General features: G+C 42.3%; 2 protein-coding genes across 9 annotated transcripts in view; one reads left to right on the top strand and one right to left on the bottom strand.

Moving 5' to 3' along the window:
* Positions 1-4,323, top strand: part of hic2 (hypermethylated in cancer 2) — a 12,079-nt gene extending 7,756 nt beyond the window's left edge. For both annotated transcript variants that reach the window (XM_060909457.1, XM_060909455.1), the window contains exon 2: positions 2,010-4,323. In XM_060909457.1, the coding sequence (XP_060765440.1) occupies positions 2,037-3,740 (1,704 nt within the window). In that variant the 5' untranslated portion in view covers positions 2,010-2,036 and the 3' untranslated portion in view covers positions 3,741-4,323. The remainder of the gene's footprint in view (positions 1-2,009) is intronic.
* Positions 4,324-17,695: 13,372 nt separating this feature from the next.
* On the bottom strand, positions 17,696-115,464 carry pi4kaa (phosphatidylinositol 4-kinase, catalytic, alpha a). Of its 7 annotated transcripts, none has more exons than XM_060908776.1 (56): positions 115,303-115,464; positions 111,293-111,409; positions 107,641-107,734; positions 107,466-107,554; positions 97,062-97,134; positions 96,004-96,266; positions 95,837-95,903; positions 86,630-86,781; positions 86,302-86,367; positions 86,121-86,226; positions 85,631-85,687; positions 85,250-85,441; positions 83,946-84,046; positions 83,601-83,730; positions 83,341-83,470; positions 83,029-83,124; positions 82,730-82,913; positions 80,676-80,776; positions 78,734-78,902; positions 75,094-75,144; positions 74,828-74,936; positions 74,569-74,705; positions 74,220-74,353; positions 73,666-73,748; positions 71,775-71,845; positions 71,570-71,694; positions 69,118-69,199; positions 68,941-69,024; positions 67,064-67,153; positions 62,666-62,785; positions 57,484-57,576; positions 57,222-57,378; positions 56,095-56,222; positions 55,817-55,975; positions 54,411-54,562; positions 54,173-54,280; positions 53,880-54,007; positions 53,056-53,214; positions 51,505-51,584; positions 50,256-50,455; positions 47,430-47,520; positions 47,057-47,224; positions 38,534-38,587; positions 38,322-38,442; positions 37,796-37,925; positions 37,629-37,699; positions 37,420-37,492; positions 34,621-34,691; positions 33,207-33,316; positions 33,024-33,128; positions 32,672-32,797; positions 28,317-28,437; positions 23,374-23,533; positions 23,083-23,172; positions 19,198-19,281; positions 17,696-19,009 (listed from the first exon to the last, which is right to left on the bottom strand). In XM_060908776.1, exons 1-56 carry the CDS (start codon positions 115,396-115,398, stop codon positions 18,958-18,960), a joined length of 6,360 nt encoding a protein of 2,119 aa, XP_060764759.1. In that variant the 5' UTR covers positions 115,399-115,464; the 3' UTR covers positions 17,696-18,957. The 7 variants fall into 7 exon arrangements, with proteins under 7 accessions (XP_060764759.1, XP_060764760.1, XP_060764756.1 ...); XM_060908777.1 differs by having other exon boundaries at positions 86,130-86,226; XM_060908773.1 differs by having other exon boundaries at positions 53,787-54,007; positions 86,630-86,778.
* Between the last annotated feature and the right edge of the window lie 588 nt (positions 115,465-116,052).

Below are 116,052 nucleotides of genomic sequence, written 5' to 3'. Positions count from 1 at the left end.
CCAAACAAAAACCTTGCGTTGTGATTGGCGGGCACGATTTGATGCCCGGGGTGTGTTGTTGATATGGTCCGAGGCTAGACCCACTCGTAGGCAAAAATATTTTTGGCCGCTAGGCGGGTGGGTCTAGTTTACTAGGCTATTGAAAGCTGTGAATATTAATCAAAATAATCATTTATATTCTTTAATATAAACACTAGTAGGTCCTACTTTTGAGAAATACAGAGGACTGCAGAGCCCAAAGGGGAATTAGAAATGATCTTTTTATTGAGTTTACAGATTTAACGTTTTACTTAATTAGCATAATTAATACTAATAATTTTTTTTTTTTAAACTAATTTTCCAGACTTTGTATTCAGTGTCCAACCATCTATGTGCCTGCCAATTTCCATGTAAATATCTTGGGGGGGAAAAATAAAAAGGCTATTAAGAAAAAACATTTGATCACATTTGTTAATGAGGCCCATTTTGGACCATGTAATCCTCATACACAATATTACGGCAGTTTTCTAAAAATTAAGCCTTTGATTTGTAATAGCTCAAGAACGGATAAACGCATTTTAATTCTGTAAAAAGTATGTTCTGCATTCAATTCTGAATTCACTGAGACCAGTTTCAAGCAATTTGGATTGAATTTGAATTTGCACCCGATATGCCGACTTGTAGCTTCTTTCCCTCCTGAATATACGTCTGCCAAGCTGACTATCCAGTGACTGCTGCTTCTGGGTGCACAATAATCATACAATCTGAAACAAAAGTCTGGACCCACCTCACTGAATATATGGTTTTTCGTGTTCTCAAGACGGATACAGTGAGGTGAAAGTGGTAAATCTTACGCTTGACGTTCATCAAAAGGGCCATAGATCATGAAGCTTGTGTATGATCTTATTTACAAACCTTTTAAATTAAAAGCCTCCCAGGGTACAAGCTATTTTCATTTAGAACTTAAAAGTAGTCAAAAAGCACTCCGTATATGTGGAAACTGTGAGATTGTTGGAAAAGTGTAGATAATGAAGCTGGTTTGGGAAATGAAGAGTTTTCAGAGTTGCAGATGCTATTTTAATAATATTTTGCTACTGCAAATTTAATGATTCTATCATAGCTTAATGGCTTTGGGATTATTTTAAAATGTGCAGAAATGGCACAAAACAAGTCTGTGTATAGATGTCCATGCATTTGGCTGGTACTTAAGTGGCTTATGAATTTACTCACTTGACAGTTATACATATCGTTTTAACAGAAGACGAAGGGACACGTAGTAGATACAGTTAGGCCTAGTAATACCCTTGTTGCGTTCTAATTGGTCAGTTCTTCTTATCAAGTCTTGTAATATTTTGTACATTCCACAACCAGTACCAGCACTCTTTTTTTTTTGCTGAATGACTTAACCATTATCTTGGAAATTGCAAAAATTCTGTTACAAGTCAGGGCCTGCTTATCCAGTGGAGGGACTACTGGCTTACCTGTTCTCACCACACCCTTGGTGTTCCCTCTGGCTCGAGTTTCATGTTGTCCTTCATGCAAGACAGCCAGAAACATCCACTGGTCTCCTTTCCCCAACCCCCATCTTTCAACAAAGAGACTGACCCTGGAGGCTGGCATTAATGAGTGGTGGCAGGAACGTTGAAAAGACTACGACGAGAAAAATGTTGACTGTTACTATTGCTTGCATGACCTTATCTGCTTTGTACTGGGACTGGTGTGCTTGTATTTGTTTTTGTATCTGGAAAAGGGAGGGATTGATTTTTCTATGCATATAAAGACTGGAAGCAGATTGCTATTTGCTGCGAAGGTTTTTCAAGTCTGTTGTGGAATTTCTGGTCAGTCTAGGTTTTTCCTTAGTTCAGCTAAAATGGTGAGCTAATTAACACTGAATTTAGTTTAGTGGTTCCCCCCCCCCCAAAAAAAAAAAAAAAAACCTATTATCTGATCTCTCAAAAAGATTGAATGGCATAGTGAGTCTTCTCTTTCAGTTTCATTCTTGTTCTTGATCTTCGTTTGTATCTTCACAGGTTTCTAGGTGCAGAAAAAAGCTGGAAATGGAACTGCCAAATCATGCCAAACAATTGCTGCTGCAGCTGAACCAACAAAGAGCCAAAGGTTATCTGTGTGATGTGATTATAGTTGTAGAAAATGCCCTCTTCCGGGCACACAAGAACATTCTGGCAGCCAGTAGTATCTACTTCAAATCCCTCATCCTTCACGACAACTTAATTAACCTCGACACGGATATGGTCAACCCGTCAATTTTTCGGCAGGTACTGGACTTTATTTACACTGGCAAGCTTTTGTCCTCGGATCAGGTCAGTGACCACAATTTTAATGCCCTCCTAACAGCAGCAAGCTACCTCCAACTCCATGACCTAGCTGCTCTCTGCAGAAAAAAGCTGAAACGCAATGGCCGATCCCTCCACAACAAACCCACAACTCCTACCAATGGAAGAACTTCTAGGAACCAAAGGTTATCCTCTACACCTGTCACCCCAAACCAAATTTCAGGGTTTAAAGACAGTGAACAAACAAAGAGACATGAGGAGCTACTCAAAGACGAGTTGTCAGAGGATGAGGTTTTTGTCAGGAATGCTCAGTGTGCAAACTTGGCCAATTCTCTCAGTCCCTCTACTAGTAAGAATGGGAGCAATGGCATGATTACCAGCAGTGGTGGCCTCTTGGAGCTTGGTCTGGACCTCTCTAAGAAAAGCCCTTCAGGAAGCACAGTCACCGAAGAAGTCAGTCCAAGTAGTATCCCACAAGAATCACCTCAGTCTGCCTCAGAATCCACAGCCAACAGTGCCTCGTTCGATGATCTCCCCACCAACCCACAGAGCCTCACCACTGGAGAGCCTATGGAAATGGGTGAAGGAGACGAATGTGATGAGAACCAGCATTTTCCAGACCACGACCAACAAAAAAGCACCCGCCAGATATCACGGTCCAGGCGACAAGCCAAGGTTGAGGGCCATAAAGGTGAAGATATGGAAAGGTCCACTTTGCCCAACGGAGTTGCCAAGAGACTAAATGTGGCTGGAGAAAGGCTCCCAGGTGGAGGAAATGTCAAGTCAGATCTGTCCTACCAGTGTAAGGATGAGGAAGAAGGACTGGAGAATGGCCAGGAGCAGAGTGAAGAGAGCGGTCAGAGTGAGAATGAAGGTGGCCGCAACAGTGCCAACTATGTGTATCGACAGGAAGGCTTTGAGCCTGCCCTTGGTGACAACCTTTATGTCTGTATTCCCTGTGGTAAAGGTTTCCCTAGCTCGGAAGAGCTAAACGCCCATGTGGAGACCCATACAGAGGAAGAGCTTTACATCAAAGAGGAGGAGGATGATGTCTATCCAAAGGAAGATGAGGCTGAAGCTGAGGACCTGTCATCTCAGACGGTCCAAGTGCACGGTGTAGAGTCGCGACGCTTTTGCTGCACGGTGTGCAATAAAAGCTACAAAGATCCGGCCACCCTGCGGCAGCATGAGAAGACGCACTGGCTTACGCGGCCTTTTCCCTGCAACATCTGCGGCAAGATGTTTACGCAGCGTGGCACTATGACGCGGCACATGCGCAGCCACCTTGGTCTGAAGCCCTTTGCCTGTGAGGAGTGTGGCATGCGTTTCACACGCCAATACCGTCTCACGGAGCACATGCGGGTACACTCTGGGGAAAAGCCCTATGAATGTCAGCTTTGTGGGGGCAAGTTCACCCAACAGCGTAACCTCATCAGCCACCTTCGAATGCATACCTCCCCATCATAAGCCAAAGACACTTTGAATGGAATACCTTGAGCGCAAAAAGCTTTCAGTACGGTGCACACCTGTATTCTGTGAAGATGATGGCTATGAGTGGGCGATCCGATGGAGGATTCACTCTCAGCTTCAGTGTCAGGAGTAGCAGTTCAAAATATTAAAGCCCCAACAGTTGAAAGACTAACCATTTTTTCAAAAATTGCTATGATTCTGTGGCATCCCCCACCCCCAAATCAATGCTGCGAATGTATGCCTCGGGTACTGATGCTGTTTCAGTGTTTTTTTTTTTTTTGGCTCTCCAGATCACTTCAGACTAGCCTATGCATTGGTTTCGTTATTTGTTTCACTAGCTGTTGTACAAAGATTGATCTTCGTACAATTTCACTTCCTTTGGTCCTTAAAAACAAGGGTGGAAATTAAGAAAATGGACCACAGAATGTGTAAAACGTAGTTAAGTATCGAACAATTATTGGTTAAACTTTTTTTTTTTAGTTCAAAGGAAGAATGAAATATATGATTGAGAGCCTTTAGAAGTGTTTATGGTGTTCTATAAAAGCTTTGTGCGTTTGACCAAACACATTCACAAGCTTTAGTCTGTCCCCCCCCCCCCCCCCCCCCCCCCCCCCCCCCAAATTGCCTATTTCTAGCCCTTGAAGGGGAACAGGGTCCAAAAAAAAAAAAAGCATTTGTACCACGGCACACAACTTCTCAATTTAATTCAACGTAGATTGTAATTGGTACATGAAATGGATATGCTGGAGCCTTTTTGCTAGCCCTCGTGGTGTTCCATTAGTTGGTTAACCATTTCAGTTGTGGCAAAAAGTGACCTGAAAAATGGGCATAGTTGGATGTACACTGTTGGGCTCCTTCTGGGCATGGGCAAATGAGGGTAGAAAATAATGGTTCGGAGTGTTCTTTTAAGCTCTAATGTTTACTCATGAATATATAGGGGTTTACTCTCAACAAAAAGCCAAAAGTAATGGTACTTGTTTTAGATAACTTATTGTTATGCTTCAGTGAATGTTTAAACTGGAAGTTCTTTTGATATTTCTTTGGGGTGGAGTGACTTTGGGTGATGGGTAGGGTTTGTTTTCTCGAATTTTGAATGTTAAGTCTGTCGGTACTGTTATTCGGTTTTGTTTGTTAAGCTTTTTCCTTCACTAAAAACATTTTATAGTCTTGTTACATTGCTACCTCTTAATTCTTAAGAACAGTATATTCATTGATGGAAAAAGGGTGGTGTAGATGTAGCTTGCCCCCACAAGGTTGTATAGTTTGCTGAGGTTTTCCGAACGGTCCTAACCTGCCCATTTCTCAACAAAGATTTGATGTTTGTTTAAAAAAAAAAAAAAAAACATATTTAACATAGTAGGACTAGAATTTAGCTTGTTGGGTGCATGTATTTAAGTTTTATGTTAAAGAAATCCAAAGAGAAAACTAGTACTGAGGAAAATAATGGCTTACGAACAAACCTTTTCTGTAGAATGTCACTACCAAAGTTTTTAGATTAAATACAGAAAATAACATTTCAGGAGAAATTTTTTTTTTTTTTTTTTAAACCAATTAGTTCTCAGTGAAGAGGAATGATGTGGGAATGTTGGTTTATACTGGACATTGTACTAAAAACCAATGAACAACTTTTGTAAGACTTCTGCTGATCAGTGGGCTGGCAGTTTTTCAATTTTGAAGTTTACATTAGTTTCTCAAGTTGGTTTGTCATTACTTTTGTCTTCAGATGAACGTTTATTGAAGGACTTCAGAAGGACTAATTTATTTTAGTTCAGACAAAAAAAAAAAGAGACAAAATGAGTAGTCATGATGTTTGTGTTACATGGCCACCATTTTGGAGAAGGTCATTCAATGAGGAATCAATACACTGGATTGCCTCTACAGTCAACAGAGATGTTCTTGGGCTTTTTTTTTTTTGAGGGGGGGGTGGTTCACACAGGAACTGATGTCATTTAGTCTGTTGCGAAGTATTGTATAAATCCTTTTGCATTATTCAGAGAATAAGGAGTTATTCCAAAAAAAAAAAAAAACTTGGTTATTGTCTTGCATTACTGACCTGGGTGTGGCGGGGGTCACTGTTACATTATCAGTTCAGACACTGGTGGGAGTATTCATAATTTACTGGTGAACTTTTTAATGCCCTTTTTTTTTTAATTTACAGCCAGTTTCAGTACATCACATTCCACATGTAACTTTTACCATTCTCACTGCAAATTCTAATGGCATTCCTTTTTTTTTTTAAATTTAAAATGTGTGTTCTGGTTCTTAATCCAAAGTCCAGTGCAAGTGCTTACTAATGTTCATGAGGAGCAGCTATTGTCATATCCTCTAGAATAATGTACGCTGACATCCTTTTCCTGGAATTTTGTCTGAATCCATCTTTCTCGAGATTTAATCCAAACGTTATCGTGTGTGGGCTTTTTTTTGGGGGTGGCTAAGCAGTTTGGGTGTTGAATTCTCAGGCCATTTGTTAGACTATAGTCCTGACCCATTTGCTCATATGTTGCATCAAGGAAACTAATCTTGGTCTAAGTTCTTTTAATGGCTTATTATCAAGGTTAAAGTTGGTTCCGTTAAGGAAAATTTGGTCGCGTTGATTGGGCAGCTCATGTTTGGCGTATACTCTGCTGTTGAAGTACTCGCATCAGCTCAGGGAGACTTTATCGTGTCCTCCTTGTCATTTCCATATACCCCACAGGATTCCAGGAAAACAGCTGCCATTTGGTCTCGTGTACATATCAGCACTTAATCAGTACATCAGTGTCATAGAGATGTTACATGGCTGAAGTATTCAGTGCTATAGCTAAAAGAGCATGAAAAAGGTTGTTAAAATTTCAAACTGTGACAAATATTGTTTCTACTTCAGACTTCAGGGACAGTTCTACATATTTTGAAGTGTAGAACATTCAACTACATTTGTAAGACTGTGTCAATACTGTGTCAATTTCTGTATTTTAATGATGAAAAACACTAGTTTCCTACAAAATAGATTTTAAGTGTTCCCATTTCAAATGACGCTTTCGGGGGGAAAAAAATGGAAAGGGGGGGAAAAAAAGCCAGAGATGTACATGAAAGTTTTACTTTTATGTTTCAGAGTGTTTTAGAACTTAAAAAAAAAAATTAAGCATAAAGCGTATAAACAAATAAGATGAAGCTCATACCCAAAATTTCAGACTCGTTTCTAAACCAAAGCACATACCGAGTGATTGACAGCTTGTCTGATGTAATGATTTCTTGTGTATATCTCACTGTTTACATAAACACTTAGTCTCCGACCTCAGGAGAGGAGAGGCCAGTCTGAGCATGCTTCTTTGGAGAGGTTTCTAAAACTGAAAGGGGGAAAAAAAAGTCATGAAAATGTCACAACTACCCCAGTCCCCCCCCAAAAAAAAAATCCTATATGGCCTGGATATATAGGTTATTCCATGAAATCAAGTTGTGCATGAGCTGATAGCTGACAAAGAGGCACGTAGCACCGGGTCGGCTATAAGCGATGTACAATGAGCGAGTAGAATAACGGTTTTATTCTATCCACATTCACTGGATTTTGAGAAATGGAGCTTTTTTTTTTTGCAGCTTCAATAAACTTTTTATACAAAACATCCAACAAATTTCTGCTATGTAAACAAACCGGTGAAAAATGCTATAATTATTCTTGGGGGGATGCGTTCTTACCATCAAATGCTTCTTTATTCCTTTTTTTTGTATTTTTGGGGTTCTGTTTTTGAGTAGCTTTTATTTCATCCTCGGTTGGTTCAGCACGCTCTGCCATTTTGTTTTTCGTCTACTCACAGTATATGAGCTGATATCCTAGTAGTAGAGTAGCCAATCAGTGCACAATTGCTCATATCCAGTGAATGTGGACAGATTAAAAATGTATTATATCTGGTTATTTTTGTTATTCTCTTGCTTTCAAATGTCTACGGGAGTATGAATAGAAGGTACGGAATCATACCTTGCCTCAGACCATGTGGTGGGCTTTTTTTTTTTTGGGAGGGGGGGTCCTTGCTATCTCGTTTAATCTGTTGGTAAGTACCTGGTGATTACCGTTGTGGGTTCCCCCACTCTGAGCCATTTGCTGAAAGACCTAAAAGAAGCAGCTTCCATCTGACTGGTCTCTCTTCTGAACCACATTGGTGCAAACACTTATTGATGGTGTTCAACTTTTTTTTTTTTTAAATCAAAGGTCTATTGTCAGTGATGAATGTATTTATTTTCGATCCTGTTTTCACTTTTGTCGTTTTCACTTTGTGTGAGACAAGGTGTTTTGAGGGTCTTAATTTTATTGCTTAAAATGATGACAAAACAAATCCCACATGGATGTAGGTGTGAGGAATGTATGTGGTCCCATGAAGTGTTCCTGTTCTAGGCTGGATTGGCTCCATCCTGATCCTTCTGTCACTCAAAGCATGCATGTTCTCTGGATCATCGGTTTCGTTCTCCCCATACTAAAGACTTGAAGGCTGTTTTTTTTGTTTAACACACTTCTTATCTGTTTGCTCCTGTCTGGTACAATATGAGACTTTTATTAATTGTGTACCAAGCACTCTTGTTGTGTTTGTGTTCTTTATTGAAAGCAGTGGTGTTGTCACGCTATCATGGTTCAAGGCTCCTAGTGGATTCCATTGACTTGACTTAATTCCTTTGGGGGTTTTCAGGAGAGTGTCCTATTTACGTCTCTGACCAACAAAGCCAAAGGTTTTTGTACGAACGAACTCTCTTCTACTCACCTTCACCTCCCAAGTCCGTCAAGAAGCAAGTGGCATTCAGATGTCGTGTTTTGGTTGGAGATGGAACATAAGCTTTATAAAAATGCACTTTGCGATTTGACAGTAAGGTCCCTTAAGAATGACCTTTTGTAAAGAATTGCTCAGTTATCTTAATGATCAATATTTTGCTACCGAAGAAAATTGATCTTTTGATTTGCTGCTATGATTTGTAGCCTGTTTTTTCAGCAGTGCTACGGTACGTATTTCCTGTGTAGTATTGTCAAGTCTCACACTGCTAAATGTTAACCAACCACTTGGACCTCAATTTACCAAACCAACCCCGAAGTAAACCAAAGCCAGCTTTACAAGCCTCTGCATTTTCCGCATACTTCTTGCTTGAGGCCATGTTGCACCTAATACTGTGTTCCTGCTGCCTAGATCTCCATTCAGTCAGCCTCTTTTCAATGTCTTCTCGCCAATCTCTGCCTATTCCAGTGTCTTTACGACTCTTTGACGTTCTAGACTATACATGTGTGGTTTTTTTTTTTTTTTAAGGATTTGATTACCTCAGAGAGACAAATTCCAGTTGCAAATATTTGTTCAATTACTGTCTTTTATTACAGTCTCTTTAGCCTTGAACGTGGTTTGCAGACAACACCGTGGTTTCACGTTTCAGTTCCTCAGAGAGCTTGTATTCAGGGCCGAGCTACATGAAGCTTGCAGCTCGAATTGTGTTATGTGAACACAATACGATGTACAGAGGTGATCTCATCTCCTTACGGTCTTAATGTACAGCTATGAGAAGTCATTTTAGAATCATTAAAATCTTGATCAAAATCTCCATATTGTGCCCAGTTTTCTTTTTCATGTTTGCATGTGGTGTGGTGTTTTGTTTTTTTTTAAACAACTCTTCTTTCCCCATCCAGGTCTTATAATGGAAGTCTTGTCCCAATGGCTGAGTCTGTTATACTATAGCACGGAGCTTGAACTGGCAGTTTGGGGGGGGTTAAACAGTGATGGATGATGAACGGGTGAGAGAGAAGCCACCCCAACCCAGTCATGGCACAAACCTCCGTCTGCCATCTGGGAGCCCCTCTCCAACCTTCACCAATGAAGGGGGCCAACACTTCACTGCTCTCCATAGCTTCATTCTTAACGTGCGCCATTTTCTTCCATCCTCTGTGGCCCATTTAGGCCAGCCCTCTCCCTTTGTCTCCGCTCTCGAGCTTGCCAGTGTGTGTCAAGAGGCCAGCGAGCACCTCCCTACCCCAGGGGAATAGAGGGTTGGCATTTTTATGGCCCTTGTGTGCCTGATTCCATGGGGCCATTTAGCTCCGCCTCGAGTGGTGTCACATGCCAAATGACCCTGAATGGGGTCAGTTTCAGGCACAATGACTAGTATGTTGATGCTGTGTCCCCCTCCTGGCTCTCCTCCCATCTGCTAAGTATAGATTAACTATAGTCACATCTGCGAGGGGGGCCAAATCACATGCAGATCTTGCAAGAAGCTGCTGAATGCATGAAAGGCAATTCAGTTGTCAGATGCCCTTGATGACGACGATTTTTATTCCCAAACGTGGCATCTGCTGCCTCATGCAAATTTGCCCAACACATCTGAAAACAACTAAGCTTGCCAGGTGGTACCATAGCTGATGACTTAACTTTTTTTTTTTTAGTTTTCCTGTTTGGAACTTTTGGCATAAATCATGTGACTTTTTTTTTTCTTTTCCCCAACCTTTCTAAGCATCTATAAGAAAAACAAGCCAGGTGTCTGTTACATCAGTACAGCAGCTGCCTCTCAAACACTGGATTAATTCACAAAAAAGGGAGGGGGGGCTAACATGCGAGTCTGTCCAGCAGCATTGAAGCTATTCTATTCTTTTCTTTCATCCCTTCTGCGCTGTGCTGAATGTAACGGTCCAGTCTGCCCATGCTGACTGCCCCAGCCTAAAAGAAATGGCACTACAGGTGGCTGGCACAAGGAGGGTGCATATTCAGCATATTGAGCCTTTCACATGGAACAGTACAGCAGCTCTGTCACAGAAAAAATGAGAGAGGCCTGCACTCCTCCCTCCTCCATTTGCCCTGTGCCATGGCACTATAGAAAAGCAAGCTTTGGGACTAGGCATAATGGGCTTCTTTTCTTGAGGTGAAGGGACGAGGCCACAAAAGACCAGGGTCCCCCTCCAAAAAAAAAATTCAAAGTAAAATCTGACATCTGTTTTTTTTTTGTTCCCCTTCTTCCCTGACTTTTTTTTTTTCTTTCTGCCAAACATTTCTAGATGGCATTGCTAGACGTGGCAATGAAAAGAGAATTTTTCAGTGGTTAAAAAACCGAGTAGTACATTTAGTGAATCCTTTCACTTCAGTTACAGTATAAAGCTTGGCTCTATCTAAATAAACTAAAGGTGTTGGGTATGAATGAATTGGTTTTTTTTAGTTTTTTTTTTTAGATGGATGGTTTTTCTCTGCATATTTTAAAATGGTATAAAATGTTTTTTTTTTTTTTTAAAGGATGTCAACTGTATTTAATTAACCATAATGGGTCAGTGAAAGATGGATGCTGGGTTTATGCAGATTTAGAGTGGGATCAAGAGCAAAAATGACCTCGACACCCACATGCATAAATACACCAGTACGGCATCCAAATTCAGTGTCCCCTTTAAGCCCATTCATCACTGTCAGCTTGTATTATCCCCGTGTGTGTGAGAGAGAGAGCAGGGCATGCTATAAAACCTGTGCCACCTCAAAGCCTTGGTTTTTCTTTTCTGAGACCGCCATAGCTGCTGCTTTAACAATACTGGAAAGACTACTGAAAATCCCATACCCAACTTTAACCTTAAATCAGAACACGCATAGTCTCATTAGTCCTGAGAAAATTAGCAGGAACATCAAATGCATCCATTTGCATAATTATTAGGCTGCTTTTCCAATGACTTTACAATCAAACCTGCTGCTGAAACTCAACTCAAACGTTTTATGTGAAAACGACTTCCGGTTAAAATAAACTAGAGGCTTCCATGCACTGTGTTTGAATATCGAGCTAGTAAACGTCTCGTGTGAGTAATATCCCAGGATTATCATTACTCAGGTCCGACTGAGCTTTCGCATTCTGTTTTGACCCTTATAATGGGTGTATGATCTATAAAACTGACTTACAAATCTGTACAGATAAGATGGTGATTATCAAAATGGAGTTCACGGGCCCCTGTGGTCTGATTTCACAATATCAAGGTTATTATATTATAATTCATTGACTTAAACCAAGGCAGCATAGTGGTGGAGTGATTGATTAGCACTGTCGCCTTACACCAAGAAGGTTCTGGGTTTGAGCCCTCCGGTTTCCCCCACAGTCCAAAGACATGCAGGTTAGGCTAATTGGTGGCTCTAAATTGACCGTAGGCGTGAATGTGAATGGTTGCCTCGATGTGTCAGCCCTACGATGACCTGACGAATTGTCCAGGGTGTACCCCGCCTCTCACCTATATAGTCAGCTGGGATAGGCTCCAGCTTGCCTGCGACCCTGCACAGGATAAGTGGGGATGGATGGATGGACGGACTTACCTTACGTAACTTACACTACGTTCAGACTGCAACCTGAAACGACCCATATCCGATTTGTTGTGAAATCCGATTTTTTTGTTAGGCCGTTCACATTGCCAATTATATGAGACTTGTATGCGATCTCCAATATGAACGGAAAACGACCCAAAAGTGTCCCGCATACGCAAATTGACACGTAATAAGCACATCTACGTAATACGTAAACAAAAAAAGAAAGCGCACTCTTCATGTTTAATGATTTCTTTTGTTTGTTTGTTTGTTTAATTATCTGGTTAGTGTTAAAGTGTGAGGTCTCGTGTGTTTTTGTTTCTGAACTGAAATGAAAACGTGTAGCCTGGTAACGAGGGTTGACTCCTAAATGTCTCTCTAATTTCTATATAAGTGCACTACGTGTTACTAGGAAGTAATGGATTTTTAAACTCTATATAGTGCACTCGAGCTTCAGTAGGCAGTCATTTGGGATACGGCCGCTGTTTTACCAAACTCTTAATTCAGGCTTAATAATTTGCACATATTTATTTCGTCATATTAATAAACTTTTTGTACATTTTTATAAATATTTATTTAGATTGTTTATAGCCCGCTGAATTCTGCAACTTCTCTCAGCGCTGGCTCAAGGTGCAGAAACACCAGTGCAGTTTGCTATGGAGATGAGGCGAGACCTGGCGATGTGGTTTTTGTGGCGGCGGCGGAACTCACACAATAATCTGATTAATGTGGGCAGCAGACTAACGAGACCGAAGGTGTCAAATTACTGGAAATTTCCAGAACAATCTTATAATCTTGTAATACAGGATGGTTTAAGTTATAAATCAGTTATAGAAACTGTTTTATTTAATCAGGCTAACAGATCAACATCCAAGTCCCTACCAAATCCACCATTAGCTTGATCAATTCTATAAAAGTCTATTTAAATTCTGAAAACTGTACAAATGTTGTTGTTTTCCACCAAAGAGGCGGGATTAGTCAACGCAGAATAGTGACGTTTGTCTCTTGTTGATGACGTGTAGGTCGCATGAATGCGACCTGTCCGGTCAGACTGCAGTCGCATGTGAAAATAACGGATATGCATCGGAATTAGGACCACATATCCAAGCGGCCTGGGTCGCATGTGAAAAAATCGGATCTGTGTCGTTCAGATTGTCAATAACAAATCGGATACAGGTCGCATATGGGCAAAAAAAATCGGATATGGGTCGTTTCAGGGTGCAGTCTGAACGTAGTCTTAAAAACAAGTAAAATAATGTCAAATAATTTCCATGTCTTGTGGAAATGGAAAGTTTAAAAAAAAATTTCTATGTCTACAATAAATTTCCCAAAATATATATTCTATACAGTGAAAGGGCCCGTGCAAATTATTTTCTAGTTAAAGAACCCGTTATGGGAACACAGAGTTGCAAGAACAGCACTAACACAATTGGATCAATAACTACGTGAGTAGTGCTGTTATTTTTTCGAAAGCATTTAGATCAGTTTCTACTGCAAGCTACCAGGCACCTCAGAAAGCAGTGTTAATAAGTAAGGAATTTATATCTACAGTGCCCAGTTTTAGGAGGTTAAATTTGGAGTGTTAGGGGCCTTATTTTCCAGAGGGCCTGTCAGCAGGCTGCAGGTTTGAACACGTCTTTGAGCCTCAATTCAGCCTTAAAGGTCTCAGATTTCATATTAGCTAACTAACTAGAATTAAAAGCAGAGGTGGACAGTAACGAAGTACACTTTGAATATCTGTACTTGAGTTTTTTTTTTTTTTTGGAAACTTGTGACTTTAACTTCACTACATTTGAAAGACAAATATCGTACTTTTCACTCCACTACATTTCTGTCAAGGTCCTCGTTACTATGAAGCAGCTTTGAAAGTGGATGTTTTTTTCTTTTCTTTTCTAAAACGTGATCGGTTTTTCGCAGGTGACACTGAGAGCTGATCAGTAAATCACTAGGGTCATGTCCCATCCATAGACTGGATAAAATCAAGCTCAATGATTTCTCAGCAGCGTTATTTAACACGATCAGTTGATGGCAGAACGGAAGGAGGCGGTTCTTCTGGAGAATGCACGCAGCCATGGCTATACCAAGAACCCATGTTTCAGTTTTCTGAAAGGATTAAAGATTCATTTCATTTTAAACGTTTGCTGAAACCGAACCACATCACAACCTACAAAAACTCACCATCCAACCTGCGGAAGCATACTGAGATACATAAACGTTTTATTCCAAGAGAAAGCTTGCAACGAAGCTGTCTGTGCTTTTAGAGCTAGCGATAACGTTGCAATAGCTATGCAGTCTGGTTAGTCAAATGACTTTCTATGGATTTGCCCGCCAAGTTGCCAACGCCTTGTCCACGGCTAACGTTTACACATAGCTAGTTAGCATGTAAAAATGGAGTTACGCCAACATGAAATGACGTTAACTTATCTGAAGTCCTTTCAGAAATATGTTTTAGCAAAATCTTGCCAAATGTTTATTTTCTAGTAGCGTTAGCTACCCAATATGATTTCGAGCTTGAAAAGAGTCTGCTAGTATCTCAGGTAGTGTGTCGCTGACTAATTAGTTAAATGTTAAACCACCTTGATGACACAGCATGTGTTCATTTTGTGAATTCACATTTCTGTCTTTGGTAACGGCGTTAGGTTTTGTAAGCGTTGTGGCAATAATACAACGATGCGTTGACAGAAATTGTACTTTTAAAAGCAAGTACTTCTCATCTCATTATCTCTAGCCGCTTTATCCTGTTCTACAGGGTCGCAGGCAAGCTGGAGCCTATCCCAGCTGACTACGGGCGAAAGGCGGGGTACACCCTGGACAAGTCACCAGGTCATCACAGGGCTGACACATAGACACAGACAACCATTCACATTCACACCTACAGTCAATTTAGAGTCACCAGTTAACCTAACCTGCATGTCTTTGGACTGTGGGGGAAACTGGAGCACCCGGAGGAAACCCACGCGGACAACATGCAAACTCCACACAGAAAGGCCCTCGCCGGCCACGGGGCTTGAACCCAGGACCTTCTTGCTGTGAGGCGACAGTGCTAACCACTACACCACCATGCCGCCCAAGCAAGTACTTGAGTAATTTAAGTAAAAATTTGACTGGACAACTTTCACTTGTATCAGAGTAACATTTAACCAGTGGGATCTGTACTTTGACTTAAGTAATGAAGTTGGGTACTTTGTCCACTTCTGATTAAGCTGGAATAAGTGTAAATTGTAAATACAGAAGTATTATTAGAGCTAGATGGTATTGCTGTGCGAGGAAAAAAAAAAGTGCTTGACAAAATAAAATACAACGGCTGACAACATGGAGGATCAAGGGTGGAAGTGGAAGGTGTTATTCTATGGTTACTGCAAGTCAATACAAAGTTCTTCTGACTGATTGATTACCTTATGATGCAACATTTCTGTCAGGATGCAAGTGGTCTCTGACTCCCGGACAATATCCCATCCATAGGGCACGAGGGTTGAATAGTTTAACAAAGATGAAAACAATGCTACGGCTTACACAGGCACCAGATCTCAACCCAGTTGAACATCTCAGGGAGATTTTGGAGTAATGGTGACGCGCCAAAACACCAATCGAGGGAATGTTTTTTTTTTTGGAAAAATGGTGTTCATCTCTCCACTAGAGTTCCAGAGTACTTGTCAAGATGCAGTGAAGCTGTAGTAACTCATGGTGGCCCAACAGTTTACTCTGCAGAGCTGCATAAACATTGCTGGCTCTATGATAAGCTGAGGACTGTGTGTTTGGGGAGGGGATGTTTTCTGAAAATTGCTTGCCGTGAATGAATGGGCATGTTTGGGGGGTGGGGGTGGTACAGACAGTGGCAATACCAATTACTGCTACACACACACTGAACACTCCCACCCCCTCTTTCGTACCAAGGGAGCCAGTTACCATGGCAATGCTGTATTTGGCCTAATGTATGGATGGGCGTGGAATTCCAAGAGAGAGTGTGGGCTTCTGGAGAACAAACTGATACTCTCACACTCTGTTCTCTTATTCTTACAATCCTGAGCTGGAACAACTGCTGTACATATGTGCGTGTGAGACGACCCAAGGACAAAGGCAAGGCGAGAGAAAGAACAGAACAGCGGTGGTGATATTTGGAGATACCTTCTGCTAGAGGTGAATTAATGAGATCTCCTATATTTCTACATGGAAGCGCAACAGAAGTGGAAGCTCTCCATGGATTACCTCAGTGTTTCTGTGCGATACGACAACCTCCCAATTAAATATTAATGAAAGCTAGATTCAGAGTGGCCAAACAGCCCTCCCTGACCCAACAGACATCCAGATTAGGCTTTCAAAAAGATATGAGCTTGTGATTTACTTTCAATTTCATTACGGTGGTAATGTACACAAAAGCAAAACATGGCCCATTGGCTTAGTTGATATCAGAAATGTAAATTAATTGAGACACACATTTTTATTCAGTCCACATTTCACTGGACATGAGCAATCGCGTGCTCTGATTGGCTACTCGACTACTAGGATATCAGCTCATATACCATGAGTCGAAAAACAAAAATGGCGACACACGTTGCGCACCTCCACTTACCTTGCTGTAGGACCCAGACATACAAGTCCAGCTTCATTCCTCACGCGTCCCGACTTTGGAACGAACTGCCCCAGTCAGTAAAACAAGCCCGCAGCACAAGTGTGTTCAAGCAGAGACTGTCGAACTGGACTGCCTGATAGATATTTTAGATTATTGTAGATATTTTAGATTGTATTTAATGTTTATCTAGTGTTTTTGGAGAATCCTGTGTATTAATGTTATGTCTATGACTTTGTGTGTGGGTCACAACACCAGCATTAGCTGCCTGTGCCTCACGAGTATAATGACAGGTGTACTAACACCTTCTGCGCGCTTCGGCAGCGCATTGATACGGATATCAATGCGCTGCCGAAGCGCGCAGAAGGTGTTAGTACGCCTGTCATTATAGTGCGGACTTTTCATAGCATAGAAAATCGCCACGTTTCAATTTGTGTAACTGAACTTGTTTCATGTCACTGGTCATATAAACCTATGTAAACAGGAAAAACGCAGAAGAGTTTGGTCGCATCTAACTACAGCCCCAAAAAATACCATTGGCCATACTGAGCCTAGCTACATTGCTAACAGGAGTGACAGCGCGTCTGACTGACTGGGAGGTCGCGCAAAGCTTGGAGAGGTACGGAGCAGCTCGTCTCAATTCAGATAAGAGCATATTTCATTATGGAAGTACGGTGGACTGTTCCTTTAAGTTGGTTTGCCAACCGCCAAAAAAGAAGACGAAAACCCCCAAAAAAGCAACAAAATATGGAATAAAAGTATCTTTTTTTTTATTTTTCAAGGATTTTTATAAGCGTTTTTCACAAATTGCTACCGTCATTTTGCTGGTTTCTTTACCTTCTAAGCAGGAATGATTTTATCGGATGTTTTGTATGAAGTTTTTATTTATCGAATTTGCAAAAAATAAAAATGCTCCGTTTCTCAAAATCCAGTGAATGTGGATAGAATAAAACAGTTATTCCACTCAATCTCGTCGTACATCGCTTATAGCCGACTCGGTGCTACGTGCCTCATCGGCTATCAGCTCATGTACGACTCGATTTCATGGAATAACTTAAATATACAGAAAGGGTAATGAATAACCTACGTTTATTTAAAAAAAAAAAACACACACACCATACACACACTTGTTTTTAAACCGTTTGTATTATTTGACATCGGAGCACATCAAACTTCAATCGAAAAACACACCACCGTTCTACATCAGGGTACTGGAAATGCTAAGCGGTTTCCACCTGTGTAAAGCCAACTAGGATTCTGACTGTAGAGCACGAGTCTACCGAGCTCACCATCGCAGCTCCACTTTTTCAACCAGCATCAAACGATGCTACAGTAACACGGGGGGTTATTGCACAGCTGTATAAATAAAACACACCGATGCAACAAGGCTCGAATTGATACAGAATGTGAATCTATTAATGCACTAATGGGAACATTAAAGCTTAGAATAAAATAAAATTCTAGATCATTGTTCAGCCATTGATCATAATCTCATACATATACAGTATGTCAGACATACATATTATATATACACACGAAATAGGGTTCACTTTTACATTCCATATACTACAACAGTTCTCTGGATAATCTATTAAAACAAGCTCAGGTCAATAGATTAACAATTCCACCGGACAGCACAATGAAGAATTTGTTTAAAATAAACTTGAAACAAACAAAGTGAAGCCAATTCTTTACAGATTGCCCTAAGCGTACGAGCTAAACTGTGAAACTGAGATCCTCTTACCAAGCGAAGATGTTACCAAAAAAAAAAAAAAAAAAGATTATTCGGGTACACGCAAAAGCACTCTAATTAAATGCACGTCTTTAAGATAACCCCAGCAGTTTGATCTGAATAATAATTAAACATCCAGTGCACATCCTATTGAAAACATGACACCTTACAGGTGGACGTAGTGCGCAATAGCCGATTGTTGCATGAACACACAAGCAGTTACAGTACTACTTGTGTCGAGGTGATGATGATAGCTTCTCTGGAAGTATACAACCCATACCCAGTCCTGCAGATCAGAATGCTGTAAACATTCAAAGTGGAATGTTAACATAAGGGGTATGAATCCGTTACGGTGCACATCTTAAAGGGAGCTTAAACAAACAAACAAACAAACAAACAAAAAAGCCACCCCAAACTGACTCATTGTGTACATACAGCATTTTGTACAGCAGACGCCCTGCAGCAACTCTGCAGGAAATAACTGACCTACGATTCCCAGTGTGCCATTACTTTTACTGAAAGGGGGCTAAGAATGATATAAAGTGCTTATCTTTACATATGGACATTTGGTCTGATATGGCCACTGATGCCAGTGGAAGCGGGGCAGCTAAGAGGCGTAGATAATTATGGAGTGAAGGCGGATGAAGTGTAGTGACATCAATACGGGATCTGGTTTTGGTAATACTGCAGCATGTCATAGGTTTTGCTCCTGCAATACAGAACAGTGATCCATTAGTCAAACTATCACACGGCTATCGACTACAGCCACTAAAAGTGACCATTGTCGCTGTTCTAATAGATATACAATCAAATAAATCTTTAAAAAAGTCTCAGACACTGACAAATTGGTTTAATACAAGTTACTACTGCTACTACTACTACTAAATAATGGTGTACCTGCTGCTGAGGAAGCACCGCTCAATGACTTTAATCATAAATGCAGCAGCCTCCTTTTCACTCATGTTGGGGTTGAACCTTTGCCTGTAATACATCAACAACAAAACATGTTGAACATTTATTAAGAAGAGCGCTCGACTTGAAAGGAAAGCGCCAGGATTTTCATCTCATCTCATTATCTCTAGCCGCTTTATCCTTCTACAGGGTCGCAGGCAAGCTGGAGCCTATCCCAGCTGACTACGGGTGAAAGGCGGGGTACACCCTGGACAAGTCGCCAGGTCATCACAGGGCTGACACATAGACACAGACAACCATTCACACTCACATTCACACCTACGGTCAATTTAGAGTCACCAGTTAACCTAACCTGCGTGTCTTTGGACTGTGGGGGAAACCAGAACACCCGGAGGAAACCCACGCGGACACGGGGAGAACATGCAAACTCCACACAGAAAGGCCCTCGCCGGCCACGGGGCTCGAACCCGGACCTTCTTGCTGTGAGGCGGCAGCGCTAACCACTACACCACCGTGCCACCCCCGCCAGGATTTTATTTTATTTTTTTAATCTACGCCCTGAATTTAATTTTCTCCATCTCTTTGGGTCCGAAAATGATCGAAATCGGTCTACGGTATCTCTACAGGGATCCTTTCCATGTTGTCAGACACGTATACGAACATTACCAGCCGGTCAGTGGTGAAAACAAGTGATTTCCTTTGACGTGAATGCTTGCCTGATAGGATTACATTGTACAGCCATGTTGCAGTTGCTGGATATAGCGTAACGTTCAAACTTAATACTGGACCCATTTCAGTTGTTTTTGTCCTTTAGTAAATATCTGGACTCAGAGATAGAAAAAGAAGACATATGTGGGGGAAAAAAAAAAAAATCCCCAAACTTTCCTTTAAAGGTAGACTGCCCTTTCAGATTTTTCAAGTGTAGGTCATGAAAAGAATTTTCCCCGACACCCAGTTATTTTTGTTTAGTGGACCGAAAGCTACTGAATTCGAATCACAGACTTCTAATTTTATTAGTTTTTTTAAAAATAGAACAATTAATGAATTTAGGGCCACGTGGTCTTAAATTCTCCGCTATTTTTTCCTGCTTCACCATGACGCAATACAAGATACTACATCATGCATGACATGGCGGGCTTTCGCTGTTCATGCAAGGCATTGTGGGATGCAAATTTAAAACAGAAGAGAAAAATGGAGGACGTGAATGAAACGTGAAAGACTGACTACAGTAACGGAAGGCGAGAAGAAAAGACGTTATGTTATGTTATATACGAAGGAAAGGAAACACAGGACCAAACTAATAAATATCGGCGCTCAGTGAGCACCTCGGTGTGATCAGCGACAGAATGATGGAACTGTCAGTGCACGGTCAAGATAAACCTGTAGATGGCAGTAATGCAACACTGTGGATGCCAGCGGCCGTAAAACCCAAAAGAAGACTAAGAAGAAGACGGTGGGAAACCATGCCGGTGTTCTGTAAAGTTATCCTACCTCTTGGATTTGTCCTACCAAGCCTACTGCGCATGCGCAGAACACATGACGTCATATCTTGGAATTTGGACCGAGTTTTGTCCTACCGATCAGCTGGGCTGATAGAAAATCGGTGAGTATTTCACGCATTTGCCGATTTTTATGTTTTGTGCGTATTGGTCGAGTCTTTGGCCGAGTCAAATAATTTGTAATGACTTGTTTTGTTTTGAATAATAAAACGGTCTGTATGAGAACTTGCTAATTCTGTCACGCAGTGGGCACTGTGCGGTCAAAGTTATGACGGGGCATCGTTTCGTTTGTTTATAAATACTGTATTTTATACGTTTCTGAATTGCAAATATGCCTACATTGTAATTATTGAATATAGCTTATTTGGTTGAGTAAATCAAACAATTTGAATGTAATATTAAAAAAAAGCAGCGTCAAAACAGCTGGAAACTTGAGGTAGGATTTTCCTGACAAGCAGCACGGCTCGGCAGACGAGTCTGTTGAATTTTCCTACCCTCCTGGATTTCGCGCATGCGCAGTAGGCTTGGTAGGACAAATCCAAGAGGTAGGATAACTTTACAGAACACCGGACTTCCTCTGTGCTTGACTGCATGAAGTGAGCGATTTCATGCACATTATTTGCTGGGGAATCTCCTCAAATTAAATAACCCCAGGCCATTCTGTGGCTGAGAAGTTGCGATATTACAGAAATAAACATACATCACAATGACCACATTTCAGAGGGAACTAACGCTACGTTCACACTGCAAGGCTTAATGCTCAATTCCGATTTTTTTGTGAAATCCGATTTTTTTGTGAGGTCGTTCACATTAACAAATATATGCGACTTGTATGTGATCCTCAGTATGAACGAAAAGCGACCTAAAAGTGTTCCGCATGCGCATTGCAGGATACGACGACGTCACACGCAGTGAGCATGGCCAGTGTTTACGGAAGTAAAACCGCCCGGTTGCGGTATGACTCATCCAATCTAGCTTGAATAGCTGTATCCCCCCAAATGGAAATCAGCTCCCTAACCTCTGCGTCCTTCCACTGAGAAGATTCAGAACCTTCACAGCCTGAAGCGTCCCTCGCATTGATGTCATGCGCAGGGGCGCAGATACGTTTTTTGAACTGGGGGGGACAAAGCTGCCAGCAAACCAACCCCAACCCCGATATGCCTGTCAAACTTGTTGTGGGTTACCATAGCAACCAAGCTCGAGCTCGCAACCTGTGCAGTCTGCGCAGCTCAACCAACCGAATATCAGTCTTTGTTTTATGTGAGTTGTTGCAACTATGTATACACTGCTGTGCACCTCAATAAACCGAATGGTAATTAGTCTTTTGATTTTTCCGTGAGGTTTGCCTTATGCAAAGAAAGACAGCATAGACGTTTTTTCCTCCCTATAAGTGGGGGGGACCGAACGAGGTGAATTTAAATCTGGGTGGGACGAGTCCCACCCTCTATCTGCGCCCGTGATTATGCGCCATGTTGTTGTAACTTTTTTTGAGAGACCCGCCGCCTACTTCAGCGCAGAATAGCGACGTTTGTGGCTTGTTGATGACGTGTAAGTCGGATGAATGCGACCTGGCGGTTCAGACTGAAGTCGCATATGAAAAGAGCGGATAGGAATCGGAATTAGCACCACATATCCAAACGGCCTGGGTCGGATTTGAAAAAATCGGATCTGTGTCGTTCATATTGTCAATAAAAGATCGGATACAGGTCACATATGGGCGAAAAGATCGGATTTGAGTCACTTCAGCCTGCAGTGTGAACGTAGCCTAAATTTCACTGATTTTATGAACTCGAAAGGCCGTCTAGCTTTAATAAAAGCGCTGGCTTATTGCAGTTGAAGTTCAAAGCTCATCCATGCATCAGTGGATAATCTCACCTGGATATTGTAGATTTGTACCGACAAAGACTATTCTGGGCTCATCCAAGAACTCATTCACAATAGACTCGTATTGAAAATCCTTTCCAGGCATTCCTGCATGAGGGCATGCCATGTATCCAAAGAGCAAGCACTTTTCTTCACAGCTGGCATCAAAAGAATATATATATTTTTTAATGCAAATGGATGAGCCAAGCGCAGACTATTTCGTAAACCTGTGTGCACAATAGTCATGTATGGATTTGTAATCATGAGACCCAGGTATCTGGGCCAAGGGTGAAAATGCCCCAAGTTCTGTTTGTCTTCAGCGTTCTAGACCTGTACACTGTATTTATTTATAATCCCACTACTGACGCACCCTGACGATGAGGAGTTCGCTTTTAGGACGAGTTCATGTCTACGACTTATTGGAACTCTAAATCAACATCCAGATTTCTGCACAGCTGCTTTGTGACAATATCTACTGTTCAAAGTGCAACACACACACACAACGTACTTGAGCAGTTTTATGGTCTGTCCTCTGAAGCATGGAAGGCCAGTATCCAGCATCAAGGTCACCAATGACACCACAGCGTCCATATATGGCCTTTGATTAGCCAGAAAGACAAACAGAAGAAGAAGAAGAAGAAGAAGAAGAAGAAGAAGTGAGGACACAAATATGGAAGCCTTGCCAAATCTATACATAGATTTCTCTCGGCTCACTAAAATCAGGCTGAACTCCAACCCCGTGGCTTGGCCTTACAACCTTATTCCTCATCATCAAATATTTACAAGGCAAACGTCTCACCTTACAGCAAGATATCCACGCACGCACATCTCCATGAACCACTTAAATGGAGTGGCCTCCATTTTGCCCCCCATGATCATCACCATTTCATCAGTCAGCTTGATGTCTGGCTCCCAGCCCAGGTTCCCACCCGGAGAGCTCTCGAACATAAAGCCAAAATCTACAGCCACCAAAGAAAAAAAATAATTAAAAAAAATATATATATATCAACCAACTAACTCAATGATGGCGTGGCGTCGTTACTCTACCATCATAAAGCCGATTATTTCCTATAAACAGCATGTTCCGGTTATACCATTCCAATCTGATTACATTATATTATTTACTGAAGAGCAAGTCATCATTTTTATCCATTTACAGTTGCATTTATGTAGTTCTCGAAAGTGATGGAAGCTAAAAAGAATGCCTTGTCACCAAGAAACTGCAAAATTCAACATCGTGCATCCTTAGACTTTCCTCTGGTGAAAAACTTGAAGGAACAGCTTTACGTGTGATTGTAACAAAGTGCTAAGACTGGGGGGATGACTTTCCATAAATGTTAAAGAAATCTCCTTACGTAAAGACTAATTACAATGATTATACAATTTTCTTTGTTAAATAACAAATTTTAATGTTATTATTAGAATTAGACCATGGATTGAATGGCGCTACTGTAGAAGTCAGTCATTGTTTAATAATGACCTTTAATAAAAACTAGTGCTGTCAAAAATGTCGCGTTAACTTGACTCAATTTTAACGGCGATATTTTTTTTATCGCGAGATTAACGCTCTGTGACATGATGTAGGTTTTTCATAAGCTTTTGAAACTGCCAGGAACTTGGAACAGAGACTTTGCTTAGAAAACCGATAGCAGCTAGACTGTAATGCCACGCCCCGCACAGCCAGAGTCCTCTGCCCTCCCCCCAAAGAACCAGCGCGGGCACAGCGCGCTAGTAGAGATGGGATTTATGGCTCTTTGATGGGATCCGCATCTTTGTGATCCGTTCTTTGAAAAGAGCCGTTCAAAAGACTGGCTCATTTGGCTCTTTTTAAATATTTATTCAGTTTTAAGAAGACAGCGTCTAAAGAAGCCAGATCCCTCTGAACTGTAAACTCAATGCTATCCCAGAAATCCTTCCTGTAATATGCAAATTTGGCCGCCTCTGATTGGACAGCGCGACGCATCAACAGGCAGAAAGTGTAAAAGTACAAAATGTGTTAAGTGAGCTGAAAACAGTAAAGATCAGATTCAATGCAATATTTATCAACGAACAACTTAAAGTTAATATAATAGTGTACTTTATATTATAATCAAGCATGTCAAGCCTACCGTCACTGTGTAACCTATCTCTCTGATTAGAGTTGTAGACTAACTCAAACATTAGATCATTTCACTCATGGTTCTCTTGCTAGCCCCGCGCCGGTGCTCGGCTTAGGTTTCACTTTGCAGTGGCTGTGTCAAGACGTGTTATGCTTTGCAATAAAAAAAAAAAAATTGGTACAAAGCAAGCCCATTCACTTTTTTATGCTGATAAGAGAATTACAATGGTTTTTTATATGACAAAAATGTGCGATTAAATTGCGATTAATCGCGAGTTAACTATGACTGTCGCGACATTAATCACAATTAAATATTTTAATCGCTTGACAGCACTAATAAAAACATTTAAAACTTTTTTTTTTTTAAGAGACAATCTGAAATTTTAATATCTTGTTTGAACACCAAATTTTAAATTTCACTGAAATGGTAACGCGCGCACACATTTTATATATACACAGTACTGTGCAAAAGTCTTAGGCACATGTAAAGAAATGCTGTCGACCAAAAATGGCTTAAAATATAATGAAATGAAACGTTTCAACATTTAAAAAAAATAAATAAATACTATAAACAGCAGTAAGCCATAATAAATCAATATAACAAAGTCAATATTTGGTGTGCGACTACCCTTGGCTTAAAAAAAAAAGTCTCAGGTTCAACAAGTGCAGTTTTAAAAGGAGCTGTCGGTTTTACTGCCATGGTTCTTCTGGACACTTTGACTGTCACACTCGCTTCTTCATTTTGCACCAAAACCCAGCAGCCTTCATTATGTTTTCTTTTTTAATCTGAAAAGTGGCTGCTTATGTAATATGCTGCTCAGATGCAAACTTTTTTTTTTTAATCTGTAACATTTAATTGTGTGCTGGAAAATGAATGTTTGGAACTCTACAATGTTTTTGTACTGACTCGATAATGAAGTCATAAAATAGAAATCTATAACAAAGTTTGTATGAAGGGGGGGGGAAGGGGTGCCTAAGACTTTTGCACAGTATTGTATGTGTATAATTTTATCTCTCTCCACTCGTGAGGAAATCGATGAATTGTTCTGATAAATTTGGGTACTTTTTGTTTGTATAGGTGTCTAGAAAATAAAAAAAATAAAAAAAATTACACGGCGGCACACAGATATGAAGTTTATCTTCCCGTGTTGAAAAACTCACATTTTTCATATAAAATACGTCGCGGATCTGAGTGACATATTAAATCAAAATATACCACGCACTGAGAGACTCCAGTTGAAAATATGGATCCTCTGAAGTGGCTTTGCCAGTCACCGAAGAGAATCCATAATCAGCAGTGCCTCTCAGTGTATGGTATATTAGATTTATATTCTTCATTAAAAAAATTCCAAACTAAAATTCTTCATTTTTAACGTTCGTCGATGAGATTGAACCTCGGCATAAACTCACTGGAGGCAGCCATGTTTGTTGTCTATGTTGGAGCGACCTTTGACATGCACATGTGCAATGTACTATGCGAGCTCAATTTCATCATACATGGCTTATATATATATAAAAAACCCCACACATCTCAAAATTAGAATATCCTGAAAGAGTTCTTTTTTTCGTAATTTAATTCAGAAAAGGTAAACTTTCATTTATTCTATATTCATTACATGTAAACAGTTCAAGCCTTTTTTTGTTTTAAATTCTGATCATTATGGCGTATAGCTCATGAAAATCAGAAATCCAGTGTCCTCAAAATATTAGAGTATTTCCTAAGATCGTCTCGTCTCGTCTTCTTCCGCTTTATCCGGGACCGGATCGCGGAGGCAGCAGTCTAAGCATGGAAGCCCAAACTTCCCTTTCCCCAGACACCTCGGCCAGCTCCTCGGGAAGAACACCGAGGCGTTCCCAGGCCAGCCGAGAGGCATAGTCCCTCCAGCGTGTCCTGGGTCTTCTCCGGGGCCTCCTCCCGGGGGGACATGCCTGGCACACCTCCCCAGGGAGGCGTCCAGGAGGCATCCGAAAAAGATGCCCGAGCCACCTCAGCTGATTCCTCTCGATGTGGAGGAGCAGCGGCTCTACTCCGAGCTCCTCCCGAGTGACTGTGCTTCTCACCCTATCTCTAAGGGAGCGCCCAGCCACCCTGAGAAGGAAACTCATTTCGGCCGCTTGTATCCGCGATCTTGTTCTTTCGGTCATTACCCAAAGCTCATGACCATAGGCGCGAGTCGGAATGTAGATCGACCGGTAAATTGAGAGCTTCGCCTTTTGGCTCAGCTCCTTCTTCACCACGACGGACCGGTAAAGCGACCGCATCACTGCCTGTCGATCTCACGCTCCATCCTTCCTCCACTCGTGAACAAGATCCCGAGATACTTAAACTCCTCCACTTGAGGCAGGACTTCTCCACCAACCTGGAGAGGGCAAGCCACCCTTTTCCGGTCGAGAACCATGGCCTCGGACTTGGAGGTGCTGATTCTCATCCCAGCCGCTTCACACTCGACTGCAAACCGCCCCAGTGCATGCTGAAGGTCCTGGTTTGAAGAAGCCAACAGGACATCATCATCCGCAAAAAGCAGAGATGAAATCCTGTGGTTCCCAAACAGGATTCCTTCCAGCCCCTGGCTGCGCCTAGAAATTCTGTCCATAAAAATTATGAACAGAACCGGTGACAAAGGGCAGCCCTGCCGGAGTCCAACATGCACTGGGAACAGGTCTGACTTACTGCCGGCAATGCGAACCAGACTCCTGCTCCATTCGTACAGGGACCGGACAGCCCTTACAGCAGTAGGGGACTGGTGCAGTGTGGATTTCCTAAGATCAATTTATATAATTAAAAAAAAAAAGTTTACCCTTTTGAATTAAATTACGAAAAATAAGAATTTTCAAGATATTCAAATTTTTTAAGATGCACGTATATTTTAAGACCACATTAAAAATCTGTTGTTGGTTTTTTTTGTCATTTAAAACTTGAAATAAACAGAAAGTTTGAGAATTCTGAAATATTTAAAAACCAAGGACATAAATGGTGAACCTCTGTCATATTCAAAGTTCTGCACCATTTCTAGATCCCTATTTAAATGTAAGCAAATTTGTGATCTTGACCATATTAACTGCTTTGAACAAAAGGTCAAATTTTCCCCCGCGCGTAATCTCTTCGACTGAAGCATGTGTTCAGACGATAGTCCGATGGATGTGATCTAAAATAGATCAGGTTTTGTACAAACTTGTAGAGTCCATGCCAGCTTGAGTGCACACGGTCATTAAAGCAAAAAAGGGGAGGAAACCAAAGACTCTGAAACTCTGAAATTCATGTAAATATTTCAAAGATTCTTGAAAGATTCCTATTTTCATCAATGATAAAATTTGCAATGGAAAAAAAATGTATTAATTAAAAACGAATGCAAAATTGAAGCATTTTCACTCGCGCGCTCAGACTTTCGGACTCCACTGTATATATGTATTATTATCAAATTTGAAAGACAGAACTGTCCAGTTATTTCTTTATTATTTACTTCCAGGACTGTTCTGGGATTTGAGAATAATCACATTTCAGTAGCCTGCTTTAGAAGCAATGGTATTCTATTATTATTTGTATATAATGCAGGAACGTCCAGATATACATCTGTTCATCATTAAGGTATTTCCCCCCCTAATTTTTCCTGATGAATTTTCAAAATCAGAGACAAAAAACACACCGATGTGAATCAGGTGGCCTTTGCTGTCCAGCATGATGTTGCCGTTGTGCCGGTCTTTGATCTGCAGCAGGAAGAGGAGAAGGCTGTAGGCAGCCATGCTGCGGATGAAATTATACCGCGCCTGGTGGACACAGGAGAACAGACAGTGATGCATTAGGACACCTGGCTGTCTATTTAAGGGAACACACATCAGACAGGATATGATGCAATTTAACCATTTTTACAGCTATAGAATAAATGTATTCACCTACCAGATGTTATTTTCCCCCCAAAAGCAGAATAAAACCCATTAAATAAATCGCTGAGCAGTTGAGGGTTGAGAGCTACACTCAAGAGCCCAACAATGGTTTTCTGGCAGCCTTGTTATTTTATTCTCCAAATGTTCCGATCACCATCACTCACAAAAGCTACGACTGCACGACACTCAGTGCGTTTACATGCACATAGAGAAAATCGGATTTCTGCCGTAGCTTGACCGAAATCGAAGTTCTAAATGCCATGGAAACACCTTAGCTCGGCTGAAATCGAACCGAACTGGATTTCTCGTAATTGAGCTACGCGACCTAGATTATGCGATTGTAGCCGAGCTACTTAGTGCATGTAAACCCTATCGAGCTACGTAGTCGAGCTACTTATCTCAATGTTGCTGTCCTCGTCGTCGTTCTTCTTGTGAACACGGAACTGATAACTTTGTTTATACTCTTGAATAGCTCTTCCTCATGACGACAACCGGAAGTGTACCAACACGATGGGGCGTGTAGCGCCACCTGTGGCTCGGGTGCACAATGTACCTCACACAATAGCTCGATTTCCTTGTGTGCATGTAGGATTGGATTTCTCTGGCACCCCTGCTGGGACCCTTAGCTCGATTTGGATGTGCATGTAAATGCACTGACTGACTAGGTACTGATTCACAGATGTATACTAACGACTCATAATTGCACTATTCAGTGTCGAACAGAAAAAGATCTCTTTGGAGTCTGGTTCCTCTCAAGTTTTCTTCCTCATGACTTCTCAGGGAGTTTTCCCTTGCCACCATCGCCTCTGGCTTGATCATGAGGGACCAATTTAAATTTACAGCCAGATTACTGTAAAGCTGCTTTGTGATTATGTTGGTTGTTAAAAGTGCTACAAAAAGTTTAGGATGTTGAAGTCAATTATTTAAATTAAAAATATCACTTTGCATCAGGCTTGTAGTACTCGAGTCCGACTTGTGCCTTAATTTTAAGGACTCGTGACTTGGACTCGTCCATTAACTGCATTTGGACTCATAAATCGGAGGCGAGTACTCGGATTTTTTCTTTTTTTTTTTTTGTAACGTCATCATAATTTGTCATAAGATATTTATATCTACATTAATTTTTGTACTAATTTCATGCAAGAGTGTCACACCCACACGCCTTGGTGCATGCATCAGATAGACTCTCTGGACAGCGCGTGCGCCAAGCGGACTCTCGCACATGCACCTGCACAGGATTAAGGCGCAATCAGCATGCCGATATAAAAAGACGCTTACTTTGCGAAGTATTGAGTTGCATTGTTGACACATTACCGAGCCTTATTTCTTTGTTTAGTCTCCTGATCCCTGATTTCCTGTTTCTCGTCTTTGATTCTGCCGAGTCTACAAGGCTACGTTCACACTGCAGGCTGAAGTGACTCAAATCCGATCTTTTCGCCCATATGTGACCTGTATCCGATCTTTTATTGACAATATGAACGACACAGATCCGATTTTTTCAAATCCGACCCAGGCCGTTTGGATATGTGGTGCTAATTCCGATTCCTATCCGCTCTTTTCATATGCGACTTCAGTCTGAACCGCCAGGTCGCATTCATCCGACTTACACGTCATCAACAAGCCACAAACGTCACTATTCTGCGCTGAAGTAGGCGGAGGGTCTCTCAAAAAAGTTACAACAACATGGCGCATAATCACGGGCGCAGATAGAGGGTGGGACGAGTCATTTTTAAATTCACCTCGTTCGGTCCCCCCTACTTATAGGGAGGAAAAAACGTCTATGCTGTCTTTCTTTGCATAAGGCAAACCTCACGGAAAAATCAAAAGACTAATTACCATTCGGTTTATTGAGGTGCACAGCAGTGTATACATATAGTTGCAACAACTCACATAAAACAAAACAAAGACTGATATTCGGTTGGTTGAGCTGCGCAGACTGCACAGGTTGCGAGCTCGAGCTTGGTTGCTATGGTTACTAACAACAAGTTTGACAGGCATGTTGGGGTTGGTTTGCTGGCAGCTTTGTCCCCCCCCCAGTTTTTTGTCCCCCCCCAGTTCTAAAAACGTATCTGCGCCCCTGCGCATGACATCAATGCGAGGGACGCTTCGGGCTGTGAAGGTTCTGAATCTTCTCAATGGAAGGACGCAGAGGTTAGGGAGCTGATTTCCATTTGGGAGGATGCAGCTATTCAAGCTAGATTGGATGAGTCATACCGCAACCGGGCGGTTTTACTTCCGTAAACACTGGCCATGCTCACTGCGTGTGACGTCGTCGTATCCTGCAGTGCGCATGCGGAACACTTTTAGGTCGCTTTTCGTTCATACTGAGGATCACATACAAGTCGCATATATTTGTTAATGTGAACGACCTCACAAAAAAATCGGATTTCACAAAAAAATCGGAATTGAGCATTAAGCCTTGCAGTGTGAACGTAGCGCAATAGTCTGTTTGTGCCTCGCTTGACCTATTGCCTGTTTCACGATTTCGCCTGCCGTTCTGGATTGTTCACGTGTCTTCACTTGTATTAATAAACACACCTTCTGCACTTCCATCTGTCTCTCAACCATCTCTGACAGAATACTTCACACTCCCTGACAAAGAAAAGCATATTCACCTGTTCATACGTCACGTTCAGGAACAAACTAATGTTAACGGTGCTAAAACAGCCACCGTCAAATGGTGCGGTTGTTGTCTTTTTCTCGGACTCAACTCGACATTTTTTTAACGACTAGGACTTGAAGACTGGGGACTCGAGACGGGACTCGGACTCGAGGTTTAGCCCATGTTTACATTAGACCGTATCAGCGGATCATCAGATTAACGTTGTTAAAACGATTAGTGTGCACACAGCAACACCAATACACGATTTGCGTGCACATAGCAACGCCAATACACGGATACGCTCGGCTCCGCAGGCATCCTGCGCTCCAAATCACTCCGCCCTGAACAGCGAGTGCCCTCTGGAGGGTGCGCACTCCGGCCCTGCGCAGCTCACACAGCGCGCGAGTGAAGTGCACAAGCCACGATTCGGGACTGAGCCGCTGTGTGTGAGATCCCAGCGCATATCACTTACTACTTGCAAGTGGAAGGATGGCAAGCCTAAAGACAATCATAACTACACAATGGGCAGTATTTGCATCAGTATTTGCAGTATTTTCATACTTTTATACTCTTTAATGAAAGGTGATACAAGGCGGAAGTCCGCGCCGTTTTTCAGCAGTCGCGTCACATGACCAACGCCAGCGAATCAGGAAGGTGGATGTCACAGTGACGTTGTCCAATGAGACGCCAGCTAGAGCTCAGCACAGCGTATCCACGTATTCTCAATGTTTACACAGCACCGGACCAGACACGATCTGGATTGAATACGTGGACGCTGGCGGATTCCCGTTTCCCGGCGTTTCCAGGCGGTTTAATGTAAACGGACAGTGCATCCGCGAAGAAAACGAGACAGATACGGTCTAATGTAAACGTAGCCTTAGTGACTCGACTACAACACTGCTTTGCATGAAACCACAGCACTCCTGAAGACTCATTCTGATTGGTTACAGCATGTTGATTAATTTCTCCATCACAGCAGCTCTGACAGTAGTCCCGCCTTCACCGTTTACATTAATGTGCTTACAAAAGTATATAATAGAATTACACAGGGAATTTTACGTCTGACGATCCACACAGTCACAAATCTGTCATTGTTGCTATGGTGATGTTGAGAAAGAGTCTCCGGTGTTATTGCTTTGTAACAGTTAAAACAGTAATTAAGTTCTGACACAGGTTTTGAGCTCTCTCAGTAACATAAGCGACATTTTTGTCCTATTAGCTTCAAGAGAGTAAAAAAAAAAAAAGAGATGATGGTGAGAGAATGACTGCTTATAGCTGTAACATCAGCGCTAACAGAATGTTCCACACGTCGTTCACTTCCTGAATGAAAACCTACTGTGGTACAAGAGAAACAAAACACTTCAGAGTATGCCGGTATTGGAAAATAATTAACTTTGGAGTGGAATCACACCACCCCGTTGATTATTTTGCAACAACAGCAGGTCGATAGTGTTTTATTCCTTACATTTATAAAGGCTAAATGGAAACACGAGCGTTAGTTTTGAAATACATCACCTTCTGGAAAGCCAGAGTGGACTCGTCACCATATTTGTTTCGAAAGTAGTCATACATGCCGAAATCAGTCTGCCTTCCCAGCTGATCACGAGACTTGCAGTCTGGTATGCACTCAATGACACCGCACTGGAAGAAACATACAGTGCTTTTTACACTCACGCACACTTCCTCCGCTTTATTTATTTTTGCACCTGCATATACTAATCTCTACATTTATGCTTAAAATAATCTCTTCAGTTATTCCTAGTTTCTATCACCAATTTATAGAAGCCAATAATAAACTAAGCAAAACTTAAAGAAAATAGCTAAACATCCTAACAGCGAGTAGTGCATGTTATGCAGTGGAACTCACTCCAGGGGCCGTAGCAACAACCCTGTAAGGGAATACAAACAGGTCAAGCCCCACCAGCTGGAATATGTTCTTAAAGAGTCCAATGATCTGCAGCGCCAGCATGTCCTATCACAAGAGATGAGATCAAATCATCAAAAATCATCATCATCGTATTCCAAATAAAGTAACTGGAAGATGACTAACCTGTCTGCAGTCGTCTCCGACTTTAAAGATGGCCGCTTGCCAGCAGACCTTCTGGACGGCTTCAGAGTTTTCTTCACCATCTTCTACAGAATCACTGAGGCATCGCAGACCTGGAATGAACATGGTACACAATTATGCAGGTTCGTACGCAATGATCAATTAGCTGTGTTGTGCTATTAACTGCATTTATACTGGGGGGGGGGGGGGGGGGGGGGGGGGGGGGGGCCAAAACCCAACAACACAGTCTGAAGAAAAAAACTAACAAATCTAATGTTGAAAATGATGATATTCCTGGATGTGTTGTCTTGTTTAGAATGGTTAGCCAGGTTTGTTACCTAGGTTATGCTTGGCATCCATATTTCTCAGTTGTGTTCTCACATTGCGTGTTCACCTTTCCATGTAGACATCCTAATCAACATTTTCCCTGAAGAATTTCCAATATTCTGCTGAAGGGTTTCTGAAATTGCATACATTTCCATCGATGGAAATGAGGGTATTTAAATTCAAATCAAATACCAGAACTGGCCAAGGACCATGGAACTATAATGTTTTGCCAATACAATACAAGCTATACTGCCCTTTCAGACCGAAAGCTACTGAATTCGAATCACAGACTTCCAATTTTATCAGTTTTTTTTTTTTTAATAGAACAATTAATGAAATAAGGGCCACACGGCCCTAAATTCTCCGCTATTTTTTCCTGCTTCACCATGACGCAATACAAGATACTACTTCATGCATTATGTAGTGGGCTTTTCCTGTTCGTACAAAGTATTGTGGGATACAAATTTGAAACAGGAGAGAACACGAATGAAACGTGAAAGACCGACTACAGTAACGGAAAGCCAGAAGAAAAGACGTTATGTTATATACGAAGGAAAGGAAGCGCAGGACCAAACTAATAAATATCGGCAGTCAGCAAGCACCTCGGCGTGATCAACTGTTCGTTTAGCGACAGAATGATGGAACTGTCAGTGCACGGTCAAAGGTAAACCTGTAGATGGCAGTAATGCAACACTGTGGATGCCAGCTGCTGTAAAACCCAAAAGAAGAAGAAAGTAAACCTGCGCATGTGCACACACACACGGACTTCCTCTGTCTGCTTGACTGCACAAAGCGAGTGATTTCATGTACATTATTTACTCGGGAATCCCTTCAAATTAAATAACTTGCCCGCCACAGAATGGCCTGTTTTGTTTTTTTTAAACATGCATCACAATGACCAAATTTCAGAGGGAACTAAATTTCACTGATTTTATGAAATCGAAAGGCTGTCTACTTTTAACTGGAGGAGGGGGAAAAAAAAAAGTTTCAACTCATTTCTTTTAAATTCCATGATCAGTCCTCCATAAAAAACAGTGAAGAGACAGATAAGGAGGGAAAAAAAAGCGTGTGAAAGGAGTAGAAAACATACCTTCCTTCTCAAGCTCGCTCACTCCACATCGCTTGACTTTGAACTTTGCCAGATAAGGAGCTTTGGCAGCACTACAAAAGACAAAACAGAAATATCCTGATACATGAAATGTGTGGCGGCCTGGGAAAACCCTTCACATGGTGAAATTTTGGCATTTTGTACTATTTATAGTTCTAAAAACTACAGACCTTCCTAAACTGAAATGATTTCTCTTTTGCATCTCAGCTACATGTCACAGCTTTTTAAAACCTGGACTCTGATTAAATGTCTAACCGTTCCCCATCACATTTCAACATCCGATGTCTGATCACAAACAAATGATTCAGATTACGTCCATTTCACTACGAGGTGCATGTAGCTGCAAACAACCTGATCAAAGCCTGACATTCTTCATCTGAGGAAATCACACTTCGCTAACAAAGTTTTCGACTGCCCATTTTTACAACTCCATTTCCTCCTGACATATTTATGGTTACTTACGCAGAGGCATCAAAGTACGTTTGATACAAGCTCGGAGATGTTAAACTCAAATTCTGCCTGGACCACATTAGCATTTTTGTGAACCCTTAAAAGGGCCATGATACAAGTCTGTTCATTTTATAACACATCGCTATCTATTCCATCGACTAACACCAATAACCGACTCTGAAAGCAGAAGACAACAGAAGGGCTAACAGTGTCTTGCAAAAGTATTCATCCCCCTGGGTGTTTGTCCTGTTTTGTCGCATTACAAGCTGGAATTAAAATGGACTTTTGGAGGGTTAGCACCATTTGATTTACACAACATGCCTACCACTTTAAAGGTGCAAATTGTTTCTTTATTGTGACACAAACAATAATTAAGATAAAAAAAACAGAAATCTGGAGTGTGCATAGGTATTCACCCCTTTTCGTATGAAACCCCTAAATAAGAGCTGGTCCAATCAATTAACTTCATAAGTCACATCATTAGTTGATTAAGGCCCTATTTACATTATTTCGAATCAGTGGATCATCAGATTAACATTTTTAAAATGATTCGCGTACACACAATTTCTGTGCCCGCAACAGAACCGTTCCCCGTGCACACAGCAACGCCAATACACGGATACGCTAATCACATGACTAATTAGACGGCACGTCACATGATCCCAGTGCATATCGGGCATGCGCAAGTCACTCACCACTTGCAAGCACATAAAGTGTGTGAGAGATTGAGTGAGCGAGTGAGAGAGAGAGAGAGTGAGCAAAAGAGAGAAAGAGAGCAAGCGAGCGAGCGAGTGTGAGAGAGCATAAGAATCAAAATTTGAAGTTCTTTATGGAAATCAGGGACGCTGTGTCATTGGGACTAAAGAGGAGAAGGTTTTTCAGCAGTCGCGTCACATGACCAACGTGGCATGACCAACGCCAGCAAATCAGGAAGGTGGATGTCACAGTGACGTTGTCCAATGACGACGTCAGCTAGAGCTAAGCACTGCGTATCCTCGTTCCTCAATGTTTACACAGCACCGGATCAGATACGTACTGTGTTGAATACGTGGGCCCTGGCGGATTCAAACTGTTCCGCCTGTGGAGTTGTTTCCCGGCGTTTTAATGTGCACGGACAGTGCATCCGCAACGACAACGATACGGTCTAATGTAAACACCACCTAAGATCCACCTGTGTGCAAAGTGTCACATGATCTGTCACATGATGTCTGTATAAAATCAACCTGTTCTGGAAGGACCCTGACTCTACAACACTACTAAGCAAGGAACATGAAAACCAAGGAGCCTCCAAACAGGTCAGAGACAAAAGTTGTGGAGAAGTATAGATCAGGGTTGGGTTATAAAAACTATCCCAGAAACTTTGAATATCCCACGGAGCACCATTAAATCCATTATAGCAAAATGGAAAGAATATGGCACACCACTACAAACCTGACAAGAGAAGGCCACCCACCAAAACTCACAGACCGGGCAAGGAGGGCATTAATCAGAGATGCAACAAAGACACCAAATACAACGCTGAAGGAGCTGCAAAGATCCACAGCGGAGATGGGAGGATCTGTCCATAGGACCACTTTAAGCCATACACTCCACGGAGCGGGGCTTTATGGCCAGAAAAAAAAGCCGCTGCTTAAAGAATAAATAAATAAATAAGAAAACACACTTGGAGTTTGCCCAGCAGCATGTGGCAGACTCCCCAAACACATGGAAGAAGATTCTCTGGTCAAATGAGACTAAATTTCAACTTTTTGGCCATCATGGGAAACACCATGTGTGGCACAAACCCAACACCCTGAGAACACCATTCCTACATGGTGGTGGCAGCATCATGCTGTGGGGGGATGTTTTTCATCTGCAGGGACAGGAAAGCTGGTCAGGACTGAAAGAAAGCTGGTCAGCACTAAATACAGGGCAATTCTGGAGGAAAACCTGTTTGAGTCAGCCAGAGGTTTGAGACTGGGACGAAGGTTCACATTCCAGCAGGACAATGACCCTAAACATACTGCTAAAGCTACACTGGAGTGGATTAAAAGGGAAATATTTAAATGTCTTGGAATTTAAATGTCTGCTGTGAAAATGAGTAATATTTGAGCTGAGTAATTTTTCAGTATTATTTTTTGCAAGATTTATAAATAAATAAATAAATAAAAATCCCTATTTTGGCCAAAATCAAAAAGTTTTCATCCTTTCTGTGGTTGTGGCTGAATTCTTGCAAATATCCAGACATATGACTGGTTCTCCGAGTCTGCCATATGAACACTGAGCACTACAATTAACCATGCGTTTACATTAATGACATCTCATTTGCTTTAGCCGTTTCAGAGACCGCACCTCTGCATGGGAGTTCCTGACTCGTAGTCAATATCTAGAACAATGGCTTCAGGGTTGCTTGGTAAGTAGCAGCCTGGAAGAGTGAAAAGAACAAAAAGTAAGTCGTAAACCCAAATTTAGGGGGGAAAAAAAAGGGAGAGGGAGGGGTGAATAAAATGGGTACCAAGTCTAAAGTATAAAATGAACATGTTCTGGAAATTAACACTCACCTGGCTGAACTTTGATATCAGACAAGGCTTTGAGGCAAGCTCTTTTCCTCTCTTCACCTTTAGGAACCGGCCTGACAAGAAAAAAAAAAAAAAAAAAAAACAGCACACCATTAATCCAGGAACAACAGAGAAGTTCTTTTATTACTTGCTTGTGTGAGAGAACATACTTAATAATGGCAGAGACATTGGTGATCTTGTTAAAGAAGTCAAACTCGCGCTGGTAGAAATCTTTAGCCGGGCCAGACAGAGAGCTCATGATCTCCTCCATCATCTGTTCCAGCAACTCACCAATGTCCGCTGTGTCCCCCCCCCAAAAAAAAAGAACCCATGATGGTTAACACCTACGTTTTCTTTAATACAACAAACAAACCAACTACAATCTTGTGAATCTGAATGTCCTATGGGGAGTATTTCACCTCAAAGGTTAATCTTAACACTGTCAATTGTTAACAGCGAATGAAAACCAATAGAGATTACAATTCTGCTTAAAAACATATTTGCTCCAACAGCTAATACACTTGAGAAATGGTACATGCGACTGCCTACTTTATTAATAAATGGTTATTGATAAAATAAATAGGCTCTAAATATGTCATTTCTAGAAATCAACACTGTAATCATTTTTGTTGTCATTATGACTATATAGGACTAATGATCACTTTCTCCGAATCTGATCACTCTCCCGTTACTCACGGTCTTTCTGGTGGCCCTCCTCATCCAGGTAGATGTTGGTCTTCATGTTCCAGATGAACTGATGTGCAAGCAGCTGGGATTTCTGTGCAGCCCATAGTATGTATTCACGCACATACCCCATCTGTCACAGATGAACACGCATCGTGAGACGCGAGAAAACACGGTCCTAAGGTCCATAAGGGAAAACTGTGCAATGAGCCAACGCTTCCTACCTTGTCATACCGGAGAGCTTGCACTATTTGTGGAATGTAGAACAGAATCGCATCCTTTAAGAGGAAAGGAAAGTACATGTTAATTGACATCCTTGGACTATCCCACAACATATTTCTAGCCAGGACAATGACAAGGACAATAGTACAACCCCAATTCCAAAAAAGTTGGGACGCTGTGTAAACTGTAAATAAAAACAGAATGCGATAATTTGAAAAATCATGGAAACCCTATATTTCATTGAAAATAGGACAAAGACAACATATCAAATGTTTTTTGAAGAATATATGCTAATTTTGAATTTGTTGTCAGCAACACGTTCCAAAAAAGTTGGGATAGGGGCATGCTTACCACTGTGTTGCAACATCTCTACTTTTAACACCGCTCTGTAAATGTTTGGGAACTGCAGAGACCAATTGCTGTAGTTTTGAAAGAGAAAAATTGTCCCATTCTTGCCTGATATACAATTTAAGTTGCTCAACAGTTCAGGGTCTCCTTTGTCGTATTTTGCGCTTCATAATGCACCAAATGTTTTAAATGGGAGACAGGTCTGGACTGCAGGCAGGCCAGTTTAGCACCCAGACTCTTTTACTATGAAGCCATGCAGTTTTAATATATGTGCAGAAAGCAGTTTGACATTATGTTGCTGAAAGAAAGAAGGCCTTCCCTGAAAAAGATTTTGTCTGGACAGCAGCATATTGCTCAGAAACGTGTATATATTATTCAGCATCAATGATGCCTAACCAGATGTACAAGCTACCCATGTCATGTGTACTAATGCACCCTCATACCATCACAGATGCTGGCTTTTGAACTGTGCACTGATAAGCCAGACAGTCCCTCTAAGATAGCGGCACGCAGTGGTGCAGCGGCTTCTCGGCTCCCGGTTAGCGTACAACCTCTTGCTATCTTTTCTATTAACTCGTGCAACAAACTGAGGCTGAAATACAGCACACAGGACCTATTTATTCTGGGGAACCTGAATGTGGGACTGAAACCAAACGTCAAGGCAGCGTTAGGACGTTTTGGGCTGCTAAAGGAGAGTGGACAAAGGAAAACAAAGCAGCACGCAAGGAGACAATGGTGCACTTGGAGGCAGAAGAGGGGGAAGAGAGCCAGCCTGCTAGCTAGGCTAAGGGCTAACAACAGACCCGCTCTTCCAACTCTGTTCCTGTCTAATGTCCACTCTCTGGACAACAAGATCGACCTGTTTAGGCTGAGGCTTAACTTCCACAAGGAGATGAGGAATTGCTGTGCTTTCCTGCTCACCGAGACCTGGCTGAATGACAACATGCTGAACTCTGTGTACCACCTGGACGGACTACTTTTCTTCCGCGCCAACCGCGATCAGCTGTCGGGGAAAAGCCGTGGTAGAGGACTCTGTGCTTGTATCAACAAGAACTGGTGCACAAACTGGTAAGCCAGCATTGCTCTGAATCTGTGGAGTTTATGTTGCTAAAGTGCCGCCCGCATTGCCTGCCTTGGTAGTTTACGGTAGTGCTGCTGGTGATTGTTTACATTCCTCCAAGCGCACACGCCAGCATGGCGCCGACGGAACTGCACACGCACGTCAGCGAGCTACAGGATCAACACCCAGAGGCATTTTTTCTGATTGCTGGAGACTTTAATCACGCCCGTCTGACGGACTGCCTGCCCCGGTTTTACAAGAACATGGACATTGTAACCAGGGGAGGCAATACTCTGGACCAGGTCTACACCAGCAAGTGGGGTGTGTATGCTGCGGTGCCATGGCCCCACCTGGGCTTCTCTGATCACATCTCCGTCCTGCTGGTTCCTGCCCCATCAACCTGTACTGAAAAACAACCGGCCAATATGGAAGACCATCACTGTGTGGCCCAGCACAGCAGTTCCTGCACTGCAGGACTGCTTTGAGCGGACAGACTGGCAGGTCTTCAGGGAAGTTGCTACCACTGGTGAAGGTGTAGTTATGGAGGAGTATACCTCAGCCTTCTCCGGCTTCATCCAGAAATGCATCAATGATGTCACCACCACCAAAAACATCACCATAAGTCCTAACCAGAAGCCATGGATGAATGGTGAGGTTCAGCATCTCCTGAAAGCACATGACACAGCTTTCAGGTCTGGAGATGCACTGGTACTGAGAGCGGCAAGGAGGGACCTCCAAGCGGGTGTGACACGGGCAAAAAGAGCACATGTTGAAAAAATCCAGGGCCACTTTGCATCCAATGACCCTCGGAGCATGTGGCAGGGCATAAAGGCAATCACAGGCTACAACAGGAAGAACACCGAGTGCCCTTGGGACCCATCCCTGCCAGATGCCCTCAACTATGCCCGTTTTGAACCTGCCGATCCCCCTACCCACACCAGGCTCACTATCCCAGAGGGTAAGCTACCATCATTCAGCGTGTCAGCAGATGACGTGAGGAGGACTCTGCAGCACGTTAACCCCCGCAAGGCAGCAGGACCAGACAACATCCCAGGGAGCGTCCTGAAGGCCTGCGCATATGAACTCACTGAGATGTGGACAGACATCTTTAACACCTCCCTCTCCCAGGCTGTGGTGCCAGTGTGTCTGAAGACATCTTCCATCGTTCCAGTGCCCAAGTGTGCAGCAGTGAGGAGCATGAACGACTATTGACCGGTGGCTCTCACCCCGATAGTCATGAAATGCTTCGAACACCTGGTCATGGACCACATTAAGGAGAAGGTGGACATAAATGTGGACCCAGACCAGTACACATACAGGAGTAATAGGTCTGTAGAGGACACCATCTCATCCATCATCCACTCTGCTCTCACCCACCTGGAGAGCAGAGACACCTACATGAGGCTGCTCTTCCTGGACTTTAGCTTGAAGTTCAACACGATCGACCCGCAGACTTTAGTCAACAAACTGCTGCCGCTTGGATTACCACCATCCCTCTGCAACTGGGTACTGGATTTCCTGACACACAGGCCACAGACAGACAGTGAGGATCCACGGCATCTCTTCTTCTACCATCAACAATGTCCTGGGTATGACTCAAAACTGCATCCGGTGATGAGGCTCCAGTTCGGGAGTTCTGGAGTTTTGGGGAAGGTGGAGTTACCCCTCAGTCATCATTGCTCCCAGGTCCACCCTGACCCGGGGTGGTAGTACCTGTCAGGGTCCCAACTATGGGTTAAATAGCTTGCAGAGACCGCCTCAAAAAGTCTCTGCCTCCCGCTGCCTTGTGGGACAGGCTTTTAAGCCAAAGGCTAAGGGTGAGGTCTCTGACAGAAACCTCCCGGACCGCAGTTTCGGAAGGGCGCTTGATACTTCTACTCGGAATATCCTGACGGCTATCTGCTGCAGCAGTGTGCGGGCGGCACAGTCGTCTTACTTCGGTATACCACTGTGTCAACCTTCACACTGTCAAGAGTTCGGATCACTCCCCGCGCAGGGGCTTCTTCACAATAATCAAATCACGCGCAAACCAGGTGTCTATGTTTGATGGTGTTGAAAAGTCCAACCGGCAATGGATGCGTGGCGAGTGGAACAGGGATGCGACTCCTGGGAGTTCCTAGTCACAACTCTGCACGATTGGCGGTAGATGTCATGGGTCGCTAAGCGGCTGGAAAAAGGGATGAAGTCACTTCTCGGCAGTGACATCTATGACGGAGCAGCCCTCTTTAGGATCCACTTTGCTCCCCCCCTTTGGGTACGGGGCTAGAAAAGGTGCCTCAAAAATAGTTCATCCCGACTCTTCCTGGCTGGGTTGCTGCGCCCAGTGGGTCGTCTCCTAGCAGTAAGAAAAGAACGAAGAAAACCCAGAAAACAAAAAAGAAAAATCAGAAGCGCTCACCCCGGCGTTTTCTCTTCGTGACTTGGAACATGAGGACACTTACAGATAGAGATGATTGTGACCGCCCAGAACGACGCACGGCTTTTGTTGCCAGGGAGCTTGCTCGCCTTCACGTGGACATTGCTGCCCTGAGTGAGACTCGCCTTGCAGATGAAGGGCAACTGAAAGAGGATTTAGGAGGGTATACCTTCTTTTAGAAAGGTCTACCACAGGAAGAAAGAAGAATACACAGAGTTGGTTTTGCTATAAAGAACAATATAGTGAATCAACTGGAAGAAACACCGATTGGAGTGAATGACAGAATCATGACACTCCGCCTGAAACTTGACGACAACCAAAATGCGACAATTGTTAGCTGCATAAAATTTTCCGTGCCCAAAGGGGGGCACACCCCCTTTGAAACCCCCCCTGCACGCTTTGCGTGCATTATGTCTGCCGCTGGCAGACATTTTACCATTTTGCACCCTGCTGTAAATTATTTGTACCCTGCTATTCTCCCAAACTTTGAAGCCCCTGGAAAAGGAAAAATTTCAGACTTGTTTAAACGAAAATTTGCAGCAGCTTATCTCTACCGATGTTGACCTTGGCAGTGTCCACGAGCAATAGAGCTCGCTGAAATCTGCCATTATCGAAACATGTACCCAAACAATTGGCACTCACAAATGAGTGAATGAAGATTGGTTTGATCAAAATGATCCTGAAATCCAAGAGCTTTTGGACCAGAAACGTCGTGCCTTCGTATCTTGGCAAGATGATCATGATAATTCCGCTAAACACAAGAAATTCTCCAACCTCAAAGCTAAGGTGCAAGTACGCATCAGAGAAATGAAAAATAAATGGTGGTCTGATAAGGCCTCCCAAATTCAAGGTTTCGCCAACAATAACGACATGAGAAGTTTCTTTCAGGCCACAAAGGCATTATATGGACCAATAAAGACTGGCCTGGCTCCCCTGAAAGCGGAAGACGGCTCACTGCTCAAGGACAACGCATCAATCATGGCAAGATGGAAAGAACACTTTGAAAAACTTCTGAATCGTAAAACCACAGTTACTGCAGAGACTATAAGTCAGATCCCTCTTCTTCCTGAAAGAAGTGAACTTGCTGCCCCACCGAGTCTCCAAGAAGTTGCCCGGGCTATTATGAGCCTGAATAATAACAAGGCTTATGGACCTGACGGCATCCCTGCTGAAGTGTATAAAGCTGGGGGGCCTGCCCTAATCACTCAACTGACAAAGTTTCTTCAACATGTTTGGGAGGATGAAGCTCTACCAAACGAACTAATAAACGCGATGATTGTTGTGTTATTCAAAAAAGGGGACAGATCAGACTGCGGCAATTACCGTGGCATCGCACTGCTGTCTCACACCGGCAAGATCTTGGCAAGGGTCCTCGTCACTCGTTTCCAACCACTTAGCGAATTGATTCTTCCAGAATCACAATGTGGTTTTCGACCAGAACGTGGCACAATTGACATGATCTTTGCGGCCAGACAACTGCAAGAGAAGTGCGTCGAGCAGCAGCAGCCCGTTTATGGCCTTCATTGACTTGACCAAAGCTTTCAATTCCCTGAACCGTGAAGCTTTGTGGAAAATTCTGAAACACCTGGGCTGCCCAGACAAGTTTCTCAAGATGCTGCGATTGTTGCATGACGGCATGACTGCCACTGTGCTGTATAATAACTTGGAAACGGACGCTTTCCCCATTGTGACCGGTGTCAAGCAAGGTTGTGTCTTGGCACCCGCCCTTTTCGACGTCTACCTCTTCGCGGTCATTGTTCTCATCAAAGACCAACTCCCCGCCGGTGTCACAGTCAGATACCGGTTTGACGGAAGTATTTTCAATCTGAGCCGGCTCAAGGCAACCACAAAAGTCCAGAAAATAAAAATGAATGACCTACAATATGCCGATGACTGCGCCGTTGTAGCTATGTCGGAAAAGGACCTACAGGATACCCTCGATCTCTTTAACTCAGCCTATAAGCTGCTTGGCCTCCAAATGAACAAAACAAAGACAAAGATTTTGTTTCAACCTGCTCCTGGCCAGCAGGCTCCCGTGGCAAATATTCAACTAGATGGGGAAACACTGGAATCTGTTGAACACTTCTGCTATCTCGGAAGCATTCTCAACACTAAAGCAAACATCGATGATGAAGTTACTCACCGACTTGGGAGTGCATGCGCATCTTTCGGAAAACTTCGGAAACGCGTATTCGAGAACTGTAACCTCAAAACTGACACGAAAATAATGGTGTACAAAGCTGTGATCATACCAACCCTCTTATATGGCAGCGAGACATGGGTGACATATCGCAGACACCTCAAAACCCTGGAGCAATTTCACCAACGCTCCCTACGAAGAATTCTTGGGATCTCCTGGAAAGACTATCGGACAAATGTCAGCGTGCTGGAAGAACCAAAGAGTACCAGCATTGAATCCATGGTCATGAAGAACCAGCTACGCTGGGCAGGGCACTGTGCCAGAATGGATGACACACGTCTCCCGAAACAAATGTTCTTTGGAGAGCTCGAGGTGGGAACTCGCTCTCAGGGAGGTCAAAAGAAGAGATACAAAGACACTCTGAAATTATACCTCAAAAAAGGAAAAGTCGAGCCAAATGACTTTGAAAGTCTCACCTCAGACCGCTCCTCCTGGCGCCGGGCGACAGCCAAAATAGTCGAGACCTTTGAATCCGAGCGTATAGACGATGCTGTTCGAAAGAGACAGGCCCGAAAAGCAAGGCAGCAAGCCCCAAGCAGACCAACTCTTCCAGGAGGAACAACCTGCCCTAACTGCGGCCGCACATACAAATCGGCTTGTTCAGCCATATGAGGAGCTGCAACAACTAACTGTGAATGAACGACATAGACAATACCTTGCCATACTCTCCGGAGTGGCCGTTACTACCATCAACAACATCGGCTCCCCCCAGGGTTGCGTCCTTAGCCCCCTGCTCTACACTCTGCTCACATATGACTGCTCCACTAAACATTCAAGCAGCCATATTGTGAAGTTCGCAGACGACACAGCAGTGGTGGGACAGATATCCCACAGCGACGAGTCAGCATACAGACAGGAGGTGGAGGACCTGGTGGACTGGTGCAGGGACAACAATCTCTGCATCAATGTGGGGAAAACAAAGGAGATGATTGTGGACTTCAGAAGAGGTGACCACACCCCCTCCCCCCTCTACATCGGAGGAGAAGCTGTAGAAATGGTCTACATCTCTAGCGAGTTGAAGTGGACCATGAACACAGCCAGCATGGTCAAGAAGGCCCACCAACGCCTCTACTTTTTGAGGAGGCTAAGGCAGGCTGGACTGAGCCCTGCGGTCCTAGGAGCCTTCTACAGGTGTGTGGTGGAGAGCACACTGACTACCTCCATTACCTCCTGGTATGGAAACTGCTTGGCTGTGGACAGGAAGGCTCTGCAGAGGGTGGTACGCACAGCACAGAAGATCACCCGTTGCAGCCTGCCGTCCATAGAAGACATCTACAACAGCCGGTGCAGGAGCAGAGCGGCCCGCATCATGGATGACTCCACCCACCCAGCACACAGACTATTTAGCCTCCTCCCCTTAAGAAAAAGACTCTGCAGCATCAGGGCCAAAACATCAAGGCTCCAGCACAGCTTCTTCCCAGAAGTTGTGAGACTAATGAACACTAAACCTAAGCTCTGATGCTGCCCCCCCATTTTGCATTTTTTGCACATATTGAAGTTTTTACTGTTCACCTGAACACTTTTTAATCACGGTTACACTATTTTTTTTCCTATTCTATTTTTATATTCATTTTTAATTCTTCTATTTATATACGTTGCTGGCCCTGAGGCACAAATTTCGTTTACATGTGAAACATGCAAATGACAAAGAACCCTGACCTCTCCTCTTTAGCCTGGAGAACGTGGTGTCCATGATTTCTAAAAACCATTTCTATTTTTGATTCCTCAGACCTCAGAAGAAATTTCCACTTCTCCTCAGTTCATCATAAAAGAGCTCAGGCCCAGAGAAGGTAGCGGTGTTTCTGGATATTGTTTATATCTGGTTTTAACTTGCATTTGTGGATGCAGTAATGAACTGTGTTCACAGACGATGGTTTTCTGAAGTGTTACTGAGCCCATACCATGATTTCCACTACAGACACATGTCTGCTTTTAACACAGTGTCACCTGAGGGCCTGAAAATCACAGGCATCCAATGTCAGTTTTCAGCCTTGTATCTTGCATACAGAGATTTCTCCAGATTCTCTGAACCTTTTAATGATATTATGTACCATAGATGATGTGATCCCCAAATTCTTTGCAATTTTACATTGAGGAATGTTATTCTTAAATTGTTGCACTGTTTACCCATGCAGTCTTTCACAGAGCGGTGAACCCCTCCCCATCTTTACTTCTGAGAGACTCCGCCTCTCTGGGATGCTCTTTTTATACCCAATCATGTTACTGACCTGTTGCCAATTAACCAAATTAGTTTTTTTTAAGCATTACACAACTTTTTCAGTTTTTTGTTGCCCTGTCCCAACTTTTCTGAAACATGTTGCTGACATCAAATTCAAAATGAATTATCATAACTGTCATATAAACAGTAATTGAACTGACACACTATGACCAAAAGTATGTGAACACCTGGACCATCACACCCATATTATGGGCCTTCCGCTAAACTGTTGCCATGAAAGGCATAGAAATAAAGCATTCTGGATATGGCCAGTGATACGTACTGGAGGGAAAGAACGCAGCACTTTGACTCCGTACTGGGCGGTAAGGGGGTGAGGAGGGTACATGCTGGAGAAATAGGACAGGCCAGTCGGGGGGTCAGCAGAGGCCCAACATAGGATGTGGCTTAGCTCAGGTGAGTCAGCATCAATGGTGTGCCATGTCACCAGGAACTGTTTTGAGAGTAATATAACCAAAAAAGTGAATAAGCAGTGTATTAAGTCAGCAATCACAAGCTGTCATGCATGCAAGTTACTGATAATGACTTCAACAATGAGTGCAATTATTGTTTTATATCTAATCACATACTGCTCACACAGTGATCATGTACATATTTCAAATGAAAAGAACATCTCTCCCCCCCCGAAAGCATTTCACCTTGACTGCCTCTGGGACGTCGCTGACCGCACCAGGGTCCAGCCGAACCAGCCGTGTCACTTCAGCCACGATGGCGTCTGTGTTTTTGAACCTGCCGTAAAACATCAAAAACATTATAGCATTGCAACATGACAATATTCATACAAAACCAGGCCAAAAATGTTTTAGCCATTTTATTCTTCGTGATTAGGAAATCTATTGTAAAACCTAAAATGATCAAAACACTCTTAAATATTCTGCTATACTGGAACACTGATGATAAACACACCCCTGAAGCAACCAAATATTTTTAAAAGGAATAAATAAATAAATAAATAAATAAATAAATAAATAAAAATAGCATTCAAGGTGAAAAATCAGACAAATCAGTATTTACAGAACAAACAACTGTCTAGATAATCTCCACCAGGGCCGTTGACAGCTTTGGCTGGGCCCGGGACAAAATAATCTGAGTGGGCCCCCCCCAAATAATCTGAGTGCCCCCCACACACACACACACATATACGTGTGCACGCACATCGCCACACAGCAACCACCCACACCCAACCCCTCTTTTCACAGTCTCCATTCACTCCAACCCTTAAATAACAGGTATTCCAAGCCCATTATAACAGTCAACCATTTTATTTCAACATATTTACAGTTTGAACATTTCCTTAGTCTGCAACTATTCAGGTGCGAAATGCAATGCGCTGAACTTTTGCTGTGGCAAAGTCGTCAATATGAATGGCGCGTCGCGCGTGCTGGGGTTACATTACGGGGCTGGAAAAAAGTTATCTGTGTCTTACCTGGCTAAGCTGCCCCACTGCCTTCACCACCTGCTGCATCATCTGAATCTTTTCTAAAATATCTATGCAGTGAGCCAGGCCCGGCGCCATGGGCGGGCCTTAGGGGGCCGTGCCCGCCCTGAGACTCATGTGGGCCCGCCCTGCTGGAACCCAGAGCAGAGACTTTTTTTTCATAGGAGACAGGTCACTGAAGAAATCGTCCATAGAAATGAATGGGGACAATTCGTAACGGCAGCAAACATTCTAATCAACCGTCTCTGACGGCAGTACGGATCTGCAAATATCCCGCCTGTTCCGCTGCCAACAACCAATCATATGTCGATCTGAACCAACAGCTTTCCAATCATCTTGCAGCTTCGTGCTCCGCTGTCCCTCTCCTGCCGTTATAGAAGTACTGCGCCTGCGCAGTGTCAAAATAATCCACGAGAAACGTGGATTTTAAAGCTTTTTCTGAGTCATAAGAACCAACCTAACACTCAAGTATAATCAACTTTTCATGGCGATTTCAATCATATGCTCTTCGCGACCGTTAGTTTTCACAGAGTCCAGTATTGATATCTCCCCATTCATGTTCAGAGGGTCTGGTCTCACTAATCTGAAAAAGATGCCTGAAAGTGGCCGGCGAGTGACCGCACTTGGCCTGATAGGAGCCCGTCACAGCTTCTTCTTATTTGTTTTTTTTTCCCCCTCAAAAAAAAAAAAACCGTAAACTACAAGTCAAAGTTTTTCAGTATAACAATAATAAAGAAAAATGTGCTCAATTTAAAATGTATTGAAACGATTCGAAATCGGCTGATCGGTTCATTCATTATTATCCGTGAGTACAGAAACACTATAATAATTTCTGGATCATTGCTATAAACGTGGACTAATATTTCTTGGGAACCAATGGGTTAATGTCATGGAATGAACCAACCGACCAATCGCATTTTTCCTTCAAATGGTATCTGGGTAAATCAGCAGCTGTCTCAGCCAATCACATTTTATTGCTGGACGGGATCATATCACGACATCTTCCGGTCGATACCCGAAATCAGTTTTGTGTATTGTGAGGCCAGCGGAGCAAAAAAAAAAAAAAAAAAAAACAACTTTTAATATGCTGAGCAATGTTTGATACATTTTGGAAAGTTGTTTTGGTTGCTTTATAGGTTTCTTAGAATATTTAACTCGTCACGTCTGTGCTGCTCTCCTGGGTTGGTAGAAACAGTTCTGTTGCCCTGGCTTGGCGTATAAAATGTGTGCCCCCCCAAAGCAATTCAAGGCCCATCCGTGTCTGGCGCCGGGTCTGCAGTGAGCCCCTGAGGCTCTTGGCTTCTTCATCTCTTTTTCTCTTTTCCTTTCTTTGCTCCTGACTTGTGCATGTTGGCAAACGGGCTCGCACGCTTATTGTCGAAGCGTTATGATGGAATAGTGCCGTGTTATTTGGCGCCTTAATAAAAGACCAAACCATTTCTGCATTAGGGGTGGTAGGTGGGTTCTTGAATCTATTTTCGAAGACAATAAAGGCAAAAGAACCAGAAATCATTAATTGAATGCAAATATAGCACATTTTTCTCCCCCAAATCAACACATTTTGAAATGAAACAGAATGATTAATGGCATCTTCATGAGGGACCAGTTCTGGGCCCCCCCTCATGCCTGGGCCCGGGACAAAATACCCGGTTGTCCCCCCCTGTCGACGGCCCTGATCTCCACCCACTAGCTAACTATCTCCTATCACTTGACGGCTACCAACCAAGGGAGAGACAGAATGCTGTCCCTCCCACCCAGACAACATGGATGAATGGATGTAGCATTGGCAGGATTCAAACTCACAATCTCCTGATGATCGGGCAAACGTTTCTGTTGCAGATTATCCTGTAACTATTATTTATTACTCAGACGCTATGCAGAAACTAATGGAATTAACAGAATGTAGTTATGAGAAGAAGGAATCCAAGACTAGGGTATAAATGTTTAAAATGTCGAATATCGGCTGTTACCTCGTGTGTTATACAGGTATCGATTATTTTTACACACAATTCGACAGCATGGATACCTAGCTGGGAGATGCAAGGCAAGGTAGGGAGAGATGCTCCAGGCCAGGTTGACGTTGTCTTTCCACTGTTTCTCACTCAAACCGATGTACTTGGACCTCCAATTAGCAATGCTGGTCTCTACAGACTGTTCTGTAAAGATGGCCAGCTCCTGGGCAGACAGTGGGTTGTACCACGTGGTCAGACGCTCAATCTCACTTGCCTGGATGGGAAAAGATGGGCAGAATGGTTTATATACGTTTATATACGTTGCTGGCCCTGAGGCAGCTTCATTTGGGGAAAAAGTGAGATAACATAGCTAAAGCTAGAATTGTAACAGAATGCTAACAAGCCCTGCAGTTAACTTTCTCAGAATCACTGGATTAGAAAGAAGAAGAAGAAGAAACACTTTTATTGCCAGGTATGCAGACACACACGAGGAATTTGACTCCGGTTTCACTTAAAGGAACAGTCCACCATATTTCCATAATGAAATATGCTCTTATCTGAATTGAGACGAGCTGCTCCGTACCTATCCGAGCTTTGTGCGACCTCCCAGTCAGTCAGACGCGCTGTCACTCCTGTTAGCAATGTAGCTAGGCTCAGCATGGCCAACGGTATTTTTTGGGGCTGTAGTTAGATGCGACCAAACTCTTCCGCGTTTTTCCTGTTTACATAGGTTTATATGACCAGTGATATGAAACAAGTTCAGTTACACAAATTGAAACGTAGCGATTTTCTATGCTATGGAAAGTCCGCACTATAATGACAGGCGGACTAACACCTTCTGCGCGCTTCAGCAGCGCATTGATATCTGAGCTCCGCATCAATGCGCTGCCCAAGCGCGCAGAAGGTGCTAGTCCGCCTGTCATTATAGTGCGGACTTTCCATAGCATAGAAAATCGCTACGTTTCAATTTGTGTAACTGAACTTGTTTCATATCACTGGTCATATAAACCTATGTAAACAGGAAAAACGCGGAAGAGTTTGGTCGCATCTAACTACAGCCCCAAAAAATACCGTTGGCCATACTGAGCCTAGCTACATTGCTAACAGGAGTGACAGCGCGTCTGACTGCGTCTGACTGACTGGGAGGTCACGCAAAGCTCGGATAGGTACGGAGCAGCTCGTCTCAATTCAGATAAGAGCATATTTCATTATGGAAGTACGGGGGACTGTTCCTTTAACTCTCATAGTATAAAAACAGATAAAAAGCGTACACACAAAACAAACAAACAAACAAGCAAAAAAAAAAACTAAACAGCAACTTACCAGTAAAGCCAGTAATAGTGTTCTGCGCTTCATGTAGTATTTGTGCAGCTGAGTGCCTCGGTTACTCTTCTTTGATATTCCTAGGGTGAATAAAGTAGTAAAAGGAAAATTACTGGAACCCAGTGGCTTTGAACAACAATGAAAAAAGAGCAGCATTAAAGCTCAGGTTGTTTCAGCTAAAAAGCACAAATCACGAGTACAAAAGTACAGTAGTTTGCACCATATTAAACAGATACATCTCAAAAATTCTGGACTAGGGATGGCGAAAACTAAAAAAAAATCTTGGCCGACCACCGAGCCTCATTAGCCGGTTAAAGTCGGTTAACCTATGAGTTTAAAATTCTAGAATTGGAATTATTACAGGGATGCAAACGGCGCGCCTTTTGGCGGATGCCGCCCTCTCCACGGCTGAATCGCGCAGATCCGACCTTCCTTTCCCAAGGGGGGGGGCGTTGGAGCGTCCGACCACAACTTCATCAAAGCAAATTCTGCATATAAGCAAGTGCCGCCACAGTCCACGAAACACAGGAAATACAAGCACGAGAAAACAGCAAATCAGAAAGCCGCGCACGCCCGCGCCGAAGCTGCGCAAAATTTAATGTGCGCAGCTTCCGCGCAAACGCGCGCAGCCCCCCGATCCACTGCCCTCCTCCCACACCCCCCACGCCTCATGGACTGCAACAGCAACCGCCTATTTAGTAATTTTAATACAGAATCCACCTAGAAATTACAATCAGACACTCCAACGCCCCCCCCCAAAAAAAACGGATCTGCACGATTCAAAAAAAAAAAAGTCGGCATCTGCGCCTTTAGTTTGTGTGGAGAGATATGATCTGCAATAACATGCATTGTTGGCTACAGACCGAAACATACTTTCAGAATGCACTGGCCAAGGCAGGACTAAACTCCATGTGCCTTCTAATAATAATTTAAAAAAAAAACAGAATAGTAATTTGTAAGCTAAAAAGCCTGTGTCTACACTTTTCTTTCGCCAAGTGGCAGCTGGGTGGGACATGACTGAATGGGTGTTTCTGATTTGTCAGCTGTCTTTAACTGGGGCGGGAGGGCGGAACATGACTGAATGGGTGTTTCTGATTTGTCAGCTGTCGTCCTTACACCGCATGGCACGCCCCAAGCGTTTACAAACACGGAATTCCAGGTTCTCTGCTCCAAAATCGGCAGCTTCAAAACGATTGATTTTTTTTTTAACCGACAACCAAAAAAAAATTAACCGGTTGACGTTGATTCGGTCAACCACCAGTCAAACGGTCATCGGTTAACATCCCTATTCTGGACATCCTGATCCTGATCAATCCTGCTCTTCGCCTGTAATTTTTATTTTCGCTTGGACCCACAAATAATATTTTCGAAGAAACTTAAATGGTTCCCTTTCCAAAAATATGAATAAATTAGTGATTTAAACCAGTTACTGAAAATGAATGAATGAATCAATATAGTAAATGCGTCATTGCACCTAATCAGCTCCCGAATTGGCCTCTCTTTGTCCCGTGAGCTTCTATGCCCAGCTAGAAAGTTGCACAGCAGTCATACCTGATTTCTTGGAAGTGGTGGACATTCCACTGGACAGTGGATAAGTGTTGATCCAGCCCTGGGCACTCTGTTGGCGTGTGCCTACTGACATGTCCATGGTGTTCCTGGGATCAGCAGCCGTCATCACGGACAGGCTGTTCAGAGACGGGTCCTGATTGTCTGCCAAAGTCGAGCAAAAAATACTCTTCAATAAGCATAGATGCACCGTTTATTCCTATTTCATAATCAATCTTAACATCTTCCAAGCGATCCCCTGTTGGAATTCCAGCACATTCAGTCTACCTTTTACTTTTTGCATGGATAATTATTAATACCTGCACTACAACGTACTACAAATTTCAAAAACAAGCCTTTTCTGCTTTCTTATTGTGCTTCTTTTGTGGCAGTGGCACAACACACGGATGGAGGGGACTTTAAGGGGCGGATGGAGTCTAAGTTAGTCCTCTAATACTGAAAATGACCATGCATTCTACATGAGCGTGCTAAGGTGTGGATGAGAGAATGCTTTCTTCAATGGTTAGCAAAGGTGGCATTGGTGGGGGTGATGGGGGGGAGGGGGGGAGGGCGGAGCCATTTCTCAATTCGCAACAAATTGATAAATCGGCGGCCGCGGTGACAAAGTCGTGCATTTTTAAGTGCAGGATTCAAATTTGCGTGGTGGCAAATTGGAACTGCGATGGCATGCTCCTGAGGCAGTGCAAGTCAGCACAGGTGGAGCAAGGCAGGCTTACTTAAGATCGATATCGGAGAAGTGCTGGAAACGATTAGCGATCCGAAAATCCCGGCGGATAAGGAGCTTTGAGGGGGATTGGCGCCAGGCTCACCAGGTGGCACGAGCTGACTAGCAGCTAGGTACTTCTTGTCCGACAGGATGCTGGCATAGAACTTGATCATGACACTGATGTCCTCCCGCAGACGCTTGTCCCCCTGAGTGGGGAATTTGGATGCCACACTGAAAATGGAGAAGCATCAGTGATTATAAACTGCTCCTCATTAAAGTATCCACAGATCCAGTTAGTATGCTTTAGGAACCAGATGATCAAATCCATAGTTTAAAAACAGTATGTGTTTTTGTGATTAAATCCTAAATTTTTGGGGGGAGGAAAAAAAAAAGTACCTGAAGTAATCAAATGCAGTGGAGTAGATCTTCTCTCTAAGCACATTGCGGATAGTCGCGTTGCTAACTACATCGGAATGAAGCAGCGAAAGACCAAGCGTCAGCAACCTGCATGCAAAAAAAAAAAAAAAAAAAAAAAGGTGACTGCCAAACAAAGTTACACTGATTCATTTGTGGAATATGACACAGGCAATGTCACTATATCAGAGGAAACTGATTCAGAAAGCAGTCTGTAAACCTGAAGCGAGGTCCGATAGCTGCCACGTGTCGGTTCAGGCTGCTTTTCGGGCCTCCCACGGTGAGAGCGAGCGACCTCTGGAGCAAGCTGCCAAAAATCTCCACCTGATCTGCACTGCAATACTTTGCGATTTCAAAGCGCTGGACAAGGAACTGGAGGACCAAAAATAATTTCGACCGTAAACATCATTACTGTGAATGCAATATGTAACACTTCTACATATTTTTCTTCACTGCTACATCACAATAACAATCAGACTTAAATAATAAATGCCAAGTCGCTGTAAATAAACGGTTACTACAGCAAGAATAAGGTATTAGGACTATGGAATCAATTTTGTGCCAAAATGTTCATACAATACTTTTGAAATATCAAACAAAAACGACAAATCAAAATACAAAAAAAAAGAACAAAAAGTAAATTTTTTTAGACTGGCAAACAAATTATTCATGTAATCGTGCAAAATATCAGTCTATTACTCTTCGGAAACCTTTTATTTTTGTTCCGCGTCTTTCTCAGTTTTGTTTGACGTAATTTATTTTGGTTGCGATTCCAGCTTTCTCGTTTGCGCTCCCGGACTTTTTGCTTGCAGTTTTGGCACAAACTTCCCGTGTGGGCGGGCTGTCCAGGAATGCATTCCCATTGGCTAACTTGTGTTTGACTGACAGCTATGCTCAGCCATTCCCTACTCGGATTCTGGCGGACTGTTTGACGAGTGACCGATCCATTGACGGTAAACAAGGATCGAGTGGAATTCAGTGGCGACTATGATATTGAATTAATTCAACAAAGTGTAAATTCAATATCATAGTCGCCACTGAAGTCCACTCGATCCTTGTTTACCGTCAATGGATCGGTCACTCATCAAACAGTCCGCCAGAATCCGAGTAGGGAATGGCTGAGCGTAGCTGTCAGTCAAACACAAGTTAGCCAATGGGAATGCATTCCTGGACAGCCCACCCACACGTGAAGTTTGTGCCAAAACTGCAAGCAAAAAGTCCGGGAGCGCAAACGAGAAAGCTGGAATCGCAACCAAAATAAATTACGTCAAACAAAACTGAGAAAGACGCGGAACAAAAATAAAAGGTTTCTGAAGAGTAATAGACTGATATTTTGCACGATTACACGAATAATTTATTTGCCAATCTAAAAAAAAATTACTTTTAGTTCTTTTTTTGTATTTTGATTTGTCGTTTTCGTTTGATATTTCAAAAGTATTGTATGAACATTTTGGCACAAAATTGCTTCCATATTAGGACAACTGTTGCCTTGCAGCATACAAAACGTCCGAGCCATGCTGTTACAGAAAACTAATCAAGACCTTTGATTTGACCAATCAGATTTGAGAATTCAGAAGTGTTGTGATGTAAGCATGATTATCTCAATAGTTCAGAGTGTTCACCAACCTCGATCCAGATGTAATGTGGGATGACGTCGGGAGCACAGGGCTTGGGCTGGCTCTCCTCAGACGCTGCCAGTGGATCAGCTTCCACTTCGGCCTCGGAGAACAGTCCCATCTTTTGCTCCACCGTCATCTGCCAGGCACCTGCCATCTCACGCATAAACTGCAAACAAAGGAGTACGGATTGTGATTGGAATCGATCAGTTTTTCAGAACGTGTGCGCTTTTTAACTCGTTTACTACTAAATTTTTAGATGAATTATTCTTATTAAAATGGCATTACCGGGACCTCCACGCCAGTCCTAGCTGCTAGAAGCCATTCCCAGCAGGCTATGGCCGTCTCCATTCCATTCTCAGTAAACATCTTCAGTGGGGACCAGCACAGGTGATGCAGGAGCTGTGGGTCGCAGTCTACAGTACATAAACATTCATTAATTCTCTAACAATGCAGTTCATTCTACCCAATTCCAAACTGATACCCAGTCAAACAATTACTCCTTCCATACTGGGTTTAGTAAACATTCATATTTAATGACAAGAAATTAAAGGTAGACTGCCTTTCAGATTTTAAGTGTCGGTCATAAAAAGAATTTTCCCTGACACCCAGTTATTTTTGTTTAGTGGAATGAAAGCTACTGAATTCGAATCACAGACTTCAAATATTATTAGTTTTTTTTAAAAAATAGAACAATTAATGAATTCAGGGCCACATGGCCCTATTATTTTTTCCTGCTTCACCATGCCCCAATTCTAGATACTAAGTCATACACGACATGATGGACTCTCCCCGGTCGCGCAAGGCATTGTCGGATACAAATTTGAAACAGGAGAGAAAAATGGAGGACGCGAATGAAACGTGAAAGACCGACTACAGTAACGGAAAGCCAGAAGAAAAGACGTTATGTTATATACGAAGGAAAGGAAGCGCAGGACCAAACTAATAAATATCGGCGGTCAGCGAGCACCTCGGTGTGATCGACTGTTTGTTTAGCGACAGAATGATGGAACTGTCAATGCACGGTCAAGGTAAACCTGTAGATGGCAGTAATGCAACACTGTGGATGCCAGCTGCCGGAAAACCCAAAAGAAGAAGAAAGTAAACCTGTGCATGCGCACACCGGACTTCCTCTGTCTGCTTGACTGCACGAAGCAAGCGATTTCATGCACATTATTATTTGCTAAGAAATCCGCTCAAATTAAATAACTTCCCAGCCACGGAATGGCCTGGCTTTTTTTTTTGTGGAGATATTAGAGAAAAAAAACATATAAATCACAAAGACCAAATTTCAGAACGAACCAAATTTCACTGATTTTATGAAATTGAAAGGCTGTCTAGCTTTAAAGCTTGTCAGAAATCAGGTTAAAGTATATTTCTAGGCAGCAAGAAGTGCTACAAGTGAGTTGTTATGCCTTTGGAGGTGATCAGGAGCGCTGCCATTTTGAACATAGCCTCAGTAAATTCTTCTGGCTGCTGCCTTTCCAGAGCCTCATTCAGTTGCTGGATCATCATCTTATTCAGGTCTGAGCTGCTGCGTGTTGCCTCTAAAAAGTGGATCATCCCTGCCACCTACATCAAACACACACAGAGTTTGCTCCTATTATCCTACGAGCCCAGAGTCATGAAAGACGGCAATGTAAATATCAAAAGAAACGAATGGGATAGAACACATACCTCTCCTGCATAGCGATTCCTCAGGTTCAGCGAGGCCATGAAGTTGGAGTAGTCTTTCTTAACACATGCTGGCCTCTCTGTGAGCTGATTGGTCTGGAGGCAGAACACATTCAGCCACATGACTAATCAAACAGAGCTAAACATAATTCAATGCAATTACGAATATCATGTTTGGTTTCCCCTAGATTAAAGAGCTTAGCTCGGTTCTCAAATCTGATTGGTCAGGTGGTGTTGATTTGAGCCCTTTCCTCTGTGCAGAGCAGCTTCAACTCAGATATTGGTGGATTTCCTCACATGAACTGCTTGTACAAGATTTCTATTGGATTAAGGTCAAGACTTTGACTTGGCTAGTCCAAGACATTAACTTTACTCTTCTTTAACCATTCTTTGGTAGAACGACGCGTGTGCTTAGGGTCATCGTCTTGCTGTATGCAGTGCTGTAGTCGAGTCACTAAACCTCGAGTCCGAGTCCCCAGTGTTCAAGTCCAAGTCTCATCTCGTCTCATTATCTCTAGCCACTTTATCCTGTTCTACAGGGTCGCAGGCAAGCTGGAGCCTATCCCAGCTGACTACGGGCGAAAGGCGGGGTACACCCTGGACAAGTCGCCAGGTCATCACAGGGCTGACACATAGACACACACAACCATTCACACCTACGGTCAATTTAGAGTCACCAGTTAACCTAACCTGCATGTCTTTGGACTGTGGGGGAAACCGGAGCACCCGGAGGAAACCCACGTGGACACGGGGAGAACATGCAAACTCCACACAGAAAGGCCTTCGCCGGCCACGGGGCTCGAACCCGGACCTTCTTGCTGTGAGGCGACAGCGCTAACTACTACACCACCATGCCGCCCAAGTCATAAAAGAAAAATTCGAGTCGAGTCCGAGAACAAGACTCCAATTGCACCATTTGACGGTGACTGTTGCTGCCTTTACGTGAAAGTGTCTCTGCTACCGTGTTGGGCTAACGTTACTGCACGACTGCCCCATTTTACTTAAAAGGCTACAGATAAAAAGCTTGTTCATCACTCAGCAAGTCCCGCCCACTATCAACAGGGCAAATAACATGAGAGGGGGTTAATACTAGCTAGTTCATCACTCAGGAAGCCCCGCTATCAACAGAGCAATGAACATAGCGTGTCACTTCCTTCTCTGGGTGGAGTCTAACCAAATGACGAAGTTCGAGGTTGTCCCCGTCGTCTCCTCGATAGTTCTTCTACATATGGAACACATAGCAGTGCATTTTTTCCCCACTGCACGAGAAGTCTGTATAAGCAAAGCGGACAATCCTAGGGGCTTCTCTCCAGGCTTTTTAGCGCCATTAACATTAGTTTGGTCCTGAACATGACGCATGAACAGGTCAATGTGCATTCTCTTGCACGAAATTAGTATAAAAATTAATGTAGGTATAAATATCTTATGCCAAATTATTATGGCATGTTATAAAAAAAATAAAGGAAAAAAATCCAAGTCTTCGTCTCCAGTTTACACACAAGTCCATGAAATTGGGGTACGAGTCAGACTCAAGTACTACAAGCCTGGCTGTATGATCTACTTTCTCTTGCGATTCAGTTCATGGACAGATGTCCTGAGATTTTCCTTTAGAAAAATCGCTGAAGTAATTCAGAATTCATTGGTCCATCAATGATGGCAAGCCGTCCTGGCCCAGACACAATAAAACAAGTGCAAACCATGATACTACAACCACCATGATACTACAACCACCATGTTTCACAGATGGGATAAGGTTCTTACGCTGGAATGAAGTGTTCTCCTTTAAGCCAAAAAAAGTTCTAGTTTGGTCTCATCGGTCAAATTTTTTCAATAGCTTTCTGGCTTGTCCACGTGATCAAACTGTATTCAGGCAGCAATGTTCTTTTTGGAGAGCAGTACCTTTCCCCTTGCAACCCTGCCATGCACACCACTGCTGTTCGGTGTTCTCATGAACATTAATATTCACCCAAGTGAAAGAGGCCTTTAGTTATTTATAAGTTGCCCTGGGGTCCTGTGTGAGCTTGCAGACTATTACACGCCTTGCTCTTAGAGTGATCTTCACTGGTCCTCCATCTGTCTGACTGTAGATCGGTGGAGTCCAAACTCTTTAGAGATTGTTTTGTAACCTTTTCCAGTTTGATGAGCATCAACAACTCTTTTCGATGTGACATGAAGATGAGACTTTGATACTGTAGATTCTTGTTTTCAATAAAGTATAGCAAAACACCGACATTAACTGAAAAACCCTGACTCTAATTTCACCTTTAAATTAGCTACTAATCCTCAAGTGTCACATCCTTTGTTTCATGTTTACCTGCTATACCTCAAGTGCCCTTGACTGTTTGGTTATTTGAACCAATTTATGTGTGTGTGTATGTATGAGTGTTTAGTCTACGTCTAGTTTATATCTAGAGTGTTTATACTGTTTATATTGTCTGTTTGAGTGTTTAGTCTGTGTGTAGTTCTTATCTAGTGTTTACACTGTTTATATTGTCTGAGTGTTTAGTCTGTCTTGTTCTTATCTAGTGTTTATACTGTTTATTTATACTGTTTATATTGTTTGAGGGCGGCACGGTGGTGTAGTGGTTAGCGCTGTCGCCTCACAGCAAGAAGGTCCTGGGTTCGAGCCCTGGGGCCGGCGAGGGCCTTTCTGTGCGGAGTTTGCATGTTCTCCCCATGTCTGCGTGGGTTTCCTCCGGGTGCTCCGGTTTCCCCCACAGTCCAAAGACATGCAGGTTAGGTTAACTGGTGACTCTAAATTGAGCGTAGGTGTGAATGTGAGTGTGAATGGTTGTCTGCGTCTATGTGTCAGCCCTGTGATGACCTGGCGACTTGTCCAGGGTGTACCCCGCCTTTCGCCCGTAGTCAGCTGGGATAGGCTCCAGCTTGCCTGCGACCCTGTAGAAGGATAAAGCGGCTAGAGATAATGAGATGAGATATTGTTTGAGTGTTTAGTCTATGTCTAGTTCCTATCTAGAGTGTTTATACTGGGTTTTTTTGTTTTTTTTTCCAATTATTCTATTTTTATTTATTGCATTGCCTGTTTGCACCGTGGGTCAGAGAGGACTGATATTTCATCTGTGCTGTATGTCGAGCATGTATAGCATATTTGACAATAAAGTTGACTTGACCACTCACAGATATGTAATATTGGCTCATTTTACTCAACAGATAAATGATCAAGTACAATACTTTGTCTCATTTGTTTAACTGGGTTCTCTTGATCTACTTTTAATACTTGTGTGAAAATCTGATGCTGTTTTAGTTCATATTTATGCACTAAATATGAACTACTTCAGGCTTATAGTGAGCCTGCAACAAGTTCGGGCTCACTATAAGCCTGAAGAAGACCAACATCATGGGCCAGGATGTCAGCAAAGCTCCCCACATCACCATCAGCAACCACACCCTCGAAGTGGTGGATAGGTTCACCTATCTGGGCTCCACCATCTCCAGCAACCTCTCTCTCGACACCGAGCTGAGCGTGCGGACTGGCAAAGTAGTAACAGCAATGGCCCATCTTGCGAAGAGAGTCTGGGACAACACCATGCTCACGACCAACACCAAAATGAGAGTGTATCAGCACTCTCCTTTATGGAAGCGAAGCATGGACCCTTTACTCCCGCCAAGAACGCAGACTGAACACCTTCCACATGCGCTGTCTGAGAAGACTTCTGGGCATCACCTGGCAGGACCGTGTCACCAACACTAATGTCCTGGCCAAGGCAGGGATGCCCAGCATGTTTGCCATGCTGACTCAGAGACGCATGAGCTGGCTAGGCCACGTCAGCCGCATGGACGACGGCCGTATCCCAAAAAACGTGCTGTATGGTGAGCTGGCCACAGGCTCCAGACCCACAGGACGACCCGCACTACGCTACAAGGATGTGTGCAAGCGCGACCTGAGGGCAGGCGGCTTCAACACCGCAGACCTGGAGACGGTGGCCTCAGACCGCGCTGGTTGGCGGTCCACCATCAAGGCCGTTGTTGGGGAAGCTGAGGAAAGGAGAGACCCCCAGTAGGAGGAGAGGAGGCTCCGACGACAGTGGAGACTGCAGCCGGCACCAACAGACACCCGACCAAGCAACTTCACCTGCAGCAACTGTAGCAGACCGTGCGGCTCACGCATCGGCCTATGGACCCTTTTCACGTGACGTCACGACAAACGCGGCCGCCATTTTGGACATGTACTACCAGCAGTTTACCACAGCCAACATTGAGGAACGGCAGCAAAGAAAGTGTTTATTTTCAGCAAGACTTCCATCATGCCACTATATTGTTGTGCACCTGGATGTAGTAACCATCAACAAACAAGGCAAGGGTTATCATTTTATCGGATCCCGGTAGATGCTGACCGACGGAGAAGATGGATAGCGGCATACCAGCGCTTGTGTAGTGACCACTTTGTTGGAGGTAAGATGAATAAAATTAGCCAGAAAAGGCATTACATTGCTGTTAACATTCCATTCTAGTTTACTGTAATTATGATCTGGCAGCTATTTACACCGGATCCAGTGTAAATAGCTGCCGGAGCCAACATCCGAGGTTCCGGAGCGCGCTAGCTCGCGGCCGGCCGGAGCGCGCTCCGGCAAGCTCGGACGTTGGCTCCGACAGCTATTTACACTGGATCCGGTGTAAATAGCTGCCAGATCATAATTACAGTAAACTAGTAAATACAGTTTTCTGCATCTCGCTCCTTTTTCTTTTATGTTTGTCGCCTTCCTCGCATTCAAACCGATTCGAGCCGAAGTCCACTACATGTCCAAAATGGCGGTCGCGTTTACGAAGGTCACGTGACTGAAAAGGGTCTATATAGTCATACTAGGCGCTGCAACTCGACAACTGTTGGATGACCCCTGGCGCAGATCACCATGATCTTTCGAGACTGAAGGAGCCAATAACATGCAGAAATATAGAAAATTCTAAAGGGTTCACAAAATTCCAAGTATGTGTATATTTAGCATTTTAAATACATACTCCGTTAAAGCAGCTTATTTTGAGAAAAGCCTTCTACGACAACAATGTAGAATAGGTTCACCAGAACTCCTGACCCATATAATGTAATTTGATAACATTTTCCTTTTTTGTATGATTGCATTTACGGTATTAAACACATAACCATTTGTACTGTTGCAGCAAAGCTAAGTATGACTAGAATCTCGTGCGTGTGGTGCCGAGTACTCACCCCCAAAGCTGTGCTCTGCCGGTTATAGCCTGCGAAATGCAGGATGCTCTCTGTAGCCATAGCAAGGCCTGTGTGCTGAGACAGACCTGAAACCCAGTTCTGGTGCTTGTTCAGGTACTCCTACGGTAAAAGACACAAACAAAAAATTGTTGATTGCCTTCTGCTTGTAACTCACCTTCTACTGCTCTGGATGGTCCCATGTAGATACCCTGAAAGATTTGCATTTTCAAAAAAAAAAAAAAGAAGTTTACGCTCAACCGTCACTCTTGCTTCAGTGAATAATCGTTCGGAGATCATTGTGAGATCGAATCTCAAAAATGCCACAACCAACTGTATTTTGGAGTCCAAGACAGCAAACCAGGCCATGCTGTCAGGGTCGGCGGGATGGCATTCTCCAGAGGTGGACAGTAACGAAGTACATTTACTTGAGTACTGTACTTAAGTACACTTTGAGTATCTGTACTTCACTTGAGTATTTTTTTTTTTTTTTGGAAACTTATGACTTTAACTTCACTACATTTGAAAGACAAGTATTGTACTTTTCACTCCACTACATTTCTGTAAAGGTCCTCGTTACTATAAAGCAGCTTTGAAAGTGGATGTTTTTTCTTTTCTTTTCTAAAACTTGATTGTTTTTTTTTCCGCAGGTGACACTGAGACAGCCTATCAGTAATCACGTCCATACGGTAGACTGTACAAGTTCAATGATTTCTCAGCAGCGTTATTTAACACGATCAGTTGATGGCAGAACGGAAGAAGGCGGTTCTTCTGGAGAATGCACGCACCCATGGCTATACCAAGAACCCATGTTTCAGTTTTCTGAAAGGATTAAAGATTCGTTTCGTTTTAAATGTTTGCCAAAAACGAACCACATCACGGCCTACAAAAACTCGCCGTCCAACCTGCGGAAGCATATTGAGGTATATAAACGTTTTTTTCCAAGAGAAAACTTGCAACGAAGCTGTCTGTGCTTTTAGAGCTAGCGATAACGTTATAATAGCTATGCAGTCTGGTTAGTCAAATGACTTTCTATGGATTTGCCCGCCAAGCTACCATCGCCTTGTCCACAGCTAACGTTTACACATAGCTTGGACACTCTTAGTTAGCATGTAAAAACAGAGTTACACGAACATGAATGGCGTTACCTTATCTGAAGTCCTTTCAGAAATATATGTTTTAGCATAATCTTGCCAAATAAACAGAATGTTGAAATGTTTCTTTTCTAGTAGCGTTAGCTACCCAATATGATTTCGAGTTTGAAAAGAATTTGCTAGCATCTCAGGTAGAGCGTCACTGACTAGCTAGCTAAATGTTAAACCACCATGATGGCACAGCATGCGTTCATTTTGTGAATTCACATTTCTGTCTTTGGTAACGGCGTTAGGTTTTGTAAGCGTTGTGGCAATAATACAACGATGTGTTGACAGAAAATGTACTTTTAAAAGCAAATACTTCAGTATTTTAAGTAAAAATGTGACTGGACACCTTTCACTTGTATCGGAGTAACATTTGACCAGTGGGATCTGTACTTTGATTTAAGTAACGAAGTTGGGTACTTTGTCCATCTCTGGCATTCTCCATCTCTTCTATCCATCAATTAATCACACAGACACTCCGTGAGCTCGTCTGTGATGTCATGCGACACAGCAGTTCGAAAAGATACGGTTAGATGGCTTGATAGTCTTCACCTTCCTGTATTTCTACTTATCATGTGATAAGGGGGACCTAATCGGTGGGTGGCGATTTTCAAAGAATAATTAATGGAGAAAATCAGGGTGGGAAACAAAAACAACTGTCCTGTGCTGATTGTAGGACTCGCTCACTGTACAGACATACTGAACATCCTTTCAATACATTTAGGTCTGCTTATCTTTATTCTTCTACACTTGTACAATATAATGATCTATAATCTCACTATCGCGTGCCACCCAGAAATAGACTAGTCAGGGTGTCTGCAGGCTTGAACAAGTTCAATTTAAGACTTTTTAAGACCATAACAGGTTAAATTTAAGACTTATGCCGCACAAAAAAAATAAAGAAAATTGGGAGAGCCTGAATTACTTTCGAAATAAAATTTATCATCATTCACCAATGAACTCATTACATCCCTAGGGTGCGCTCTTGCATTAATGAGGAACTAAGTTGCAGGGGAGCCAAAGACATCCCGCAAATCACTTGAGGATGAGGCATTCGATTCCGTATGGTTTGCGTGTTGTAGCGTTACAGTTTGCACGGAGTTAGCTGATACACCGTGTTGAGATGTGCTTGGACCTGACAACGGTGAACAAAATTGAGTGATGGCATGCGATTGTTGCAGACTTTTATGGCAGCCTGGTGCTTCTCCGCTTTCGCGTGCGATTCCGGTGCCTTTACACCCAGGGTGCCGAGTTTGAGTGCTCTTTTGCACAATGTGCAGTACACCTCAAACGGATTGTTTGGTACACGTTTCAACCAGTCTACGAAATCATTGCGTTCAAGCCAGCAGTTGTTAAACTTGCATTTGCCCATTTTGCTACAAACCGTGACAATAGGGCTGTGCGATATGGGAAAAAATTAATATCCCGATACATTTTCTCCATTTCACGATATACGATATATATCACGATATATTTAAATCTCCTCTAAAGGACTCCATGAAATCTAACTTTTACTCTTTACTGTTTTCACTACAATCCCTGCAGATTAAATAACATTCTTGGTTAACTTTACAGGTGGTTTTCAACAACACATTTTAAATTTTCATGTTGGTGATTAATCACAATTGAATTGAAATAAGACTATTTTTATTCAACAAAGATGTGGCACAAACTGCAAAAACAATCTTGAAAATTGCAACAAAGGGGCAACACAATACAGAGCTGCTCAGAGCTCAAATCAATAAAGTGCAAGCTCAACACTGAGAAAGACATTTAGCCTAAATAAGAAAAGTGCTCTTTCATTAAATTATTTGAAAAAAATAGATCTCCAAGCTATTAACCTGACTACTGAGAACCACTGGAACATTCACAATAGAGAGAGAGATTGAGGGAGAGAAGAGAGAGATCTGCAAAACATCATTTTTCTCTTTACACACTTTTGAACTGAGTGTTTTCTGGCTCTGCCTCTCAGATGTGTACAATTCCGGTATTGCCTTCTCTGTAAAACGTCTGCGACCAGGCAACTCATGTTTGGGATCGAGTGTGTTTAGTAATTTTTGGAAGCCTGGTTTTTCCACTATACTAACTGGGATCATGTCTTCGGCAATGACGTTAGTGATTGCATCCGTTATAGCTCTCCGTCTCTGACTCGTTTTCTCATATGGGGTGGCTTTGGAGAACGAGGCCGCTATGGTCATTTGTTTAGCTCGTGGGCAAGTAGTTCGGAGTTTAAGAGACTCTTCATACTGTACTGGGTGAGTTTTCAGGTGATGGAACATATTTGTAGTGCTGCTGCCTTTTGTGGTGACAGGTTTTTTTGCACACTTTACAAACTGCCATTTGCTGTTCCACGTCCTCCTCGCGATATCCAAAAAATGCCAGATGACTGACCCCTTACTAGTTCTTTTAGGAACCAATTCGTCCGCTTCCATTTTTAATTTGTCTCTGAAATTGACAGAGCTTACACGGTAGCCTACGCAACACCAGCAATTGCACGAACGGAGTCAGCTCTGTAAACCGGAACCAGGAAATCTTCCCGCCGGCAGTGTTGCCAGATACTGCTGACGTTTTCCAACCCAAAATATGTTCAAAACCCGCTAAAAACGCACTTAAAACCGCCCAATCTGGCAACACAACTGAAACTAGAAAATCTTCCAGGAAGTTCCTTTCAGCACCGAGATGCTAACCAATCCCGGGTGACATCTAGGTGCTGAAAGGAACTTCCAGGAAGATTTTCTACGTGCAGAATAATTCTGGCTCAGGTGGCTAAGGCACCATACCATAAATCCGGGGACCCGGGTTTGATTCCGACCTGAGGTCATTTCCCGATCCCTCCCCGTCTCTCTCTCCCACTCATTTCCTGTCCTGTCTCTACACTGTCCTATCCAATAAAGGTGAAAAAAGCCCCAAAAAAATCTTTAAAAAAAAAAAAAAAAGACTCCGCGGACACACTGCTAGTTCCCTTTTGAGGCTGGCTCCTCTCACGGTTTCTTCTTCTTCATGCTGTCTTGGTTTGCCTTTTTCCATGCCACCTTCACCTCTGCTTCTCTCATTACGGAACTGAATCTATGTCTACATTTCTGTAAACTGGCCTTTGTTAAAAGTGCTATAAAAATAAGCTGAATTGAATTGAACAGTGCACAACACACCTGAGCACACATCAACACATCCCAGCATGATAATCTAATCCCCCCCCCAAAAAAAAAAAAATACAAGGGAACAAAGAAAATTTATGACCCAGGTTTTTTATCTTGAAACTGACCTGGAGATGAGATTTAGTGACAGATGGTGCCCACTTCATGGCTTCCTTCAGAATTTCACCACAGCGTGCAGCAAAGTCTTTCACAATACTCTGCGTCAGGACAGAAATCTCACGGTAATTAATAAAGGACATTTTTAATTGAATTTTAACCATAATTATAATTTTTTACAGTTACTGTAATATATAACAGTATGGCTTAGATCAGGAGTCCTCAAATTTTCTACTTTAAGGCCCCACCTATTCATATTTGTAACAAGTCGGGGCCCGTTAAAAAACATCCCCAATTATTTTGGCTCATCTATTCTATTAGAATCTAATAATCTATTGTAAAGTGTATTAACATGATGCAACATCACTCCCTGTTATAAATGGGAGCCCAGGAATTAAATAAATGCAATAAAACCACACTGTTTTTAATTGTAGGTATTGTATTTAAAAACAAAACCGTATGGATGTACCAGAAGCCAACATAAACCCATGCATGCAGGGCGTTCTCAATCAAAAGGGATTAATGATCCAAAAGTGGAGTCTGGTCCATTAATACAAGAACTTATTGCCATGTTTGTGTTCAGCAAACAAGCAAGTTATTAAAACCAAGAAGTGGATATAGAAACCACTCAATGGGATTAGATCCTTACATGCTAACAAAGAAGGATTTTTCCGATGAAAGAAAAATTTACTCCCTAAATTTGACATTAGTAGAATAAATTTTGATCCTATTGTAGCTGGAACTAAATACAAAGACAATAATTATGCATGCTATTAACTTAATATGAAGATAATTAACAGATAAATCAACAGATTAAGTTTTTTTTTTAAACATTGTGTATATTTTTAGTCTTTTGTATTTGTAATTATTTGTATCTGTACATCCATGACCCCACCAGCTCTGCTGATCAACTTATCGTATTTAAATAAAGTTATTCGTTCATTCATTCCAAGTTCGCAAATTATCCATCTGCTAAGTTCTCTGAAATCTCAAACTACCTGGTACTACAGACATCGTTCGATAAGGACAAACAGATGAAAACCTGGAAGAGCACGGAGGAGTACAAGTTTTTATATGTGGCTGGGTTAAAGATCTGGGGATCAGGAAACTACAAGATAAATCTTGTATCGTTTATGCCTGGGTAAGGAGGAATTTCTGGGCTTGAGCTTTTTGTATGCGTCTTTGCAATGGTTGTGAAGATGCTACAAGTTTTAATATCAAGTGTAAACAAACCACAGCCGCTTGATTCTCAATCCTCCCTGCTCTCATCTTCCAGCAGGCATCACGGATCCATATAATTTACCCACAAATGTATTTAATTATTCTGCCCACTGCACTCTGTGCGCGCGCTCACGTGCGCATGTGTGGGTTAAATGTAGAAGAGGAATGTGACAAACATAAAAGCCTGTTCTTCTTAATTTACCCATAAATACATTTATACGGTAAACCAGCTACCGGATTTAGAATACTATGACATCCTGAACTATTTAGTATTTGGCTTCAAACTTGAAAAAATTCGCGGCCCACTAGATGGCACTTCGCGGCCCAGTGGTTGAGAAACACTGGCTTAGATAATGCTAAGCCATTATCTAATGATAAATAACCTTTTTTTTTTTTTTTAAATGAACTGCATTAAATCACAAGCTCTACACTCATATTTTCTACTGTATATTAATTTGTTTGCATATTTTGAGTTCATGTTACTATTTAGCATCAATGTGACAGTCAAATTTTGTTATTAATTGAATTAATAATCCCAATAAATAATAGCAAAATCAAATCATATTACTATTTTAAAATCAGGGGAATATGTAGTGTCCTTAAAGAAAGAAAATTTTTAAAATTTAGGAAAAAAAAACCAAGCAAGTCTGCTGCTTTGGAGTCCTACCTCTCTGGCTTCGTAAGTATCAGGAACAGTGATGCGATAAGGAGTATCTGGGATGTCATAATACGGCTGATCTTTGTGGATGTCCTTTTTTAAAAAAAAAAAAAAAGTGAGAAAGGAAGAGTGATGCTGACATATGATACAGGGAAAATACTCTGACTAGAGTTGGTATAAACTCACAGCGCTGAGCGAAAGGGAAAGCGTCTGCAAAATGTCCAGCATTGTTTTCAACACACGGCCGCTCCACAACAAGTGAGGGAAGCTAGAAAGAAAAACACACCAGTACATCATCAATAGAACTTTAATAATAATAACAATAATAAATAAATAAATACATTTTATATTATACACACACACATGTGCATCTCAAAAAATTAGAATACCATGAAAAAGTTCCTTTTTTTCATAATTTAATTCAAAAAGGTAAACTTTCATATATTCTATATTCATTACATGTAAAGTGAAATATTTAAAGCCTTTTTTGTTTTAATTTTGATGATTATGGCTTATAGCTCATGAAAATCAGAAATCCAGTATCTCAAATTATTAGAATATTCCCTAAGATCAATAAAAAAAAAAGGATTTACAATACAGAAATGTCCAACTTCTGAAAAGTATATTCATTTATACACTCAATACTTGGTTGGGGCTCCTTTACCATGAATTACTGTATCAATGCGGTGTGGCATGGAGGTGATCAGTCTGTGGCACTGCTGAGGTGTTATTGAAGCCCGGGTTGCTTTGATAGTGGCCTTCAGCGTATCTGTATTTTTGGGTCGGCTGTTTCTCATCTTCCTCTTGACAATACCCCATAGATTCTCTATGGGGTTCAGGTCAGGCAAGTTGGCTGGCCAATCAAACACAGTAATATCATGGTCAGCAAACCATTTGGTAGTAGTTTTGGCACTGTGGGTAGGTGCTAAGTCCTGCTGGAAAAGGAAGTCAGCATCTCCAAAAAGCTCGTCAGCAGATGGAAGCATGAAGTGCTCTAAAATCTCCTGGCAGATGGCTGTGTTGACTTTGGACTTGATAAAATACAGTGGACCAACACCAGCAGATGACACGGCACCCCAAATCATCACAGACTGTGGAAACTTCACACTGGGCTTCAAACACCTTGGATTCTGTGCCTCTCCACTCTTCCTCCAGACTCTAGAACCGTGATTTCCAAATTAAATGCAAAATGTACTTTCATCTGAAAAGAGGACTTTGGACCACTGAGCAACAGTCCATTTCTTTCTCTCCTTAGCTCAGATAAGACACTTCTGACATTGTCTCTGGCTCAGGAGTAGCTTGATATTAGGAATGCGAAAGTTGTATCCCCCTTCTTGAAGATGTCTGTTCGTGATGGGTCTTGATACACTGACGCCAGCCTCAGTCCACTCCTTGTGAAGCTCTCCCAAGTTCTTGAATCAACTTTTCTTGATGACAATCCTCTCAAGACTGCGGCCATCCCTGTTGCTTGTGCACCTTTTCCAGCCACCCTTTTCAGCAATGACCTTTTGTGGCTTACCCTCCTTCTGGAGGGCATCAGTGATCATCTTCTGGACAACAGTCAAGTCAGCAGTCTTCCCCATGATTGTGGTTGTGTGTACTGAACTAGACCGAGAGATACACTGTGTTCATACTGTTTTACTCAAACTCGAAATGAAATATTCTAATATTTTGAGATGGGTTTGTTTTAATGGTTTTGTACTGTATGCCATACTGATTAAAATTAAAATAGAGAAATGCTTGAAACATTTTAGTTTATGTGTAATGAGTCTATAATATATAACATTTTCACTTTCTTAAATAACTGATGGAAAATATTGAACTTTTTCACAATATTCTAATTTTTTGAGATGCACTAGTGTGTATATATATCAAAAGTAGTTCCTAAAAATTCATATCTCCGCTGATGAGCTGGCTGCAACATTCCAGGTTTGCCTGACAGTCATGAGCATGCCCCATAGGCTGCTTGAACACTTCTTTCCCAGAAAAAGCACTGACCATTGTGCTTTTCACAGGCATATGCAGCTCACATGATACACACTGTAACCTTAACAACAACATTCTTACCACTCCTAGATAGTACCAGCTAACTGACTAGCCTAGCTGTCTTTTTAGAGTAGAACTTTATGATTTAAAAAAAATGATTAGTTTAACTCGGTTGATGAGAAATTGTTTGCTTTTATTGCAGCTTTGTTATTTTTAGTTAACATTAGAAACTTGAACGAGGTGAAAGTTACATTATTAGGCCTGTGATTGTTTGGCATTTCCCGATTTTTCAATTCTGGAAGTGCTCCATTGTGACCAAAAACCTTTGGATAATTTTTTTTCACCCCGTCTTTAAAAAAAAAAAAAAGACCTTATGGCTGCTCCCCCCTGGATCACGTGTAAATCATGCACTGGCAGTTGAGAAACAATGGCTAGTGTGAAAGCAGCCTTAACCTTCAACTGCTCAGTGCTATGCTTGAATTGTGCCCTAGTGTCTACCAAGAAAGGAGTTTAATACAGAATTAAGATGATCATCCAGCTTTTCAACCACAACAACATTATTTTTTTGTCCATGAGCCAAGTATGAAAGGACTAGAGCTGCAAACATTTCTGAAATTCATGGTGTGCTTTCCAAACAAAACTGCATGCTTACGTTTCAGCCAGGCCCGAGAGGTATTTGTCAGCCACGCGCCTAATCCGTTTGTGGATGTGATTAAAGTTGACCAGTAGGAACTGAGCGTGCCGCTCCAGCTCCTCTTCATGAGCCTTGGTCTTGGCCTGATGCAGGAAATAAAGACTTGAGAGCTCAAGTCGCTTTAAATACCTCTACAATCAAACGCCATCATTTCAGAGCCTACCTTGTCTGCCATCATTTGAAGGAAGACCTCAAAGACTTTATCACCAACCGCAATCACACACTGCATCATCCCTGAGGAAAAGGAACATAAAAAAAAACCCACACCACAAACAATAGATTTCATATTAATCTTCATAATAAATAAGATGGTTAACCACAATGTTTAACCAGAACATCAAGGGTGTAGTAGCTCATCTGGCTTGCCATCAAAACAACCATGACTATCAAAACATCACACAGAACTGAAATGTGGCAAAGTGAGAGAGGACCAACCTCCACGACAAATTGTTTACAACGAGAAAATCAACAAAAAGGACTAAATTTTGTTCCCGAAGGGACGATCTACCCAAAACATCGATCAGAACTGGAGTCGCATGATAAATGAGAGAGGAGATACAATTCTAGTCAGAAGAAAATTTAAGTTGACCTAGTTACTAATTTGTTAGCAAAAAATTGACAAAACGATGACCAAGTTTTGTGCAGAAGGTCCAGTTCTTTCAAATAAAAAAATCGGAACTGAAATCCATTGAGAAATGAAGGAGGAAGGAAGGAGGCACGATTTAACTAAAAATAAAGTTCTAAACAAATCGTTTACCAAAAAAAAGACCAAGTTTTGTTCCCCGAGGCAAGATCTACCCAAAACATCGATCAGAACTGCGAGAGGAGATACAATTCTAATGCGAAGTCCCAAAATTCGTTAAGTTGACCTAATTACTAATTTGTAAGCAAAAAATTGACAATACAATGGCCAAGTTTTATGCAGAAAGTCTTTTTCTTTCAAATAAAACCATCAGAACTGAAATCCAATGAGAACTGAGGGACGGAGGGACGATTTAACTGAAAATAAACAAAAGTTGTAAACAAAGCTGTAAACAAACGAGAGAGGAGATACGATTCGAGTGAAAAATCCGAAAACTAGTTCAGGTGACCGAATTAGCAGTTTGTTAGCAAAAATGTGACAGTACAATGACTGAGTGTTGTACAGAAGAACTAGTTCTTTCAAACAAAACAATCAGAACTGAAATCCAGTAAGAACTGAGGGAGAAGATATGATTCAACTGAAAATAAACAAAAGTTGTAAACAAATTGTTTACAACAAGAAAATCAACAAAGATCTTCCCTTTCCCTCAAGGGAAGATCTACCCAAAACTGAAATCGGATGAGAACTGAGAGAGAAGATACAATCCTAGTGAGAGGCCTGGAAAATTCTTTAATTTGGCCTAATTACTAACTCGTTAGCAAACAATTTGACAAAACGACGACCAAGTTTTGTGCAGAGTGACGAGTTCTTTCAAACAAAACAATCGGAACGGAAACCCGTGGAGAATTGAGGGAGGAGATACGATTTAACTGAATTGTAGATGACGGACGCCATGCCGTTGCGATATCTAAGGTGGTGTTTACATTAGACCGTATCCGTATCGTTTTCGTTGCGGATGCACTGTCCGTGCACATTAAAACGCCGGGAAACGACTCCACAGGCGGAACAATTTGAATCCGCCAGGGCCCACGTATTCAACCCAGTACGTATCTGATCCGGTGCTGTGTAAACATTGAGGAACGAGGATACGCAGTGCTGAGCTCTAGCTGACGTCGTCATTGGACAACGTCACTGTGACATCCACCTTCCTGATTCGCTGGTGTGACATCCACCTTCCTGATTCGCTGGCGTTGGTCATGCCACGTTGGTCATGTGACGCGACTGCTGAAAAACGGCGCGGACTTCACTTCCTGCTATTTGTGTGTGTACGCGAATCGTTTTAAAAACGTTAATCTGATGATCCACTGATTCGAAATAATGTAAACAGGGCCTAATTGGCCTTATAGCCAGATGAGCTAATGACATGCACGAGTAGGAAACGCAAGTCTTTTTTTTTTTTTTTTCCTTTTACCTGACTTGTCTTTCTGGATGGCTCGATCTTCAAAATAACGGAACATCACCTGGAAACGGTCTGAATCCAGAGATCGTAGCATTCTGTAATTTGGAAAAACTTGTATTATACTGCACGTTCATTTGAAAGAAAGGTCGTCTTCTCGAATTCAAATGCTAACTCACTGTAAATGAAATCGGGCAGCTAGGAACTTTGATATTTACACCACAGAATATTAGTAATTAAATAGAAAACTGATTTGCTGCATGCTGAAATGATCTAACTTTCATTCCACAGCATTAAACCTAACTATCAGCGGTTAAGAAGTATAACATTTTGTTCATTAATTAAAATAATCTGTACTCATCAATAAGCTACTATGGATACAAGAGGAATAAAACACTTCAGGATGGGCCGTTACAGGAAAAACAATCAACCAACCAACCAACACTGACCTGGTAACAGTAACTTTGCATTACAGCACCTGGTCGTTGATTATTTTTCTATAAAATCAGCACACACCATGTTTTATTCCTTACATATTATATGCGTAGTGTACACTGCTGAAGAAGTACCTCATATATTCGAGCCGGTAGACTGATAGCAGGTAGGTAGACATGGCAAAGTCCAGCTTATTGATAAGGGCTGCTACTTCAGGTGGAGGATCCAGTAAGTTAATGATGGTGCTTCTCAAATCATTCAACTCCGCCTCGAAATAACACAAGCAAGCGCATCGTGCTTAAATACAAATCTGTCCAACACTAAAAACATTACAGCACTTTCCTGTACATCATGACCTTCCTATTACCCCTCAGATATATACCGCCACTGGACATGGGGCAGATTTTACTAAATGACAAGTTCCTTCAGAATTAAGTTCGAAAAAAAGATTCCTTAATAGAGCTGAAGAAGTAGTGAACATACCGGAGTGACCGTGTCGTTCTTCAGAGCCGAGTTATATTGCAGTTCCGAGCGCAGAGGCTCACCGCTAGGAAATGTCAGCAAAGGGGATTTAGTGGCAATTTCACACACGCCCTCGTACCATTCCTCTGGCCATAAACCTGGAGAAGAGACAGTACGATATTAGTGCACAGAAAACTGCAAATCGCTCTCGGATACAGTAGTCTGAGGTACGCTAGGATAACGCAGCCATACTAAGTACAGTTTAACAATTACAGCTCACCTGAACCCTCCACCGCAAAGCCCATGACGACTGAATAGAGCCAAAAGTCTCTGAAAAGCTTCTGCAGCCTGGGTTTAGCCTCCTTTATTGGTGGTAAGCGTCTAGTCAGCTGAAAATCAAGTTGATTTAAAGTTGATTCATTTACAAATTTAAAAAAAAAAAAATAGTCTGAGATGTACAGTAAATAATTTCAGAAGTGAAAACCGCTGTGCCATTATGGACATAATGGCTTTCACACTCGTTTTGGATAAGGAATTAAATCTTACCACTGCAATGACAGGAATGAGCACTCCTAAGTTGCCAGCACTGCTTGAGGCCTAAAAGAAAAAGAAAAAAAGACAATTTTTCAATGCAGAGTACAACCCTGATTCCAAAAAAGTTGGGACAAAGTACAAATTGTAAATAAAAACGGAATGCAATGATGTGGAAGTTTCAAAATTCCATATGTTATTCAGAATAGAACATAGATGACATATCAAACGTTTAAACTGAGAAAATGTATCATTTAAAGAGAAAAATTAGGTGATTTTAAATTTCATGACAACAACACATCTCAAAAAAGTTGGGACAAGGCCATGTTTACCACTGTGAGACATCCCCTTTTCTCTTTACAACAGTCTGTAAACGTCTGGGGACTGAGGAGACAAGTTGCTCAAGTTTAGGGAGAGGAATGTTAACCCATTCTTGTCTAATGTAGGATTCTAGTTGCTCAACTGTCTTAGGTCTTTTTTGTCGTATCTTCCGTTTTATGATGCGCCAAATGTTTTCTATGGGTGAAAGATCTGGACTGCAGGCTGGCCAGTTCAGTACCCGGACCCTTCTTCTACGCAGCCATGATGCTGTAATTGATGCAGTATGTGGTTTGGCATTGTCATGTTGGAAAATGCAAGGTCTTCCCTGAAAGAGACGTCGTCTGGATGGGAACACATGTTGCTCTAGAACCTGGATATATCTTTCAGCATTGATGGTGTCTTTCCAGATGTGTAAGCTGCCCATGCCACACGCACTAATGCAACCCCATACCATCAGAGATGCAGGCTTCTGAACTGAGCGCTGATAACAACTCGGGTCGTCCTTCTCCTCTTTAGTCCGAATGACACGGCGTCCCTGATTTCCATAAAAAACCTCAAATTTTGATTCGTCTGACCACAGAACAGTTTTCCACTTTGCCACAGTCCATTTTAAATGAGCCTTGGCCCAGAGAAGACATCTGCGCTTCTGGATCATGTTTAGATACGGCTTCTTCTTTGAACTATAGAGTTTTAGCTGGCAACGGCGGATGGCACGGTGAATTGTGTTCACAGATAATGTTCTCTGGAAATATTCCTGAGCCCATTTTGTGATTTCCAATACAGAAGCATGCCTGTATGTGATGCAGTGCCGTCTAAGGGCCCGAAGATCACGGGCACCCAGTATGGTTTTCCGGCCTTGACCCTTACGCACAGAGATTCTTCCCGATTCTCTGAATCTTTTGATGATATTATGCACTGTGGATGATGATATGTTCAATCCCTTTGCAATTTTACACTGTCGAACTCCTTTCTGATATTGCTCCACTATTTGTCGGCGCAGAATTAGGGGGATTGGTGATCCTCTTCCCATCTTTACTTCTGAGAGCCGCTGCCACTCCAAGATGCTCTTTTTATACCCAGTCATGTTAATGACCTATTGCCAATTGACCTAATGAGTTGCAATTTGGTCCTCCAGCTGTTCCTTTTTTGTACCTTTAACTTTTCCAGCCTCTTATTGCCCCTGTCCCAACTTTTTTGAGATGTGTTGCTGTCATGAAATTTCAAATGAGCCAATATTTGGCATGAAATTTCAAAATGTCTCACTTTCGACATTTGATATGTTGTCTATGTTCTATTGTGAATACAATATCAGTTTTTGAGATTTGTAAATTATTGCATTCCGTTTTTATTTACAATTTGTACTTTGTCCCAACTTTTTTGGAATCGGGGTTGTACAAAGGCTCATAAAAACTGTGCATATCACACTCATAATCATGATCGCTTTCTGTGTTGCTTACCAATTCATTAGGGTCTTTAATAACAACTGCTAATACAAAAAAAAAAAAAGTCAAAGTCCCTCTCGCACCAAAATCTGGTCTTCTCAGGCAGTCTCCTGTCCCAGTATTAACCAACTCTAAGGCGTATGGGTGCAGCACCGATCTCCATTTCTATAGTCCTCGGTCTCTTGCCTATGATGGGTGGTCCGTTGGATCCGACGTGCGGGTGTGGACTCGCAGCCGGCTCTGGAGTCCAATGCGGGATCTGCATGTACGTCCGCAGTGAGGGCAGGAAAACTGTTCTGAAATCACTGGGTGCCTCAGCTGCCACCTTTCTCCTAGCACACGCCACAATGATGTCTCGCCGGTTGTCTTCAAAGTTTTCCTGGACAAGGCGTATCGGGGCACACCAGTTGGATCAATCCTGCACACACTCCTCCAGCTGTTTTGGGGCTATGCCAGCATAAGCGATGTTAGCCTTGACAGTCTTTGAAGCGTTTCACTGGCCTTCCTCGTTTCCTTTTGCTTTGGCAAAGTTCGCCATAGAGGAGCTGTTTTGGGATCCGGTGGTCATCCATGCAAATGACATGCCCTGTCCATCCCAGTTGCACTTTCAAGATCATGGCCTCGATGCTGGTTATTTCAGGATGGTCCAAGACCTTGAGATTTGTAATCTTGTCCTGCCACTTGATGCCCAGGATCAAAACACAGGCTACGCATGTGAAAGCGCTCAAGCAGTCGAATGTGCCGACTCCCAAGCGCTCCCATTTCTCTCTTATTGTCCGGTCTTTTGGAAAACGATGAGTACTAATCCCATCACGATTGGTGTTGCTACACCCTCCTACGATACGTCTGTTAACCATTTTATTTAATTTTTTTTTAAAGATTATTTTTTTGGGCTTTTTCCACCTTTATTGGATAGGACAGTGTAGAGACAGGAAATGAGCAGGAGAGAGGCGGGGAGGGATTGGGAAATGACCTCGGGTCGGAATCGAACCCGGGTCCCCGGATTTATGGTATGGCGCCTTATCCACCTGAGCCACGACACCCCCCTGTTAACCATTTTAATAATTACGTGATAACGAAGAAATTTGCAGAAAACCACCAGGTTGTTTTCTCATAAACAAACCAGTGCTGACGTAGGATTCAGAGGGAGGCGTCCCGCACGCGACGTCACGAAAATCAATGTTTGCTGGGAAATCCAAACGCCAAAGTTTTTTCAGAGGCGGACCAATTCGCCTCAAATGGCTTGATTTCAACTGAATTTTTCTGGCATTGCGCAAGGTAAAAAAATTGCACAGAATGAAAAATGTGACAGATATTTGACCAAAGTTTAATATAAAATAGGAGAATTACATTGATCTTGCTCCTGAAGTTACCCGTGATATGCACTTTAAGATAATTAACCACAAAAGACATTACCTGTTATTTACTTATTTTTTTGTTTCCATAAGTACAAAGAATGGAAATGGATAGCAGTCACAGACACCAGAATGCACATTCACCGTGTCTGTCTGGTGCGTTTTCGTTTCCTCTCCGTGACCATGTCAAAATCTTAGTAGCTGATGAAATCCTAACAATATTCATTTTCTGTGCTGACCTAAAACTGGCAAATATTTTGTATTTCTTATTTTCATTTAGTTTTTTTTAAATGAGATACTCGTTATCTCTCCTGGATCTTACCTCTTCCTCCACCAATCATAGGCCATGAATGGCATCTTATTTATTTTGGCTTGCAAAATCAATCAATCAATCAATCATTGATGCGCAGGATGAACGCAGTGGTGATTTCAACAAGATGCACCGACTGTATTCGCATGAACTCCTTTTCAGTGATGACTTTTACAGTCCGTGTCTATGTAACGTAACAAGCTTTGGAAAAATGTAGGTGTGTTTACCTTAAGTGCTGGGCCTTTGTCACTGGCTCTCTCACTGGCACGTTTGCCCTCGAGGCCCAGCTGAACGAACAGCTCGAGCAGGTTTACAAGTAACTCATCTACCTTCTGCTCAGCCTGCAGGTTAGCTGCGATGTTAGCTAGAGCATTAATCACAGCCAGGGAGCAATGCCTGCCAATACGAAACAAAAAAAGGGAATCGCACATAAAAACTCATAAGGGTAATGCGACCAGGGACATATTTTCTTGTTAGGGAAAACGGAATCACTCATTCTAGGAACGCGAGCTAGAACTCAAAGAGAAAACAACCTAGACGTTATGACAAATAATTATGTCCTGATAATATAATCCATTTTGCTTGCAGGTTAATAACCACACAGGATAATCACAAAACTTCTGAGTTCATGTCTTACTCTAAAGCAGATCCCCAGAATGCTCTGGGGTTGGGGGGTGAGGAGCATTTTAAAAAACCCTGCTCTTCAATCGTTCATCAAAACAACTGGTTTATGTCGGCTGCCTGCATTTTTAGCCAAACTTGTAGTACTCGAGTCCGACTCGTGATTCAACTTGGACTTGAGCACTGATGACTCAGACTCGTGCATTAACTGCGTTCAGACTTGTAAATTGGAGACGAGGACTCTGATTTTTTTCCTTATATTTTGTAACATGCCGTAATAATTTCATCTCATCTCATTATCTGTAGCCGCTTTATCCTGTTCTACAGGGTCGCAGGCAAGCTGGAGCCTATCCCAGCTGACTACGGGCGAAAGGCGGGTAAAGTCGCCAGGTCATCACAGGGCTGACACATAGACACAGACAACCATTCACACTCACATTCACACCTACGGTCAATTTAGAGTCACCAGTTAACCTAACCTGCATGTCTTTGGACTGTGGGGGAAACCGGAGCACCCGGAGGAAACCCACGCGGACATGGGGAGAACATGCAAACTCCGCACAGAAAGGCCCTCGCCGGCCATGGGACTCGAACCCAGGACCTTCTTGCTGTGAGGTGACAGCGCTAACCACTACACCACCATAATAATTTGACGCAAGATATTTATATCTACATACATTTCTGCACTAATTTCGCGCAAGCGTGTCACACCTGCACACCCTGGCGCGTGCATCAGATAGACTCGCGGGTGCGCTCCGGACAGCGCGCGCACCAAGCGGACTCTCACGCATGCACCGTAAACGACTCGCACCTGCACAGGATTAAGGTGCAATCAGCGCACCTATATAAAAACTCTGAAAACACACTTACTTTGCGAAGTATTGAGTTGCATTGCTGACACATTACCGAGCCTTATTTCCTTGTTTGGTTTCCTGATCCCTGATTTCCTGTTTCTCGTCTTTGATTCTGCCGAGTCTACGATAGCCTGTTTGTACGTCGCTCGACCTATTACCGGTTCCACCGTTTTACGATTTTGCCTGCCGTTCTGGATTGTTTACGTGTCTTCACTTGTATTAATAAAAACACACCTTCGGCACTTACATCCGTCTCCCAACCATCTCTGACAGAATACTTTGCACTCCCTGACAAAGAGAAACACATTCACCTGTTCATACGTCATGTTCAGGAACAAACTAATGTTAACGGCGCTGAAACAGCCACCGTCAAATGGTGCGGTTGGAGTCTTGTTCTCGGACTCGACTCGAAATTTTTTTTTTGACTTGGACTTGAGGTTTAGTGACTCGACTACAACACTGTTTTTAGCATATCCCGTGGCGCATTGTAGGATGCTATTTATATAATATTCCTTGCAACATCATTATCTGTACCTGTATAGCAATTTCCTCATCATGCTGTATTGCAAAGTGATGCAGATCAACTGTTGGCCATGATAGCAAATTTATGTGAAGAACTCATTTAACGGTGCAAGTACTGTCTTTTAAAGTTATGATACACGCTGCTGAATGACAGGAAGTGACCTCTAATTACCTGTATCCATGATCTTTGTAGTCTTTGGTGGAATATACCATTGAGCTGGCTTTCACACTTATCTGCTGAAACAAGTTCCAGACTTCCTGGTATATGTATTGCTGAAAGATGTTCAATAAAAGGAAAAGATTACTAATAATTCTCACACAGCTTCACTAAGTAACACAGAATATTTGGATAATTAATTAAAACTAATATTACTAGTAACCGCACATACTCTCGCTACAGTGCCTTGTGTAAGTATTGTAGAATTAACTGAATGGAGTCCAAATGTGTGCAATGATCATAATATAAATTAGGGATGTTAACCGATGACCGTTTGACCGGTGGTTGACCGAATCAACGTCAACCGGTGAAATTTTTTTTGGTTGTCGGTTAAAAAAAATAAATCAATCGTTTTGAAGCTGCCAATTTTGGAGCGGAGAACCTGGAATTCTGTGTTGTAAATGCTTGGGGCATGCCATTCGGTGTAAGGACGACAGCTGACAAATCAGAAACACCCATTCAGTCATGTCCCGCCCTCCCGCCCCAGTTGAAGACAGCTGACAAATCAGAAACACCCATTCAGTCATGTCCCGCCCTCCCGCCCCAGTTCAAGACAGCTGACAAATCAGAAACACCCATTCAGTCATGAAGTTGAAGACAGCTGACAAATCAGAAACACCCATTCAGTCATGTCCCGCCCTCCCGCCCCAGTTGAAGACAGCTGACAAATCAGAAACACCCATTCAGTCATGTCCCGCCCTCCCGCCCCAGTTGAAGACAGCTGACAAATCAGAAACACCCATTCAGTCATGTCCCGCCCTCCCGCCCCAGTTGAAGACAGCTGACAAATCAGAAACACCCATTCAGTCATGTCCCGCCCTCCCGCCCCAGTTGAAGACAGCTGACAAATCAGAAACACCCATTCAGTCATGTCCCGCCCTCCTGCCCCAGTTGAAAACAGCTGACAAATCAGAAACACCCATTCAGTCATGTCCTGCCCTCCTGCCCCAGTTGAAAACAGCTGACAAATCAGAAACACCCATTCAGTCATGTCCCGCCCTCCCGCCCCAGTTGAAGACAGCTGACAAATCAGAAACACCCATTCAGTCATGTCCCGCCCTCCTGCCCCAGTTGAAGACAGCTGACAAATCAGAAACACCCATTCAGTCATGTCCCGCCCTCCTGCCCCAGTTGAAACATAGGAAGTATGAGAAGAAAACAGTAAATCAGAAAGCTGCGCACATTTGCGCAGCTTCCGCGCAAACGTGCGCAGCTTTCTGATTTACTGTTTTCTTCTCATACTTATACTTCCTATGTTTCATGGACTGGAACGGCATTTGCTTATTTAGTAATTTTAATACAGAATTTACTCTGATGAAATTATTCAGACACTCCAACGCCCCCCCTAAAAAAAAAAAAACTCGGATCTGCACGATTCAGCCGTGAAAAAGGCGCGCCGTTTGCATCCGTTTAAACTCATAGGTTAACCGACTTTAACCGGCTAATGAGGCTCGGTGGTCGGTCAAGATTTTTTTTTAGTTTTCGCCACCCCTAATATAAATACAACCGTTCCAAAAAGGCCCCAGAGAACTGGTTTAATGAGAGAAAGGTTAACTTTTTAGGTGAAAGCAAGCATCATTCTGAGAACACCATCCTTACAGTGAAGCCTGGTGGTGGTCGCATGATGCTGGAACAGCGTTCCAGCTTTTAACGCAAAAAAAAAAAATAAATAAATAAAAATGGAAAAAAGTTCTGCGGGCAGTACTTTTTTCAAGGCACCGGACTGTAGTTAATGCTGCTGACTGACAGGTTTTAGAGGCAAAAAAAAAAAATAGCAATGCAGCCATCATCATTCCTTTTTTCACTGCTCTTAACCTGAAAACCAACCACTCCAGGCCATTCCACAATGAAAGCACACTCGGCATTCAAATGTCCTTGCTGAGCTCAATTAAGGAGAAAGTTCTGCCTTAAGCACACCATGTGCGCTATACAAAAAGCCCCCATTTACGAAGAACACGTTTTCGTCGAAGAATAGAAAATAAAACCCATTTCTGTACGTGCAAACCCACATTGCCAGTGATGACCATGCAGCCCAGCTGGTCAATGATGAGCACATCGAGCTGGGAGGGTGGCTGACAGAACTTCTGCTGCAGGATCTGCAGGATGGGTTCCATTACACGTGGCGTGTCCCTCAATGCCACCGCAATGTGCCCCAATGCCCGGATGGTATGATCTGGAATAAGGTGAGCATCCCTAGAAAAGAAGTAGTAGTTATAACATTCCGGTGGCACTGCTTTCAATTGTAAAGCTACACTTTGAAAGAACATATAGCTGGTTTCAGCATTTTAGCAAACCCATGCAGACGTACTTGTCATTTTCCTGAGATATGTAAAGACGGTTGGACAGGCTGGCAAGAAACGCCTCCACAATAACAGAGTCCATGGTTAGTCCTGCTTTCAGGCACCTAAATGGCAATAAACAGAATACGAATAACTAAACAGCTTGAGCTTGACTAAAGGAACGAAACGACCTAGAGGGTTGTTGTAGAAGATAGCACAGTATACACCACTTTTCTGAATTTAATACACTAAAATAATCTACAAATTTATTCTGAATGATCCCAGCGTGCATTCTTGACTGTGCATAACACGAAAATCTGTCATTTCCATCATTTGTTTACCTGCAGATGTTGTCTATGGAGATGTCCCGGAGCTGCTCGTACATGGACGGCTGGCTTTTCTTACTGGCATGGGCACTGAAGGTGGATTGGGAATGCTCATTGGTCACGTGGATCTTAATCTCACCGGTCCCTTTTTACAGAAGAAAAATGATTCATTTCTTCAAGTCTGATTCCTTGATTCCCTTCACTCTAATGACAGAACTAAGTGTTCATGTACAGTATGTAATCTAAATTTCTGCGACAGAAATAACAGGTCTCACCACTGGAATACTGGCTGTGGTATTTATACAGCTTGACCAGAACAGGTGACGGCACCACCAGGAAGTCTCTCAGAGACATGGTGACGGAGTGAGCCACCACCGGGAACCGCTCACACAACCTCCCTAGACCCTAGAACCACATAGCATCAAGACATCCATCACTCTAATATGACAGTGATAATTATTTATCTCTTCTGAATCATCCGTTTCGCTACTACCCATTTTCTTTTCCGTTCATGTTACAAACCCCACTATATATTGGTAGTCTGGATCAGTTTCTGTGTTCGCCTTCACCCTAAAACAGGGATCGTGAACGAAGCTTCGGCTCAAGTTTCTGTCACTAACCTGCAGGCAGCAGATAAGCAGAGGCATGTGCGCGATGATGACTTTACTGGACGTCTTAGACTGCAGCTTCTCCGACAGCTTGGTGCAAAGATTCTCAGCACCTACCAGGAAGTGAAATAAACTGAAAGACCTTTCTTTATAACCAAGGAGGCAACTAGTTGCTGGGTAAACAGACCAGCATGGTCAATCTGAATAAATTACAAAGAGAAAATGAAGTTGAAAAGTAAATAAGAACATGAGTGGCACCATGGAAGAAGCCGCTGGATGTCACTATGGCAGAATAGAGAAAAAAAAAAAAAACGGCAAAACTGGGTGTTCTCTCTAACTTCCTTTGACACTTCACCTTAAAGCTAAACTGCCTTTCAGATTTTTCAAGTGTAGGTCATAAAAACAATTTTCCCCGACACCCAATTATTTTTGTTTAGTGGACCGAAAGCTACTGAATTCGAATCACAGACTTCCAATTTTATTAGTTTTTTTTTTTTTTTATAAATAGAGCAATTAATGAATTTAGGGCCATGTGGCCCTAAATTCTCCACTATTTTTTCCTGCTTCACCATGACCCAATACAAGATACTACATCATGCATCACGTGGTGGGCTTTCCCTGTTCACGCAAAGCATTGTGGGATACAAATTTGAAACAGGAGAGGAAAATGGAGGACACGAATGAAACGTGAAAGACCGACTACAGTAACGGAAAGCGAGAAGAAAAAGATGTTATGTTATATACGAAGGAAAGGAAACACAGGACCAAACTAATAAATATGGGCGGTCAGCGAGCACCTCGGTGTGATCAGCTGTTCGTTTAGCGACAAAATGATAGAAGTGTCAGTGCACGGTCAAGGCAAACCTGTAGACGGCAGTAATGAAACACTGGATGCCAGCTGCCGTAAAACCCAAAAGAAGAAGGTAAATCTGTGCACAGACTTCCTCTGTCTACTTGACTGCACAAAGCAAGTGATTTCATGCATATTTACTCGGGAATCCACTCAAATTAAATAACTTTCCAGCCACAGAATGGCCTGGGTTGTTTTTTTGTTTGTTTGTTTTTTGAGGTATTGCAGAAATAAACATATATTACAATGACCAAATTTCAGAGGGATCCAAATTTCACCGATTTTATGAAATCGAAAGGCCGTCTAGCTTTAAGGAAACAATAAATATATTAAATTGCGCTCCAATTTTCTACGAAAAAGGGTTTTCTGCAGGCCACGCTACTATTGGCAAGAAGTACCCCATCTATAGTTTTTAAAGAAGTGATCTAGAAGAGGTGAAAGCTCTTCTAAACGATGGTGCTCTTACCCTGTTCCTCGGTGACGGCCCACACCATGAGGTCCACGCAAGCGGCGTTGGCCTGGCATCTCAACTTCAGCGGACTCAGCTCGCTGTGCAGGGACTCCACGTCATGCAGGATGCGCTGCAGCTCCGACTGGCTGCTACTGAACTGCTCCAGCACAAAGTCATGTACCTCCTTCACAAAGGACGTCTGCAGGTCTGCACATAAAACACAGGGTCTAATTGTCTACAACAATACTGGACATGAACAAGTTACTTAACCTTTCGACGACAGCAAGTGATTCTGAAAACAGGCATCAGTTTTTAGTCAGATTTAGAATATGCACATATATTTGTTACTTTAGGAGTTTGGCTGACTATTTCATAATTCGTGTATGTAGCACTTGCTCAGACTCATGCTTGCTCGGGGCTCTCTCTGTTCCAGGGCAGGCTGGTATGAATGGACTAGCAGGGATAAGGAGGAAATACATAAAAACAAGGCTACTTTAATTAATTAAATAAATAAATTGATAAATAAATAAATCAAAAGTTTGGTATAACCAAGTGCAGCAGCGCTGCCAAAAGTTAAATGCAAAGGAGGAACGTGACAACAATAAAGACTTGTTCTTCTTAATTTACCCACAAATGTATTTATTCACTTGAAAGGTGTACGTCAAACCAGCTACCTGATTTGGGACACTCTGACATCCTGAACTATTGAGTATTTAGCTTCAAACTTGAAAAATAATTCGTGGCCCACTAACGGGCCGTGGCCCAGTGGTTGAGAAACACTGCTCTAGAGTTTGTGCGCGCATCCCACAACAACATTACACATGAAAAAAACATAGTTCATTAATTTAACTCCTTATAAAAGTCACAGTATAAACAAATATCTTACCTCCCTTACCTTTCATATAGTATAGCGTGTCCCTCAACATTTTAAATATCGCCACATACAGAGGGTCACTGAAGGTTTTGTAGAAGAGATGATGACCAGGCGTGCTCTACAACAGAAAGCATGGCTCATACAGCGTACAGACCCAGGATCGATCAGTGAAAACCCGAATAATGCATCTTACCTCCAAAATATCCACCATGGTTTGATCCAGCTTCTTTAAAAATGTCTCGGCGACAAACTGTTCAACCTGAAAACAAGACAGCACGTAATATTGTACATTTGCTGTTTATTGGCACTCTGATCAATATCGCTGCTGGATTTTCTAACTAATATCCCTTATGGGATAAATTAAGTACATAATAACAGTATGTACTGTAAGTGTACGCATTCATGCATCTGTCTATCCACTCATGTATTCATCCATCTGTATGTGTTTTTTTTTTTACATTTCAGGAAGAGAGGAAAAAAAAAGCAGAGTCGAATGAGAAGAACGGATGTGGAGCACTGACCATCTGAAGGAGACGCCTCAGCATGTCCAAAGGCACATCGAAGCCTCTAGTGCTGCTGCCAGTGAAGAGCGGAGACACAGAGAAACTGGAGCTAATGGTGGAAAAGTAGTAATCCGGATCAACAGCACTGCCGTCAGGTAGGTATGATCCTGCTGTAACGTATACAAAACACACACACACAGGCCAAAGCAAGGCACAATCATTATTTATTTATTTTTTAAAAAGAGAGAGGATATCATCAGCATAAGTGTAACACAATGATGTTATCTACAGTAGAGCCCTGCACTCCCGCGGGAGTCCCGCGGGACCCGCCGCAAAGCAGTGCGGCGCGGGACAAATTTTGAAAGCTCATTGCGGGTGCGGGCGGGAGCGGTGATAAGCTGCAGTCCTGCTAACTAAAAACGTGTTTAAAATAAAATTTATAAATTATTAATTTATGTCTATCATATATAATTTGTGCTGGATATTTTATTTGGCATTAATAAAAACATTTTAAGATGCCTAAATTTGCAGAGAGTCAGATTGCCATTGATCACCCTAACGGGCAATCCTTTGATCACTCTAATGACTCGCCGTTCACACCCAGCCTCCAGTGACCCACACTAACATGATGCCTCAATGACACCTTAGATGAGCTGGTCATCAGAATTCTGATTCTGATTCAGGAGAGGATAAATATCTCTCGTACGTTTCCGATTCCTTTCCTCTTCCGTGTTTGGGATCTCCGATCATGGCAGAAGAGAAGAGCTCTACGCACCACGGGAGAGCGCATACTTAAATGATTAGCCTACTTAAATAATTATTATTATTAGGTCTACATGTTGCCATTTCAACATTCCGAATTTAGAAACAAGGTAAATAATAACAAACGTGAACGTGAGCTGTAGATATTTATGCTCAAATCCACTCAAAGTAGGGGGCGGGGCACCATCACGCTGTGTCAAGACAAGAACTTTCCTGAGAAATAACGTGAACATCTGCATCATGCGGGATTTGCGGGCGGGAGCGGGACAAAATATGGCAGGCGCGGGCGGGAGCGGGACTGAAAATCATAATTCTTTGCGGGAGTGAGCGGGAGCGGGACTGCACAATGCGGGCGCGGGTGGGACTGAAAAATCCGACCCGCACAGACCTCTAATCTACAGCTGCATAGTGCTACATTTTTTTAAATAAATACAAACTCCCAGAAATACTCAAACACTTTTATAAAAAAAAAAAAAGTAGAAATGTCAGCATGGTGTGTGAATGCTGGAGCTAACAGTTTCCCGACCTCAGTTACATCACTTCATCGTTCATAACTGATCTCAGCTAAAGGACTCTGAACTGTTTTTTAATCTCAGTTGTGCAGTTACACTACCGTTCAAAAGTTTGGGGTCACTTTGAAATGTCCTTATTTTTGAAAGAAAAGCACTGTTCTTTTCACTTTAAACTAATCAGAAATACAATCTATACATTGCTAATGTGGTAAATGACTATTCTAGCTGTTTTTTGGTGCAATATCTCCATAGGTGTATAGAGGCCCATTTCCAGCAACTCTCACTCCAGTGTTCTAATGGTACAATGTGTTTGCTCATTGCCTCAGAAGGCTAAAGCTGGGCATACACTGTGCGATTTTTTTCAATCGCGGTATTCAGCTGCTGCTCACACTGTACGAGTGAATCGCAGGGGTAAACAGCACGCAGCTTACGATTCCTGTTCTCACACTATACGATCCGATGTTCGGATGCGATGCTCAGATCCGATGCTCAGGATTTCAAACAGGTTTGATTTTCATCCGATCGATCAGGAGGAGGTCGTGAGGTGTTAATCGCTTGTCGTTACCCCATGTATATACTACACGATCCGAGACGCATGATTCAGCCAAAACTCGGCCCGATCTCCAAAATAGTCACACGAGTGAAAATCGTGTCGAAATCGGGCCAAAAATCGCACAGTGTATGCCCAGCTTTATGGATGATTAGAAAACCCTTGTACAATCATGTTAGCACAGCTGAAAAAAGTTGAGCTCTTTAGAGAAGCTTTAAAACTGACCTTCCTTTGAGCAGATTGAGTTTCTGGAGCATCACATTTGTGGGGTCGATTAAATGCTCAAAATGGCCAGAAAAATGTCTTGATTATATTTTCTATTCATTTTACAACTTATGGTGGTAAATAAAAGTGTGACTTTTCATGGAAAACACAAAATTGTCTGGGTGACCCCAAACTTTTGAACGGTAGTGTATATATTTAAATAATATTGACTGGCTTTGAATGGTCTATCAGATATATTCCATTCAGCTAGCATGATAGTGAACGAGTCGAAGACGAGTAGCTGAATGGAATATCTCTGATCGACCATGAAAAAAAGCCAGCCAATATTATTATTATTATAATAATAATACATACACACTCACTTCATATCAGCATTCTCAAAGGCCAACGCTAGCGACTCAGTGCTGTTAGTGCGACAGTGCAGTTACCTTCCAGCCAGTATAGTGTTAGTGAAGGCCAATGCTAGTGCAGTCAAGCCGAATATTATTATTAATAAATGTGTCATTTACATAGTTACTTTTAAAATCAACATCGACAGCCACACACAACAGAGCGACCTGGCAGCCAAAATTCTCTCCAAATCTTTGTAACGGCCACTCCAATACTTTCATTTTGTTATAACTTGATAATCCTCCTTCCTCATGAAGCCATCGATTGTCTGAAGTGCACCAATCCCTTTTCCAGTGAAAGGCCTCCACAACATGATGCTGCCACCCCCATGCTTCACAGTTGGGATGGTGGTGTTCAGATTAAAAGCCTCACCCCTTTAATCATCATACACCGTAGCCAAACAGTTCAATTATTGCTTCATCTGACCAATCATGTTGAGCAAGCTCGGACCCCCATGACCCTGCCCCTCCAACCGACTTTATCCTGCATTGCCACAGGCAGTTCTTCTACTAGGCAGCCCATGTCGTCCCGCAGTTGATCGATGTAGGTACGTACGGGACGACCCACAGAGGTGGTACCGTGTTTGGGCTGCCATAGAAGAAGATCGCTAGCCAGCTCTTCCTTGTTGCACCAGCAAACTGTAATCTTCTCTCCTGGATGGTATGGCTGAGACATGGTAAGTCTTTCAGTGGCGAAGAAAAGGAACCGCGGACGCCACGCCTACAGTCCTTGCAGTAGTCAGTATGACTGGGAGACCTCGGCTGTTGTTTGTTTAGCGCAAATCATCCGCCCAACGTCAATTCCATGTGCAGTCGTTGGTCAACGAAAACTCATCCGTAAACGGATGAGACCAGAAACTTCAGTCTGGATTTTTTTTTTTCCAAAGAATTTTTAGAATACGCGTTTCTTCCTTGGACAACATTCTTTTAAATCATGGTGGATGCATACATTTGGCACCTGCAACTCCATCAGGTTTTTTTTTGTCATCATCTTGGAGTTCAGTTGAGGAACTGGACTTGAGGAGGTCCACTTTTTTTTTTTTTTCCCCTGAGGTCTTGAATGAGTTGCTTAAGTGTTAACTCATGGTTCCGTGGGCAAAAGGGCACCGTCTCTAAAAGCAGGACTCTTAATGATCACAAGCAGATATTTCTAAAAGGGATGACGTCAATTTCTGGAATTTTCCAACTGTGTGCAGAGACTGTGAACTTGCCAGACTGTAATAAACAAACATTTGATTCAAACTGAATGTTTTAAAATGAACTCTGATGTGAACAGAGTAGATGCTGTAACTGACTTGCCAAAAGAAACGTATGGTAACATGGTAAATGTATGGAGTTGTGAAAAACTGAAATTAAACATCTTTAGCCTAGGCGTATGTAAAATTTGGCCTCAATTATAGATAACAGTTCCTATCGCTAATATACTTGCCCTCAAAAAAGGTGTATATTAATATTATGAATAATTAACCGTACAGATAAATAATTCAGCGGCTCCTTTTCCAGCATCGCGGTCATGCTTCACTTTGTCACTTTATTCCATGGGCGCAGATAGGATTTTTGAACTGGGGGGACTGAGCTGTCAGCAAATGATTCCATTTTGTGTAAATGCGCATATATATATATGAGTGATTCCACGCTTATGGGTACTGAAATGGGGACATGAACTTATTCACCTAAAACCATTTCTTTTTTTACCATCAGGTCACAAAACATGTAATCTTTAATGAATGATATGTTAAAAGATAACTTTAATTTTCTGAGATGTAATAAAAACATATTTATATGCCAAAGTCAAGCCTATGAGTTCCAAAATGATGTCTGTTACATTACTTCTGTTACGATTGTCCATCTCGCGTCTGTTACAAATTAATTACAATCTAGCTATATACCATGTTAATCTTATTGAAAGAATGTGTAGGTTTATTCTACTACACATGTTTATTAATTATATTTGCTAAAACATCACCTTCCTATGTTTCAAAAAGTAATTCTACATTGTTAAAATTGAGAATATATATGTCCACGACACTTCTGTTACGTTCTGACTTTGGCATATAAATGTTTTTATTACATCTCAGAAAATTAAAGTTATCTTTTAACATATCATTCATTAAAGATTACATGTTTTGTGACCTGATGGTAAAAAAAAGAAATGGTTTTAGGTGAATTTTTAAAAATAAGTTCATGTCCCCATTTCAGTACCCATAAGCGTGGAATCACTCATATTATATATATATATATATATATATATATATATATATATATATATATATATATATATATATATAAAAATGTGTGTGTGTACTGAAGCTTCAATATACATTCGAATTGTGAGTTTTCTAACTGAATGAACATTGGTAGACAAAGGCCTACCTGGTCAACATTGCTCGGTTTTTGAAAAAAACGCTGTAATTGTTTTTTTGTTTTTTCATTGTTGACCCCACCAGGGATTGCCTGCAGGCCAGGAGGACAATGTTAACATCTTGAATCTCATAATTTCAGTTCACAGTTGCTGCTTACTAAAATAACATTATACATAAAAACAACAACATTAAAAGATATTCACCTACAGCCTAGAATGCTGTTATTTTACATTTAGCCCACTTCAGGTAAGTTCAAATTCCTTCTTATTATTATCAGACTAGCTACTCAACATTACAAAACAAGTATTTGTCACATCTGGGAAAGGCAACAGGCATAGGATATTTACATCTTTTGGTTCTTGAAATAAACGCTGTGATTTTTTTTCCCCTCTTCTCTGGCTTAATGTGGCAGAAAGATCACCAGCTCGGTCATTAGACAGTTGTTTATGATCGCTATGGTTACCGCGACAGGCAAAATCCCCAGCTCCCCTTAGGACCCCGGGGTCGAGATGGTGCGTTACATTTACATTGGAAGTCGGAACTTGGAGCTCCGAGCAACATAACCTCAGAACTGAGCGCTTCCCAGTTTAAAAACTGGGACATCATGGAACATGGAATTCGAAAAAAATGGCCAGTTAATGAAATGAAACGAAAACCTCAACGTTTATGCTGGGAGATGCTGGATTTCAATGCTTTTCCGACTTCAAACTTCCAACTTACGAGTACAACTGAACGCACCATTAGTCGCAGCAGAAACACCGCTGCTATCAAATGGATGAGCTGTGTAGTGTTATTAACCGAGAATTACGTGGAAAATGAACACCTTGCTTTCCCAACTCTGCAAGGATCTGCTCCAGCCTACACCGATTCAAGAAGGGGAAAATGTGGATTGATCACAGACAAGGCTGCTGCCATTTCAACTTTGTGCTGCAGTGTAAGTTAGTCTAACTAATGGAACATTAATCCTCACTTTTTCTACCTATGTGTGGCGCCTTACGTAGGGACGGTGGGTGGGGGGGACAGATGGGGGTCACTATAAATCTGGGGGGGACATGTCCCCCCCGTCCCCCGTGCTATCTGCGCCATTGCTTTATTCCGCATCTCATCGCCATCTTCTTATGCTGGGCGATATTACTACTATTCGGGACAATACCCTTTCCATTTGCAAGTATTTTCTTATTCATGTCTCACTCTCGTAATTGTGTACAATTATGTTCATACATTGTGGGTTTTTTTTGTCATTTATTGGTTACTTTACTCACATTCCATCCTCGTTTGTTATATTATGCTGTGAAATAACATTCACTACCTGGTGCAATATTTCTATTTCAGTTGCCAGTATTTTATTAATGCAATATTTCTACTTCAAATGAAGTACTACTTTTATTCAAGTTCCTTTCTTATTCTGTTATGTACATTACATACCTGGCCTGTGTTTTTTCCTTTTTTATTCATTTTAGTGCACTTTTTTTTTACGTTACTGTCCATTCCTGACCCTTTTCTATCTGTGAGCTGCTGGAACATGTACATTTCCCCACTGAGGGATGAATAAAGTTTATCTTGTGCTTACATCCCGCTAGATGAAGCTGCATTGTTGTACAACACATTTTTATCTCTGTGCTCTGCATGTTGATATCTTCACAAAAGAGAACTGAAGTGTGCTTGGTGAATAAAGATGATAATTCTCCATCATGTAACTGTAATCGGTATGTCTAGATTTTAAAGGAGATACGCAGAACCTTTATTTCTGAGTGGATAGTATCTCCATCCTTGACTCTTGTATGCTGCATAAATGGGAATTAAAAATATATATATTTTTGAGTTAAAATCGACCACAAAGTTAGCATTCGAGCTGCCCCGCTGAGCCAGCCAGCCCTGAGTGCATGACGTCACAGCGGTAACCGGTTTTAAGGCCGAAGCCTTTGACAGCTATAGACCAAAGTCAGACTCGGCAGGCGAGAGTGGTTGCAATGGCCTCTTCGTTTGGATTCCTCAGATAGCAATATATCTGACTGTGATAGTCCTGAAATTAGTGTGTGTGTACATGCTACTGCTATACACACAGAACCGTATCAGTTGGAACCATCGGAAAGTGACTCCAATAGTAACACGTAGGCCACGGACGCCCCCACCTTATGAAATAAAGTCAGAGAACAAAGCAATCTAAAGAACTGGATGGAATTGAACTGACAGTCTCATGTGACTCTCATTAAAACAGGATAGGTGTTATAACTTATGCAACATACATGTACATGCATGCATTTTCACTGATAAAACGTAAAAGGCTAATTAAATAATCAGATGAACTGAGACGATCACATTCTGAAGCAAATTAAATAAATTTTATACCGGTAACTTAAACACGCAATACAAGTTACATGTATTAATCTAAATGCAGGTAAACGAGTGCTTTTTGTTGTTTTGTATCCAAATGAGAGTCGCATCTTACCCGTCTGTGTTCTCGCTTCTTGAAGGCCGATCGTTTCGAAACAATCTGACTTTCAGTTCTTCGTTCATTTGCGTCTTCCATGCAAGGGCGAGATATTGCTGTTGAGGCAAGCATATCCAGCGGAGAAATCTGACGACTGGTCCACTCATTCTCCATTTTCTCCATACTGAGTACTCCGCCATTACTGCTCGGCTCCCACTCCGAGAGAACTGGTGCAACTGAGCTTTACTTTCCTTTTCTTGTAGTTTTCTTTTCCTTTAATTGTTGGTACTGCACCCTCTTTCAGTACGGGCTTATAGCCAACGCTCCTCAACAGATCAGAGGTTTCATACGAGTCCTCAGTAAAATGTGCAGAGCAGAGGAGAGACCACTTCGTAGGCGCCCAATCCGTGAATTTCTCACGAAACGTGTCCAAATTTTTGCAGTTTGAATTAGGGATGTTAACCGATGACCGTTTGACCGATGGTTGACCGAATCAATGCCAACCGGTTAATTTTTTTTTGGTTGTCGGTTAAAAAAAAATAAAATAAAATCAATCAATCGTTTTGAAGCTGCCGATTTTGGAGCGGAGAACCTGGAATTCTGTGTTGTAAACGCTTGGGGCGTGCCATGCGGTGTAAGGACGACAGCTGACAAATCAGAAACACCCATTCAGTCATGTCCCGCCCTCCCGCCCCAGTTGAAGACAGCTGACAAATCAGAAACACCCATTCAGTCATGTCCCACCCTCCCACCCCAGTTGAAGACAGCTGCCACTCGGCGAAAGAAAAGTGTAGACACAGGCTTTTTAGCTTACAAATTACTGTTCTGTTTTTTTTAATTATTATTAGAAGGCACATGGAGTTTAGTCCTGCCTTGGCCAGTGCATTCTGAAAGTATGTTTCGGTCTGTAGCCAACAATGCATGTTATTGCAGATCAGATCTCTCCACACAAACTAAAGGCGCAGATGCCGACTTTTGGAGGGAAGGGGAGAGAATGAAATGACGGCGGTGTCTGAGGGGGAGTGACAAACGCAGCTTTTATGTCTGTGAGCCAAGTCGGTGACGGCTTCAGAGCAACTTCAATACCATGCAGTAATGGCGTGTTGATATTGGTAACGGCGTTATAACGATTGTAGCTAATTAATTAGATTACCCGGTGTTATAACAGCCTTTATTTTAACGCCGTTATTCCCATCACTGAATGTTCTGTACTTCTTCTAGCACTTGACTTTATTTTCAACGCCATCATGGCCAACTGAAACCGTCTCTAAGCTGGAGCCATTTGTCCTCCGCTCCGATACAAACCCCTCGACATCAGTGCCGCGTTTGACTAAATGTTTCACGCTGTAGAAAAGGTAATGTGAGTGGAGGACAGCGACTGGGACTGAATGTGCGGATGCTCGCGGTTAGATTTAGAATAGACTCGAATAATTCCAATTCTAGAATTTTAAACTCATAGGTTAACCGACTTTAACCGGCTAATGAGGCTCGGTGGTCGGTCAAGATTTTTTTTAGTTTTCGCCATCCCTAGTTTGAACATTCTTGGGCCATGAATGCGACATAAATCCACCTTCTGTCATGTCGCTGCATCCGCCAGCAACACATCTACGTGGCACGGCGATAAATTAGCTCAAAATGGAGGATCGGAGTTGCAATCAGCTCTGTGTTTTAGTACAGCGGAAATGGCGATTAGACTGATAGCCTTCCTGCTGCGACGTCACAGATGTCAAAGTCATTCACTCAGACCGCTACCGATATGAATCATTTTAATCGTAAATATTACTATATTAGATTAGTTAGCACATAAAACTATTCCTGTGCCATTCTTGAGGTCTCAAGGCATTTAATAAACAAAAAGTGAGGCCATGGTTCTGCATATCTCCTTTAATTTGAACTAAGAGGACGTCACTGTCGCTTGGAGAAAGAATATGCTCCGTGACATCAGCTAAAAGGATTTGATTTCATATTGATATTTACGACGTTCAAATGTTACCTTCAAAGTAAGGAGCAGAAGGGTCAGCAGGAGAGCCTGGAGGCAATCCTGAACGTTCTGGACTTGCCTGTTAAAAAACAAACATGGAGGATATAATCACGATCATAAAGTTCTACTTTATGAAAAAGCACTGATAACTGGTAAGGCACAACACTGCAGCCTCACACCTGCTGGGAGATGCTGGAGACGCTGCTGGTTTTGCGGCGCAGCGTGTCGCTCTGGCACACAGTGAGCAGCGAGCTGGGCAAGATGGAGCGGAAATCGTTGAACGAGCGCCGCCTCACTGACTCCGACTCCTCCGAGGCAGTCACCGGCTGCGCCGTCGTCCGTGGGAACAGCTTGGACAGCAAAGGTTCGTCTGTGTTGCTGTAGCGCCCAGACGCTCGCACAACACCCAGCAAACATGGCAGAGTGTATCGACACAGGTATTCTGAGTAAAGATATATACTTTGTGAATAAGCCAAAACCACTAAAGTTTAAAAAAAAAAAAAGAAAGATCATATTTAAAGTGCCATTCCACCATTGGATGTATTCTTTGGCATAAAATACAATATATTTTATGACAACATGACTAGACAGAGAAATCTTTTAGCTTCAAAATGATACATCAACCATAATTTTTTGACAACGACAAGTATATTAATTTTGCGGCCAAAGTCACCTACCCTTTTAATTTCCGCGCGGTAGTGAAGCGTGATGTCATCGGCAGGTTCCCCTTCTTGTGTACCACGTGTCGGTCTATTTTTAGACCAGGAAACCCCCAAAGTGAGAGAGTCATTTCTCCTCGTATATGAGGGCCAAAAAAATTGCGAAAAACTTTGAGTTAATCTTTCAGTTAGCTAGATTTATTGGTATTAGCTAGATTTATTGGTATTATTTTTATCGCGTTCTATCCGCCATTGCTGATAATATGTGCCACGTCACACGTCACGTGGTACACAAGAAGGGGAACCTGCCGATGACATCACGCGCGGAAATTAAAAGGGTAGGTGACTTTGGTCGCAAAATTAATATACTTGTCGTTGTCAAAAAATTATGTTTGATATATCATTTTGAAGCTAAAAGATTTCTCTATCTAGTGATACCATTTATATATGTTGTCAAAATATATTGTATTTTATGCCAAAGAATACATCCAATGGTGGAAGGGCACTTTAGGACCGATTTACAATCGACTACTAAAGGTCATAATGGAAAGGTAGGGGTTTAGCACCACATGCAGTACCTTTGTCTTGATCCTCAGGGTTGAGACATATTTCAAGGAGGACCTGCATGAGGTCCATCACAGCCTCCAGAATCTGTACAGGACGAGAAATTTTTACAAACTCAATAATCGAATACTGTAATGATTCTTGGATTATTAAAATGACAGAAGAAAGAAAACAGCTTGTCTCAAGACCTTGTTTAAGTGCATTGAAAAATATCTTAAATATATTCCAATGTATCTAGTATTTCTTATTATTAAAACGCAATAAAGCAAATAAGATTATTGAACCTTAGACGTTTTTGTTTTTTTTAAATAAATTTCAAGCTTGAAGTAGTTTTATTCTAGACAAGGCCGGATTAACTATATGGGCCTGCGGCACAGTGCCCAGGGGCACTAACCACTCACAGCCAGTGGGGGGGGCACCACATGACAGAAACTTTAAAAATATTTTTCGTGAATGTTTGTACGCTTAAAATGGTTATACACTTGACATTGTTAAATAGTCGTCATATTTAACCTCCTAAGGCCCAAGATGTTTTTTTACATGCATTTTTTATTTCTCTTTGCTATTTGGGCTTATTAGAACCTGATTAGAATAAAAACTAAGCATCATCTTTTGATAAGATGTACTTTTAGAGAAAAAGTGTGTCCACATATGTGGATTCTTGTTCCGAATTTCTAAAAAGTGCTGTCCACGCATGTGACCACTAAGCCCTAGGAGGATAATTCATTACGAACACTAATTTCATAAGAACAACAACAACAATAATCATAATTCTGAGCAAGAGTGGCCTATGTGACCATTCCTGACAACCTGTCAGTTGAGCCAGTCCACCTACGGTGAAATGTATCAATTTTTTAAAAACCGCGGTAGAAATGAAAAATGGACAGACATCAATTGAGTGGTTGTGCGAAGAGAAAATTAAAAAAAGAGAAAGACTCCAGGCGTGTAGCTGCAATTAAAAAATGTTCCAGTGTTAGATCGTTTTTTTATAAAAACATCGACAACTGCTGTCACTACCAGCGCTGAAGCCGAAGCTAGTGAAATCAGCGATGCTAATGAGGGAGATGGCCCTGCTAGCACTAGCCGGGGAGATGCTACAACCACAGCCAGTGTTAGCCGAGGGGTCGGCGACGACGAGGATCCCATTGAGGAAGATGGGAGCGAGGGAGACCCGTACTGGATGTTATTTGAATTTATATTTCGAATTGAGACATTTGAATATGTTGCCTAGATCGATGCTATTTTAATTGATACACATTTTGAATTGACACATTTGAATATGCTGTATTGTATATAGATGGATGCTGTTTAAATTGCTGATGCTTTTTGAATTGAGACATTTTAATATGGATAGAATAGAGTATGGATGCTTTGAAGGTTTTTATTGAGACATACAAATATATGCTGCTCATTTTTGAATAAGACATTTCAATATGCCTACATGCATATCGTTGGTTGTTTTCAGTGAATTTGATGGGCTGATGTAGCCTACTTAATACATTTTCAATGAGGAAGAATGACCTTGTTTGTGTGTACTATTGTTTATGTATATGCTACTATTTTTGACAGCAAAGGGCAAGGTTTGTGAGTGTGTGCAGGAGGTTACTGAACGCGTGCGCGCAGGGTAGGGTGGGGGCACTTGAGGTATAGTGCCCAGGGGCACCGCATTGGCTTAATAGAGATCTTGCAGTCACGTGACCGGAAAGTACACAGCCGCCATCCTGTCGGTAAAAAACACAGCTGAATACTGCTGCACTTGTGTACAGAATGGATCAATTTCAACCGACGGACTACATGGCTCATTTTTCTAATGAACAGATAACTAGATACAGTGGTGCTTGAAAGTTTGTGAACTCTTTAGAATTTTCTATATTTCTGCATAAATATGACCTAAAACATCATCAGATTTTCACACAAGTCCTAAAAGTAGATAAAGAGAGCCCAGTTAAACAAATGAGACAAAATTATTATACTTGGTCATTTATTTATTGAGGAAAATGATCCAATATTACATATCTGTGAGTGGCAAAAGTATGTGAGCCTTTGCTTTCAGTATCTGGTGTGACCCCCTTGTGCAACAATAACTGCAACTAAACGTTTGCGGTAACTGTTGATCAGTCCTGCACACCAGCTTGGAGGAATTTTAGCCCATTCCTCCGTACAGAACAGCTTCAACTCTGGGATGTTGGTGGGTTTCCTCACATGAGCTGCCCGCTTCAGGTCCTTCCACAACATTTCCATTGGATTAAGGTCAGGACTTTGACTTAGTCATTCCAAAACATTCACTTTATTCTGCTTTAACCATTCTTTGGTAGAACGACTTGTGTGCTTAGGGTCGTTGTCTTGCTGCATGACCCACCTTCTCTTGAGATTCAGTTCATGGACAGATGTCCTGACATTTTCCTTTAGAATTCGCTGGTATAATTCAGAATTCATTGTTCCATCAGTGAAGTCAAGCCATCCTGCCCCAGATGCAGCAAAACAGGCCCAAATCATGGTACTAACACCACCACGTTTCACAGATGGGATAAGGTTCTTATGCTGGAATGCAGCGTTTTCCTTTCTCCAAACATAACGCTTCTCATTTAAACCAAAAAGTTCTATTTTGGTCTCATTCGTCCACAAAACATTTTTCCAATAGCCTTCTGGCTTGTCCACGTGATCTTTAGCAAACTACAGACGACCTGCAATGTTCTTTTTGGAGAGCAGTGGCTTTCTCCATGCAACCCTGCCATACACACCATTGTTGTTCAGTGTTCTCCTGATGATGGACTCATGAACATTAACATTAGCCAATGTGAGAGAGGCCTTCAGTTGCTTAGAAGTTACCCTGGGGTCCTTTGTGACCTCGCCAACTATTACATGCCTTGCTCTTGGAGTGATCTTTGTTGGTCGACCACTCCTGGGGAGGGTAACGATGGTCTTGAATTTCCTCCATTTGTACACAATCTGTCTGACTGTGGATTGGTGGAGTCCAAACTCTTTAGAGATGGTTTTGTAACCTTTTCCAACCTGATGAGCATCAACAACGCTTTTTCTGAGGTCCTCAGAAATCTCCTTTGTTCATGCCATGATACACTTCCACAAACATGTTTTGTGAAGATCAGACTTTGATAGATACCTGTTCTTTAAATAAAACAGGGTGCCCACTCACACCTGATTGTCATCCCATTGATTGAAAACACTTGACTCTAATTTCACCTTCAAATTAACGGCTAATCCTAGAGGTTCACATACTTTTGCCACTCACAGATATGCAATATTGGATCATTTTCCTCAATAAATAAATGACCAAGTATAATATTTTTGTCTCGTTTGTTTAACTGGGTTCTCTTTATCTACTTTTAGAACTTGCGTGAAAATCTGATGATGTTTTTGGTCATATTTATGCAGAAATATAGAAAATTCTAAAGGGTTCACAAACTTTCAAGCACCACTGTATATGTCTAAAATAAACGATCTACAGATTAGTGACCCTTATGGCTTACCGGACGTAGTTTTCACGACCGTGTCAGTGGATATTGAACTGCCAGAGGTGGAATACCCAGACGTGTATAATTACCTCGTTAACTTTCCCTCGCTGTTCAGTGGTGAAGCACTGCGTGCTTATAAATCTCTGGACAGTTATCTTTACAGAAATTCAGGATTTGTCAGCGACTCAGATGTGGCATCTTGTAAACAAGAAAATAACAATCCTCATTGGATGGGTAAGTCACTTAAGTATTGAGTATAGCACTGACCAGCCGATTATAGAATAGAATAAGGTAATTCCAGCTGTAATTCCAAATCGTCCGTCTTGTTTACCATGGATCTGGCGTTGGAGAGATAAAGGCTTAGCAGTGGAGATTTGAGTGGCTGTTTTCTGAGCTTAGTCAACAGGCCAGCTCTGCAGCCTCGCTTTTGCTTCCGCTCCCGGCGCCGCCTCCTTCGCCTGCCAGACCCGATAACAATTCACGGAGACCCCGCTGGTCTCGCTATCTCGTCCGGAATGTTGTGCATGCGATGGAAATCGCTACAAACCATCATTTTCTGCTGGAAACCAATGTCCAGTAAGTCCATACGGTTGTAGGGGATATTGAAGTCCGGTACAGACGAACAACACGCAAAAATACACGCAAAACACATAAAAAACGTGCACAGGTAGGGAGAGCTTGTAGCCGCAGCCGTTGTAGTAGAATTGTATATAGTAGGGCTTTCCAGAAGAAAAGGTAGAAGTAGAACCAGAAGTAGAAGGTGGAAATATGGCATTTGACCGACAAGATGGCGTCTGTCACAATCTGGATCGGCTGTGACATCACATGCAAGTGCTCCATAGGGCACTGATTCTAGAGATACAGTACCAATCAAAAGTTTGGACACACCTACTGATTGAGAGATTTTTCTCTATTTTGACTACTTTCTAGATTGTAGAACAATACTGAAGACATCAAAACGGTCTTCAAACTGTCCAAACTTGCGGTGAACAAAAAAAGTGCCGATTTAAATTCCTACTCATCTTGGGATTGAATTAAACTCACTCCACTGAACACTGTCATTTGAGTGAAATGCTTTAGAAAACAACCAGAAGATGCTGTTGATGACAATCATGAACATTCCTTCACTGCCCACTCCCATACTAAATAAACCTGCAAAACAAGTCAAAATATAATCTTCAGCAAATTCCTGTTCAACTGGATCCTAGAGAACTGTTTGTTCTTTGTTAGGTTCAACACACGGTACATTTATGTGGCCTTGAATGTTGCACAAATTACGAAATTTGTAAGGGAGCGTGAAACAAGAAGACATGGTCATGACCAAGCTCCGCCACGAGCATTTTATGAAGACCTCTTAACACTTACGCCCTTATAAACCCATTGCTTTAATATTGACTTATGATGTCATAAGTGCTAGGACACCGTCATAAAACGCTACCCGGCTTTTTTCAGTAGCACGAGCAGGCAAAGTTTCACTGATGTAGTCTCATCTCATTATCTCTAGCTGCTTTATCCTGTTCTACAGGGTCGCAGGCAAGCTGGAGCCTATCCCAGCTGACTACGGGCGAAAGGTGGGGTACACCCTGGACAAGTCGCCAGGTCATCACAGGGCTGACACATAGACACAGACAACCATTCACACTCACATTCACACCTACGGTCAATTTAGAGTCACCAGTTAACCTAACCTGCATGTCTTTGGACTGTGGGGGAAACCGGAGCACCCGGAGGAAACCCACGCGGACACGGGGAGAACATGCAAACTCCGCACAGAAAGGCCCTTGCCGGCCACGGGGCTCGAACCCGGACCTTCTTGCTGTGAGGCGACAGCGCTAACCACTACACCACCGTGCCGCCCCTTCACTGATGTAGTTTCTGAGAAAACTTGTCCAGATTGAGTCCAATTGTACAAAGTCCAATAACGAAACTCAAGGGCCATAACTCTGAAAATAATAATTTCTCATACATGATTTTCAAAGTCAACTTAGATCATGAATAGTAATATGAGCACGCAAAGTTTCATTGATGTCGCTTGTGTAGTTTCTGAGAAAACTTGTCCAGGCTGAAACGGACGGACTCCGTTCCTATATCCCCCTGCGCACTTCATGATAGGGGAGAATAATAATGCCAGGATACACAAGACATATTTCTGAGGCACATGAGTATTCAGTATTCAGTTTTTATATAAAAACACATACAGTCAAGGGCGGCACGGTGGTGTAGTGGTTAGCGCTGTCACCTCACAGCAAGAAGGTCCGGGTTCGAGCCCCGTGGCCGGCGAGGGCCTTTCTGTGTGGAGTTTGCATGTTCTCCCCGTGTCCGCGTGGGTTTCCTCCGGGTGCTCCGGTTTCCCCCCACAGTCCAAAGACATGCAGGTTAGGTTAACTGGTGACTCTAAATTGAGCGTAGGTGTGAATGTGAGTGTGAATGGTTGTCTGTATCTATGTGTCAGCCCTGTGATGACCTGGCGACTTGTCCAGGGTGTACCCCGCCTTTCGCCCGTAGTCAGCTGGGATAGGCTCCAGCTTGCCTGCGACCCTGTAGAACAGGATAAAGCGGCTAGAGATAATGAGATGAGATGAGACATACAGTCAAAAGTTTGTACACCCCTACTGTTTTTCCGTTTCCGGTTGAGAGTACGTCGTGCGCATTCTGGTTGCCGTTTCTCACCGGAGCTTTTTATTTTATTTCATTTCCTTTTTTTGTGTGTAGTTTGATGTAGCTCCGGACCCAGTTTTGGGCGCCGGTTCCCTCCAGGCCTTGGTTTGCCGTGGGTGATGCCTGTGCTCCTCGCTATGGACTGCAGTGAGCTTGTTGCTCATTTTAACATCGTGGTTCTCCAGCACTCTGTGCTTTAGTGCTTGGCGAAATGTTCCGAGCAATGTTGCTTGGTGGCGTCACAGTGGCTGTGCAGGCGGTTTAGGACATACCAGCGCTCTGCATGGTGATGTGTCTGTGCTCGCTTTGTGGATCCATGGCGTGGTGTTCCGAGTGATGTTGCCCGGCGGCAGCGCGGCAACTGTGCGACTTGTTTTCGTGCGCCTTTTGGTGGGACTGTGGCTGCTACACCACTGGAATGACATCCTGACCTCTATTTGTTGGATTTTTTTTTCCCTATAATTGTAAAGCAACCTTGGGTTTTGAGAAAGGCGCTATATACAGTAAATTGAACTTATTACTCACTCATAGGCTTTTTCTGTATTTTGACTACTTTCTACATTGAACAATACTGAAGACATCAAAACTATGAAATAACCTATGGAACCTACACTCACTGGCCACTTTAATAGGAACTTGTTCTTGATTCTAAGATTCCTGTTCTTGGCTGGCAGGAGCAGAACCCAATGTGGTCTTCTGCTGTTGCATGCCGAGATGCTTTTCTGCTCACCACGGTTACTATATCCTTCCTGGCAGCTCAAAACAATCTGGCCATCATTTCCCTGGCCTCTCTTATCAACAAGGTGTTCGTTTCAACCCACAGAACTGTCGCTCACTCACTCAGTGGAATGTTTTTTTGTTTTTTGCACCATTCTGTGTAAACTCTAGAGACTTGTGTGTGTGAAAACCCCAGGAGATCAGCAGTTTCTCAAATACTCAAACCGGTCCATCTGGCTCAAATCAACACGCACAGTGGCCACAGTGGAAAAAGTCACACTTTGAGATCACAAATTTTCCCGTTCTGATGTTTGAAGTGAGCATTCACTGAAGCTCTTGATTTGTATCTGCATGATTTTATGCATTGTGCTGCCGTCAAGGTATCGGCTGATTAGAGAACTGCAGAAAAACAGCAGGTGCGTGGGTGTTTCTAATAAAGTGGCCAGTGAGCGTATATGGAATTGTGTTAAATACGTCCCATATTTTAGATGCTTCAAAGTAGCCAGCGTTTACCTTGATGACGCTTTGTACACCATTGGTATTATCTTCACCAGCTTCGTGAGGTCGTCACCTGGAATGCTTTTCAATTAACGAGTGTGCCTCGTCTTAAAGGAACAGTCCACCGTACTTCCATAATGAAATATGCTCTTATCTGAATTGAGACGAGCTGATCCGTACCTCTCCGAGCTTTGCGCGACCTCCCAGTCAGTCAGACGCGCTGTCACTCTTGTTAGCAGTGTAGCTAGGCTCAGTATGGCCAATGGTATTTTTTGGGGCTGTAGTTAGATGCGACCAAACTCTTCCGCGTTTTTCCTGTTTACATAGGTTTATATGACCAGTGACATGAAACAAGTTCAGTTACACAAATTGAAACGTGGCGATTTTCTATGCTATGGAAAGTCCGTACTATAATGACAGGCGTACTAACACGTTCTGCGCGCTTCGACAGCGCATTGATACCTTCACTCGGAGTTGTACCATTTTTTTTTTTAGACAGGGCGGACGGACCAGGGCATTCGCCCGCCTGGCCGTGCCCGACGAGGAGCGCTCTCGGCCGGCTTGGGAGGCAGACGGCAGCCCCTCCTGGAAGTGTGGTTTTACCATGGGCCTCATGTGGAAAAATGACAAAGTCCCAATTTTACCATGGGGCTCGAGTTGTACCATTTTTTAAGACAGGGCGGACGGACCAGGGCATTCGCCCGCCTGGCCGTGCCCGAAGAGGAGTGAAGGTATCAATGCGCTGTCGAAGCGCGCAGAAGGTGTTAGTACGCCTATCATTATAGTGCAGACTTTCCATAGCATAGAAAATCGCCACGTTTCAATTTGTGTAACTGAACTTTGTTTCATGTCACTGGTCATATAAACCTATGTAAACAGGAAAAACGTGGAAGAGTTTGGTCGCATCTAACTACAGCCCCAAAAAATACCATTGGCCATGCTGAGCCTAGCTACATTGCTAACAGGAGTAACAGCGCGTCTGACTGACTGGGAGGTCGCGCAAAGCTCGGAGAGGTACGGAGCAGCTCGTCTCAATTCAGAGAAGAACATATTTCATTATGGAAGTACGGTGGACTGTTCCTTTAAGGTAATTAGTGCAATTTCTTGCCTTTTTAATGCGTTTGAGATCAAATAATAAATAACAACAGTAAACAGCCCTATTCCACAACTGTAGTAATTCATATGATGTCAAGAAGCACTCAACTAAGTAAAGAGAAACGACATCCATCATTACTTCAAGACATGAAGTGTCTTGATTAATAAAAATAAAAAAGCAAACATTGAATGAGAAGGTGCGTCTAAATTCTTGACTGGTACGATATGGGTGGTGGAATGGGAAAACTGGTTTTTAAAAAAATAAAAATAAAAAAACCCTATTTGTTTGCCAGAAATCATCCACAATGACGTGTCAAGTTTCATCCAAGACCTCCAGACGTATTAATCTTTATAAAATTTCACGTCACTCCTGAAACCCTGCACGGTTGCACATTTACTCGAACAGGCTGACGTATTTTTGGCACCGTTCGGTCAGCTCAAAAGCCGGACTACACGAACAAATATCAAATAACAAGTCAGAAAGCTGTGTGCGCGCGTGCAATAACTGAGGAACTCTCCGTATCAAGCTGTACGATTTTCCAGAAATATAAACTCAGTAATCATAACTGAGAATCAATAAAACATTCTAATAAAAACATGCAAATAAACACAGGCCCAAAATCTCATACAATCCACTTCTATACCGTAAATCAGATTTAAAGGGGTACCAAATATAATATATACAGTTGCTGATGTGACAAAGTAACGTATTCTTAAGTATTCTATCAAATTTATATACTAGAAAACAATGAAATATCTTGGTAATTGTAAATGTAATACTTTATACGCTAAACCACACAAGAGTCGCCATTTTTAAAAGACCGTGACGTCAGCGCTACCCACTGCACTAGCGGAACTCTCCGAAATAGAGACGCGTGTAATCATGGCGTTGGGGCGCATCAAGTGAAAGCGACGGCTCTGTCGAATCATACGAAGAGATCCCGCAAGACACACTGCAAGCAGGCTATGGCTTAGAAGGGTACCAGTTTGAACCTAGGAGAGGTACTATGTAGTGGAAGTTCATTATGTCTAACTATTAAAGCTATTTTAAGTTCGTTTCTTAAGACAAGGATTTTTTAAGACGTTACCTTGTTGACAGTTTCGTCGAGAATCTTCCGCCTTCTTCAAAACAGTCACCAGATGTCGAGTGGTGACGTGCCTTATCAGCTGATGTTACGCTACGGAGGCGTGAACGTCCCGCCCAATTTGACAGGTAGTTCACGCCTCCTGCTGTCAGGTCGCTCCTCCAGGACACATCTGGTGACTGTTTTGAAGAAGGCAGAAGATTCTCGCCGAAACTGTCAACAAGGTAACATCTTAAAAAATCCTTGTCTTAAGAAACGAACTTAAAATAGCTAGGAGAGGTACTCTCGACTCCGGTGATGAAATAAGAGAAGAAAGCTCGGATGACGGCGAGGATGAGACTGATGCTGACCATGGGCATGGCGAGCGTGGGGCAGAGCGTCTGCGTGCAGGTGACACGGCGTGGTGCTCGTGCGGAAAACGTAACGTGGAGTTGCTCACGAGTCCAGCAGAATTTATTTGCTGCAATGAGATAGGCGCCACCCGTGGACTTGCGAAATTGTCGCAAGAGGCAGAAACAGGTATTTCACACGTGCTATTCCCAACCTCAATGAGCCAACACAGCTGGGCACATACATACGTCATGAGTGTTACGCAGAGAAAACAAACGTGCATTCTGATTGGATAAAATTAATATCATGGCGGGCTGTTCAAACTGCGGAAATAGTTTGCTCGAGCTACTTTCAAAACACTATAACTTTCCAACCTTAGAACAAAAAACTTTTGTAAGTCTTGAATAAGGTTCGTTAATGTGTGTTTTATTGTTATATTTACTCTATATATTGCCCTCTGTTCCCCTTTAATTCAGAATAAAAGGTACACTAGATTTGGCTTCTTAGGATTATTTGTAAGTGTCAAAGTTCGATCCTGAATAAACTGCAGCACTGCACCTACCTGGATTCGTAAGGTCTCGTCCCTCTGAGCGACATCACAGAGCATAGTGACCAAGCAAAAGCAGAAGTTCTCAGCTACGGGGAGAGTTTCTGCAGGAAAAGCGAGAACGTTACAGGAAAGTTGAATTTTTAAAACAAAAACAAACAAAAAATTTCTAGAAGTCCGAGTGGTCTACCTCTCCCCTTCCTCTCCGAGCTTTCTTCAATCCATTGCACTTTTGGAAGTCCTTTCAGCAAACCAAGGAGGTACGGGACAATAGTATCTTTGTGCTGAGAGAAGCAAGTAATTTAAAGTCAGAAACTACGTGTCAGTTCCATTCCCGAACAGTCGAGCAAACAACTGCTCAACTTTTACATGCGGATTTTTCTAACAATAAAATCATACAAACAACCCGAAGGGTATCATTTTTCCCTAGTAATTGTTTTCACCTTTTTAGGCATTCTATCATTCATGTCACAGCGCTCTTGAATTCTCAAATCTGATTGGTCAGAAGGTGTTGATTACTTTCCTATAATCGCGTCAGCTGTGATTCAAATCACAGGTGTACAGTACATTAATGCACTAGAGCGGCGGCTACAATCAGACACCTTTTCAGATTTACCAATAAAAAACAAATTTTACAAAGGCGAGTCTCAGTTACAACAGCTATTATTGGTTAATCAATCAACCGGAAGACCCGCCTCACCTTTTGAGCTTGTCGTCTGATGACACAGCTCGTTACCAGAGATGGACATTTTTTTCGCACGATCAGCAATTCGAGGAAAACCCGGACGTTCTCGTCGCAGGTAAGCATGGTGGAAAGATCACGGACATGTTTTTACTGATCAAATTCACCGATATTTCATGATCTCCTCGTCGAAACCTACTTTGTTTCTTACTTTTGCCATTTTGTATCTAAACGCACGTTTGAGAAGTCACGTGAGGTGTCGAGCATAGTGATCGCTTTCACCGGTGTCCACCATTATCGACACCCTGTGGAATTAAGTGACGTTTACAACTGCTATGGAGCGATCTTTGGGTAACGTTGAAGTAGATGAAGTACTTAAAAAATAATAATAATAAATGCGCTGTGATTTATCTTTTTTTTCTGATTCATAATGGAATGGAATGTTTATAGAGTATTTGGAATCTGATTGCAATAAATAGAATTAAATTCCGAGCGTATAAAAAATTACATGCTTGAAATATTCAGATTTTTCTATTCCATTCTGAATTTTTTTTTTTTTTTGCAGTTTGTTGTAAATATCTACCACATATTACAATATCAGTAGATATTTTATATTTTGGTTCGAGGAATGAGATGCGACCTTTGACCTGGATTTTCATGCGGTTACAATCTCAATTACCTGTTGACGTTTACTGGTAAACTACAAAACTAGAAATTAATACAAACAACGAACGATGAACAAAATGTGATCTACGGAAATACTTCGAAAGTGGGTAAAAAGTGGAACAAAAAGATAATGTTGAACCTGTGTCAGAAAATTATCAGCTCATTTGTTTACAATTATGAGAATTACTTCCCCATTTACGGAAACACCGACATCCATACATTTATATAAAAGATATTTTGTACTAAATATAAAAGTCGATGTAAAACAAACTTTAAATAAAAAGTTTTGTTAACTTAATACCACATACCGATTTTTTTTTTAAATAAATAATCATCTGGGTGTCGATAATTGTGGAACAGTAGCCTGGGAAATCCCATGCTGCTTTGCACAATCGTTCCGATCTGAAAAGACAGCATGGAAACTATGGTCTAAAGGCTCGCCTGAGTTAGGGAGCCAATCAGAGAGTGGGGAGGGGTGGAAAGACGGTGACGCGTACTACTCGACAAACGGAAGCTTGTAGTTTATTTGGGACTGTTTACGGATCACATTTAACATGGCGTTGAATGTCCAAATACGGAGGGTCCAGCTTCTCTCATATTTGTCTTGCACAAACGGCAGTAATCGTTCGGTGCCATTGTTTTCCTATTTTTGTTTTGCCTTCTCTTTCTCTTTCCTTCTCTTCTTCGCTCTAACTACGTCACCGGGTACAACTGCCATGATTGGCCATGGGCTACATATACGCCAAATGATAGACATTCGCAACGTCCAATAAACGGCCGTTGACAATCGTAAACCACACCTCCCCTACGAGAAATTCAATAGGCGGATTCCAGACCATATTTCACTTGTGATATGGTCTGGTGTTAACCAGACTAGTGGAATGGTGTCACATGATCAGATACGCTAAGTAATCGGGAATCAACTCCCCCCCCCCCCCCCGTGGAGGTTTGAGTAATTATTCATGCACAGTTTACGTACTGAAAGTCTTTTCTACTTTTGCAATGGCCAAAAGATCATTAAGGTGTCGATAATTGTAGCCGCCGCTCTAGTTACCTCCACCAACTTTGTTGGAGGAGGTTACGTTTTCGTCTCCGTTTGTTTGGCTGTTCCCAACATAACTCAAAAAGTAGAACAGATTTTGATAAAATTGAGGAAAAGTGGGCCATGAGCCAAGGAACAAATTGACTAAATTTTGATGCAACTCCAGATATACACTACCGTTCAAAAGTTTGGAGTCACTTTGAAATGTCCTTATTTTTGAAAGAAAAGCACTGTTCTTTTCAATGAAGATCACTTTAAACTAATCAGAAATCCACTCTATACATTGCTAATGTGGTAAATGACTATTCTAGCTGGTTTTTGGTGCAATATCTCCATAGGTGTATAGAGGCCCATTTCCAGCAACTCTCACTCCAGTGTTCTAATGGTACAATGTGTTTGCTCATTGCCTCAGAAGGCTAATGGATGATTAGAAAACCCTTGTACAATCATGTTAGCACAGCTGAAAACAGTTGAGCTCTTTAGAGAAGCTATAAAACTGACCTTCCTTTGAGCAGATTGAGTTTCTGGAGCATCACATTTGTGGGGTCGATTAAATGCTCAAAATGGCCAGAAAAATGTCTTGACTATATTTTCTATTCATTTTACAACTTATGGTGGGAAATAAAAGTGTGACTTTTCATGGAAAACACAAAATTGTCTGGGTGACCCCAAACTTTTGAACGGTAGTGTATGTGCGCAGGTCCAGAAGTTTTTTTGTTTGTTCCCAACATAACTCAAAAAGTAGTGAATGGATTTGGATGAAATTTGGTGTACAGCTTTAGTATTATCCTCGGTTCAAGTGATTTGATTTTGATGTTGATAAGATGTGGTTTGGCGATATGTTGTTGTTTCTATAGTAACAGCTCATTTCCAGACACTATACATAATCTAAGCCTAATTATGAATATAGTTAAAATGTGTCATTACAGTATTTAAAAAAAAAAAAAAAAAAGATAAACGTAGAAATGTCAGTATTGTGAAGTTTATTTAACATTTATGAAAAAAGTCTCCAGAGTCCAAACTGTCATTTTTTGCTTTCAGGACAGATGATTTTGTTGTTTCCTGGTAATCATTTTATTTATTTATCGAAAAAAGGACGACAGTGAGAGAAAAAGCAACCAACTCACAAGGACGTTCCACATTATTAAACGTATCTATAAACAGATAAAGAGTGTGACTTCTCAATAAAAGCCTGATTATTTTCCTGTGACTGCATACCCCGTCAGGATTTTTTCCTTACACAGATTAACAGTTAAGAGACATCCCAGAAACAAATCAGCAAAAAGAAATGGCACTAAACTAAATAGCAAATATGTTATACTTTCAGCAGACAGTTTAACAGTAAATTGTACATATTGTGACAAGTGTCGTCTATGACTTTGTCTACATGAATCACTAAATCAAGCTAATTATTAGTGCTCTTGATTCTGCAGCGTGTCAAGTGTTTCGTACCTGCAGCTCAGATTCCACAAGGAAGATACCGAGTGCTATGACAGCATCTCGTCTCCTCTCATCCAGCTGGAAAACGCCACGGAAATCCACCGGACACATGCATTGTAGCTTCTGGACCTAAAGAACCATACAGCAACTGCTTAGTCAAATAATCATCAACCTGGCTATTTATGGATAGTGTATACAGGAGCAGCCTTCTGGGCATGTGCCTGGGGACCTGGGCACTAGGGGACCCTAGACAAGCATAGATTTGAAGTAAACGATTCAGCTGTTACACTGTCATACACAACACGGGCCAATTATTATAAAGTCACAGAATCTGAAATAAATTGGGACATGTTACTGAGGTATAGGTCTGACTGTGTAACCAACGAGCGGTCAGGAAGGTCCGAGACAAGTGAGCATGGATATCCATAAACAGACATTAAGTGTGTAGATGAAAAGAAAACCTAAAAAGGAAAGAGCAAAGCATTCATTGTATTATGAGGAAACTCAACAACACCACAGTAGAGCCCTGCACTCCCGTGGGACCTGACGCAAAGCAGTGCGGCGCAGGACAAATTTTGAAAGCTCACTGCGGGCGCGGGCGGGAGAGGGAGTGCACAATGCGGGCGCGGGCGGGAGAGGTGATAAGCTGCAGTCCCGCTAACTAAAAACGTGTTTAAAATAAAATTTATAAATTATTAATTTATGTCTATCGTATATAATTTGTGCTGGATATTTTATTTGGCATTAATAAAAACATTTTAAGATGCCTATGTTTCCGATTCCTTTCCGCTCTTCCATGTTTGAGATCTCCGATCATGGCAGAAGAGCAGAGCTCCTCTAGTGAAGCTCACAGTGCCTCAGAAGTAAGTGCTGCTTTAAAAAGAGGTACATTTACCGTTAAAAAGTCAAGAGTATTAGTCCTAAGTATTAAAAAGTATTTTAAAAAGCATTAACTAGTATTAAAAATGACTGTGTATCGCACAGATTGTTCAATTTAAAGCTAGAAAGAGACAATGTATAATCTGAGGAGCTGGTTGTGGTTGCGCAGCACTTCATATGAGAGGAGAATGAAATCGCGGTTGGAATCATAACGCCACAGACTCGGAAGTGGGAGTGCGAGTGCGCAAAGCGAGAGCTGTCAATCAAAGCGAGAGCTGTCAATCATGAGCGCATGCAGCGCTCAACTTGGAATGTGTCAGCAGAATGTCAGAGTCTAAACAATAAACTTACAATAAATGAAGGATCGGTCAGTGGAGAGCTCAGCTAAGCTCAGCATGTTTAATTCCCCAAGCCAATGACAAGAACTTTCGTGAGAAATAACGCGAACGTCTGCATCATGCGGGATTTGCGGGCGCGGGCGGGAGCGGGACTGAAAATCATAATTCTTTGCGGGAGCGGGCCTGCACAATGCGGGCGCGGGCGGGAGCATGACTGAAAATTCTGTCCCGCACAGACCTCTACGCCACAGCCTAGAAAGCAAATTTGGCCGTGCTCTGTGTAGGAAGGATTGTATATTTTCTTTCCCCTAGCCAATCCTGGGTGTCCGTGAGCTCATGTACGTGGAAGAGGATAGATAGCGCTTTCTGTTGAGTTTGTTACACTGCCCTGTGATGCAGTAGAAGCAGCAGATTGAAAAGATCCAGACAACCAGCATGTCATGTCATGTCATAAGTCATGGCTGAAAGGTTAGAGAAGCACCTTTGAGACCAAAAGGTCCCCAGTTTGATTCCCTGGACGAGCAGAAATGGCTGAAGTGCCCTTGAGTAAGGCACCAAACCCTTAAACGCTCCCCAGGGTATGTCGTATGTCGCTCTGGATAAGAGCGTCTGCTAAATGCCTGTAAAGTAAGGCAACCCGGCTTCACAGCTGACTGCTGGATGACCAAATTGAGGGAAGGAACAAAAGAAGCCATAAAACATTAATTTTCCCTAATGTTTGGATTTAAAACAAACTTGGAACCAAAAACGGGCCACAAAAGACTGCCGTTGCTGCTCATCAAGTCCGAGGTTGTTAAATTGCTGCACTTGGATGATTTGGTGGATGAGTTTGTGAAGTGGAAAGCAAGAAATGACCCAGTTGCCTGAAGAAAGAGTTCTTTCTGAAGCACAAAAGCTTCTCAAATACTTATAATGGTTGGGTGATGTAGGCCAAGTTTACATTAGACCGTATCTGTCTCGTTTTTTTCGCGGATGCACTGTCCGTTTACATTAAAACGCCTGGAAACGCCGGGAAACGGGAATCCGCCAGGGTCCACGTATTCAATCTAGATCGTGTCTGGTCCGGTGCTGTGTAAACATTGAGAATACGCGGATACGCTGTGCTGAGCTCTAGCTGGCGTCGTCATTGGACAATGTCACTGTGACATCCACCTTCCTGATTCGCTGGCGTTGGTCATGTGACGCGACTGCTGAAAAACGGCGCGGACTTCCGCCTTGTATCACCTTTCATTAAAGAGTATAAAAGTATGAAAATACTGCAAATACTGATGCAAATACTGCCCATTGTGTAGTTATGATTGTCTTTAGGCTTGCCATCCTTCCACTTGCAAGTAGTAAGTGATATGCACTGGGATCACACGCACAGCGGCTCAGTCCCGAATCACTGCTTGTGCACTTCACTCGCGCGCTCTGTGAGCTGCACAGGGCCGGAGTGCGCACCCTCCAGAGGGCACTCGCTGTTCAGGGCGGAGTGATTTGGAGCGCAGGATGCCTGCGGAGCCGAGCGTATCCGTGTATTGGCGTTGCTGTGTGCACGCGAATCGTGTATTGGTGTTGCTGTGTGCACACTAATCGTTTTAAAAACGTTAATCTGATGATCCGCTGATACGGTCTAATGTAAACCCCACCGTAGTCAAGTCAAGTCAAGTCTGTTCATATAGCGCTTTTAAGAATAGACATTGTCCCAAAGCAGCGTTACAGAATCTGAATGACCCAAGACATGAGCCAATTTTATCCCTAATCTATCCCCAATGAGCGAGCCTGTGGTGACGGTGGTAAGGAAAAACTCCCCCAGACGACACGAGGAAGAAACCTCGAGAGGAACCAGACTCAAAAGGGAACCCATCCTCATTTGGGTGACAACATGACTATAACATTAACAGTTTTAACATGAAGTCAGTTTCGTTGATGTTATAACTCTTCATTGATGGAAACTTGAGTGCAAAACTGTTCATGACAACCGCAGTCCTAAAGTTAGCAAGCCAACTGTAGTCCTCAGCCACAAAAGCATTACTGTAAGTGTCCAGAGCGTCCTCCAAGTGCGACTTTCAACTGTCCATATGGGACCGTCCTCTACAGGAGTGATGCGATGAGACTCCAACCAGACACAGGGCACCAGGATGGATCAGGCAGGTCCGAGGAGCAGAAGAGGTCAGCGTCTCGATCCCAGGATTGACATGTAACTCAGAGGGACAGACTGGAGAGTAGTCTGTATGCATTTTATTTTGCATGAGATTAGTTGTATCGTCGTTCAGGTGTAGCAGAGAGGAGAAGAAAAGACAGGAGAGAAGGACAGACCTCTGTTTAGGTTCCTGTCCAGGGGCTTACAATTTACTAATCCATCCCTGGATGGGAAATAATGTACTTGTATGAAAACAAGTACATTATGTAAATATGATACATTATGTGACCCATTTGTAATGCAAAATAAACTGAAGTAAACTACACAACCCACAAGTTTTAACTCCAGTCAAGGTTGTAAAATATGACCCCAGCTCTTGTGTGCACTACTGCAGTGCTGTCTGATAACAAGCGAAATACTAACAACCCGGGCTAATTTTCATTTCAACCCTTCAGTTAAATACTCAAGTAATATCCCGTCATTTCGCCTCCACTATTCGTGCTTGTATGGAAAACAAATCGGTCATGTTTTTATCATAAATCTGAGAAGCTGTCTGGAAAGAAAATGCACTTGTTTTTACTTTAGCTACCTTTTATTTTGGACGCGAGCGGCTAGTTCTAGGAAGTGGTGTTAGCATGCTAGCCTGTATGACCGCTTTGAAAACGTTTATACCCTGAGATTACCTTATCAATCGGAGCAGGGCGATGAGCAGCCAAGGACCGAGCTAAAGACAACACAGTGTTGAAGTAAAACCCCCGCGATCCACCTTTAGCGGCCATCGTTAGTTCATAAAAATAGGAAAATTTAATGTCGAAGCATCTCTAGGCAGTGATGACAGAGGCGATCAGTACGGAAAGCAAGAGAGACCAAACCTTGCTGGGGGGAAAAAGGCGATTAAAAAAAAAAAACCTTCCTCAGTTCATTCATGAGCAACATAACCGTAGAAATAATCAACACTACACTAAAAACCTTTTTCAGTCCATTAAATAGCTCCATAACAGTAGAAATATTCAACATTTTAAGCTAAAAAACCTTCCTCAGTTCATTCATTAGCAATATAACAGTAGAAATAATCAACACTACACTAAAAACCTTTTTCAGTCCATTAAATAGCTCCATAACAGTAGAAATATTCAACCTTTTAAGCTAAAAACCTTCCTCAGTTCATTCATGAGCAACATAACAGTAGAAATAATCAACACTACACTAAAAACCTTTTTCAGTCCATTAAATAGCTCCATAACAGTAGAAATATTCAACATTTTAAGCTAAAAAAACGTCCTCAGTCCATAAAATAGCTCCATAAGAGTAGAAATAATCAACATTTTAAGCTAAAAATCATCCTCAGTTAATTCATTAGCAATATAACAGTAGAAATAATCAACACTGTACACTAAAACCATTTTTCAGTCCATTAAATAGCTACATAACAG

This window comes from Neoarius graeffei, chromosome 25 (genome assembly GCF_027579695.1).
Source record: "Neoarius graeffei isolate fNeoGra1 chromosome 25, fNeoGra1.pri, whole genome shotgun sequence".
Taxonomy (NCBI): Eukaryota; Metazoa; Chordata; class Actinopteri; order Siluriformes; family Ariidae; genus Neoarius; species Neoarius graeffei.
This window is presented reverse-complemented; position numbering and strand designations above follow the sequence as displayed.

Bases quoted from the DNA above. Each gene is read 5' to 3' on its own strand.
- pi4kaa (XM_060908773.1), bottom strand. From the start codon at position 115,398: ATGGCCGCTAAAGGTGGATCGCGGGGGTTTTACTTCAACACTGTGTTG. The intron at 96,267-97,061 runs GTACTGCATGTG...ATCTTTACTCAG, and splicing joins CCCTGAGGATCAAGACAAAG to AATACCTGTGTCGATACACT. The intron at 28,438-32,671 runs GTGATGTATTTC...TGTGTCCACCAG, and splicing joins CCACTCTGGCTTTCCAGAAG to GCGCGGTATAATTTCATCCG.